The 141,307-nt window shown below is 47.5% G+C and overlaps 6 protein-coding genes across 16 annotated transcripts in view; 2 read left to right on the forward strand and 4 right to left on the reverse strand.

Moving 5' to 3' along the window:
• Positions 1–2,257: 2,257 nt before the first annotated feature.
• On the reverse strand, positions 2,258–16,272 carry SOST (sclerostin). Its single transcript, XM_027517099.1, has 3 exons — positions 16,206–16,272; positions 6,884–7,947; positions 2,258–4,257 (listed from the first exon to the last, which is right to left on the reverse strand). The coding sequence occupies exons 2-3, from the start codon at positions 7,098–7,100 to the stop codon at positions 3,836–3,838; spliced, it is 639 nt and encodes a 212-aa protein (XP_027372900.1). The 5' UTR covers positions 7,101–7,947; positions 16,206–16,272; the 3' UTR covers positions 2,258–3,835.
• Positions 16,273–16,499: 227 nt separating this feature from the next.
• On the reverse strand, positions 16,500–29,860 carry DUSP3 (dual specificity phosphatase 3). The gene is made up of 3 exons (XM_027517100.1): positions 29,659–29,860; positions 26,283–26,509; positions 16,500–20,191 (listed from the first exon to the last, which is right to left on the reverse strand). Exons 1-3 carry the CDS (start codon positions 29,781–29,783, stop codon positions 19,986–19,988), a joined length of 558 nt encoding a protein of 185 aa, XP_027372901.1. The 5' UTR covers positions 29,784–29,860; the 3' UTR covers positions 16,500–19,985.
• Positions 29,861–31,277: 1,417 nt separating this feature from the next.
• CFAP97D1 (CFAP97 domain containing 1) lies at positions 31,278–47,964 on the forward strand. The gene is made up of 6 exons (XM_027517104.1): positions 31,278–31,472; positions 32,024–32,094; positions 32,353–32,471; positions 33,406–33,529; positions 34,035–34,091; positions 47,779–47,964. Exons 1-5 carry the CDS (start codon positions 31,349–31,351, stop codon positions 34,089–34,091), a joined length of 495 nt encoding a protein of 164 aa, XP_027372905.1. The 5' UTR covers positions 31,278–31,348; the 3' UTR covers positions 47,779–47,964.
• MPP3 (membrane palmitoylated protein 3) lies at positions 45,073–72,725 on the reverse strand. 3 transcript variants are annotated; one of them, XM_027517102.1, is made up of 20 exons: positions 72,642–72,725; positions 72,260–72,336; positions 71,387–71,443; positions 71,023–71,141; positions 70,778–70,855; positions 69,494–69,574; positions 69,111–69,248; positions 65,220–65,301; positions 63,622–63,707; positions 61,774–61,848; positions 58,296–58,492; positions 55,992–56,056; positions 54,358–54,378; positions 53,749–53,790; positions 52,156–52,320; positions 51,980–52,060; positions 50,534–50,627; positions 50,012–50,120; positions 48,280–48,402; positions 45,073–46,164 (listed from the first exon to the last, which is right to left on the reverse strand). In XM_027517102.1, the coding sequence occupies exons 3-20, from the start codon at positions 71,409–71,411 to the stop codon at positions 45,988–45,990; spliced, it is 1,758 nt and encodes a 585-aa protein (XP_027372903.1). In that variant the 5' UTR covers positions 71,412–71,443; positions 72,260–72,336; positions 72,642–72,725; the 3' UTR covers positions 45,073–45,987. The 3 variants fall into 3 exon arrangements, with proteins under 3 accessions (XP_027372903.1, XP_027372904.1, XP_027372902.1); XM_027517103.1 differs by lacking the exon at positions 72,642–72,725 and adding an exon at positions 72,520–72,614; XM_027517101.1 differs by lacking the exon at positions 72,642–72,725 and having other exon boundaries at positions 72,260–72,459.
• Positions 72,726–91,704: 18,979 nt separating this feature from the next.
• On the forward strand, positions 91,705–103,423 carry CD300LG (CD300 molecule like family member g). Of its 7 annotated transcripts, XM_027518014.1 has the most exons (7): positions 91,706–91,847; positions 92,714–93,040; positions 93,823–94,084; positions 94,932–95,044; positions 97,117–97,169; positions 100,354–100,473; positions 100,955–101,750. In XM_027518014.1, exons 1-6 carry the CDS (start codon positions 91,805–91,807, stop codon positions 100,429–100,431), a joined length of 876 nt encoding a protein of 291 aa, XP_027373815.1. In that variant the 5' UTR covers positions 91,706–91,804; the 3' UTR covers positions 100,432–100,473; positions 100,955–101,750. The 7 variants fall into 7 exon arrangements, with proteins under 7 accessions (XP_027373821.1, XP_027373815.1, XP_027373820.1 ...); XM_027518019.1 differs by lacking the exon at positions 93,823–94,084 and having other exon boundaries at positions 94,903–95,044; XM_027518013.1 differs by lacking the exon at positions 100,354–100,473 and having other exon boundaries at positions 91,711–91,847.
• A 17,359-nt stretch (positions 103,424–120,782) lies between these two features.
• Positions 120,783–141,307, reverse strand: part of MPP2 (membrane palmitoylated protein 2) — a 29,816-nt gene continuing 9,291 nt past the window's right edge. For all 3 annotated transcript variants that reach the window (XM_027517770.1, XM_027517769.1, XM_027517767.1), the window contains 10 exons: positions 128,402–128,554; positions 128,139–128,288; positions 127,597–127,824; positions 126,698–126,829; positions 126,499–126,604; positions 126,349–126,417; positions 125,967–126,128; positions 125,113–125,315; positions 124,640–124,768; positions 120,783–123,315 (listed from right to left, as the gene is read on the reverse strand). In XM_027517770.1, the coding sequence (XP_027373571.1) occupies positions 123,139–123,315; positions 124,640–124,768; positions 125,113–125,315; positions 125,967–126,128; positions 126,349–126,417; positions 126,499–126,604; positions 126,698–126,829; positions 127,597–127,824; positions 128,139–128,288; positions 128,402–128,554 (1,509 nt within the window). In that variant the 3' untranslated portion in view covers positions 120,783–123,138. The remainder of the gene's footprint in view (positions 123,316–124,639; positions 124,769–125,112; positions 125,316–125,966; positions 126,129–126,348; positions 126,418–126,498; positions 126,605–126,697; positions 126,830–127,596; positions 127,825–128,138; positions 128,289–128,401; positions 128,555–141,307) is intronic.

A 141,307-nucleotide genomic window follows, 5' to 3' on the forward strand; every position in this document is an offset into this window, starting at 1 on the left:
GAATATAACTTTCCATAAATAACCCTTAACCCGACCTACAATTTAGCCTTTGGGTTTTTTTTCCCCTCGTGGTAATGGGATTATAGCCTGGGTCATCCCTCCTAAATCTTCAGGTCCCAGAAGCAGACCCTAGGTGTTAAATCGGGGTTAGGGGGTTGGTTTGAATTCTCTGTTCCCCCACACTGCCTCACACATGACAAGGACTCAGTACACATTAAGGAATTGAGTCTCCTCTGCCCGTGAACCTTCAGCCTCAGTGTCTTGGCTGGGGCCGTGCCTTCTGCCTAGAATGTCCATGCTCCCTTCTTTACCTGCTGCTGCTGCTAAGTTGCTTCAGTCGTGTCCAACTCTGTGCGACCCCATAGACGGCAGCCCACCAGGCTCCCCTGTCCCTGGGATTCTCCAGGCAAGAACACTGGAGTGGGTTGCCATTGCCTTCTCCAATGCATGAAAGTGAAAAGTGAAAGTGAAGTCGCTCAGTCGTGTCCGACTCTTCGCGACCACATGGACTGCAGCTCACCAGGGTCCTCCATCCATAGGATTTTCCAGGCAAGAGTACTGGAGTGGGGTGCCATTGCCTTCTCTCCCTTCTCTACCTGGTGAACTGCTAACCCACCTCTCTGAAACCCTCCCTAAGCTTGATCCCTTTCCCACCCACCACAGAGCAAATTCCTGCCATCCTTGGTCCCTGTAACATTTTGTACAGAACAGTGTGACCTGATTATTTGCCCATGTGCCCACCAGGCTCTGAGCAGCTCGAGTGGGTGTCAGGGTAAGGATCTGAGCCCACGGCTGGCTATGAGCAAACCATTTAACCCCTTGGTGCCTCTGTGTCCTCATATTCAAACACCAACCTGGCTCCAGAGCCCATTGCCCACCCAACTGTGCCACATCACCTTTGGGGGCTGAACGATGTATCCATCTCCCACCTGAGCCCGTGTTCTGGGCCCTGGGACTCTCTTCACTATGCATGGATTCTCTGCAGGGTCTCATTGAGGTCTCCTTGGGGCCTGGAGGCAGCAGCATCCACTGACACCTATCAAAGGCTTGCGGATGATGATAATGGGTTTAGGAGGGCTTATTGGGAGTTAAAGGGTAAAATTACAGGGAAGATCTTGGGGTGGGGTTACCCCAAGATGGGCTGGATTCAATCCTTTGCAAAGGGTCATCTTATGGCAAAGGGAGAGTATTTCTTGAGCCTCTGTTAGTGCCTAGCACTATGAAGTGAGACAAGAGTTTTGAAAAAAGCCCAAGTCATGGTCCTTGCTTGTGAAGAGTTTACATTTTCATCACAGAGGCATTAGATTTACATTTGGGAAAAAGCTTGACTGAGCTCCTGTGAGCTGGTCCTGACACTTGACTTTGTGTCTATTCTGGTACTAAACATGGCTTGGCTGGGTGGGACAGGTGACCCATGAAGGAATGCTAAATGGAAGACATAGATTCAGAAGTCAAAGGAGTAACAGGGACAAAGGGGCCGGACATCTGGGGAGAGGGGATCAGCGGGAGTTGGAATATTTCTGGAAGGTTCAGGGAAGAGGTGACAAGGAACATGAACCCCAAAGAAAGAGCAGGAGTTGTTGGGGGTGGTAAACGAGGGTAGTAAACTACAGGTTGGGACAGTCTGGGGCCACTTGGGAGTCATTAAGGGAGTTTGGGAGAGTGGGGGATGGGGATTAAGCAGTCTTCCATGTCAGACTGAGAAGCCTGAACTTGATCCTGGATAGGAGGAGCTATTGGAGGATTTAAAATATTTGTATTTATTTGGCTGCACTAGGTCTTAGTTGCGGCACGTGGGATCTTTGATTTTCATTGTGTCACTCAGGATCTTCCGTTATGGAATGCGAACTCTAAGTTGTAGTATGTGGGATCTAGTTCCCTGACCAGGCATTGAACCCAGTCACCTTGCACTGGGAGCAGAAGTCTTAACCACTGGACCACCGGGAAAGTCCCGAGGAGTTTTTGAACAGAGGTATGACATGAGGAGAACAGTGTTTTTGGAAGACAGTGTGGGGGCCAGGCTGTGCAGAAGGGAGACTAGGCTGAGGTTAATACAATGGTCGAGGTGAAGAGATGAAGTCTAGGTTTGGAAAGGAAGGGATGAACATGACCTTTCAAAGGAAGGATGTAATTGCCACAAGGGCCACCATAACACTGTCAAAGGTGCCTCCCAGGTTTGAGCTCTAGTGACCAAGAGAAGAATGTTAACGTTGACAGAAATGACCACATGTGGTTGACAAAACAAGACCACATCCTCTCCGCAACAATTGGTTGTCTTTATTAACAATGCTTCTGGATTCTGAAAGAACAGACTGGTATTTCATAAAGCAATATTAACGTTGTCATTCTCTACAAGAAAAATTTTTGCATAAATAACTTAAGTGAGAAAATAAATATGTAACTTAACTCTTTAGAAAAAAAACAAAAACTGCTACTTTCATTCTTGTGGACAAATTCCACTTGAAAAGATTGCAAAAACAACCAGCTGGGCAGGCTTTCACATGGCATGTGCTTCCGTTTAAAAAAAAAATTTTTTTTTAAGCAATTAAAAACTGCATAGAAAGTAAGTGGCGCCTGGAAATGATTTTCCAAAAGATTTTTGGATGGCAGCTATTAAGCTTTGCGGTTTCTCAGCATATATACAGCACTTGTAAGTTTTTCCCCAATAATATTATTTTAATGTAAGCTATGCCATCACACGTAACAGCAGTAAGAAGCTCCTTTCCAAACAGAAATGTGTCCTTGAGTGGTAGGCAGGACGAGGGTCTTGAAAGGGACCCTCTGGTCTTTGAACCGGTGGTGGCTGCTCCCTTGGGCCCACAAGCCCAGTGTGCTGTGACCTTGGGCTTCTCTACAGAAGGTGACCTTAAAATTTGGCCATGATGGGTGCGGGTTGGGGGCGGGGGTGCGTGGTGCTCTTTGAGTACAGAGAGTAATCTCTGTGCCTCCTGCCACCCTTGGGACCTTCCTCTCTATTGCAAAGGCTGGTGCTGTTTCTGTGTCCTTTTTTGATGGAAAGTGGAGGTAGCGAAACATCTGGGATCCCAGGCTGGGACACACCACAGCTTCTCCCACGAGTCTGTCAGCCATAAATAGACTCTTTTCCTTTTTTCATCTTTGGCTGTCAGATCAGAGGATTACAACTCCGAATTCTGGAAGCGACCCCATCAATGATTCAATCCAAACTCTCTCTCCTCTGCCCATTCAAAGGGCACCCGAGTCCATGGAATCATGTGACAGCAGATCGCTCCAGATGCTTATCCCACCCCCACTTCCATTTTACAAAGAGGAATTCGAAGTCCAGGAAGACAAGAGCGTAACATCCGAGATCACCTGGCACCCTGGGGGCAGGGACAGGACTAGAAACCCCATCCAGGGACCCAGTCTTGTGTTCTGGGCACAACAAGGCACTCAAGGCTTTTTTGCCTGGCAGAGAGGTGGGGGAGGGGGAATCCTATCGAACTCTCTTAAGCAGTTCCTGGGCTTCCCTCCACTGCTCCCTTAAAACTCCAGGGCAATGAAATGCTTCCTTTTCTGCCTCCTCTCAAGTGGGACCATCAAAAGTAGGCGGCCCCGGCGGGGCGGGGCTGCGTGGCTCAGTGTCTGTGACTCTCAGCGCCCTCCCCTGCCCCCGGGACCCCCTCGGCGCAGGCAGGAGGTGGGATGGTTGCTGACCCCGGGATCCACAAGGCCTGCAGCCAGGAAGGTCTCAGCACCCCGCCCCGGCCCCGGGTTGCAGTTATTAAAAATGAAACCCAACCGATCAAACCGCGTGCAGGGGGCGGAAACCTGGGGCGCCTGGGTTGGGGGCCGCCCGCGAGGCGGCGGGCCAGCTCTAATAGGCGTTCTCCAGCTCGGCCCGGCTGGCTTTGGTGCCCCGGGCGCGGGGCCGCAGCTTCCGGCCCGTTTGCGGCCGCGCGGCCTCGGGCCCGAAGTCCTTGAGCTCGGACTGGTTGTGGAAGCGAGTGAGGCGCTTGCACTTGCACGAGGCCACCAGGCGCACCTTGCGCGCGCGCGGCGCCGCGCCGCCAGGACACAACAGCTGCACCCGCTGCGCGCGGTAGCGGTCGGGGATGCAGCGGAAGTCGGGCCCGCTTGGGCGCCACCACTTGCCGCGGCCGATGGCGTTGGGCAGCAGGCGCGCCGGGCCGCACTGGCCCGAGCACACCAGCTCGGTGACCGGCTTGGCGCTGCGGCACGGCCCATCGGTCACGTAGCGGGTGAAGTGCAGCTCCCGGCAGCTGTACTCGGAGGCGTCTGCGGAGAGAAGCGCGCGTGAGGGCGGCCACCCGGCCCGGCTCCCCCCAAACCACCCCTGCCCGCCATTTCCAAACCTGCCTCTCCCCAGACGCTTTTGCCCCTGGAGGTCTATTATGGGAAGGGCCCAGATATTCTGGAGCTGGTGGAAAAATCACTGGTCCACCCCCTCGCCCTAAAACTTTGGAGCCAAGTGACTGCTTCAGTTCGAATATCAGTTCCATGACTGTGTGACCTTGGACAAGTTGCTTAACCTCTGTGTGCTTCCTATCTGTAAAATGGGTTGTCTTGAAGATTCAGTGAGCCAATCCTTTACATATATAATTCAGGGGACGCTGCCTGGAACATAGTAAGAGCTGGAAGTGTTGGTGCTATTACAGTTATTATTCCTCTCCAAGGAGGCCCTCTTCACCAGACTTAAGTCACATCTGTCCCACAGGGCCCCTGGCCTCAGCAGGGTAGTTATTAGCCACACCTTCTGAATGGCTCTGACTTCTCCCAAATTCCTTTTCTAGCAGGTTGGGAGGGGTGACAGGGTGCAGAGGGGATGGAGAAAGGAGTAGGGGTTAATTGATGGTAATAAATCAGAGCAGCTACTGAGGAGGAGAGGGATGGAAGGAGAGGTGGAGAGGAGACTGAAGCCCTTAGACTTGAAAGGAGCCGATGGCAGCACCTCCAACCCCCTCATTATCACTGAGGCCCAGAGAAGGAAAAGCTCTTTCCGGAAAGGCAGAGCTGGTCTCCTGACTGCGCCTCTGAGGCCCCTGCACCTCCAGGCTCTCGCAAAGTGGAAGTTGTGTGCCTGGGCACCGTGGGATGTTGGGCGGAGGGGTGAGGGGGGCCAAAGGGCTGCCTTTTACTACTTTTACTACTGTTCCTTCCCTGTCAGGGGGCTGAGATCTGACTGAAAACCTAAAGCTTCAGTTGCCACAAACATTTATTAAGTACCTGGTGTGTACCAGGCACTGCGCTGGGCACATCTCTTCTTCTGTGCTGTTCTGTGGACACCCAATGGCGGCATAGACCTGCTCCCTGGGTGGGGGAAGACTGGGCTCTAAGGTCTGGCTTGATGCCTGAAGACACCTTGATCATGTCTCCTACTATGGACTTAGACTGGTAGGAGCTTTTTTAAACAGCTGGTCCTCATGTGAGCACCTGTCCATCTCCAAGGGTCTCATAGGGACAGTTTCAGTGTGACACAAAGGGATGAAAAATAGTCCTATGACCAAAACCAGAGAGGAGACAGAGAAGGCCAGCCCCCCACGCCCCTACCTTGGAGAACAAGCGCGGCAGCGGGGGGTGTGGGGGTTGCCTTCCTCCCCTGGCCGGCCTTTTGGTTTCTGGTCTGCTTTGGCACCCTTGCCCCTGCTCCTAGGCCCGCAGGGGTGGTGTGTGGGGGCGGCCTGTTTGCCCAGGGAAGGAGGCTTGGGGCTTTCCCAGAATAGTACCCCTAGGTCAGGTGCTTCCTCTGCACAGGGTGACTCTGGAGCACGTGGCTTCCTCTGCGCCTGTGGCTTTCATGGGAACCCAGAGAGGTGGACATCTTAGGTTCCTTAAAGCCCATCTCTTGAGTTTACTTGATCTTCCCTGGGCAGGAGCAGGGGAGAGGCATGGCTCCTCTGGGATACCCTCTGCAGAGCCCCCATTCCCGGCTGGTTGGGAGGTGGGGAAGAATGGGATCCCAGGGCCGGGGCCGTGGACTCCTCTCCCACCTGGACTGTGGCCAGAGGGCCTTCCTCTGAAGCATCATTCCGGCCCCTGCCCCCAGCCATTCCTGCCAGCTGCAGAGCCAGCTGCACACGCTGCCCTGCAGGCTTCTCTGTGCAGACCCAGCAAGGGACCCAGGTGGGGTCTCTGGCCTTCCACTAGGGTCAGGCTCCCTCCCAGGAAGGAGGCAAGGCTGGGTCTAGGGTGGGGACTCAGGACAGAGCGTGCCACCTGTGTCCACGCCCGGCCTCAAGGATGCTGCTTCCCCTCCAGGGCCCCCACCCAGGTAGCTGCATCGCCCATTCCTTCAAGGGGTAGATCATGGGTGGTGGGGCTGAAGGGGTGCCTCTCTGGCGTCCCTTTTTCACTGCTTTGCCAGGATGTGCTGTGACTTTTGGCCTCTGACATCCCCCACGCAGTCCCCCGCCAGGGCTGTCTTGTAATTGGATCAAACTGGCTTCAAATCTCAGCTGGCTTAACAAGCCACTTCATCTCTGAAGCCTCCTTGGGAGGAGGACCTTGGGAGTTCCCTGGGGTACGCTCCGGGCATAGTCCATGTAGAGTCTGCATCTAGCGGGTGCTCACAGACGCGAAGCTCCATTGCCTTATCCCCTCCCCAGTGGTGTCAGCAGTTGGACCCTACTCCTCTCTTCGCAGGAGGGGATTCTTTGAAATCTCCTTTCTGAGCCCCTGAGCCTGTCCCAGTGCTGCACTCACCACTGCGGCCTCCTTCCTGCTCTGGTTCACTCCCAGGACCCTGTCAGCCCCACACCCTCGCACTTGAGTTCCAAGGATACAGCTGACATGCCATCTTTCCCTGGCCTCCTGGCAAAGTTGTCCGTCCACTGGTGCTGGTAACAGTCCCAAAGAGAACCTTCCCAGGACCCTTATGCTAAAAATACTCTCCTGTGTCACATACCTTTGGTCTCAAAGGGGTGGTGGGGAGGTCTCCCTCCGTTCTCCGCCCGGTTCATGGTCTTGTTGTTCAGCTCTGGCAGAGGCTCGGGGTACTCGCCCAGCTCGGGGATGATTTCTGTGGCATCATTCTTGAAGGCCTGCCACCCCTGGCCCTCCACCACGCGGAAGGCTGCATGCACCAGCAGGCAGATGAGACACAGGGCAAGAGAGAGCTGCATAGTGCCAGCTGGAGGAGGGCACTCGGCCTTCCTAGTAGCACAGGCTCCGGTCCCCAGCCTGGACACGTTTGCCTTTTTAAAGCCCCCTCTGCCTCATGCCAGCCAATGAGGACAGGCTGGGGCAGGGCTGGTCCCATGCTTCCCTCAGCCCAGGAGGAGGGAACGGGGTGTGCTCCAGGCAAGCCCTCCCCAAAGACTCCTCCTTGAGCTCAGAAATCTCCCAAATTGCTGCTGGTGCTCCCAGGTGACCAACGGTGAGGGGGGCGTGTGAGGCAAGCCTGCTTTCAGCGCCTCCCACATGCAGGCGGCTGCAGTTTTCGGATATCAAAATGAGCTCCAGCTCCTCATCTCTACCTCCCTGGGCCCCTCGGGCTTTCTCAAAACAAACTCGGCACTAGCTTAATGAAGCAAACTACAGCTCTGAGTCCTCTGCAGGTCATAGCCCTGCTGATCCCATCTCTCAGGCCAAGTTCATTTGTTACCCCGCCAAAATGAAATAGCCCCTAGCAGTGTCTATTTGGCCCCCACGGACCCAGGCAGAGGCAGAAGGCAGCTTTTTAAGAACTCTCATTGGTCTACATATGGCTCAGCATCAATTATCCTGACCAAGAAGGCCCCTCTTGTCTTCCCTCTGGAAGGCAAGAGGGAAATCTGGAGGGTCACAGCAGGGGCTTCTACTTCCGAGGGGGCAGGGATTCTGGTTTCCAGGCCAGGGTGAGAGGTCAACAGGCTCTGGTGATGGAGACAAGGAGGAAACCTCGGCTCAGGCTCCTTGGGGATCTTGTGCTTGGTGACAGGCACTTCTTGGCAGGCTGATGTGCCAAAGGCAGTTATTTCCCGGGCCAGGCTGTGGGTAGAAGCGGAGAGCACAAAATCCCTTTTCTTAGCAAAAGTGGAAGCCAGCATTTTTAGTGCTGACATTTTTTTTTCTTGTTTCCCAGACCATTACATTTTTCAAAACCAGCTTTGAGTCCTGTATGGAAAACCTTATTGGTGCAGAGCATGGGATGGATGCATTCGGTGAAGCAGTGTCAAGTCCAGCTAGCCACAGAGAACTCAGAAGGAATTGCTACCTTTCCCTGGTGGCTCAGATAGTAAAGAATCTGCCCGCAATGTGGGAGACCTGGGTTTGATCCCTGGGTTGGGAAGATCCCTTGGAGGAAGGTATGGCAACCCATTTCAGTATTCTTGGTCTCCCCTGGTGGCTCAGACAATAAAGAATCTGCCTGCAATGCTGGAGACCTGGGTTCGATCCCTGGGTTGGGAAGATCCCCTGGAAGAAGGTATGGCAACCCACTCCAGTATTCTTGCCTGGAGAGTCCCATGGACAGAGGAGCCTGGCAGGCTACAGTCCATAAGGTTGCAAAGAGTTGGACATGACTGAGCGACTGAGCGCACACACACACCCTGGAAAAGAAAGAGGGCCTGGGGAGGGGGAGGAAGATTCACACCTGAGGTGCAGGAAAAGAAAGGAGCACCCGCGGAAGCATTCGTGGCAGACGGATTGTTTGAGGAGGCACACTCGCTCCAGGCTTCGAAGGAGGCTGGGAAGTAGACTGTGGTATTTGGTATTTTCACTGGGCAATGAATCAGCACACCCCACCTGCAGAGCCTCTGCCACCTGCCTCGACTTGTAAGTCACTGTCCATCTGCGGCCGTCTGTCCCTCCTTTCCATCGTCCATCACTCGACACATAAATGCAGCTGCTCTGACAGTTTTACAAGCCAGACAGAAGCCCCTGCAGGAAGGGCCCCCTCTGATACCTGCTTCCTAAGTCAGTTTCCTTCAGGGCAGACGAAAACAGCTGTGGCCATTGTTGCGGGTGATCTATCTCTCCCAACAGAGCTGGCCGTGTTGTGAGAAGGGGGCCCTCCGAACCCTCTCCCCTTGTCTGTGACCTTCCAGCCTCCTTTTCCCTGACTCTGGAATGTGGACCGTTAACCCTATTGTGGCCAGACTTCTTGCTCTGGAGTTCTGAGAGGGCAGTTCTGATGTCTGGATTCCTTGAACTGGAGGGACTTGATGCTGGAGCCCCACCTGCTGTTGGGATCTGAAGCTCATTCCTAGGAAATGGAGACCGAGGGGACCATCCTTGTAACACTTCTGCCATCTGCTGGAGACGGAAGGAGGAGCCAGCGATCAGAGAATGGCGAGGCTCAGGATTTCATCATTTGAAACAGAAGTAATGTTTTAGAGAGAGTGAGAGGGAGAGAAAAGGAGAAGGAAGAGAAGAAGGATCCAGTGGACTTGAACCTGTAAATTAGCTCCATTCTTTTGAATTACTCTCTGCCAAGGTACAGCCATGCTTTTCACAGAATGGCTCAGCGAGAACCTGCTGTGATGCCATCTGCTTTTTCACTGAACACTGATTCAGTTTTATATTTATTCAGTCCACAGACCTGTCATCGTTCAGAGCTAGACAGTACTCCCCAGAGTTAAACCCTCAGGGTTTTAGCTGACTTCTGTCGTTGGTAATTTAGGTTATTTCTGGTGTTCCTCTATCCTCAGCAGGGATGCTATAACATCCTTGGACAAAGTCATTTTTTGAGTTAAACTTTTTATTTTGGAGTCATGGTAAATTCACATGCACTTGTAAGAATATAGAGAAAATTTCCTGTTCCCTCTGCCCATTTTCTCTTGATGATAACATCTTGCAAAAGCCAGGATACTGACATTGATACAGTTTACCAGTCTTATTCAGATTTCCCCAGTTTTACTTGTATGTGTGTGTGTGTGTGTGTGTGTGTTAGTTCTATGCAACTTTATCATGTATTGGTTCAAGTAACAACCATCATGGTCAAGACAAAGAACAACTCTGACTGCAAAGATGCCTCTCATTGCTCTTTTATAATCATGCCCTTCTCCTTCACTTCTAACCCTATGGCACCACGAATCTATTCCCCATTTCTACAATTTTGTCATTTCAGGTATATAAATAGAATCAGTCAGGATGTAACCTTTTAGGACTGGATTTTTTCACTGAGCCTCATTCCCTGGAGATTCATCTGAGCTGTTGCATGTATCAACAATCTGGTCCTCTTTATTGCTGAGTAGTCCATCCTAAAGGAAATCAGTCCTGAATATTCATTGGAAGGACTGATGCTGATGCTGAAACTCCAATACTTTGGACACCTAATGAGAAGAACTGACTCACTGGAAAAGACCCTGATGCTGGGAAAGACTGAAGGCAGGAGGAGAAGGGGGACAACAGAGGATAAGATGGTTGGATGGCATCACCGATTTGATGGACATGAGTTTGAGCAAGCTCTGGGAGTCAGTGATGGACAGGGAAGCCTGGTGTGCTGTAGTCCATGGGGTTGCAGAATCAGACATGACTGAGCAACTGAACTGACTGATTCCATCAAGTATTTTTTTACCTGTAGGGTTATTTCTGAAATGAATGCTGGGTCTGAGAGAGTAAACAGTCCCCAGTCTCAATGCTATGCTATGCTAAGTCACTTCAGTCGTGTCCGACTCTGTGCGACCCCATAGACGGCAGCCCACCAGGCTTCCCCATCCCTGGGATTCTCCAGGCAAGAACACTATAGTGACATACAAATGGGCATGTGTCTAGTTTGCTAGCGCTGCTGAAACAAATTACCAGAGACTGAGTGGCTTAAACAACAGAAATTTATTGTCTCATAGTTTCTGGAGGCCAAAGTCTGAGATCAAAGCATTAGCAAGGTTGGTTCCTTCCAAGGGCTTCAAAGAAGAGTCTGTTCTGTGCCTACCCCCTCATTGGCAGTCTTTGACATTTCTTGGTTTTGCAGAAGCTTTGCCCCAATCTCTGTCTTCATCTTCACATGCTATTCTCCCCATGTGTGTGCGTATGTCTTAATTCCCCCTTTTTATAAGGGCATCAGTCATGTTGGATTATCACCCACCCTGATGACCTCATCTCAACTAATTATATCTGCAACAACCCTACTTCCAAATAAGGTCACATTCTGAGGTCTTTGGATTCAACATATGAATTTTGGATTCACAGTCAATCAACAATTCAATACATAACAGCATGTTTTTCCACAAGGCTGCCAACCCTGAGTGTGGGCTGTTAAATTTTTTTTAATTGAATTTATTTATTTGGCCACATCACGAAGCATGTGGGATCTTAGTTCCCCCTCCAGGGATTGAACCTGTGCCCCTTCAGTGGAAGGGCAGAGTCTTAACCATCAGACCGTCAGGGAAGTCCCTTAAATTGAATTTAATAATTTAAATTCAATTATTAGTAGTTGAATTTCTAGCAAGGCTGTTTTTCTACATGATGATTTAGTGGTTTTTGTTTCTATCAAGCTGCCTATTCTTAAGTTCACTTGTCAAACATTTAATGAAGCAAGACCTCAGGCACAATGAACTGATACATACTCCCCACCCAGGAGCTCCAGTATCAGGGAAGGAATAAATTCTTCATCCACATAACCCCAATACCAAGTAGAAAGTGATTGGTGACACTAAGGAAAGGGCCAGATACATTCTTTTAAAAGGAAAAAGTGTTTGGGACCTTTAGAGAAAAGAACAACCTCTTCTTGCTGGGGTGGGAAGATGTGGCATTTGGACCAGACTTTGCAGGACAGGCCACATTTGGAAAGTAAGTTATGCTCCTCTGACTCCTCAGGCTTGTAGAATGCTTAATCCGAAAGTGTTGGCAAACACTGTAGTTTCAGTCTCTACTTGGTTCCCAAGCCCCCTGTCTCTAATTCATGGAAACTGAGGACTCCTAGTGACTGCGTTTTTATTTATATTTTTAAAAATCTTTTTTCCTTATCTGTGTTTCTCTAGTCTTTTAAAAAATATTTATTTTGATATATTTGGTTGATCTGGGTCTTAGTTGTGGCACGTGGGACCTTTGATCTCTGTTCCTGGTCGTGGGCTCTTTAATTGTGGCACTCAAACTCTAAGTTGCAGCATGTGGGATCTAGTTCCTCGACCAGGGATCAAACCTGGGCCTGCTGCACTGGGAGCGTGGAGTCTTAGACATTGAGAAGTCCCTTGGCTGCATTTTTAAACAGATTTGCTGCCACAGATCAGTGGTAAAAATGGAGGATCTGGATTTGGAGGGCAATCTCTGTTTATAGACAGTGTCTGCCCTGAGGGAAGTCCAAATCACCCTGTCTTTATTCACAGTTGAGAAATCATTCTCTGTAGAGGGCAGGGTCTCAGGACAGGTGGAAATCTACTTGGTTCAGCAGCTCCTGAGGGATGGCACTAAAGAGCCTGTGTCATTCACCCTCCTGCTTAGAACAGGCCAGTGGCTCCCCAGCCCCAACACGACTAAACCTCCACTTCCTTCTGCCTAGCAGACCAGGCTGTTTAAGGTGGGGCCCTGAGTCATCCCCAGAACCTAACTGCCACCCTTTGCCTGCAGGAAGGCCCTTCTCTGTAAATCCTTGTTTCAAATGATAAATAAGGGACTTTCCTAATGGTCCAGAGGTTAAGAATCTGAGTGCCAGTGCAGGGGACTCAGTCCAATCCCTGGTCTGGGAAAATCCCATGGAATTAAGCCCATGTGCCACAACTACTGAACCCATGTGCCACAGCTACTGAAGCCTGTGCGCCTAGAGCCCGTACACAAGAGAAGCCACTGCAATGAGAAACCCGCACACTGCAACTACAGAGTAGCTCCCACTCGCTGCAACTAGAGAAAGACCATGCGCAGCAATGAAGACCCAGCACAGCCAAAAAAAAGAAAGAAAGGTAAAGACAGAGCGGGGGACCATCATAATAGGTATAGGGACCACTGCAATGGGGTTGGGTAGTGGGGAAGACAGATTGGACTCAACTCTGAATATAACAAGGAAAGTGGGAATTTATAGCCAAACAGCAGGGTAGGGGGGTCAGTGAATGGAAAATTACCAAGAGGACACATTGGGGGTGAGGGAGGATTCTGGCAAAAGGAACCTAATGAGATTCTTGCTGAAGGCAGGCCGGGGTGGTCAGACATCACCTGGGGATGCTGGGGGGTGAGACACCTGATCAGGTATTGAAGGTGACCAGATATGGAGGATGGGGAATTCAGGCTAAACTGAGTTGGCAGGATTCTTGCTAAAATGAAATAATATAGAGATGACCGTAAAAGTCTAAAAGACAAGGAAGGCCTAGCTGAAGAAGAGTTCAGCGGGGCCTGACTAATAAAGTTGACCAAAGAAGACTGTCACCCTTTGCGTTCAGAAACGTCTATCCCCTCAGAAGCGATTCCTTCCTGCCGGGGTCCAGCCCCGGTGGATCCAGGGAATTCGAAGCGGGGACGGCGTCGGCGAGGATCAGGAAACAACTGCTTAATTAAACGTTAATTAAGGGTATAAAGAGTAATAGAATAAAGATAGCTCAGTGAGGAAATTCAGTGGAGAAAAGAGGCTGAAATAAGGATGGCTCAGTGAGGAAATTCAGTGGAGAAAAGAGGCTGAATAATTCAGCCAGAAGGTAAGAGAAAGAACGACATGGTGAGACCAAGTTTCAGTGAACAAGGCCCGCACTTTATTTTCCAAAGTAGTTTTTATACCTTAAGTTATGCATAGAGGATAATGGGGGGAAGGGGTAGAGTCATGCAGCAAGCCAGGCTCTCTTCCTGCAAACTTATCATATGCAAAAGCTTAGGTGATTTGCATCATCTTCTGGCCCGTTAACATTTTAAGACCCTTTCTTCAGAAAACTTATTTTTCTCTAAAGGTGATTGGTCAGGAGCCACCCTCCAAAAGCATTAGATAAAGTTGCATTCCTACAGAGCAAAGGTGTGGTGGGCTATAACAAGAAAAAGAATTAACTCAAGGGTCCCAGGTTACAAACATTAAAGCTACTACTTACACCAATTATATTAATCAATACACTGCCAGGGACACAGCAAGTAAGGGATATGGAAACTTAGCAGCAAACATTGGCCCAACAAGTGAAAATCCCTTCACCAATACAATTTCTAATCAATCTTTTAACTACTCAAAAGAATCTGTGTTTAGACAGTTTAGAACATCTCCTGCCTCTCACAGTCGGGAGGCTCTGAGCAATCACATGTGGCCGGAAAAACCTATTCAGGCAGGCTAGAGGATTTCCAAAGGAGTTTGTAGGTTGAAACACTGTCACACCCAGGAATTATTAACTGGAGCTGTAAGCTAACTCTTTTTTCAGAGAGGTAGTGGGGGACAGCCCCCTGTAAAGTCAGAGGTGTAGGTGAAGGCACAAAGCAGAAAGTAGGCAGACTCTGGTTTTGGGTGTAAATGCTCGAGAATTTCCAGGGGGACTCCTGAGGCTCGATCCCGCCTTTGCGTATGCCAAGCCTCCTTCCTCATGACCTTTGTCATGCATGGGTGGAGCTCCTCACGCTGGATCCCGGCAGTGATAGAATTCCAGTTGAGCTATTCCAGATCCTGAAAGATGATGCTGTGGAAAGTGCTGCACTCAATATGCAATATGCACTCAGTATGCAATATGCCGGCTCCCGGCACCTTCCCTTCTTTCTGCCCTCCTCCTCCTCCTCCTCAGGGTGGCCCCCAGGCGCGATATGCAGTCCTCTGGTTCATGGGCCTTCAAACTAGATCCCCCAGAACCCCAGCTTCCACAGAGATGGTTCACGGCTTAAAAACCATGTACATTTTAATTAGTTAAAAATATAATAGGGAATTCTCTGGTGGTCCAGTGGTTAGGAATTGGTGCTTTCACTGCCAAGGGCTCAGGCTCAATCCCCGATTTGGGAACTAAGATCCCACAAGCCCCATGGCCAGCCTAAGTAAATAAATAAAAACATAATAAATACACACATTATAACAGTGTGGTATGCATCTGCTTTGAATGAATTGGAGATGACCCACTCATGGTATTGCCTGCAAATTAACTCATTTTGATGTAGACTTAAAAAATGCAGTCTTCGTGCATTTGGACCTCTTATAAATGGGATCATCAATTCAGGAAGCCATAGCTCAGAGACTGTCTTTTTTAAAAAGTTAGCTTGGACATTTCCACACTCATGAAATTACACAAGGGAGCACAGAACATCCTTCCTTAGTTCTGAGTAGCAGGCTGTGCCTGACACTGTTCCACCCCAATGGACAACAGAAATTAACCGGATACAAAGCAGATAAAACACTGTGATTATCACTCATGAGTCTCATTTTACATTTGGTGCTCATTAAAGCAGACTGGACCCTTAAAACAACAGTATACAGAAATCGCAGTTTGTCCATACACAATGGCTGCTAGGTAGCTGATAAAATGAATGGGAATATAAGAAACAAAGGGTACAATATATTGTTTAGCAAAAACAATCAAAGTGTAGAACATTTTCCATTTATGGATATCTACATACACACATGTACTTCCCTGGTGGCTTAGTGGTGAAGAATCCACCTGCCAATGGAGGAGACTCGGGTTCAATCCCTGGGTTGGGAAGATTCCGTGGAGAAGGAAATGGCAACCCACTCCAGTATTCTTGCCTGGGAAATCCCATGGGCAGAAGAGCCTGGCAGGCTACAGTCTATGGGGTTGCAAGAGTCAGACACAACTTAGTTGACTAAACAATAACAACAAACACACACGTATCCAAACATGTGTGCTTACACATGCTCGGCACTTTTCTAAAAGGATATACTTAGAACTGGCTTCCTCTGAGGGAGAGGTATTGAAGGTTTGGGGTAAGGTTTACTAAACCTTTTTGCATTGTTTGAATTTATTACTGTTCCTATACAGTATTTCCTTTTTAATTAAAATGTTTAAGTTCTACTTTAAAAACATTACCCATTTTATATATCAGTGCTTTTGTATCAAAATATGAAGATTAGGTTGCCAAAGAGGTTTGATAATACTGAGCTAGTCTAATTGCCTCCTGCTGTAGAAGGTGAGCTGGAGACCAGGAGGCTCTTTTTCCGCCCAGGATCTTTCTGTCTGGAGGAAAGTCACTCGGTTTTCTCTCAGTTTTTTATTCAGAGGGGAAAAAAGCAATGCTTCTTATAAAAGAGTTAGTGCTAATAGAGGAACTTATAAAACATCTAGGGGCAGGGGATGTTTAGGGACTGCCCATTTGCAGGATCACTCAACTCCTAAAATGCCACGCAGTCATCTTCATGGGAGGCGACCCTGAGACTCACCCCATCCCCCCTTTCTTAGGAACATAAATCTTACCTGCCTCATTGACACTGGTGGGCCACTCCAATCAAGAATATTCCAATCAGTTATACAATCATAAAGCTGGAATTTTAAAAAATTAAATAAAAAGATTATTCCTAAGCCAGGAATTTTCTGGTACTGGAGAGATGTTCAATAAATATTTACTACATGAATATAATCATCACAGAACCTATAACTAGATCAGGAGGGTGAATTTTTAAATGATGATCATTAGAAAAAGCAAACATAAAAGCTAAGCATGAAAGTATAAAAGAAAATCAACTATGATAAGAAGGACAAAAAAGACCATTTCTTCATAATATAAGACATTTATTTTGGTTACAGTTTTAGTGTTTTAACACTAATTTGTGATATGACAGACATTAAACTTATTTTTTTTAAAACCAGTTTAATACCTTTCCCTTTTCTGTCCAGAAAATTGATGCTTTCACAGTCAAATTACCCTAAAAGCTGACAGCAGGTAAGTTAAGCTTCCAACCAATCTATTCTCTCAACCGGAGATGGCCTCCCTTTCCAATCAGGATAAAATCTTGACTTGAAAGGACCATCGTTGTCAGCTCTTCAGTGATTCTTGATGCCGGTTTTATGACAGAAAATTTCCTACGAGAAAAGCTAACATCTTCATATTTTAAGATCAGTGCTTATTTCGATTAAAACATTAGCATCTTAACATTGTGACACAAAAGGCACCAACATTTGCCCAAGCATCCATCACCATGAGTGGAACACAGCGCCACCTGCTGGTCATCATATTGTTACACACCCTATAATTTCCAGGTGGCGGTCCAAGTCAATGGGGATTCTCGTAACAACGTAATGGTGTCAGAGCCAAAAGGGACCTTAGAGGTCTTCAAGTTTAGTCCCCTTGCTTGAAAGATGGTGATTTCTGCTCTCCAGCTAACCTGGAGTGGCAGGGAAACAGACAAGCCAGTGGAAGATGTACTGCTTCAGAACTGAGAAGAAAACCATTTGGTGCTCTCATTTGGTCTAGATGGGGCTCTCCCAGTCAAAGAAAGAGACCAGGTCAGAGGAGGGGATAGAGGCACCCTGAGTTCCTATTCCATCACTTTCCGGTGGCAGAGGGGGAAGCTGTCCAGATGAGCATGTGTTGGCTCTTACACAACAGAAGTTGATTTTGTTTTTACTCAAAGTAGGAGCCACATTTCGTGAAGGAAATATAGGGTTTCTGGGACTAAAGACTGAAGAAATCCCAAGTTATTAGCAGAAAAGTAGCCCCAAAGTGATGGCAGTAATTCTCCCCATGGCCTTTTCTCCAACATGTCCCCACACAAAGAGGCTTTTCAAGAGGTCCTGTCAGCAGACCTAAGTAGCTGAGGCTGTCTCGTGTGAGGACCACCGCCTGGGCATGGGAGAGGGACCCCAGCCCCAGCTCTCGAGCCTCTTCCGGAAGTGGAGCAGAAAGCTCTGACTTAGGGATGCTACGTGTTTCCGAGAAGAGCCACACATCCTAACCCAACTGGGGACCCACACTTCTTATTTTTCCTGTAGCAGGCCCCCCTCCCCTCCCCCGGCACTATGGCTTGACCTGTTGTCCTCTGGCTACAAAGCTAATTGGCCTCGTGCACAGGGGCTGGGTCAACAGCATGCACAGAGCACTGAGACCTTCCCGAGGGCTCATTTCTTGAGGAGGAGTGTAGTAGGAGAGGAAGAATTCAGCTTCAGAGAGCAGTCAACCTGAAGTTTCACCTCAGCTCTGCCTTTGAGCTGGGAAGCCCTGAGCACCCCACCCCTAATCACTCTGAACCCCAGTTCCTTTTCTTAAAGGTACCAATACATGAATGAGCCCAACACCAAGTTAATAAGGTTATTGTGAGGATCAAGTTAGATGAAGTGGAAGAGTTATCTGGCCTCTGTGAGGGACACAGTGGGGGAAAAGGCCGTTTCACTTGGGTGGGTCTATGGGAGCAGCCTGGTATCTGAAAAAGACAGATTCTAGTCTGTTCAGGGCTGCTACGGTCACAGAGCAAAGGGGACATCCAGGCTGGGCGGTGCTGCTTCTGTCAAGATAGAGATCATTACCCCTGGGTGTTAAGCCCCAAGGCATACCTGCCTCTCCTCTACCTAGCTGGAAGCTTCTGGTCAATTCTTGAAAAGGCACATTTCCCACCTCCACATGGTCAGAACCACTGCCTGAATTGAAACTTAAAACTGAATTTTAAATATTCAACAAAAGTCCCTGATATTTCATTTCAGGTAGGACTCCTTTGCAAATCCTTGCAAGGGATCCTACCACCAAGTCAGGCTTCTGGGAGCTTGATAGACCCACCAGAACAATGCCTTGCATATATTTGGTGCTCAAGAAAAGAAAAAAAAAAAGTTTAATTCCACAAACTTTTATCAAACATCTATGTGCTAAGTGCCAGGGGGCAGAGCTGAGGACCACCTCTCTGCCATTAGGGAACCTGAAGACGACGGCACTGCGTTGCTTGCCCTGATGACAATTATGCCGAGTGCTAACAAGACTGTGTTCAAAACAAAACTCCTCTATTCTGACAAATGTGTACACACGTGTGAGTGTGAGTGTTCATGGCTTCCAACATCATCCTAAAAAGTCCTTGCAAAGGCTGTTTCTTTTTGTTTCTTTGCTTTACCATCAATAAAGGCGCCATTTGAACCTTCCGTCATGTTTCCTTTCTGCCTGGCTGAATCATTTTTGCTCCCAAGGCTCCAGAACCTTTTCTGGCAGCAGAGAGCTGTAAGAACTACCTGTGAGTGGGCAGGGTGTGAGCCTGGGCCGTTCAACCCCCCGTTTGTCCAGCCACTGGCTATGTTGCTCTCTCACGCACACGCGGCACACGTGCTATAATTGGCCAATTTCCTCCTCCTGTTCTTGGAATAGCAACTGAGACAAAAAGCAGTGAGCACGAGTGGCTTGGGCCCGCCAACACTATAATTTAGGACAAAACCCTTGTAATTCTCCAAATGGTGGGGTTTTTAAATAGGCTGGACTTCAACACCCTGTTTTCTAAAAAAGAAAAATAAAACCCTGCCTAAGGAACTACTCTTCTAACGGACCAAGGGACTGAGAGCCAAGGCGGATTCTGAACTCAAGCCTTCTAAGGAGTCACATTTTTCAAACTATTGATCTAGGAGAGTCCTTCAAGAAGGGGGATGTGTCTGCCCACACAAGGGCCTCTTTGTTTCGATATCGTTAATCCTAAGGAAATCGTCAAATGCAGTTACTTGATGAGCATTTCCACCCACGGATAACTGACCCCAGCCAGCTTCAGACCTCATGACATGTCTCTGTGAGCAGGGCGTGGACGGCTGTGAGGATTCAGGGGAGACAGACACAGTGGGGGGAGAGGGGCCCACATTTGCATAGTTCCTTTACAGAGCCCCATTCAGGAAAGGGCTCAGGGGTGGGGGCTCGGAATAGGGGGCGGGGGAGGTCAGGAGGGCCCCCGTGAGCATCTCAGGCCTTGCACTTCCACAGACCTCTTGCCCTGGGTCGTCCAGGAGAAGCACACCTGTCACAGGCCTTCCCCCTCTGGGCCCCCACCTCAGGGTGAGGACGTCATAAACTGCAGGTGAAGGACACGCCAGGGAGCAGGACGCCCTCCTCAGCAAACTTCTTTATATGCTCCCCAGGGTAAAAGTGGCCCAGGGCCGTGCTGGGACAGACGTGTGGGCAAGTGCCTGGTGATGCTGGGAGCAGGGTACACTGTGTTTCCTAAACATGGCAGCCTGTGACATCACAACCAGGGACCCCCACCCCCGTCTGACCTCTAGAGAAGAGGCAGTGGGGGCGCCCTAGAGTTTCAATTTTCCCTCCTTGACGAGTCTGTCATTGAGCTGGCAGAGCTGGGCCAGGAAACCGTCGTTGGGGCCGATCTCACGGTTCTGCCTGACGATGCTCAGGGCGGACTTGACATCCATTTTCTGACGCATCATGAGGTACGCGATGACGAGGGTCGGGGAGCGGCTGTAACCCTCACGGCAGTGGACCAGCACTCGGCCTGTGAGAGACGGGGACGTGATGAGCTGGGGCTGGCCCGCCACGCCTCAACTCCAGTCCAAACTCTTCCCAGGACATGCACATGCAACTTACACTGCCAGGCCATCCTGGGCCCACCAGAATGGCTAAGATGGCAAAGATGAATATAAAACACACAAAGCACTGTCAGGGATGTGGAGCATAGCTAGGACTTTGATCTGTGGCTGGGGAAAGTGAAAAAGAGTGACAGTCGCTCAGTCATGTCCAACTCTTTGTGACCCCATGGACTATTCAGTTCACGGAATTCTCCAGGCCAGAATACTGGAGTGGGTAATCATTCCCTTCTCCAGGGGATCTTCCCAACCCAGGGATCGAACCCAGGTCTCCCACATTGCAGGCAGATTCTTTACCAGCTGAGCCACCAAGGAGGACCAAGAATACTGCAGCCTATCCCTTCTCCAACAGATCTTCTCGACCCAGGAATTGAACCAGGGTCTCCTGCATTGCAGGTGGATTCTTTACCAGCTGAGCTACTGTGGTTAGGGGAGGGGATGTACCAGCCCAAGAATATTGCAGTGGGTAGTCTATCCCTTCTCCAACAGATCTTCTCGACCCAGGAATTGAACCAGGGTCTCCTGCATTGCAGGTGGATTCTTTACCAGCTGAGCTACCATGTTTGGGGAGGGGATCATGGCTTCAGGAAACCATGTGGTGGGATCTACTCAAGCTGACCATGTGCATCCCCCAGGGCCTGGCAATTCCATCCCAGACCCACACCAGATAGGACTGCATACACATGTCTGCTAAAAGAATCCCAGCAGGACATCATAGGCAGCACTAGTCACAACAGCCCCAAACTGGAAACTCCCAAAGGCTGGTCAACAGAAGAGTAGATAAATACTAAGTCTGAACAGTCTACAACTTCCCAGATACAAACTGGATGAAACACACAAACAGGATGTGTAGGATCCCACAGAGTAGAAGTGTCAGGGGAATTTACTGGTGGTCCAATGGTTAGGACACGGGACTTCTACTACAGGGGGCACAGGTTCAATCCCTGGTTAGAGGACTAGATCACATATGCGGCGAGGTGTGGCCAAGACAAAACTGAAAAAAAAAAAAAAGGCCAGCAAAACTGAGCTATGCGTTTAGAAGTTTGGATAGTGGTGTGGAGGTGGGAGATGAAACACTGGGAGGAACATGTGGGGCTTCTGGGGTGCTGATCAGGTTTAGTTTCTTGATCTGGGGGCTGATAGTGAAGGACAGGGAAGTCTGGCATGCTGTCCATGGGGTCGCAAAGAGTCAGACACAACTTAGCAACCAAACAACAAAACACGGGTGGTGTGCAGTGCATTGATCTACACACTGCGATCTGGTACTAACCTACATGAATTTTCTATTTCAAGCAAAAGCAAAATATGAAAACCACCCAAATGTCCATCAACAGGTAAATGGATAAACAAACTATGGGACATCCATCCAACAGAACACTACTCAGCATTACAAAGGCATTCCTGCCACGTGCAACAGGATGGAAGAAACAAAAGAATTATGCTGAGTGAAAGAGGCCAGACCGAAAAAGCATACATACTGTGCAACTCCATTTACACGAAACTCTACAAAATGTACACTAATGTCTAGTGATAGAAAGCAGATCAGTGGTTACTTGGGAGTGGAGGAGAGAGAGGAGTGGAAGGGAGAGGTCACAAAGGGAGGTGAAGGAAATCCGTGGGGTGATGGATAAACTCACCATCTTGGGTGTAGTTATGGCTTCACAGATGTATACATATGTCAAAACTTACCAAACTCTGTGTAGTTTAGGGAACGTCAATTAATGCCTCAACAAAACCATTTCAAAATAAAAGGACCATGAATGTCAAACACAAACACAGAGAATCAAACAATGTATGTACATGTTGTTCAGCTGTGTTCCACTCTTTGCGACCCCAAGGACTGCAGCCTGCCAGGCTCCTCTGTCCATGGAATTCCCCAGGCAAGAATAGTAGAGTGAGTTGCCATGCCCTCCTCCAGGGGATCTTCCTGAACCAGGGATCAAATGTAGGAGACCCAATGTACACTGCAGACAGCTTCTTTACGGTATGAGCCACCAGGGAAATTACTAGATCCGCCCCCTCCCCCTGACTTTGACATCATCTCCTTGTTCCCCTTCTCCCTGCAATCCAGCCAGCCAGCCCCTTGGCCTGCGAAAAGTGAAAGTATTAGTTGCTCAGGCCTGTCTGACTCTTTGTGACCCCACGGACTGGAGCCTGCCTGCAACACCTCTTTTCATAGGTGTTTGCTCCAGTGTCCTAGGAAGGTCTTTCCTGCCCACCTTCTAAAGAGCCACAGTCCCACTCTCTATACCCCATCATCCCCTTGCTCCGTGCTTTAGTCATCCCCATTTCCTGGGGGCCACACATCTTTTTCACTTATGTCTACTGTCATCTTCCCCCAAAATGTAAGCTCCTCGAGGGCAGGGATGCCTGTCTGTTTTGCTCCCTGTTGTATCCCCAGCATTGGATGAAGGAAGGAAGGGATGGTCAGGAGAGGCCAGAGCATCATCAACAAGGTTCCCCCAATCTTTTATTAAAGTGGGAAGGCCCCTTGAGCAAGAAGCCTTGGCTTCTCTTATCCCTACTCTCTCCTCACACAGAGTGCTCAGTTCAGGTCTTCATCATCTCTCACCTCTGCCCCTTCACCTCCAAACTGAGCTTTCCCTCCACCCTCACCCTCCACCAACCTACACAACAGCTGGAGGGATCTTTTTCCAATATAAATGGGACCTGTCACCATTAGTTGGGTAGGCTACCACCAAAGCGTTACTTACCAGGCTAACTGCCCGAGGCCCCGACACCTTCCCAGGCTATTTTTCACCTCTGTGCCTTCACTCATACTGTTCCTCCTACCTGGAACACCCTCTCCCTCCTCAACCTGGCAAACTCCTATTCATCCTTAAGACCCCAGCTCAACTATTTCCTTTGTCAGCATAAGGATGGAGAATCCCAATCCTTGAAGTCATGGGAATCTGGGTTTAAATTTTAACTTGCTGGTTGTGATGGTTAAATGTGTCAACTTGGCTTGTCTATGACACCCAATTGCTTGGTCAAACACTAGTCTACAAGAGATTTTGTAGATGTAATGAACACCTCCCATCAGTTGACTTTAAGTAAAAGAGATCACCCTTGATAAGGTGGGTGGACCTCATCCAATCGGCTAAAGATCTTAAGAGCAAAAAATTGAGGTTTCCTGGAGAAGAAAGAATTCTGTCTGCAAAGCCCTGCCTCAGTTTCCAGTCTGCCCGACAGATTTCAGATTTGCCAGCCCCATGATCACATGAGCCAATCCCCTAAAATAAACAATATATGTGTATTTTATTGGTTCTGTTTTCCTGGAGAACCTGGACCAATACCCTGGTTATCACCCTATGACCCACCTAAGAATACTGTGCCTCACTTTCCTCATCTGAGCTAATATACCCATGGCCCAAGATGGCTGAAGATTCAGGGAAGAGATATATAAAAGCCTCAGACTAGCACCTGGCAGACATGAACATTCAATAAATAAATATGAGCCAACACTACGAGTCTTCTGCTGGCATGTGGTGCATCCTCTTCTGTAGCAGTCCAGCTCTGTGTTTCTGTTGGTCACACACAGACCAACCCTCCTCTGCCAGAGTGTGAGTTCCTTAAGGGCAAGGACTATAGGGTATTGATTCTGGATACCCTACAATTCCCAGCATACATTAAGTGTTCAATAAATATTTGCTGATCAGCTGAGTGAATGATTCCCCACCAACACCTCTGCATGGGCATTACTGTGAAGGAAACTTGCTGACCCAGAGTCAAACAGTCTGTTCTATTCCCATGACCCTAGCCCCAAAACATAACCTTATTTTTCCCAATGCTCTCAGGGTAGAAGTGGGGAGTTCTCCACTTCCCTGCCCAGTCACTCTCTGGCCAATGGACCCAAAGTATTCAGAGTAGGGCTTTCCCTGTTCCCATCCTGGCAATGGGACCCTCTGCAGAGCAGCTGCCTCATTATCTAGAACCTGGAACATACTCAGCATGCACAGAACTCATAGAGCCAATAAGCAAGGGGAGAGGTCAAAGTCCATCCTTACAGGCCTCGCCCATACACTACCTCCTCCAGGAAGTCTCCCTTGATCTTCCCAGCTGGAAATGACTGCTTCCTTCTCTGAGGGTCCCTGGCCAATTCCCCCACCCCAAAGTGATGGGCCCCCAGCTCCCTTGAGCCCTGCACAGTGTTGGAGGCCAGTGTATTTCTGTTGGCTCACTTGACCAATCAATCCTATAAGTATTTCCACTGGGCATTAGAACCCATGGAATTTTTTCCTGTCACTGGTTCAGTATTCCAGTGTACCTGCTACATGCCCAATCTATGTCAGGTGCTAGGGAGACAGGCAATGGACACAGTGGATTCAGACCGCGGGCAGGCTTCATGGATGAATGGACACTACGTCTAGGGCTCAAGCATGAGGCAGGGTCTGCCAGAGGATGGGTCAGGAAGATGCAGAGAGATCCCTCCAGACAAATGACCCAACCCACATGGGCTAAGGCAGGAGGTCACCCAGTTGCATGGAAAGAGGAAACTGTCAGGGAGCTCTAAGTTCCTTGAATGAATGACCAATGGATATACAGGAAGAGCAAAATCCATCCCCTTCACTGGGTCCCTCATTCTTGTCTACAGCGGAGCTCAGTATAGCTGGAGAGGAGGCATGTGATGTGTACGAGGCTGGGGAGGACCACAGAGGGCCTGATGATAAAGACTGCAGATATCCCAGGCAATCAAACCTCCCTCCTGGGCCCCAGTTGTGTGATAACCAGCGGCTAGTAAATTGTCCGCTGGAAATCATTGCTGTGGGGAGGCTGCTGGGACAAGCAGCATCAGGGCAGCAGAGACAGGCTAGAATCAGGGGGACAGGGCTGATCATGCCTCAGTGGGAGTCGCTCCCCCTCGCCAGGTTTGGGTGAGGAAGAAGAAAGGGGCTGGAGGAAGTGGCAGGAAGGTAAAGGCAGTTGCTGACAGAATCAAGCTAAAAGCAGAAAGGGCAAGCGGCCCAGCCTGCTCAGCTGCTGTCTGCCCTCTGGCCTTCTAGGATTTCTCTCTGGCATGCCTCACCTGACAGCCAGCATTCCAGCAGTTCTGCTTCGGTCCTGCCTTATATTTTGGACCTGCAGGAAGCATTTAAAAACTGGGCCAAAGTTTCCTGACTCCCAGCCTAAGCCAATCGGGGCTGCCCCCCTCCCCTAGCCAGGTAATGCATGTGACCCAGCTCTCACCAGTGAGGTGAGGGGGACTCCACTGGGTGGTTTCTATGGGCTGTTTTATTTGTTCTTAAGAAAAGAGAAGGGGCATCCCTGGTGGCCCAGTGGCTAGGACTCTGTGCTCCCAAAGCACAGGGTTCAGGTTCCATCCCTGGTCAGGGAACAAGATCCCACATGTTGCAACTAAAGACCCCACATAGAAGACTGAAGATCCTACATGCTGCAACTATGACCCGGCGAAGACAAATAAGGTACTAAATATTTAAAAAAAAAAAAGAAGAAGAACAGAGAGAAACATGAGGAAGAGATGGTGGCCTCATCCATCACTGCACTTTATCCTGTTGGGAGGTGGTAACCAGATCTACCACAGGCGTCTTCGGACCATCAGGGGAGTCCCCAACACTGAGGGTGGCAGAAAAGTCCTGAAGCCACCAGAGAGCTACTGCATCAACCAGCCCTGGAGCTGGTCACCTCGGGATTTCTTATCACAGAAAATAATAAATTTTCACTATTGCAGCTATCTGAATAGGGGAGCAGGGCTGGCAATCAACCCTCAGCCCAAGTCAATGCAAACACAAGGGTGCCGAGGCCTTGTGTCACGTGTGGTCACTTAACAGGCAGCCAGGTGAGCAGAGAGAGACCCAAAGCTCTCAGCCTTTCACACAAGAGCCAGAAAACATCAGGTTTTCCAAGAAAAGGCCTGTCATGTGCTTGTTTTCTAAAAAAAGTCAAGTTCAACCTGCCTCCCAGTAAAGCAACCCTACTCCAATAAAAATTGATTTTAAAAAAAGCTGCCTCCCACCGTTTCCTGGGTGGCAGGTCCCTTACCGTTCTTCTGAGCCAGAGCCTGGTCGATGAAGTCTGCCGCCTTTTCAAAGTAGGCGCTGAGGTTGAACTCCTGTGTGTCATTGGCCTTGATGCCCAGGTAGGTGATACCGGAGTCCTTGTAGAAGTTGGCATTGGTGTTGACGTGCATGAAGGACCTGCCCTCAGCCGCATTCAGGACATGGGTGATGCCCAGCTTCTGCAGCTTGGGGATGTCTTGAGCCACAGACCTGGACAGGAAACAGCAACAGGGGAGGATCAACTGACTACCTGGCAGCCCTCAGGGGAGGAAGATGGAGAAGACCCTAAGCCTCTTGGCTCAGAAAGGAACCTTCCGTGCTCTGGCCCCTGCTGGCTTCTCCAGCCTCAGCTTATGACCCTCTGCCCTCACTCCAGCCAGCTCCAACTACCTGCCACAAATAGCCTGCGTGCTTTCATGCCCACACTATTCCCGCTACCTGGAATGTCCTTCTCCACCTTCTTCATAAAGGTGCACCCTCTCATATCTCACCTCCCTTGGCAGCATTTCCTGATCTCCCCTTCATCCAGCATTGTGCTCTCGATCCTGTGGGTGGTGATATCACCAAGAGGCTAAAAATGGAGCCAGACTCCAGACAGCCCTGTCACTTACTAAGCTTGAACAAGTCACTTAACCTTTCCATGCCTCAGTTTCCCTATCTGTAAAATGAGGATGATAACAGTATCTACTCCTGGGGCTGTTGTTAGTGTTAAATGAGCTGTTCTATAGACAGAGCCTGACACCGTGATCAGGGCCACTATCCTAATGCTTGATTGTGCTTATTTGTTTAGACGTCCAGGCTATGAGCTCCTTGATGGAGGAACCATGTCTGCTTCATGTCCGTATGCCCTGCATGTGCTCTAGTACCTGGCACACACAGTAGGTACTGAAGGAGTATGTGGTGAATCAGTGAAGAATGAAATCAGCACAGCCCAGCAGCCTTCTTCCTTGGATTATAGAGTGCAGCAGCCCCCTTCCATCCCCTAGAGGGACCTTCCTGCCATAGTCCACTAGCCACGTCTCTGAAGCTATCCTGGGTGAGTAAGCACTTGGGGAGCCAGTAGAGGTTACAAAACATTCAATCTGAATAGTCAAAGGGCTGCTTTATTTCATCTCACAACAACGTCCCAATTCAAACAGCAGTTTACACTTTACACAAGGCCTTCTCCTGCGTGATCTTGTTTGCCTGTCACATCAGCCCTGGGAGGAAGGAAGGACAGAGCTTCAACTCTGGCCCGACAGGACAGACGAAGGACATGCATATGCTCTCAAGGGCTGCTGCATGGCAGGGCTGGGAGGAGGCCTCTTTTCTCCCGACACAAGGCCTGCTCTATCTTCCCCCTCACTCTGCTTCTCATGCCCACATCAACCACAAATCTCACGAGGCAGAAAACGGGGCTCCTCCAGGTTTCACTCTGCCCTGTGAGCCCTGATCAGGGGCCCTGATTTTGTTAAAGCACTTCTGACTGCAAGCGGTAGGGGAGAAATAGGTACTCAGTCAATCTTCCCTGTGGAGCACTCCCCATGCCCCTGTCTGTGTCAAGGTCAGATTTGCTTAAAGGCAAGGGATGTGTTTTCTACAGTGGCCATTGGCACGTGCCACCCTTGACCACCACCAGATGTTCACATCTTTGGTTTCCACCTTGGCAGTAGTGACAGCTGACTGAGCCAAACTGCCCAAGACAGCAGGGTTTCCAAGAGTGCCAAGGCCCCTTGCTGCCTGGGTGGATGGAAAGGGGCTTGTTCTCAGAACTTGGCAATTACTGAGGACTCTGGTACCCTTCGTTAGCTATCAGGACACTGCACACAACTGTAAAGTTGCTCATTAAAAAGGATCTAAAATAACTAACTTTGAAGAGTCACTGCCATTCACCTTCCTTCTCAAATACTAAGTCAACATTCAACAACTTTACCATCACTACTGTGAATGATGGCTTGTCTGGTGGCTCAGACGGTAAAGAATCTGCTTGCAATGAGGGACACCCAGGTTTGATCCCTGGGTTGGGAAGATCCCCTGGGGAAGGGCATGGCTACCGACTCCAGCATTCTCACCTGTGAAATTACACAGACAGAGGAGGCTGGCGGGCTATAGTCCATAGGTGCACTGAGTCAGACACGACTGAGCAATTAACACACACACTGTGAATGAACTTTGTTCAGTGCCTGACACCAGTGATGCTCCATATGGTGAATGAGTGACAGATGGACGAGGTTGGCCCCCATGAAGCTGGGACCTGACTGCTAGACCCCCTAGTGCTGTGATGACCCCCATTTTTGCAGCAGTCCTTGGCAAAGTAAGCATCAGGTCCTAGTCCAAGACCTGGGATACAGACATGAACAAGATATTGACCCTAACCTCACAAGCCCTCACCTGCTCTGGGCCACCATTTATTCCTGTGAAAAAGGAGAAAACCGGGTTAGACTTGCGGTCTCTGGGCCCACGGAGGTTAGGGCCTCAGGGTCTCATGAAAATCCAACCCAACCTCCTGTGCCCTCCGGAGGCTACACAGGCATGGGAATCTATTTTTAACTTTTGGCTGAGATTTCAACACCTCTCAGAATGGCTATCACTAGTTCTCTCCTGCTACTGAGAAATTCTTACTAGTAGTTTGACTATGAGAAAATGAGAAAATCGATTTGGTAAGAACTCCTAAGTGTTAAATAATAAATGCATTTCCTGGTGGCGAAAAGGTCGGCAGCCTTTGCTAAGTGATGGCCCAGGTCCTCAGGGGGTTTATCATTGGGTCGTTCTAGAATTCTAGATAAATCAAACCCTAAGTGGAAGGTAGGGGGAGGAGCGAGGAAACCTGTCCCCAGATCTCTGAACCCCCAAGTTTGGGAAATGTCAATTCTCCGATCTAAGCCTGCCTCGCCGGGAAAATTCCACGCCCGAATTGTGACGTCAGCCCGTTGCCATGGCAGCGAAGACAGACATTCCGCGGTGACCTCACTGCAGAACCAGGCAGCTGTCACATGACGCGCGGGCCGGAGACCGGTCGGGCGACAGAGGGCCACCTGTTAAGTGAACCTGGTCGCCCCGACACCGCCCAAGGCCGAGCACCTAGAGGGTGGAGGCCCCGGGCCGGACACCGGCTGCCCGAGCGGCACCGGGTCTCCACCACCCAGGGAAGGGAAGGACAGAGCGGGGACGGGGCGGGGTCCAGCCCCTCCGCCCCATGCACGAAGGGTGGGCGGTGACTCCAGCCCCCGCCCAGCCCCGGCCCCGGCTTCCGGAGGAGCGACCCCGCCCCGGCTCCCCCCACCCGCTCCCGCCGACGCCCCCACCCCAGCCCTCGGGTGGGCGGGGCGCCCCGGGGAGGGGTCGGAGGGGCGTCTCGGGGCCCGGGAGAGGCGACTCACGCGTTGCCCACGTAGATCCTGGGGGTGACCTCGTTGCAGGGCTGGCTCGGGAGGCTGTAGCAGCCGCTGCCATCCGAGAGCAGGTCGTTGAGATCCTGCACGGAGAGCTCGAACGGGCCCGACATGGCGGCGGCAGGGCCCTGCACGCCCGGGCAGCCGCGAGCGAGGGGAGAGCGGCCGGGTCAGCTGGGCGGGGGCTCCGGAGCCGGGACCCGCCCCGTCCCGCCCTGGAGGCGGGCCCGCAAGGCGCGGGAAGCGGCGAAGCGCGGGCGTCCAGGCGCGCTCAGCTCCGGCAAGTATGCGCGCCGCTTGGTGCCCGGGGGACGCGGGGAAAGACTTCGGGGCCTGAGTCCGGGGCGGAAATGCTGCCACCCTGGAGTTTCGGAGAGTCCTCTTCCCGCCCCCCGCTGAAGCATGGACGTGCAGTAACTACACTGGACTAAATGCAGGGCGTAATAAAAGTTTTTCTTGACCGGGGGTACACCCAAGTGTCGCTTAATTTTCTCAGGATTACAGGGACACCCGGGTTCCGATTGTGAGCTCTGACTGCCTGTTGCGGACCAGCAGCGTTGTCTTCACCCGGGAGCTGGTCAGAAATGTAAAATCTCCCCCGCCCCCCCACCCCGCCCAGCTCAGACCTGCTAAATGAGGATGTGCATTTTACAAGCCCTTCTGGGGATCCCTACGAAGGTTAAAGGCTGAGAAGCCCAGCTCTAGGGCTCATTTCTTCCAGCCTTCAGTAAGAGTCGGCATCCTGCCTAAAGCTTGGGCTCTATGCAAGCAAGCATGGCATTCTGGTCCTGGGCAGTGACTTAACCTCTCTGAGCCTGTTTGTTGAAAAAAAATGGGGGTAATAAAAGCACCTAACTCCTAGGGCCTTTTGAAAGATTCAATATAACATTCCAGGAAAGCGCCCAGCTTTACATAGTGAGCACTAGGTAGGGGTTCTCCCTCTCCATCAGCAAACGTGTAGCGCACCCACTAGGGGCTACACCTCCTAGAGCAGCTGCCAGCCCACTACAAGCCACATGATGTCAGCAACTCATCATTTACTGAGGTCCGGTTACCAGCAAATGACCATTCTCCTCCACTGACATGAAATGGCAGATCTCCCCACCCTCCAAAGAGCAACTGTGGTGCTGGGAATTCAGGAAACCCACATCCCGAGCCCAGTTCTGCCACTAATTTTCTCTAGAGCAGTTTGGTTGTTGCTCTGGACTTCAGTTTCCTCACCTGCAAAATGACATTGAATCAAATTATCATTAAGGGTCTTGTATTGATATCTCCAACAGCTGTAGTCTCACACCTTCAGGGAAACCATTGCAGTGGAGACTAAACTTACAGCCCAAGGTGTATAACCAAGGCTGGTTTTCTCCAACCTCCCACCCCCACCCCATGCCTTCCCACCCCTTCCAGACAACACACTTTTTCCTGCTGCCCTTGGTGGCACCTGCATTCCAGATAGGTGGGAAATCTTCTGAGCCTCAGTCCTCATCTTGACTGGGACATAGGTTAACTTTCAAAAGAGAAGCCCAGGGACAACCAGGCATGCTCCACTGCTCCTCTTTCTTCCCCGGGGACCTGTCCCTGATGTCATAACTGAGTAACTATGACAACCCATCATGGACAGCTAAGTACCTCACAGAGGAGCCTGGGTGCCTCATTTCAGAAGTGAGACTAGGAAGAGAAGATGAACAATTCCCTGGATTATCTGGCCTACCCTGTAATTGTCTCTAATCATAGACAGAGCACATCCTTCAGGAAGAAGCTGGACTTTGGCCACTATGCATTTCATAAGAATAGAATACAAATAGGTATGTGGGGCAATTTAAACTGGACACTATGACTAGAATTCTGAAAGGGCTCACCTTAAGAGATATTGATGGTGAACCAGAGCAGTACACAGCTTTGCAATGATATGGCCTTATCTGCTGAGTCTAGTCAAGAGGGTATTAGCATCAGTGACAAAATTTATCTTCCACCAGGGAGTTCCTTTGATGGAAACACTCATTTAAGCTCTTTAAAGCCAAAAAGCTAGACAGAGGATGAGACTGCAGCATCCAGTAGCCAGGCTAGTCATATTGGGAAAGGGTGGGAGAAAGGCTCTTTCATTAGCTTCAAGGAACATTTATGTCTGTAAATTTTATTTTTCTCAGCCCTCATCATGCTTTCATGTCTGCTCAAAACTCTTCAAATGATGTCAGTTTGGGAAAGTCAACTAAACCAGAATCCCTGAACTGAATTGGTTCAGAATTCAAACTTGCAATGTTTTAATCAGTGTCATTGTGTAGAATGTGAGCAGAGTCTCTAAGGCTACTAAGAGGATACCTGTGATGTAACATTGCTCTCCTTCCTTCCTCTCCAGTGAAGCCTACTGTTGATACCAAACCTCCAGCAGCGCACACACATCACATCTTAAAATTGAGCAAACTGCAGGTATTTGTTCTTGCCATCTGCAAATGTACCTTATCTATGTCCCAAAGAGGTCCAGTTTCCCAGAGCCTTCTAAATACCCACCACTTCCTCCTCCTCTCCATACACCACCCCTGGATTCCTCAGCCCTGCTCCCAGTCCCCACTGTAGCCCCCAGTTTGCCCCTTTCCCATAATCCCACAGGAGGGGGATACTCACCATTGTGAGAGGGAGCATCATGTAGTGATGATGTCACCATGGTGGGGTGGGGTTTCTCACCAGGGTGAACAAAAGAGAATCGACAAAATTGAATACGAAAACAAGCAACTGTGTCAAAAAATCGCCAATGCCCACCGAGGCCCCGCCAAGGTGGATTGCTGGAACGAATATTTTTCCAAGAGGTAGTATTATTTCTCTTCATTTTCTGAAAGTCAAAACTGACTTCCCCCTTGCTGGGCTTTAGTACTAGAGGCACACTTAAGGAAAGTTATCCTGAGGGATAACCAAAGAGACCATGTTAAGGAGAAAGAAAACCACCCCAAACAAGAACCTTTCTCTAACGTTAAAGAGCTAACTTTTGTTCCCTAAGAGACTCTTTGGAGTCCTATTTAGAGTTCGTCACAGAAAAGCACTTTTGTAAAATGGTGATGATAACTGGGATTTTAATATAGCATTCTTAAAATTGTTTCTGCAAATATTTGCTGAGCAACTACTATGTGCTGAGCACCAGAAATACAGAGGTGAAATGAGATGTATATTTCCTAACCTCAAAACACAAGGTCAGAAAGGGGACATTTATGCAAATAATTATGCAGTCTGATCAGGGCTACAAAAGGAATGTATGTGAGGAAAATGAGTGTGCATCTGTGTGTCAGTGTGTAGGGGAGAGTGTCAAGATGTCTTTCCTGATCCTTGTGTATTTAAAACTGGGTTGAAAGCTGAGGGGAGTAAGGTGAACCAAAACTATTACCAGCTATTTGTGATTTCTGGGTAGACAAGACCTTCATCACCTAAACCAGAGAGTCTCAATCCTGGTTTCATATAATAATGCCTGGGGAGCTATTGCAAAATGCTAATCCCCAAGCTCCATCCCAGACCAATAAACTAGAATCTTCTAGTAGGCTGCAGGGCTGAGAACCACTGGCCTTAACCTAAAAAAGTTTTGCATGTTTCCCAGAACGTGGTCTGGTTCAATAGGTTCTCAGGGCTCCGTGGAACAGCAGGCTCCCTGCACTCAGGCAGCCTGAATTTCTGACATCATAACTTCATCTTCCCCACTCCAATCTGGAAGGAGAATTTTATTCTTCACCTATTTTAGGATTTTTTTTTTTCCAGCTTAAACAGAGAAACAAGGAACCGGGAGCTAGTGAGAATCACTGTGGAAAACCAGGGCATTCTGAAGAGGCTTGGTGATCGCAAACCACACTATGACCGCAAGTCGTCGGAGTTAGATTGGCAGGCACGTGGGTACTCTGTGATAGCTTTATTCACTCACAGAATCTGGCTGTGTTCAGAGGAGTCAGTCTCAGGAGAGGACAAAATTGTTGGAGGACAAAATCATGAGGAATGTAACAATCTGTAAAAGAAAAACTGCCCAGAGCCTACAAAGCTAACAACAGGAGCAAACCCTTCACCAGCTAAGGACATCCCCTTGATAGCAAAGCCATTATGTGACAGCTTCAGAAAATATCTGGTAACATCTTCCCTCATCCCTTAATTCATTTAGATTGAATGAGCAAGCAAAGAAGATGAAGGGTATACAATTCAGTATGTGGTTGATTTGTTTCATGTAGGGACAATCCTGCAAGAGGCGGGGAAAAGCCATCTGCAGTGTTTTTATAAACTTCCACTCTCTGGCTTTGGTCTGTAAGCCTTTTCTAAGACCCATAGGATTTAGAACTTCAACTTTCACACCAGCACCTGGGCATTGACATAAATCTTTCTGATTTTTTTTTTCCTTCAAGAATTCAAGACGCTATATCAGAAATACAACCAGATATCTTCTCTCCCGAGATAAATAGGTATGTCTCTACATGGCTGCTCTTTATCAGAGAACATGGTGATCACAATTGATGGCAAAGCCCTAAAACCCATGTAGATGGAGAACGAGGGGCCCAACCAAGGGGTGAATTTTGCTCTTCTGTAATATTGATTGGCCATCCATTCGGGGACTAGAGTTCCGTTTTTGTTTCCTCTCTCCATATAAGTAGGAAATGACTGCCTTTTGTCACCAGCTTTGAGGCTTTATGTGAGTCTAAGGGGAAGTGATTTGTTTTAGTAAGACATAAACAGGAGGTCTCGTGGCTTTAATGTTATGTTGAAGTTATATTACGGGTCTCGGTCACTGTTCAAAAGTACTATTGTGTTGGCATTTTGTATTATTTCATATTATTAGTAATGACTAAGTTCCCCTGCCCTGCTGCTGCCCCTATGGAGAAGGATAAATGGACACGTGGGCTTTTCAAAGAATAATTCTGTATAATTGATGGCTCTCCATTTCTCTCCCTCTCCTCTCCTTGAATGCAAGGTTACTCACCATGGATAAGACAAGAGAAGGCCCTAGGATTTCTTAGCTGCTTAGGATTTCAAGGCACTCCTAAGTGGCTGAATGCTCAATCTTAGGATGCTACAATAAAGCTTGGAACATAAAATGAGTAAGTTACATGTAAAATACCCAAAGGCATTAAGTTCCATCCCCAAATGGAGACAGAATGGGACAGACAGAAGGAAAGATCCAACAAGCACTTTTATTGGGGGCTATGAAAAGTCTTAATGAGAGAGAGAAAGTGACAGCTTTTTAAAGCATACACCATTAGCACCACCCCAAGCAGGAAGAATAGGTTGGGTGAGATGATTCAACCACAAGATCAGCTCTGTGGAAATGGAAAACAAAAAGCACATGAGGAAATTAAAGTTCAGACAACACAGAGGAAAAACACCATTAGCTTCTCTGTGAATACCCAGGATTGGAAAAGAATGCTTCAGTGAGATTTTCATGGACTCTGTTCATTTGTAGGGAGAAGCAAGATTGAAAATGTCAAAAATATCTCAAAACACATGACAAGACAATGTTGCATGGCTTCTGGGATTGGTCATGCTGGTTTTGAGCCTTTTTAAATGGTTTATTTGGAAGGAGAGGAGATCTTATATGTTCTTATCAGAAATAAATGTTTTATTTTAAAAAGATTTACAGGAAGTTACAAATAAATGTATGGTGAGGCCTCCTGCACCCTTCTCACCCAGCTTCCCCCAATGTTAACATCTTATCTAAATACAGTATGGTGTCTCTCCAGGAAAGTTGACATTGGTACAATCTATAGCACATACACAAATTTCACCACTTACATATGCACTCATTTGTTATGTGTGTGTATAACTCCATGCTGTTTTTATCACAAGTGTGGTTTTGTATTAATACAAACACTTTCAAGACAGTTAACTGTACCATTATGGAAAATACCTTACCACCGTTTTTGGCCACAGCCAGCCTCTGCCTCCCAGCCCTAAACCCCGGCAATTACTAACCTGTTTTCCATTTCTATAATTATGCTGTTTCATGAGTGTTACATAAATGGAGTCATGCAGTATGTAATCATTCTTTTCAGATTGTTTTTTCCACTCCATATAATTTCCTTGAGGTTCATCCAGGTTGCATGTGTTGATAGTTCGTTCCTTTTTATTGCTGAGTGGTATTCCATGGGATGAACGTACCACAGTTTATTTAACCATTTACCCATTGCAGGATATTTGGGTAATCTCTGGTTTTTTGACCATTATGAATAAAGCTGCTATCCACTATTATGCACAAGTTTCTGCATGAAAATAAGTTTGATTTCCCTGGGATAAATGCCCAAGAGTGTACTTATGGGATTATGTGATAAGTCCATTTTAAGAGAAATTACAAAACCATTTTCAGAGTGGTTATACCATTTATATTCCCACCAGCAATGAGTAAGCCAGCTTTTTCATATCCTCATCAGCATTTGATGTTATCGCCATTTTTAGTTTTGGGCATTATAACATGTGCAGTAACATCTCATGTGGTTTTAACTTGCATTTTTCTAATAATTAATGAGGTTGAACATCTTTCATATGTTTATTTGCTCTCTGCATATGCTCTTTGGTGAAATATTGGTACATTTGCCATTTTCTAATTGGATTGCTCTCTTTAATATTGAATTTTGAGATTTCTTTACACATTCTACACCCAAGTCCTTGGTGTTGGACATGTGATCTGCAAAATATTTTCACTGTAATTTGTCTTTTCATCTTTCACAGTGTAAAGCATTTAAGTTTCGCTGTCATTCAGTTCATCAATGATGAGCTTGTTCTGTATCTTGGCTCTGTCATGCCCATCTCCTGGCTGTGATACTGTGTGTAGTTTTGCCAAGGGCTACCACCTGGGGAAACTGAGTAAATGGTACACAGGATCTCTCTGTATTCTTTTCTTTCACACATGTCAATGTATAATTACCTCAAAATAAAAAGTTTAAAGAAAAAAATCAGTGTGTGCACATACAAATTCAATTTTAAACGGATTCCAGTCCATCTCATTTTGAGGAGCCATTCTTCTAGACATCCCGGTGAGAAGCCTGGCAGTCATCCTTTCCTCCCTCTCTTTCATCCTTTCCGCTCCCCTGCCTATTTTAAATCTACCCATCCTCTCAGTCTTTGTATGTACTACTGCCCATTTAGGCATTTGTGATTTACAACTGGTATTATTAATGGGAAAATATGCCCAGATCACTTTCTAGCTTCACACCTTCAATGATTTGCCATTCTTTCCAGAATGAGCCACACGTTTCAATGTGGCATACACAATATGGGCCCCTCATGATCTTGTTCCTTCTGTCTCAGAACCCTCTATCAACAGAAATTTTTATTTCAAGCAATGTAAATTGACATCTTATTTTAGTGAAAAAAAAATGTATAATTTATTGAATGAAATAGCTAACAGTATTTGCCAGAAAACTGCAGGACTGAGCTTCAAGCGGCACATTCAAGGAACAGTGCCCCAGGTCTTGGTGTAGAATTGGTCTGTGGTGCTGTAGCTCACACAGTTGCCCCTGTTCTACCTGGAATGGAACTGGATCTTCCTGACCTGCTAAGTTCTCATTGATCTGAAGTCTTTGTGTCACTAGCTCTTAACTCCAAGTCAGTGAAGGTGTATCTAATTGATGTAACTTAGATCATATGTACCCCATTCCTTATCTGCAAGGGAGATTGGAAGGGTATTTGCATTTTTCCAATTCTGAACATGGGTTCTGCTTCTCATTCTCACCAGAATAGGGAATTTCCCCCTAGTTACAATAAGGTTCAGATACCAGAATTCCACAAAAATGACAAATGCCTGCACCCTTCAGTTCAGTTCAGTCGCTCAGTCGTGTCCAACTCTTTGCGACCCCATGAACCACAGCACGCCAGGCCTCCCTGTCCGTCACCAACTCCCAGAGTTCACCCAAACCCATGTCTGTCGAGTCGGTGATACCATCCAACCATCTCATCCTCTGTCGTCCCCTTCTCCTCCTGCCCTCAATCCTTCCCAGCATCGGGGTCTTTCAAATGAGTCAGATCTTTGCATCAGGTGGCCAAAGTATTGGAGTTTCAGCTTCAACATCAGTCCTTCCAATGAACACCCAGGACCAACCTCCTTTATGATGGACTGGTTGGACCTCCTTGCAGTCCAAGGGACTCTCAAGAGTCTTCTCCAACACCACAGTTCAAAAGCATCAATTATTTGGCACTCAGCTTTCTTTATAGTCCAACTCTCACATCCATACATGACCACTGGAAAAACCACAGCCTTGACAAGACTGTTGGCAAAGTAATGTCTCTGCTTTTGAATATGCTATCTAGGTTGGTCATAACTTTCCTTCCAAGGAGTAAGCATCTTTTAATTTCATGGCTGCAATCACCATCTGCAGTGATTTTGGAGCCCAGAAAAACTGTTTCCCCATCTATTTTTCATGAAGTGATGGGACTGGATGCCATGATTAGCCTGCAACCTTACGTCTCATCATTCCTTGCCTTTTTCAGCTAATAGAAGACATGTTTTCTTCTCATTCATCTGTTTTCCCCTCTAGCCAGAAAATCCATAGTTCTATGTCTTTATCTGGATAACACCTATACATTATTTATACAAGAGAGTGGTCCATTCTCCAGGAAGTTTCCATGAACTTTTAAGGTTATATCAGGTATTCTTTCAAATGATTTGGAGATTTTCCTATTGTCTTTCTGGGACTGAATTTGAGTCCATTATGGTCAGAGGACATACCCTAGATTTCCAATTCTCTTAATTTTGTAAATATGGCCTACCTAGGTAAATATTTCACGGACATTTGAAAAGACTGTATATTGTGCTGCCATTGAGGGGATTGTTTTATAAATGTCAATTAGATCCTTAGTTGATGGTGTTCAGTTCTTTTATGCCCTAGATAACTTTCTGTTCTAATCCTATCAGTTGCTGAGAGTAGAGTGTTGAATCCCCCAATTATATCCGTAGAGTTGTCTATTTCTTCTTTTAGCTCTGTCATTTTTTTTCCTTCTTTTTGGCTGCACTGGGTCTTCACTGCGGTGCATGTGGGCTTTTTTTGTTGTGGTGTGCAAGGCTTTTTCTTGTTTAGGTGTGCGGGTTTCTCTTGCCGCAGTATGTGGGCTAAGTTGCCCCACAACATGTGGGATCTTAGTTCTGTGACCAGGGATCAAACCCATGTCCCCTGCATTGGAAGGTGGATCACCAGGGAAGTACTTAGCTATGTCAGTTTTTGCTTCATGTATTTTAAAGCTCTGGTGTTTGTTGCACACACATTTAGGATTGCTCTATCTACTTGATGGAGTGATCCTTTTACCATTATATAATATTCTTCTTTGTCCCTAGTAATTTTCTTTCTCTGAAGTCTACTTTATCTGGTAATAATATAGCCTTTTTAAATTATGCTTTTAAAAAAATTGTTTGCATATGTTTCCATCCTTTCCAACTACTTTTGTATACTTGTAGATGACATATCAGATCAGATCAGTCGCTCAGTCATGAAGTTAGGCATTACTTTTTTTTGGCCGTGCCACACATCTTCAGTTCAGTTCAGTTCAGTTCAGTCGCTCAGTCGTGTCCGACTCTTTGCGACCCCATGAATCGCAGCACGCCAGGCCTCCCTGTCCATCACCAACTCCTGGAGTTCACTCAAACTCACGTCCATCGAGTCAGTGATGCCATCCAGCCATCTCATCCTCTGGCGTCCCCTTCTCCTCCTGCCCCCAATCCCTCCCAGCATCAGAGTCTTTTCCAATGAGTCAACTCTTTGCATGAGGTGGCCAAAGTACGGGAGTTTCAGCTTTAGCATCATTCCTTCCAAAGAAATCCCAGGGCTGATCTCCTTCAGAATGGACTGGTTGGATCTCCTTGCAGTCCAAGGGACTCTCAAGAGTCTTCTCCAACACCACAGTTCAAAAGCATCAATTCTTCGGTGCTCAGCCTTCTTCACAGTCCAACTCTCACATCCATACATGACCACAGGGAAAACCATAGCCTTGACTAGAAGGACCTTTGTTGGCAAAGTAATGTCTCTGCTTTTGAATATGCTATCTAGGTTGGTCATAAGTTTCCTTCCAAGGAGTAAGCGTCTTTTATATTGTTGGATCATTTATTTATTTATTTTTGACTGCTCTGGGTCTTCATTGCTTTGTGCAGACTTTCTCTAGTTGTTTTCTCTAGAACAGGGGCTACTCTTTGTTGTGGTGCAAGGGCTTCTCATTGTGGTGTCTTATCTTGTTGTGGGTCCCAGGCTCTAGACGTGGAGCTTCAGTAGTTGAGGCTCCTGGACTCTGGATTTCTGGCTCAGTAGTTGTGGTGCATGGGTTTAGTTGCTCCACAGCATATGGAATCTTCCTGGACCAGGGATTGAACCTGTGTCGCCTGCATTGGCAGGTGGATTCTTATCCATTGCACCACCAGGGAAGTTCAGGTCATGTTTTCTTTTAATCCACTCTGCCAATATCTTCTTCACTTTTAGAATGTAATTATCTTATATATTTCCTCTATATACACTGAACACTGCATCAGATGGTGACATAACTTTTGTTATCCAGAGAATATGCGTAAAGAAAGTCAAGAGGTGAAGAATAACCTATTTACTTCTAGCTTACATATTCAGTTGTTTTTTTCCTCTCTGAATGTCCCAGCCTTCTGCCATTTTGTTAATCATTTTTTAAGAGTTAGTCTCAAGAAATTATGTTAGTTTCCCTTTACTGGAGAATGTCTTTATTTCCTCTTCATTCCTGAGGGATAGTTTCATCACATTTAGGATTAAAGACTGAGAGTCTGCTGTCAGCACTTGATAAATGTCATGTCACTTTTTCAAGCCTGCACAGTTTCCTTTAAAGTAATATTAAAATAGAATTTGCGTTGGTGTTCCTTCCCGTTGTTTCTCCCGGTTCTTAAGTTTTTGGTTTTGGGGTTTTTCTTTAGTCTTTAGTTTTCAGGAGATTAATTATGATGTATCTTGGTATGGATTTCTTTGGGCTTATCCTATTTTGAGCTTATCAGCTTCTTGAATCTGTAGATTTATATCTTTCACTAAACTGGGGGAATTTTTGGCTATTATTTCTTTGAGTACTTTCTGGCACCACAGTTTCTCCTTATGGGATTCTGATGATACAAGTGTTAACTCTTTTGTCTGTAATGCTTTTTTCCAGTTATTTGTTCACATGGCATAAATTTTATTGATCTGTCCTCAATACCCTGATTTGATCTTCTGTCACTTCTACTCTACTACTGAGTCCATCTGAGTTTTCAATTTTTCAATAACTTTATGTTTATATCATTTCCATAGAGTTATTTTTTATAACTTCTATTTCTTTGTAAGATTATCTTTTTAAATTTTTTTCTAGAATTTGTTATTGATTGTTAAAGCATTTTTATTATAATTTTTAAAAATTCTTATTAGATAAATTCTAACATCTGAATCATATCATACTGGTATTGGTTGATTGGAGTTTTCTTGTTCTGTATTATGATGAGTAATATCTCACCACATTTCTCTCTCATATCCTGGATATTTGGGTGATTATCTTAGGGGTCTCTTAATCCTATTTAAATCTTCTATTATAGCAGATAGTAGTCCAGTTTAGGTGTTGGTATAAATTTCTGCTTCTTTTATGTGTCTTATTTTCAATGAAGTATGGTTTTCTGAGCCTTTGCAATACTATTCTCATCTGCTTGTTCTTTGGGTACTGCCAGGACTCCCACTCAGTCCCTTCTGGTGTCTTCTGCAGTGTGGGAATGTGCTTCCCTGGGCTGCACAGTGTTGCTGGGTTACCTTCTGCAGAGGGGTGGGCGGGCATTGCTGGGCCTGGGTCTCCTTTTGTCACTGGGTGGAAGGCAGGGAGACATAAGGCTTCACTCCTGCTATGAATGAACTGGGCCACCTGCTGGTATCCTGGTGTGGAGCTAGAGCTGGGGCTCCCTGGTAGGTCTCTTCCAGGCTTCTTTCCCCTTTCCTGTCCTTTGGCAGAAAAAGCAAACTTTTTTTCCTTTCTTCCTGCCTCACTCCCCCCTTCTTTCTCTTCCTTCCTTCCTCCATTTTTTCCATAATTTTTCCTTCCCTGTCTCTGCTATTGGTGGTTCTGGGTTGTAGGCCTTTCCATATCTCAGTTGGGTGTGGGAAATGAAAAGAAAGCCCAGGAAAGTCACTACATTGTTTGTTCCCCAAATCTTGAGTTTCCCTACTTAACCCATTTTCTTTCCATCTTTCAGAGTCCTTTTATCAATAAATTCCTAAGATTTTAAGTTGTATTTGGAGTTGTGGTGGTGGTATGTACACACGTGTGCGCTCTGTAGTATCCAACTCTTTGCAACCCCATGGAATGTAGCATGCCAGACTCCTCTGTCCATGGAATTTTCCAGTCAAGAATGCTGGAGTGGGTTGCCATTTCCTCCTTCAAGGGATCTTCCCAACCCAGGGATCAGACCCAAGTCTCTTGTGTCTCCTACATTGGCAAGTGGGTTCTTTACCACTGTGCCACCTGGGAAGCCATTTAGAGTTGAAACTGAAAGTGAAAGTCACTCAGTCATGTCCAACTCTTTGCGACCCCATGGACCATACAGTCCATGGAATTCTCCAGGCTTAAATACTGGAGTGGGTAGACATTCCCTTCTCCAGGGGATCTTCCCAACCCAGAAACTGAAACCAGGTCTCCTGCATTGCAGGCAGATTCTTTACCAGCTGAGTCACAGGGAAGCCCAAGAATACTGGAGTGGGTAGCCTATCCCTTCTTCAGCAGATCTTCCCAACCCAGGAATCGAACCAGGGTCTCCTGCATTGCAGATGGATTCTTTACCAACTGAGCTACCAGGGAAGCCAGATTTAGAATTGAGAAGGAGGGAAAAAATGATTCTACATCATCTTGCTCTGAAACCATAAGCCTGACTTTTAAAGGAAGCAATGGTTGGAGACTGTATTCAGAGGACAGGGAAAAAAAATAGATTCATATTGACTCCACCAGATAGAAAAATGCTGCTTATTGTTTCTAAACTATATGATTCAAGAGGGCTTTGTGCATATGCTGGTCAGTAGTTAATAAAAAAGTCAACAAATGCTTTCTTTTTTTTTCACACGTGATCCTGTGACTGGTGGTATAAATGGTGTAACTCTGCATAAGTGGATGTAAAACTGTGATGAGTCACATGCCTTAAAGCATGTATGTATTCAATGGTAAAAGCACAATCGGCCAGTGTTTAACATAGCTAAGCATTGTCTGTGAAGAACAGATGGTTGTAATTTTTAAAAATCCACTTCCTGCAGGGAGTGGAGTAGATGACAGAGAAGGTAAAAATTGCTGCATCAAGGATGGCAAACAAGATTAATTCACTTGCCAGTTCTGCTCAATTGAGACCAGATACTATATCCTGAAATATCCAAAAGCAATATCTACATTCAGCAAGAGAGTGCTATGATCAATTAGTGATGTCTGCCGTGGGTGTAAGAGTGGGTGGTGGCAGCTTATTGGCCCTGCCCGTCTAACATCCTTGACCTAGAAAAAAGCCCTCCAGAGCTCACCATATTCTCTCTGGTTGGAGACACAAGCAGAAACCTTACCAGCCATTGAGGGCCCAAGTGGGAGAAAAGGGACATATTGGAAGGTATAAAATAGGGACAGGCCCAGAAAGACAAACACGCAGAAATTTTGCCCAGAGGCTCAGAACGTATGTGCTATTGGCTAGAATGGGACTAGGAAATGAATTTATATATATTCCACCAATATATATTTGTAAACAGGTTTGTGGTTTTTTTAAAAAAACAACAGTTTTATTTTTACAAACAGCAAAAACACTTTACAAATGACCTGTCTCTGGGGCCCTATCCATTCTACTCTCACAGATTTTAGAGCAGCCAAGCAGTTGTCAACACAGTTTGCCTTTGGGGTGAGGAGGTTGCTTAGACAGGAAATAAAGCAGGCATCACATTTTAATGCCTTGCTTCACAATACACATGAAGAGAAAGATGAAGAGATGAAATAGTCATCTGAAAATCATTAAGAAAATATTAAAAATAAGAAAATGCTGAGTTGTTTGAAATTAAAAAAAAAAAAATCTGTTATTCAACCACTGTGCTCCTACAATGGGGGAAAAACCACCCAGTTGGGCCTTGCTAAGAGTTGGTTAGGATCTCCACCAAGGGGCCACCCTAGAGGACTTTTCAAGAGTAATTTTGACTTACATGTTTTTTGCCTGAGGGCTGATTTTAATCCTTCTCTCCTGTATAATGGGGTAAAGAATCTGCCTGCAATGTGGGAGACTCGAGTTTGATCCTTGGGTCAGAAGATTCCCTGGAGAAGGGAATGGCTACCCACTTCAGTATTCTTGCCTGGAGAATTCCATGGACAGAGGAGCCTGGCGGGCTACAGTCCATGGGGTCACAAAGAGTCGGACATGACTAAGCGACTAACATGTTCACCTTTTTCTTTCTCCTGTACAATACACACAACTTGGTATGTGCCACTCAGCTTCAAAGAGCAGCTGCCTTCCCCAAGGGTTCTATGTGGAATAGCTAAGACTAATTTAACTTGGTAAGAATCCAGTGCTTTGTAAATACAAAGAGGTCCTCATCCTTTTGCTAGAAAGGTCTGAAGAATGTGATCCTGTTCTGTGGACCTACCAGGTTCATGAGCTATGTGGGCTGACCAAAAAGTTCGTTTGGGATTTTCTGCAACATTGTAATGGAAAAACCTGAACCAACATTTTGGCCAACCCAATAGAAAGTGGACAAGGTATCCTTGTGTAAGAAGGCAAAATGGAAATTTCTAAACAGGCAGCAGATCTTCTCCCTGGTGCTTTGCACTTTACCTCGCCTCCTTTTTTTCTCATGAGGAAGAGCTCTTTCAAGAGCTGTAAGCAGCCTCTTTCAAGTCTTAGAAGTTGCAGCCATACTGCATATTATTGTAAATTCTAGCTGAGAGCACATTCCTCACTTCTAAGTCAATGGCTTAATAGGCAGCCTCAGTTATGGGGCCACAAAAGAGAGGCAGTATAGTGGTTAATGACAATCACTGGTATTAGAGTTGGACTCTAATATTATGACTCTGCCATTTTTTTTAAAGCTGTGTGAACTTGAACACATTATTTAAACTTTCTTAGCCTTGTTTTTCTCATTTGTATAATAGGGATGATAAGAATCCTACATCAAGGAATTCCCTGGCAGTCCAGTGGTTAGGACTCTCACTGACAACAGTACTGGTTCAATCCCTGGTTGGGGAACTAAGATCTCACAAGCCATGGTGTGTGGCCAAAAAGAAAAAGAACACTACATCACAGGCTTGGTGCATTTGTCAAAGTCATGTAGGTAAAGGCTTTAGCATAGATTCCTGGCACAGAATAAAGGTTTATATACATTGGCTATTAAAAAGAAATACAATTCTCTGAAGCTAAGCTGTATCACAAATCTGTTGTGATATTAAACACTTTTGCTCAGAGACAACCCATCAGGCCCACACTCAGAGTCTACATACTTAGATTTTGACGGTCAGGACTGATTTATTGTGGTTTAGACATAGATTTGATGGGGGTGTGGGGTGCAGGTGTGGGGATCATCTGTTTTTCCATGACCTGGCATGTCAGGAGCTCCTATAATCTGAAGGAAGGGACAGGTGAGAACCAGGGCAACCGTCAGTAACAAGAGAGACAAGTGACAGAACAGAATAAATCAAAGCAAGCAAGGGTAAAGTTTTGGAGTCTGAGGATATATAGAAAAGGCACAAGCAGCCTTACATTCCACGAGTCCCTGAAAACACCACCGTATCATAGATAGTACAATAACTCATGGTGACAGGGAAGCATACCTTAGTCTGTCAAAAAAGTTTGTGAATGCTCACTATTCAAGACGGCAGAGAACCACATTTTCCATTGCCAGGCAAACACAAACTTTCAAAACCTTTAAAAAGATCAACATTTTAGTGCCTGAAGACAGGCAAACTTCAATTGCATGTTAAGTCCTCTTGGGTAAAACAACTCAACTCTGGACAAAGCCCGATAAATGAAGTGTCAGTCTGTTTATAAAGCTTAAATTACCTCTGCAAATTGGTACTGCATACATTCACCACCACCTCCCCCGCCAAAAGACAGTGGCTACTCAACTTTGGTACAGAGAATCAGGGTCAACTTGCCTGTGATACTTTAATGAATGACATGTGTTATATGGTGATATATACCCCCTTTTGACTCATGTTTTCTGCTCCAAAGGAGTGCAGTGAAAAGCAATGGACAAAAAACAATCACAAACAAGACTTCCCAGAGAGACTCTTCTTGAGGATGGAGTTTATGGGAAATTCTGCCCCTCTCACTTGAGATTCCTTGATGGTAGCATGGGGTAGGCCAGGCCAGGTGGTCTTCCAGGTCCCCTCCAACCTGGATGTTCTAGGATACAGTTACCTGACCCAACTAATAGGTACCCAGTGAATGTCCTTGCTCAGCCTCTCTAAGAGCGCTCTGAGCTGGCTGTATGCACTCTGGAGGTCCTCCTTTACCAGTACAGCATCCACCAGGTGCCCGTAATGCTGGTCTATGAAGGAGGCAGAGGCGGCCATCTCTTGCTGCTGCTCATCCTGCAAGGAAAAGGAGTAGTTACGGAACAAGTGGGTTGTTATCCTCCTGACAAGTAATGGACCTACAACCTTTGTCTTGGGCAGTGTTGCAACCTCTAATTTTTAGGTGATAAGTGGATGAATATGGCCCTTGAATAACCAACTGGGTACACAAGAACAGGGCGTAGTGATGCTAGCCTATCCAACGTCCAAGAAAAGTTCATGAATTATAGCCATAATCACTGTTCAGTCATTCAAAAGATATCTACTGAGGACGTGTTAGCTTTGGGTAGATGCTGAGTCTATATCTGCGTGTATATATATGTCACTATCACACTTCCTGTCTGAAGGTATTTCCAAAATAGTACAATTATGGTGCATGGCAATTTGGTTAAAATAATTACAGGGAAGAACCACAAATAGTATTCACTATACAAAAGCCAAGCAAGCATTTCTGGAATCAATAAGGGTAAAAAGGAAAAGAAGTAATTTGAATGCCCTCAGAGGATACCTTAATTCACCCTGTAGAACTCAGTTCTTCTTTTCATTTCCTCAAACCAGAACCAACCACTTGCATAGTAGACAAAGGAGAGTTATTTAAGAAAGTCTGGGACAACCCTGACCCAATGCGCCATTTCCTTAGGATACCTGACTTCTATCAGATTGCTTTCCTGACACCTAACACTAAGGCATAGACAGCCAATGAACCCTCCTTCCCCCAACCTATGCAAGTGTCTGCATCTTCATTCAGAAATACCTCTAGTAAGTAAAATTCCAAGCCAGTAGTTCACTGACAATGAACTAGGGTTTTGGAAGACAGGAAAGTGGCAGGATCCACTCTTAAGTAAAACTGCAAAGTGAAATTTATCACTGGCATTCACCCACCTCCCTTTCTATCTCCTTCCAATCCTCTGTTGCCTTCTCTCCTCTGCTTCTAGGGCTCAGTGTTTTTATTCTGTCATGGAAGGGGGGTGAGCTGTCTCCCCCTAAAAGGATATTCCAGAATATTCCCTCCTCCTCTTCTGTCACCAATCAAAACCAGATTCCTTCTTTAGTGACAGTGTCCATACTTCCAGAAAATATGTTCTAAAGCACTAGGAAACAGTTTTTGCCTGCTACCGCAAAGACAGTAGACATCTACAGGAAGGCTGAGATGATTTCTTCTCCTTACTTCTAACCCCCTAGGAGGGGGAAAAAAAAACTATTGAGTTGGCCCAAAAGTTCGTTCAGATTTTTCCATAACATCTTGTGGAAAAACCCAAACGAACTTTTTTGCCAACCCAATAGATTAAATTGGGCCAAGCTTCCCAATTCTTTATGGTATCTTGCAGGGCTCTTCTCCTACTCAAAAGCACCCTGCAGCATCCCACTGCTGCCCTTGGATCTAACATCCTGCTTTTCCCACCGTCTTACACATACACATCCTATAGACCTGTCCACCACTTCTGGAGTTTCCTCTCCCCGGGGCACCCTCACGGTTCATCCTGGAAGCAAGTATCTATTCGAGAAATTATAGAAGGGACTTTTTTTGGGGGGGGGGCCCTAAATCCCTCTATCTTCCTAATAAATATCTGTCTCTTGAAAGAACTCAAGTAAATCTGTAATGGAGTAAAACGTGTGACATTTTTTTTGCAGCCGTCAATCCCTTGAACCCTTTTCCTGACCTGTAAAGGTGGAACTCAACCACCTGCGGCTTCAGCAAGAGAGCCTCAGTCCTGAGCAGCATGTAGGGAAGACTCCCCCTGCTGCCCCTTGCCTCCATCTTGGATTAGCTTTCTGGACCTGAAGTTGGTGTTTCAATTAAAAATTATTCGGGTTTGACTTAGGAGTTCAACAAATTATTGTGGTTTGTCACACTCAGATCAGGTCCCTGAAAGAGGTCAGTCCCTTATTTTCTGAGAAGATGCTCATGTGAGGGGGTGGAGGGTGGGAAACCCTGGTTAAACCGCCCCTGTGTGAATCAGGTGGCGCTTCCAGCTGCCCAACTTAAACCTTCCAATCATCACATGACATCTGAGTCCGGGCAACAGGCAAAAATGGAAAGATGGTCTCATGCAGAAGGTACGTCTGCCCACATGCAGCTGTAACAGGCCCTTTTAGGCCTTAGGAGATGAAATGATCAACTTGAAAACTTACAAGTGGGGCTGCTGCGTCCTCACAAGCTGGAGACATGGGTGGCGTCTTCCTTTTTTCCTGAACTGCAGGCTTTACAAATATAACATAGGGTTTAAACTCTGAGGTCCTCAGTTGTTGCAGAGCCTGAAAAAGAAAGTTCAGGAATGTTATATACTTCGAGAATATTTTATTGTGAAATGTATTTCTCGAATGCTCAATAACGATGTGCTTCATCACATCACCCCAATGGCAAAGGTCCTGACTATATGGTCATATGACAGTTGACTTCAACCACGCAGACCACCTGCTCTTTTTCCCACTCTTCACTATGACACTGGGCTCAGCTGGGCCCTGGAGGCTCACTCGCTGAGAACAGAGGTTCCAAAGCCTCAGTTCCAAGAGCTGCCATCTCTCTTAGCTCTGCCCACCCTCCCCAAGCTCTAATTAGCCTTCATACACCCTTCTTTGCCTGCCTACTCCTGAAGGAAGAACCAGCAGGATTCAATGTGTGTATCTAGTCAGATGTCATCAATTTGGACTAATGCAAAATCTGTGCTATCACACAGGCCTCCTCATGATATTCAAAGAAGAAAAAGTTTGTTAAGCAAATGAAGAGACTAAGAGATCCCTTGAAGTAAACTGTAAAGACTTTAAAAGGTTTTCCGTATGCAAATTGTCCTGTTAATTAGCTCACTTTATTTATGATGTGAGGGCCTCTATTTGGACACACTGGTATTAAACTGCTGTATATACAGTTTGCATCCCCCCACCCAAATCATAAAATCACTTCTCAAAAAATTTTTGAAATTCAGACTATTTTAATTTCAACTACCAACTCCCAGGAAGTCCAAATTAGTGAGGATTTTCCTTTCTGGACATAAGGTGCTTTGGGGAATCTGTTTCAAGTCTAGCTCTGTAAAATAAAACCTACAGTTTATGTGATAAAATCAGAACTCTGTTTCCACACAGCGGGGGGAAATGCCCAGACTGAGTTCAAAGCTTAGAAGTTTTTCTCAAAGACAAGGTGAAAAAGATGGTTAAGCCCCTGCAGGATGTGGGAGACTGGAAATGTTTCTGAAACACTTCACAAGGTCAAATCTGCCCTTTTCCCCTTTCAAATTGCTCTCCTGACTGCCTCCCTCAGTGGTCTTCTAAGCCACTGACTTCAATTGTCCTAGTTGGGAAGGGGGTGGCCCAGCTTTCATTGGTGCATTTATATCTGACTGTCCAGAAGAGCCTGGCAGGCTACAATCCACGGGGTCACAAAGAGCCGGACATGACTTCACAACTAAACAACAACCCTGACTTGTCACATCTAATGGACCAGTTGGTGTCATCATCTGCTGAATGATTTACTGCATGCAGTCTATCCCAGGTCTGTGGGCCACCAAGAGGTTCCTTCCAATTAAGGGAGTTTCTGCATAGAGGTGCACATTTCGGGGTACAAAAGCTTTCATTAGTCAAAGGGATACCCAAGGAGATGTTTGGGGTTTTGTTTGCTTTAGTTGCACCACGCAGTATGCAGGATCTTAGCTCCCCAATTAGGGATCAAACCTGCACCCCCTGCAGTGGAAGCACAGAGTCTTAACCACTGGATCCAAGGGAAGTTCCAAGGAGACCCAAAGAGATGTTAGCATTCACTGCTCTGGAATAAAAAGCCCCTGCACTGAGGCTGAATGTTCTGTAAAATGTATAGCCCCCCAGTTTACAAGTTCCATTAATGGGAAATTCCTAACTGGCCCCAGGAACTCACATCTGGCTCCACGTCCACCAAACAAACTTTGTTTTTGGCCATCACAACCCGAATGGCTTCCAGGCTGGTTCCGTAGAGGTTTTCCTTATATTCACCATGCTCCAGGAACCTAGAACACCAACCACCACAGGGGAAAAAGAAACTTTCAGCTCCCGAGCTCACCTAAGTTCGCACCGAAGGTAAATGTGAAGTGAAAGTCGCCCAGTCATGTCTGACTCTTTGCAATCCTATGGACTATACGGTCCATGGAATTCTCCAGGCCAGAATACTGGAGTGGGTAGCCTTTCCCTTCTCCAGTGGATCTTCCCAACCCAGGAATCAAACCAGGGTCTCCTGCACTGCAGGTGGATTCTTTATCAACTGAGCTATCAATGGCCCGCCAGGATTACCACCCCCACTTGTCCCCGCCCCACTTCCTCTGCCTTTTCCAGGAAGCCTTCCCAGGAGGTCAAGTAGAAGATTGGCCAGAGGAAGAGACACACAGCTACACGGAGGTCCCACTGGCCCATCAAGATGACATACTTGTTGTGATGCAAGTCAGCCTCAAATGTTTGCTTAGAGACAAAGTGATACTCTACTCCTTCCTTCTCATGGCTCTTCCGGGGCCTGGTGGTATCTGTGGAAGACAGAAGGACCACTGGCAGAGATGTCATGTCACAGCGAGGCTGTGCTCTCGTTCCTTTCAGAGGTTCATCGCTGATTTGTGCACAAACACCCACTTCCCTTCATCAAGGGTCCCTGTGTGCAGGTATGCCATTGATCTGCACAGCTCTGTGATGCAGGCAAAAGGAGGCCCCAGTTTTGCAGGTGAGGAAACTAAGAGGTGCAGAGGTTAAGCCCTGTTCTGAGGTCCAAAGGCTGGCAGGGAGCAAAGCCAGGCGGAACACACTCTGTCTCAGGCCAAGTGTATGCCGCTAACCACTCAGCAAAACTGCCTCACTGATGCTGCAGGTTTTAAAGAATTGCTAAAGGAATTTCTAGTCCTCTAAGTTTTAATTTCCCGATTGTTCCTCTTCTTAAAAATATTTTAATTTATTTATTTGGCTGCACCAGGTCTTAGTTGTGGCACACAGGATCTTCTATCTTCACTTCAGCGTGCGAATTCTCAGTTGCAGCATGTGGGATCTAGTTCCCTGACCAGGGATCGAACCCAGCCCCATGCATCAGGAGCTCAAAGTCTTAGCCATTGGAGCATCAGAGAAGTCCCTCCTAATTGTTTTTCTTTTTGAGAGCCAAAGAGGCAAAAACTCAGATGACCCTGCTGTATGCTTTTAATTCTTTATTCAATTATTTCTCATTTTGAGAGGAAAAGAGACATGAAGACAGACAGTCCCCTTATGGACTGGATGTTTCTGCACAGCTGGCTCTTACACAGTTTTAAAGCATAGTGTTTTCCTCTGATTTCCATAATAGAATCAAGGTGCACACCTCTGGGGAAAATCAGATTCCCCATAGAACAAGGAACACACTCAAAGCAGTACACAGCTTTTTCTAGAGCATTCTGAAAGAAAAGAAGGGGTCTCAGAGGGCAGCCACCCAGGGGATGCTCTGCACTTTAATGTGTGACCTCTTTGTCCAACCTCTGGCAAAGCTGCTAGGGTCACTTGTGATCATGTCCTTGCGTTAATACTTTTATTCACTCACTGATTACATTCCAAACACCTTAGATGAGTATATGAGACCCTCTTGATCAACCCAGCCTCCCATTCAGCTTCATACACCACCAGCCACCCACACTAAGCTCCTCACTCCCTCACACTGCTACTCTGGGTCACACCTTCAAACCTTTGCATTTGTTCTCTTGATATAGAGAACTCATCCTTCTCTGCCTGGAAAACTCCTATTTACTCTTCAAAACCCAGCATTAAAGTTACTGCTGCTGGAGTCAAGGCCCCAAGAAATCTTCGTGTGCACACATATGTGCATGCATGAACATACACACAAACACACACACTCGGACCCTCTTACGTGGAATGGCAACACCAAAGTGCTGAGGGTTCTCTGCCACCACCTTCTGCTTCAGCTCGTGTAGTCGGGCTCCCAGAGACCCTGAGAAACAAGAGGAAGGCTGCCAGGTTCCAGCTGGGCTCCCTCCCTTCCCCGCCAGGGAGGAAACCAGCCCATTCTCTGGAGATGTCACCTACCGATCAGAACCACCAGGCGGGGCCGCTCGCCAGGCTGGTGCTGGTACCTGGTCACCTCCTCGTAAGTCGGCAGCTCCTGAGACTCGGCCACTGCAGACGTCTTTCCTTCCTGTGGGCTTCCCAGTCTCTCTCTACGGCCCAGCCGGAAGCTCCTCCGAAGACCAGCTTGGAGAGAAGGGCAGGGGGACACTGTGGTATTTGTCCCAGCATCTCCCTATAGACTTTCTCCACCTGGTAAGACCTGGAGGTGCGACTGAGACCCACTGGCCTCTCCCAACCACATCCTGCTGCAGGATGCACAAGTAATATGATGAAAAGGGGACCACTAGGCACCCAAAATTAGGGTTCAAGGCTACTATCTTACTTGGCATGTGACTGACCTCAGGCAAGTCATCACCCCTCTGAGCCTCAGTTCCCCTATCCATGAAAGGAGACACAAATCTACAAAAGCAATGGGTGCTCCTAGATTGGATCCTGGGTCAGGGGAAATGCTCTAAAGGACATTACTGGGACAATGGCGAAAATGTTGATATGAACAGCATAAATTAAAAAAATATATATATATAAAAGAAATTCCCAGAATTGATAATAGCCCTGGATTATAAGAAAATGTCCTTGTCCTTAGAGAACACATACTGAGCTATTTAGGGGTGAAGGGACATGATGGCCACAACTAGCTCTCACATGACTCAGGGTGGAGGATTAAACGTGTATATGCGGGACTTCCTTGGTGGTACAGTGGTTAAGAATCCGCCTGCCAAGGTCGGGGACATGGGTTCAGTCCCTGGTCCGGGAAGATCCTATATGCCTCGGGGCAACTAAGCCCACGCACCACAACTACTGAAGCCCGTGCACCTAGAGCCTATGCTCCACAACAGCATAAGCCACTGCATGAAAAGCCCTCGCACCACAACTCGAGAGTAGCCTCTGCTTGCCGCAACTAGAGAAAGCCTGTGTGTAGCAATGAAGACCCAGGGCAGCCAAAAATAAATACCCTTTAAAAAAAAAAGTCTTAAAATGTGTATATGCAGAAAAAGAGAATGACAGAGATAACACGGCAAAGTGTTGACGTCTGGTGAACCGAGATGTAGAGTATATGGGAGTTCTCTGCACAATTCTCACCGCTTTTCAGTAAGCTTGAAGTTACTCCTGAATGAAAGGTTAAAAACCCTTCGCCTGTCTCTAAAGGCCTTTGAAAAGATTTACCAAAATAAAAGAAGCAAAGTTACTTCGGAGACTGGTAAAAGGTGCCACTGCCGTATGGGGGTGGAAGAAACACTGAATAAACTACAATTGGAGTTATGGTAATAATAAAATTGGTATTAAGGTAGGGGTCCTTGTCCAGGGCGCTGCTCCCAGTGGCTGGGTGAAAGCTGGGGGCAGGCTGGGGACCCCAAGACCAGGGCAGGCTCAGCTTGGCCTCTGGCTAACAGAGACTGAAGGGAAATGTGGGTCCCACAGACTCAGCTGCTCTTGAGGGGCTCCTGGGTCTCAGTCACCTCTCCCTGACCCAAGAGCCCACGATGGGCTAAGTTATGCATGGGTGGGGGAAGGGTGTTAAGGCAGGGGCGGAGGAGAGCCCCCATTACTTACCCACATAGTATCCTTTGAAATACCCTTCACAGTCACAGGACTCTGGGAACCAAACAGAGAGAGGGAGGCCAGTGAGCCAGGCTGGACACATGCCCCAGCCCAGAGGCACCCAGCCGTGGGTGGCCAGGCAGGATCCTCTGGGATGGAGTCTCAGAGGGGCTTGGGACAAATGCCATGTTCCAGTCAGCCCTAGGTTTACAAATTCCTCTGTTTCACCCAGTGCTCCATGCTTAGACCACAAACAGCCCTTCTAGACCTGGTAGGGTTCGGGGTCAGCAGGCCCCATTCCAGCCTCTCTGAGTTAGGGCCCGTGAGGATAAGGAGAGGAGATACACTCGCCAAGCCCTGCCGTCCTATCTCCTGCCCGCTGCCCAGGCAGGTCACGTGACCAGCCCAGTCGGAGTCCGGGGAGGGCTGGGCCCATGTCCCCACTAGCTCTGCATGCCTGAAGGAGCAGATTGGTCCAGCTGGCAGAGCCGGGAGAGAGGTGCCAGGAGGGGTGCCTGAGGGGCACCGCCCCCCCAGGAGGAGGGGGTGAAGGGGCTTGTTCAGACAGTCTACAGAAAAGGGACCTTGTCCATGCGCACAGGGGACAAATACCAGGCCTACCTTTGTCACAGGGCTCATCGTCTGCGGTTTGCACAAAAGACAGATGGAGCAGAGTTAGCAGAGGGGAACCGGGAGGCCCTGCCACCAAGAGGCAGCCACAGCCTTGGGTCCTCAGGAGCCCTCCATCTGTCCCCTCTTTCTCTCCTCCAGCAAGCCTGTGATCTGAGCTGCAGTGCATTATTAACCAAGACTTGCTCTAATTAGTCTTCCTGTGTGTTTCTCATTAGCGGCCCAAAGAAAGCCTGCTCATTACTGGCATAAGTAAGCAGCCTCAGGGCCAACGTACTCAGCAGCCCCTCCGACTTGAGAGCAAGTCTGGAAAGGCAGCCACACAGCCCAGGGAGCAGCTCGCTAAAGGGTGTCTGCGGCAGACCGGGACCTGCTCCCGCTTTTCTGGGGTTTGAGACTCGCCTGGGTGAGCACAGATGCAGGTGATGGCAGAGCACGGAGCAGGGCAGCCGGCCAGCTGCGCTCCAGTCACCTGGTGTGGTTCTAACCCCCCAACTTGGTTCCGAGCCCCACTCTTGACCCCAGGCTAGAGAGGCCATCCCCTGACGTTTCTTCACCACCAAGGGCTCTAACCAGGGGGCTCTGGAACCCTGTTCCCAACCCCACTTCCTTGACCTCATGAGCCTCTGTTTAACTATCTTGGAAAAAAGGATGACCCTGACTCCACTATGAACCAGAGCTGTTGTGACAATTACAAGGCAAGAAGGTAAGTGAAAGTGTTTTGTAAAAGGTAAGGGCTGCACAGAGTAAAATTCCCAGGTAAAATTCAAGACACTAAGTTAAATGTGAATTTCAGATAAACAATAAATAATTCCTTAGTATAAGTATGTCCCAAATTACTTTCTTTCTTTTTCCAAGCTTTAAAGTTTTTATTTTGTTTTGGGGTCTAGCTGATTAACAATGTTGTGGTAGTTTCAGGTAAACAGCGAAGGGACTCAGCCATACATATACACGTAGCCATTCTCCCCCAAACTCCCCCACCACCGCATCCAGGCTGCCACACAACGTTAAGCAGAGTTCCATGTGCTATATAACAGGTCCTTGTTGGTTAACCATTTTAAATGTAGCCGTGTTTACATGAGAATGTCCCAAATATTGCATGGGATATACTTATATTAAAAACTGATTCATTGTTTATCTGAAATTTGAATTTAATTGGGAGTCCTTTTCTTTTATTTACCAAATCTGGCTGCTAACACAGAGGCGTGAGATCACTCACAGCCATCTCTAACCCCTTCCAGCATCAGTGGTTCTTATGTTGTCAAGGTCAGGGGACCCCTTGGGGATCTAAGGAAAGCCGTGGAGCCTCTCACAGACACAACACAACACCCACGATCTGCACACGATTCTGGAAGCGACATCATCATGCCCTGCAGTGTTATCTATGGGCCCCCAATATAGTAGCTCCTCTCCAGGGAATAGCTCCCCACCACCTACCCCCATTTCTCCTCCTGACCCCTCTCCCCAGCCCCTCCTCCCTCAGGAAGCCTCAGAGCTCAGACAGGAGTACCCGCTCCAGCCTAGCGCTTGCTTCTTCCCCACATGACGTCCCAGGGTCCTAGGGTCCTAACCCCAGCTCCTCCCTGAACTGCTTCCCTGAAGCGCCATCCTGCCAGACTACTCACAGGGGGGCTTCTTGAGGCTCTGGGGACTCGGCAGGGTGCCTGTGGCTCTCCGGTAGTTCAGTCGCCTATGGGGACAAAAGGAGATGGGCAGGCCAATGAGCTGGACGAGAGAACCAGTCAGAGGGAACCTTCTGGAAAACTCAAGGAAACCAAGGCCTAGATCCCACAGTGGGGTACAGCCTGGCACTCCAAGGGCCTCCTGGCTTCACACTGAGTTCCAGTGCAGAGGGACATTTGCACAGGTGCTCACCGGTTCGTGAGGAAAAAACTAAGTTTCTTGCTCTGAGAGATGCTTGCCCAGCCTAAGATGGTCATTCACACACAGAGGGGGCAGAGCCCAGTATCCATGGTCAGTGGTTGGTTGTTACTTTCCCAAAGCTGATTCTCAAGGAAAGGAAGCCCCTTCTCCATAGTCACCCGGCCTCTCCATCTCTGAGGAAGCCGGAAAAGAGCAGAATGACTCTTAGGAGAAGTCGAGGGTGAAAGTGACTCTAATTTAATGCCCTAACCACCCTCTCCCCAGCCCAGTGGAGAGCTCAGCCTGGCACTTTATTTATTTATTTATTTTTAGAGAAACATTGTGTTTAATGGTAAAGGTTAGCACACTCCAGCACCGGGCATGGCCTGGAGTCGAAGCAGCAGGGGTGGGTAGGTGACTTCCACGGAGCCTCACATGGCAAACAGGATGAGGAAGGCGACCATCAAACAGAAGAGCCCCATAGCCTCAGACACAGCCTGGCACTTTAGAAGCAGCTTCCAAGGCCTCATCTCTGAGCTGATACCCAGGGCTCCTGGAGGTATCTAGATTTCCACAATTAAATGCAGCTAGAGCACCTTCCCCCACAACCTGTGAAGCCAAAGATGCAGTTGGGTCTGAGGCTGCCCTGAGGAAACAGACCAGCAGTCTTCAAACCCCAGCCCCTCAGAATCACCTGGAATATCTGTTAGAACATAGAGCTCAGACTCTGGCCCTGGGGTCTCTGATTTAGCAGATCTGGGGCAGGGCCCAGGCAGGGACTGGCTTTTCTAACAAATTCCTAGGGAATGCTAATACACCTGGGAACCACACCAGGAGAGCCACTGAAATGGATGAATCCTGAGGTTTGTAGATACAGCGTCATTCCACACCCCTAAAATGGAAGAGGGCTACAAATCTCAGGAGAGGCATTGCAGGCATAAATGCCACACCCTCAGGGTTTACACTTTTGGAAATCTAGCCTAAGGAATCAATTTGAAATGTGAGGACCAGACTATATGCAAGATAATTATTACAGCCTTGTAGCAGTGAAACATTGAAGAGAGCTTCAAAGTACAGCCACAGGGAAGAAGAGAAATCACTTGAGGTATGACCTTTCTTCCCTGAAGCCTTTCATGCTAGCCCTGACTAGGGCCAGTGCTCCTGCTAAGACCTGGTATCCTCCACCCTCACACCCATCACATTTATATGAAGTGTTCGTCTGAACCACTTGTGACTTTTCAGCTAAACTGTCAGCTCCTGCAGGGCAGAAACCATAGTTGCTGCCTGTGAATAAATAGTACATCTCCTGATGAAATATTATATTACCATTAATTAATATTATATTGCAATTAATTGGGCTTCCCTGGTGGCTCAGATGGTAAAGAATCCACCTGCAATGTGGGAGACCTGGGTTTGATCCCTGGGTTGGGAAGATCCCCTAGAGAAGGGAATGGCAATTCCAGTATTCTTGCCTAGAGAATTCCATGGACAGAGGAGCCTGGCAGGCTACATAGTCCACGGGGTCTCAAAGAGTCGGATACGACTGAGTGACTTTCACTTTGACACTCTTCACTATTAATTAATAGTATGGAATAAATACTATTATTCTATAGTAATGTTAGAAATGCTCATGTCAAAATGTTAAGTTACCAAAAAAAAGAAAAGGCGAGACCTCAAATTCTATATACACCACTCACATAACAGGCACAAGAAAGAAAGAAATTATGCTGTTTAGATAGTGGTGAGACTGGGTAATTTTCTTTTCCTTATCCTCCTCTCCTGTATTTTTACATTTTATTTTTCAACTTGCCCAAGTAGGCATTATAAAATATACATTAATTTAATATAGTACAGATTTATATACACTGACTAAAATCTCAAATAGCCATCACTACTGATGACGAGAGAAGAACCAACATAGGCACAATTGGTACTTTGCTTACAGAAGGCCACTCCATGGGCACCCCCACCCCGGGGTTTGCTAGCAGAGATTTGGGGCTCTGCCATGTACTTACGCCTCCAGCCACTTTAGAACCACACCCCCTTACAACACGCCCCAGACCCACCTTTCCTGGAACTGCTTGGAAGGGATGAGGCCAGCTCGAAGGTTGGTGTCCCCCACTCGCTTGGCCTGCCACCACGTGGGATCATCCTGACTCACCACCTCCAGGACCTGCCTGCGCTGGAAGGGCAGTCCTGCCTCCTGGCAGGGAATGGCCCGGTCTTCCCGAGGGTTGTAGTGGAAGAGGGCCCTCATGAACACCTGCAGGGGAGGAGCTAGGTGAGACGGCCTGAAAGCACTGACGTGTCTATGCCACATGGAAAGCTGAAGAAGGCTGTTCACAATTAGGAAGAACAAGCAGTGTCAAGAATAGAAGACTAATCAGAAACCCACCACACCTATTTTCTTACTGTTCTTCAATCATTTTTAAGGGAAATCCATCAAGAATCAAAAAAATGGGGACTTCCTTGGTGGTAAAGTGGTTAAGACTCCACTCTCCCAAATGCAAGGGGCCCGGGTTCGATCCCTGGTCAGGGAACTAGATTCTCCACGCTGCAGCTAGGAGTTCACCTGCCACAACTAAAGTTCCTGCATGAGGCTGCAGAGAGGAAGGAGGATCCCGATCGCTGCAGTTGGGACCCGGTGCAGTCAAATAAATAAATAAATGCTTTAAAAAACATCAACTTGCTAAGCTATTTAAAAAAGAAAGAATCAGAAAACGATTCACGGATTTCCCTTTCCAACCTAAACATCTTCTTATTAACCTTACAATAGCCTCTCAGCCTACACAAAGCAACCATTAGTCTTGGGAGCAAAAAAGCAAAGGCAAGCACAATTTCTAACTCAAATGTTATTTCTGATATGCTAACTGCCGCTAATGATGTCAGCAGCCATCTGTTAAATAAGTAGTCTAGATGTTTTGATAAGAACATAAATATCAATGAAACTACTGTTACCAATTCTTCATCATCACTTTTCAGTGGGTAATTGACAGTCATGTCTTTGACAGCTCAGCCCTGTCTCATCAGTCACATACTTGGCCAACCCCCAGCTCTCTTCTGTACCCAGAAGCCATCCCTCTAGAGAACAGGATGGGAACAGCATTTGGTCCCATTTCTTCATTCTCTTCTATAATTCAGTGGCATGGATTTATTTATTCCTACTTCCAAATCATTATGGCCCATTGCTTCAACAACAAATAGGGGGGAAAAAAGGCCAGAGGTTTTCCTTAGACAAATCCAAATCCTTTAGGTGCCAAGCAAAAGAGATTCAGTTAGACGACAGTATGAATTTTCTGGCCGTATATTAATATTATGAGGACAGGGACCCTCATTTAGCCATACATGTCACCAGGCTCCCAGGCACTCAAAAGGCGGCCAGCCCTGACCAAGCGTCTAGCTAAAAGAAAAATATTCAGAAAGGATGGACTAAGAGATAGGCTACCCATTTTGTCCTCCAGGAAAACCAAATCCTCTTCCTGTATCAAGTTAGAACCTGCAGAAGCTGCATATGGAGATCATACCAGCTTGTCCCAGGAAGAACAACCTTCCATCAGGTATTATGTGTGCCCTGGGATTCAACTGAAGGTGCAAATAAGAAATCGTCATATGAAGATGATTTCTTCATTTGCGTAAAAAAAACCATAAAAGACATTGTCTGCTGTTAATTGCCATTCATCAAAATATTTACTGAAATCTACTCTATGCCAAGTGTTTTCATGCCCTATCTTTTCTGCTCCTGGTTCTGGGAGGTAGGGGTGGAAAATTAGTTTTCTTGAAAAAATCAGCATGCTTCCTTCCATCTTCCAAGAGAAGTATGTAATTCATTATGTTCTCCTTTTTGCCTTGGCTGCCAGAAAGTTCAGATCCAAGTTTACTGGGAAGTCAGAGTAATGCCTCTTCCATCCTCCCTACCACCACGTCAGCTCAGGGCTTAACAATCTCTCACCTGGGCTTTTACAACAGACTCCTACCAGGTGCCTGGAACCCCATCTCCACCCTCCTCCACTCACTGCCCTAGGGAGCTTTGTAAAACACAAATGTGATATCCATCGCTTCCCTCTCAGAACCAAACAAGCAAAGAACACCAAAAAACTAAATACCTTTAGGAGCTTCTCACTGCCTCTGAGGCTGTTACTTGGCCTGTGGGGTGCCTTCCCATATTCCCCGGGGGCCTCACCTTTTCAGTGCACCCCACCCTGACTGCCTAATGACTTCCTCCAGCCACTGGGATCTGCTCTCCCCTAATCCAGCAGAGAGGAACTGCTGGGAATTAACCCCTGGGGTACAGCCTGGTGAGAGCTGGTATCTAGATTCCCATCCTCCCCAGCTCTCCCAGCTGTTAGGAGGAATGGAGGAGGCATGGTCTACAGGGGACGCCGAATTCTGAAGCAGGATTAAGTTCTGGTTGTCTGCGGTGGTAACTTGCTGAGAAGACACCCTTTGTTGCACTGGCTACCTTCCCTTCCCCAACCCTGTTCTGCTGTTTCCTGGGGTCACTGGCAAATGCCAAAACTCTGAACAAAGCATTCAAGGCCATTCAGACAGAGCCTTAACCCACCTCACCAGCACACCCCCTTCCTCCTCCTGGAGCCCCACACAATGCACTTTCTCATGGACCTCATACTCCTCTGCCATGTCTGTGAGCCGCCGCTTATGCAGACCTTTCTGCCTGCCCTTCTCTTCTCCCTCTTCTTCTAGGCTCACTGCCAAACCTCCTATTATGTACCACCTTCCAAAGTGCCTAGGGACTTCCCTGGTGGTCCAGTGGTTAAGAATCCACCTGCCAATGCAGGGACACGGGTTCGATCCCCGGTCTGGGAAGCCCATGTGCCACAACTACTGAGCCCTAGAGCCCCATGCTCTTCAACAAGAGAAACCATTGTAATGGGAAGTTCGTGAACACAACTAGGGAGCAGCCCCTGCTCACTGCAACCAGAGAAAGCCCACATGCAGCAACAAGGACCCAGTGAAGGGAAAAAGAAAGTGCCTAGAACTCTGCTGCAGTCCATAGGTCACAAAGAGTCAAACACAACTGAGCGACTGAACTGAGAACTCTGCACAGAATTTTCCTGAAGCACTTATCACGTAACAAGGAGACACTGGGTCCCCGGCCTCCCCTACTGAACCAGGCAACCTCTAAGCTACTAATCATCCTGGTCTCCAGCATCTGGCAGGGCGCTTGGCACAGAGCAGGTGCCCACCAAAGGTAGGCTCCACTAGGAATTAAACAAATGGCAGTTACTTAATTGGGCCTGAAGCCGGAACATTTGGTATCTTCTCCTCCTCTTCATGGCCTGGCTTTTCTACTTCAATTAGAAGACTCTTGTCTTTTATTAGTAAGCTACGTCAAATCCTGTTTAGAAGAGATGGGGTACAAACAAATGAATCACTTGGTGACTGAATTGCAGGTCTCTACCGAGCACTTGCTCCGAGGACCAGATGGATGATCTCTTCCCAAGTGACTGTTTCAAAGACAGGGCTGGAGTCCCACCACCCCCACCACCCGCCTTGCCCACTCCCTTGCCTTCAGCTCCGCCATACCTTGCTGTCCTTTAGGCGGTCTTCCTCCTGGGTGGCTGGGATGATTTTCAGGGTGATGGATCCCTGGGATTGTGCCTGAAAGGAGACAGCACATGACCATATCATCTCCCAGGTCTAACCCTCCAGGACATCACATGTTACCTCCCAGATCTGGAAACTCACATGCAGAAGGAAAGTTGGACGTGCAGCCTCCCCTATGACCTGCCCTTCTGTGGTGGCACCCAGATGAATTAACTGAAGCATTTTTATGGGACAAAGGGATAGAACACTTTTCTCTTTTTTTTTCGGCCACACCACGCAGCTTGCAATATCTTAGTTCCCTGACCAGGGATTGAACCTTGGCCCTGGAGAATTGAAGGCGTGGAGTCCTAACCACTGGAGCACTAGGAAAGTCCCCAGAAGATTTTAAATGAGAACTTGAGAACAATGCATACAACAGATACAGCTCTCTCTCTCCCTTCTGACCTCTAGTGCCCCCAAGCACTGCCCTTCTTTTCTCTTGGGTTATTTTCATATCATCGTTCAATTTCATTTTCCTCTTTCCTGCCTGATTTGGGGCTGGTTCCCAACCAGCACTTCCCTGTTGACCTGCATCTTCCCCAGTCTCAGGCCACTCCATCTTCCCCAATCTCGGGTCCCCCTCCCTTCTACCAGAGACAGATGCTGCACCCCACGTGGGGGCCCATGGGGAAGCACGTGTCGGCCCATTAAAGCACATCTCACCCAATGCTGTCCCTGATCCCGCCTCACTCTGGAAAATGGAGGCTGGTGCCCAGAACCAGGGGAAAAGGAGAGGGGGCAGAAAGACTGAAGGGTCTGCCTGCAACCAGGGTCCCCTATAGCGGGGGCCTTAAAGAGTGAGCCTCCGAACTTGAGATCTCATCCCATTTCCGCTCCCCCCAAACCATTAAAAGTTAGCAAACAGTGTCATGCTGGAAGAGGATGCCTGAAGATTATAGAGGTCAGAACTATGACAGGGGCTTTCTATAATTTCAGTTTTGACTTCCATTCCCAGAATGGACTGAGAAGGTTGTTTCCATCCCAGCACTGGCTACCCTAGAATCCCCTCGCAGTTGTGAAGTGCAATGCCCTCTTCCAGATGTTTACATCCTAATGATAACTATGCCTTGGTTGAGAAACCATCCCTACCCCTATTGTACAGGGAAGGAAATCAAAACTTGATGATTTGATGACTTGTCCATCAAGGTTACACAAGACACCCCTGGTGGCTCAGTTAGTAAAGAATCTGCCTGCCAATGCAGGAGACCTGGGTTTAATCCCTGGGTCGGGAAGATCCTCTGGAGAAGGAAATGGCAACTCACTCTAGTATTCTTGCCTGGGAAATCCCATGGACAGAGGAGCCTGGTGGGCTACAGTCCATGGGGTCACGAAAGAATCAGACACAACTTAGTGACTAAACCACCACCACCACCAAGGTTGCACAATTGTAACGTGATGGAGACAAGATTCTAACCCAGGACCAGCTGACCCCAAAGCCCTTGCTCTCCTGCACTACAGCCTTTTACTCCATATTCCTCAGCTCTTTGGAAGAGGGGACCCTTTCAAGAGGGTCTTCTAGAAGGATCCTCAGGAAACAAGGCTGGGGGTAGGGAGGATGGCTGTGCTGAAGACAGGGTCTGAGAGAGGCAGATGGTCTGGGCACTCCCTTCCTCCTGTCCCCGACACCCTCCACCCCCGCCCCAGTGCAGGGCACACTGTAAGGTCACCAGGCTTGCAGTCTCCCCATGAAAACAGGGAGACTGGGCTAGATCAGTCCCGGCTCCAGGAAGTGCCCTGCTCTGGGTCTCTGAAGAACCACGGCACCCCCGGCTCACGCAGGGCACAGACCAGAATCTGGCTAATCTCATCGGGCCGCTTGTGCAGGACTGTGATCCCGTTCACTTCCCGGAGCTCGTCTCCAACGTGGACCAGGCCTAGGAGACACAGGGGCTGACCGTCAGCACAGCAAGGGGTCCAAGGTTCCCAGAGCGCGAAGTTTTAGGCACCTCTGGCACCTGCCTACAGAACCCAAGCAGGGGAGATTCAAGGCTTAAAGGTAGTGGATGGGACTGGGATGAACTTATCCCCAGGTGTGCTGGGTGGCTCACCTCAAATCACAGCCTCACAGCAGCCTGGCAAAACCCTCCAGTTTACAAACAGTCAGCTGAGATTCAGAAAAGTGATGCAGCTTGCCCAAGGCCACACTGCTAAGAAATAATGGAGCCAGTGCACAGATGCAGTTACTTGGCTATAGAAAGCCCATGTTCTTTCTGCTGTCACCTCTGCTTCTTTAAAAATATCATTAACTCTTCCCCTTCCTGGGTGTACAGACATAACTCCAAGGACATCCTTCTCCAATTTTACATGAAAACTGAAGGGCGCCAGAGAAGATGGAGTCAGGAGTGTTAGACACACCTGTCTGTTGGCTTCTGCTTTAATGATAAGCAACTCTGCATATGGGGCCCTATTTGCCACTCAACATGGACACCAGTCCAGAAGCAGAAGCATCACCCAGGACGCAGGAAGGGCTGCAGAAGTCTTGGGCCCACCCAAGACCTGCTGAGTCAGAATCTGCATTTTAACAAGACACTCGGGCCATTTCCGTGCTTGTTAATGGGAGGCACTGGTCTTAGGGCTCCCACCACAATGGTCCCCAGACTTTTGGGGGCAACACTCCCCTACACCAGGAGATCTGCCTCCCAACTTAGTTCCTCCACACACCAAAGATTCTTTTTCTTTTAATTTTTTATTTTATATTGGCGTATAGTTGATTAACAATGTTGTCAGTTTCAGGTGTACAGTAAAGTGATTCAGTTACATACATACATGTATCTATTCTTTTTCAAATTCTTTTCCCACGTAGGATATTACAGAGTACTGAGCAGAGTTTCCTGTGCTATCTATATTCAGTAGGTCCTTGTTGGTTATCCATTTTAAATACAGCAGTGTTTACATGTCAATCCCAGACTTCCTATCCCCTCTCCTGCCCATCCTCTCAGGTAACCATAAGTTTGTTCTCTAAATCCGTGAGTCTGTTTCACAACAGTGATTCTTAACTTGTTTTCTACTCAAACAAATCAGGGACATGAACACCCTTCCCATGGTAACTGAGGCTGGCTAAGGCAGCTGGGGTGTCAGGAAAGGGTGTCTTGCTCCCTAGTTAGGATTTACCTACCAAGCTCAACTACCGCAATCCCCAGGCTAAGCCAATGCACAAACCCTCCTGATCACCCTCAAAGGACTCCATGCCTGACCTATTTTCAAACAAATAAATTTTCTACTGGGCTTAGGAAGGAGAAGAGAATTCCAGTCCGACTCCCAGAAAGTAAAGCACATCCCGAACAGGTGAGCCAATGGGAGAAGGAAAGGAGACCCATGACCAAAGGAGGAAGGCTGGGGGGGACCATGGCCATGACCGTGGCCAGGCCAGCATTGATGCCACTCACCGCTCCGGTCTGCTGCGCCCCCTCGCATGATCCTGGCCACCACGACAGCCCCTGAGTGCTCATCCCGCCGGATGGTGGCCCCCTGCATCAGAGACAGAGCAGGCAGGCCCCTAAGAAGCAGCCCCAAATCTCAGACTCTGACTCTCTGGACCAGAGAGAGCCTCCCCCTCCCACCCCTGTTTCTCCCTCTGCCACCCCAGGGGGGACAGCCCAGCAGGCACCTTGCCATGCTGAGGACAAAATAAAACCAACATCTCAAATTAGTATAGCACAGCACTTTAAACAAAGCACGACTGTAATGCTGTCACAGCCTCATGTGACAGGTAAGCGACAGGGGCACAGAGAAGGTAAGCACCTTCAAGGTCACCCAGCTTTCTGGGATGCCAAATGCAGTGTTTTCTCTATCACATCACAGCCCTTGCCTCTTGCAAAGACATTTAATCATGAGGAGAATACGTGCCAGCAAATTCTCAACCTGCCTTGAGCCAATCACAGGGTTACCAGGCCTTCTGTTGTTGCCAAGGGGAACCAACTATGCCCCAGGCGGAGCTTTGGACCAGGACTTGGCCCCCAAAACACGGCAGACATGATGTCTAGGATGAGAAGGGCACTAACAAGCTCTCGTGCACCAGGCAGGCTGGGCTGTGGCAGGGCAGGGCAGCAGTCAGGAGTTGAATGGCCCTGGGTTTGAATCCAGTCTGTCATTTACTAAGAACAATGGCCTTCCGTTAGCAAGGAAGCCCCTCATCTTCTCTGCGACTGTTTCCTCTGGGGTGTGGGAAAGCATTTGACTCTTGGGGTTGTTGCAAGGTTAACATTAGATATCACAGGCCAGGCACTTAGTACAAAGTAAGTGCTCAATATGGGCTTCCCTGGTAGCTCAGCTGGTAAAAAACCTGCCTGCAATGCAGGAGACCTTGGTTCAATTCCTGGATTGAGAAAATCCCCTGGAGAAGGGACAGGGTACCCACTCCAGTATACATGGGCTTCCCTCGTGGCTCAGACGGTAAAGAATCTGCCTGCAAGGCGGGAGACCTGGGTTCGATCCTGGGTCAAGAAGATGCCCTGAATGAGACCCACTCCAGTATTCTTGCCTGGAGAATCCCAATGGACAGAGATGCTTGGCAGGCTACAGTCCATGGGGTTGCAAAGAGTCAGGCACAACTGAGTGACTAAGCACAAGTGTTCAATACATGCTGCTGCTGCTGCTAAGTCACTTCAGTCGTGTTCGACTCTGTGCGACCCCATAGACGGCAGCCCACCAGGCTCCCCCATCCCTGGGATTCTCCAGACAAGAACACTGGAGTGGGTTGCCATTTCCTTCTCCAATGCATGAAAGTGAAAAGTTAAAGTGAAGTCGCTCAGTCGTGTCTGACTCCTAGTGACCCCACGGACTACAGCCCACCAGGCTCCTCCGTCCATGGGATTCTCCAGGCAAGACATGCTAACCACTAATTATTGGCTGTAAGTGCAAACACACTGGCACGCTTTATCACTGACTTCATTTGAAGTCCATAAAATGAATGTTGCTGGAAAGAGAGACCAGCAGCTAAGAACCCTGTGGCTTCTTGCCCCTCAGACCATCAAACTTGCCAGCATCTCTGTCCACCCTCTCCTCCTTTTCCCCAAGTCAGAGGAGGGGACCCTCCTGGATAGGCTGGTCCCTCCATCTCCCTCCCTCCCTCTCCTGCATTCTCAATGCCCCCTCCCCAGTGGCACCTTCTCCTGGTTCTAAAAATATTATCAAGCCTGTCCCATCATTAAAAATGTGGCAGCCCCATCCAGTGGATGCCAGTCTCCATTCCTTCGGAACAAGCTTCTCAAAGAGGCATCTGCTCTGACTCACTCCCTGCCCGCCTCAAGTGCACAAGCAAAAGGACCAGCGACCCGCGAGCTGCCATCTCAATCGCCACGCTCAGTCTCCTCTCTCTGATCTTCTGATTTGCCCTTTCCCTGGAATGCTCTCTTAGCCTGGGCCCTGGTGACACCTCTTTCACGGTACTTCTCAGTGACCAACTGGTCTCCTTGGCTGAGTCTTCCTATATCTGTCTTTTAAATGTTGATTAAAGGGCCAGCACTTGGCCCGTGTCCTCTCCTTGTCTCTTTCCATACACGCTTCACCCAGGCGGTCTCAGCCTCTCAGATGGGATTGTAACCCCTTCTGGATGCTGGCAGCTACCAAGTCCGCATCTCTACACACCTAAGCCTTTATCTCCTGGACATCTCCACTTGCGGGCACCCATGCCTCTTGAATTCAATGGATCCTAAGTTTCTCTTTATTCCCCCTTTTGAATCATGGTCCCACTGCCCACCTGTCATCCCAGCTGGACACCTTCACTTTATATCCAAGATGCCTCCTCAGATTCCTGCCCAAGCTGGGGCAGTCACAAAGTGACATTAATTTTATTTCTGATGTATTTCTTGGATTCCTCTTCCCTCTTCCCACAAACCAAGGTCAAGCTCTGTCTCTGAACCATATGTATTTGGCCCCCACTCTCAAATAAGTCCTCTGTTTCCCCCTCCAGGTGACTTTCTACTTCATAGCCAAGATGATCTTTCAAACTGAAAATCTGACCATTTTATTTCTTACTTAAAACCCTTCAGTGGCTCCCCACTACCTTCAGAGTCCAGGCAAGCAACTGTGGGTGACAATCCAGTCTTTACGCTCTCCTAATGATCTGGCCTCACCTCTGTCACACTTGACCTCCAACTTGGCCAGTTCCCTGAATCTACCATGCCGTTCACCTTCCCATGGCTCTGTTCATGCAGTTCTACTGGTAGAATGCCCTTCTTCTCCCCCTTCCCTCTGGAAAAATTCTGTTCTTTTTAAAAAAAAATTTAGCATGGGCATCACCTCTTCCAGGACACCCCAGTTACTACCTTCTATAAACTTTCAGAGGGTGATGACTAAGTCTGTTAATTTTTTTGGCTTTGCCATGGAGCATGTGGGCTCTTAGTTCCCCAACCAGGGATTGAACCCACAGCCCCTGCATTGGAAGGACAGAGTCTTAATCACTGGGCCACCGGGGAACCCCATGGAAGTCTTAACCCTCTCTGAACTGCCCGCACCTAACATGGTGCCTGGCACACAGAAGGGTTCACGGTGTGTTTCCCGAGTAGATGGATGACTGCCCCCATTTTGAAAGTAAAGAATCAAAAGCAGAGGAGAACTCTGGCCAGTGTGCAGAAGCGGTTCATCTGAGGTCACTTGGTGAAAGTTGACAGTGAAGAAGGCCAGCTGTGGTATTCTCTAGGGCACGCCCTCAATTCTCTGGACTGCTGCTACTTCCCTCCATCTAATAAACAAATCTGTCCCTTAGCTCGGTAAATCAATGCTGAACCGGGACCAATGATAACAATCTGTCAGCTGCAAAGAAGAATGGCTGCTACCCTGGGTTTCCTCAGAATTCAAAATAGAGGTTGGCCAACTTTTTCTGGAAAGGATCAAGTATAAATGTTTTACACTTTGCAGGCAACACGGATTCCACTGAGTCTGCCATTGCCATGTAAAGGCGGGGCCCCTAGACATGTAAATGAACTGGATGGCCAGGCACCAAAAAAACTTCATTTACAAACACTGACTGGCTTGGGTTTGGCTGTTGCATCATAGTTTGCCAACCTCTTGTTCAGAGCATGATGATCAGGGCTGCCCTGAACAGTTGTACAGGTTCTCAACTGCACAAAGGAGCTTGGCCACAGCAAAGGGAGGCTGAATCTACCCAGAGAAAGGAGTACTCTGCACACAGTGGTGTCACAGGGACTAGTGGCGGCCTTGACAAAGCTGCCATCATTTACTCCAAAGACTGCAGTGGGGGGGGTCCCTTCTTGGGTTTCTCAGTGGGTGGGTGGGAAACAGGGAGAGCGTGGGGAAGAGAGGTGAGGACCACATACCAAGGGTTCTTTGTTTTTCACCAGGCGGACAATCTTCACCGATTCTTCATCAAAATCCTCATCGATATTATCGGGCAGAGGGGGAAGAACGGGGTCAAAATTCTTCTGAGCGACTGTGTCGTGTACCATGAGCATGGCCTATCATGAAAGCAAGACAACAGAAGGGCTAGCCTCCAAAGCACATGGGGGTCCAGGGGACCTAGCCAGGGGGCAGTGGTTCAGGGTCCCAGATCTCATGCCAGAGAGATGACCTCCCCAGACACTTAGGCTGAGGAACCCTAACTCAGAAATCTCCTTTCCTCAGTTTCATGGCCAAGCACTCCTCCTATCCCCATCCCGGGAGACACAGATGCGTGGGTAGGCAGGGACTGTGGCGTGACTACCCTGAGGTGGGGGGTGGACAGCAGCTGGAGCAGCTCCCTCTCATCACTGTGCACGGAGGCGGCCTGCAGCTCCTCCATCACCTGCAGGGGAAGGAGAGAGAAGGCCACAGATGGCTGCAGTTGCTGCGAGCCTCCTGGGAGTCACCCAAGGGGAAACCCTGCTCCCTGGGCCCCCCAGCCACGACTACAGCACCAGGGGGCGTTGGACCCTCAGTCACTCCAGATCTGTGGCTCCCAGGGAAGTCATTCCAGGGATCAGAGAGCATGAGAAGCCTCTACAGGCTAATCCTAATGGGAGCTAATTTATGAAGGCTTTCCTGGGTGCTGTTTGCCTCACATGGATTAACTCTCACAACAAACTAGATGGAGCAGGTACTATTATTTGGCCATTTCACTGGTGAGAAGTAAATGAGAGAGATTAAATATTCTGCCCAAGGTCCCCAAGGTAGTGAATGGCACCACCAGGACTTGAACCTGGGCTTATCTAGCTCTGTTGTCTCTACCCTCACCATATTTTCCAGATGAGGAAATTGGGGCTCAGAGAGGTTGAATGACTTGTTTAGGGTCACAGAGCTAATATTAGAGGCAGTGCTGCGCCTAGGAGCCTGACAACCTAACCTGCTCCTAATGGCATCTCACAGGCAAGAAAGGCAGGGAATCTGCCCCCATCCCTCGCTAGGCTATCTGCTGGGGTGACATGATTTTATTCAGAAACTGGCTTCAGTAATCAACTAGGACAGGTCCACAAGAAATAAGGAAGGATTCCTTTAAAAAACAAGAAGCCTAGGAATTCCTTGGCAGTTCAGTGGCTAGGACTCGGCATTTTCACTGCCTGGGGCCCAGCGATCAAAGCCCAGGGTTCAATCCCTGGTGGACCCCACAAACTACTAAGGAGCAGCCAAAACAACAAAAAACAAGAAGATGCAAGTCCCTGGACCCAGGACTTCACATCGGGCCTCACAAAGCACAGATATGCAGTGTGCATGTTTGACCTATTCTTGTCGCCAGCCCTCAACTGTTTGGGAACTGCTCTTATCACAGCTGGGAAAACTGACTTTCTCGGGAACACACAGTAAGTGGGTGTCACCATGTCGCCATGGCCCCTGGCCCTGTCCAAGGCTCACCAGTTTCTCCCTGCCTATCAGGAGGCCCAGGGAAGAGGTGAAGGGGAGGAGACGTTCTTCACCTTGGGGCTCCTGAGCCCTGATGGTCCCTTGCTAAGCAATGGCAAGCAGCTAGGGGTGGGAGAGGGGCTGAGGCCAGAAGGAGAAACTGGGGGCTTACATCCTCGGCGAGGGCCACAGCGCTGTGCAGGACGGGGGTTGGACTTTGCCTCTCGTAATAGCGAAGCTTCTCGTGAATCTGCAAACACAGCCGAACTCAGGCTGGGGTCTCCCAAGACAACTGTCCAGATGTACCCTGGATGTCACACAACCCACCCACAGCTGTGAGGATGCCTGGGGCTGCAGACCAGGTCATTCAGAGGGCAGCATAAGGCAAAGACCTTCCTGGGGCAGAAAGGACTTTACCTTCATTAAATAACTGAGGCTTTTTTCACTGAAAACATCCCTCAGAAAGCCCATCTCTTCCTTGTGGTTGGAGTCAGGTCTCAGCTGAGACGTCAGTAGTGCCAGAGTTTCATGCAAACCTGAGGACGGAGTGAGAAAAACACAGTAGAGCCAATGCAGTGGCTACTTCCTGCCCCACGGGACCCCGAGCAGACCTTCCAACAGTATGTCAGCCCTGCCGGGGGCACATTTTCTCCCCCCCCGGCTCTCATTCCCAGGGCTCCGAGCCAACACCGGTAGCAGCTGCTTTCTTTGCTGCCCCAGGTTGCTGGGGCAGGCTCTTGTCTTCAGGACTGTGGCAGGCCCGGCCCCGGGAGACACTCACCGGAGTCCTCAGACAGCACCGGCATGTCTGTGCCGCTTAGATCTCTGTCTGTGGATTCTGGGAGAAAAAGAGGGGATGGGGTGGGATGTGAAACTCTGGCAAGCTTATTCAATCAACAAACAGTGATTACACATGTACTGTGACTGTCCATGACCAATTCGGGGACAGAAGGGATGGGAACAAATTCTCCACTCAGTTTTTTCAGAGAGGAAGGAAAGAAAACCAAGCTTGCTTTGTGCTCCCAATGTGTCAAGCACTGTCCTGGCGATTTCATATGACATTTTTCTTAATCTCTTCAAAGCCCTGAGGAACGGACATTAATATTTCCATTCACCTGATGAAGAAACAGAGGCTGTGGGGAGGGCCGTTCAGTAAATTGTAGATCAGAATCTATACTCCGTTGGCCCTTCCAGGCGGGTATCAGGTGAGAAGTGGTCCCTGCCTGACAGCGGGTGCTGTCCTTCACAGCTCGCCCCTCCTCTGTGGCCTTCTAAGGGGCTTCTCTCAAGTCTCCTGACTGTCAACAAGTACCTAGCTGGGCCTACAAGCCCCTCCTTTCCCACCATTCCCAAGCCCCAACCAGAAGCGATCCTGCCCCCAAAATAGAGCGTAAAGAGGAGGTGGAGAGAGGAGAGTCGTGTCTACTATGCCGGCGGGGGGAGCCCTATCTCGGCAGGCCCCCCTACGTGTTTTGCAGCACGTGGATCTCAAAAAGTCCTCCTTCAGAAGGGGATAAGGAAGAGTAATGATTCATTCATTCCGCAAACATGGAGCCAGCCCCACAGCGCCCGCCCGAGTCCCGCGGACACCAAGACGCAGAAGAATGGTCCCCGGCCCTCCAGCCACCGCCCCGCCCCCCTACGCCAGACTCACCCTCTGGCTCCTTCGAGCTGTGCCCCCAACTCCCCCAGGCAGCCAAGCACAGACTCCGGCTCGCTTTGGGAAGGAACCTGTGGGACCAACAAGGAGCGCGGCTGGGAGAAGGCGAGGCAGGACCTGGGGGACGCTGGGGGCTGTCTCGGAGGATGCGGGCCGGCAGGAAAGGAGCGGTGCGCATGGAGGAGGGGGTGGGCGCGGAGAGGAGGCCAGGGACGGAGGGGCGGGGACTGAGTCCCCCCCACCCCCGCTCTCACCAAGCTGGGGCGGGGGGGTTCCCTGGGCCGCGAGGCTGCCTGTGCAGGAGAGGCGGGTCTTAGCCCATCCTCCCCTCCTTACGGGCCTGAGTCCGTGGTCCATCGCCCGCGCCGGTTCCTACCTGGGCGAGCCGGGATCTCAGCTCCAGACCCGGAGCCGCGCGGGTGCCTGGAGCCTCGGCGGCCGCTGGCTCCGCCTTCCCGGCCCCTCCCTGCCGCGGCCGCGCGGGCGGGGGTGGCGGAGCCGGAGGAGGCGAGGCGTGGAGGGGAGGAGGAGGAAGGGGGCGCGCGGGGGGAGGGGGAGGGGCGGAGGGCGCCCGCCGCGTCTGGCACCGCCAGTCCCCTGCCGGCCTGGGCTTCGCTCTCCTGCGTTGTACCCCCTCCTCCGTATCCTCCCACCCGAGCCTCGAGGAGCTCCCTGCCTTGTGTCCCCAACCAGGGCACACAGCCAACCTTCCCTCCGCCCCCGTCGCCCGCACATTACCCACCCCCGCTCCCCCCACCCCCGACACACACACACAAACCGAGTGCTGAAAGGTGGACGCTTGCTTAACACAGATTTCGATTTTGCAAACATTTATTGCGCGCCTTCCAAGTGCCAGGCGCTGTGCCAGGGGCTGGGGGTTCCGCGAGCACCCAGGCAGGGATACTGGATTTGAGAGACTCCCAGGCCCGGAAAGGAGGACCGGTCAGACGCCAGGGCAACTCGCTGTAACAATACAACGATGCTGGGAAAGATTTATCGGTGCGCGGGGCCCTGGGGGAGCGGAGAAAGGAGAGAGAAGTCGAGTCGGGAAGACTGCAAGGCTCGATTCTGCCCGGCTGTAGTAGGCGGGGGTGGATCTGCCGGGAAACGGCGGCTCGTGTGCAGGGGCTTCTCCTGGGGGACCTGCTCTGAAATAGTCCTGACGATCGCTGACTTTTATTGCGCTGTGTCTGTGCCCGAGATACTCCTCAAACCACTTCGAATCGCATTAACTCCTGAGCTACAGACCATTATTATTTCTGCTATGTGATTGAGGAAAACTGAGGCTCAGGGAAAAGGACGTGTCTGGAGGAAAGGGTAGGAGCTGCGGGATGAGTGAGCAGGTGGTTGTGCGTATTCGAGAGTGAGGAGTGGGCCATTGAGCCCCCTCCCTGCGCCCCCAGCACGCAGCACGTACCCCGAGCGTGGACCCAGGGGTTAAGCATAGGACTCCGTCTAGGGCTTCATCATGGAAAGGAAATGGATCCAAAGGCCCCCACAGCCCGCGGTGCCTGGGGAGGCTGTCAGTGGCAGAAGATGTCATGATCACATTTCCCCTCCTTCCTCAAAAATTATCTACACCAGTGCTTCTCAAAATGTAATGTGATTACAAATCCTCTGGGGGTTGTGTAGGGCTGGCGTGGCACCAGATGCTGCATTTCTAACAAGCTACCAGGTGATGTGATGCTTCTTGTCTTAGGACCTCACTTTGAGTATGGAAAGACTACTTGAGACACGTTTTTACCAGGGATGCTTAGTCAGACAGATATCAGGATCAGTCTGATATAGGGTCAGCTGACTTTTGACATGAGCACCAAAAAATGTGCCAGAAAAATCTAGATATTCTGGGATGGAGGAGTCAAGCCCAACCTCATACCACGTACAAAGTTCAATTTGAGAGGGACCATAGGCATAAACATAAACTAAATTGAGAAAACTTCTAGAAGAACACATAGAAGTATATCTTCTCAATCTTTTGGAAGCCGATGATTTCCTAGAAAGGACATAAAAAGCACGGACTCAAATCTGACAAGCAAAATTTTGAATTTCTGTTTATCAAAAAAACACTGTCAAGAAAATAAATAGGCAAGCAGCAGACTACTCATAATTTATATATGACAAAGGATTTGTACGCTGAACAAAGAACTCCTGCAACTCCATGAAAAAAAGGACAAAAAACCCAACGAAAAATCAGGCAAAAGATATAAACACACGCTTCACGAAAGATGATGTATAAACAGCCAATAAGCAAACATATGAGAAAGTGCTCAACCAACATTATTTGTCTTCAGGGAAATGCAGAGTAATCCACATGCAGGTACCACTTTGCATACACTGGAGGGTTAGAATGAGGAACATGTGAGGACGGGGAGAATTTAAAACCCAAACTGCTATGTTACAAGTATTTCACAGTACCGTCACTTCCAAAAGCTGTTTGGCAACTTCTTCAAAAAGTTAAGCATACATCTCTCCCATGATCCAGCAATTCCACTTTGAGATATTTGTCTGAGAGAAATAAAATCTCTGTCTACAACACCTGTACAGTACATCTTTATTCAGTACATCTTTATTCAGAATAGCCAAAAAAGGGAAACAATTAAGGATGTCCATCAACAAGTGCCTGGATAAATAGTGGTACATCCTACAGTGGTTTATTGACTCATCAGTGAAAAGAGACTATCAACATTATTCAAAGATTATCCCCACAGTGCAACAACATGGGTGACTGCCAAGCAAATTATACTGGGTGAAAGAAGGAAGACATGAAAAATATATACTGTTTGATTCTTGTGGGGTTGTGATCTTGATGTTGTCACTGCACTCAGAGGCTTTGACTTGGCTGGCCCAGAAACCCAGTTTACTATTATTATTATTATTGTTATTATACAAATTACCCCCAGAAATACTAACAGACTGACTTTAAGAGGAGGTGTCAAAGAATTGTTCCCTCAAGAAGCACCAGATAGTTCTGCAGAAGAACTCTACCAAACATTTAAGGAACAGTTATCCTGAACTCTTCTAGAACATAGAAATAGAAGGAAATCTTCAAAATTCTTTTTATGAAGTGGGCATAGCATTGATACCAAAACCTGCCAAAGAAAGCAATACACACATACATCAAATACATCAACCCTAGACACCAGTCTTATTTATTAAAAAAAAAAATCCTAAAAACTATATTGGGCTTCCCTAGGGGCTCAGACGGTAAAGAATCTGCCTGCTATGCAGGTTCAACCCCTGGGTTGGGAAGATCTCCTGGAGAAGGGAATGGCTACCCACTCCAATGTTCTTGCCTAGAGAACTCCATGGACAGAGGAGCCTGGTGGGCTGCAGTCCATGGGGTCACAAAGAGTTGGACATGACTGAGCAACTAACTTAAAAACTGTATTAGCTGATAATGTCACCAAAACACCAGAAGAATAATACAAAAGCTCAAGTTGAGTGTATTCTAAAAATGTTTTAATACTTGGAAATTAAATGGCTTAATATCTGGAAAATCTGTTAACTCCATATAAGGTAGTCCATTAATAGAATAAAAAGTGAAATTTTCATATTATTATGTCCATAGATTCTACAAGGGCAATCATATATGATTTTCAAATATATCTTTCAGGGAATTCCCTCACGGTCCAGTGGTTGAGAGTCTGCTCTCTCGCTGCCAAGGGCCTGGGTTTGATCTTTGGCCGGGGAACTTAGATCCCACAAGGTGTGTGGTAAGGTAAGCAAACAAACAAAAACTTTCAAAAATATATATCCTCTCCTACATATATACCCAAGAGAAATGAAAACACAAAAACTTATACAAGAATGCTGAAGCAGTATTATTCATCATAGCCAAAGGTCCATCAATTGATAAAGGGATAAAGAAAATGTGGTATAACCATACAATGGAATATTATTTACCAATAAAAGGAAATTAAGGAGAAGGCAATGGCACCCCACTCCAGTACTCTTGCCTGGAGAATCCCATGGATGGAGGAGCCTGGTAGGCTGTAGTCCATGGGGTCGCTAAGAGTCGGACACGACTGAGAGACTTCACTTTAACTTTTCACTTTCATGCATTGGAGAAGGAAAAGGCAACCCACTCCAGTGTTCTTGCCTGGGGAATCCCAGGGACAGGGGAGCCTGGTGGGCTGCCGTCTATGGGGTCGCACAGAGTTGGACATGACTGAAGCGACTTAGCAGCAGCAGCAGCAGCAGCAAGGGACTTCCCTGGTGGTCCAGTGGGGACCACTAGAATCCACCTTGCAATGCAGGGGACACTGGTTTGATCCCTGGTCCAGCAAGATTCCATATGCTGTGGAGCAGCTAAATCCGTGCACCTGTGCTCCTGAGCCGCTCCACAACAAGAGAACCACGGCAATGAGAAGCTCACACACCACAACAATGAGTAGGCCCTGCTGGCAACAACTAGAGGAAGCCTGCGTGCAACAAAGACCCAGCACACCCCAAAATAAAATTCATTAATTACTTTTTAAAAAAGGAAGTGAAGTATATGTGCCACAACATGGAAGAACCTCAAAACATAATGCAAAGTGAAAGAGGCCTGTCCCAAAAGACCACATATTGTATGATTTCAATAATATGAAAATTCCAAAACGGGCAAATCTATAGAGGCAGAAAGTTGGGAGGAGAGAGGTTGGGAGGGATTGATAATGGGCGTGAAGTTTCGTCCTAAGATAATGACAATGGTTTAATTAGATTTATAGTGATTGTTTTACAACTGTGAATATAAAAAACCATTGAATTGTACGCTTTAAACGCATGAAATTTATGGTATGTAAATTACATCTCAAAGTTGTTTTTGTAAAAAGTAAATAGTCTATATCCTCCAAATAAAAGACAGAGACTGTCAAGATAGATTTAGAAAGACTTAACCAAATGTTAGCTAGCAGAAACTCACTTTAAACACAAAGACACACATGTTAAAAGAAAATGAATAAAAAAAGACTTAGCTGGGAAGTGCTGAAAATTGAATAAGGAGTAAGAAAGCTGAAGTGACTACATTAATATAAGGCAGAGTGTTAGGCGCTCATTTGTGTCCGACTCTTTTCAACCCCATGGACTGTAGCCCACCAGCCTCCTCCATGGGATTTTCTAGGCAAGAATATTGGAGTGGGTTGCCATTTCCTTCTCTAGGGGCTCTTCCCCACTCAGGTATCAAACCCATATCTCCTGCATTTGCAGGTGGATTCTTTACCACTGCTTCACCTGGGAAGCCCCAATATAAAGTAAAGTGGACCTCAAAACAAGGACTACTGCCAGGGATAAAGGGATAAACTGATGAGGGATCAGTTAATCAAGAAAATATATCAACCCCAAATGTGTGTGACTGTAATAATCAAATCTCAAGGTGCCTAACCATCACCAGAATAATTTAACATCATTCTTGGTATGTTGGCCAATATGGGTAAATGAGAAAAAGAAATAACAGGCATAAATTCTATAAAGAAGGAGGCAGCACAGATGATACATGTTATGTGTAGAAAACCAAGGGAATTGACTAAAAGTAGATATTAAAATTCAATGACTTTTCTATGAACAAAAAGAATTATAATTCATAATGAAAGAAAAATTCCAAACTAAAATATGTAATCAACCAAGATTAGATTAAATACCAAGTTCTAAACTGCACAGGAAAAGTATTAATAAAAGACCTATTGATATATGGTAAAGGAGAGACACTACAAACTGCAACTCAGGGAAAAGCACAGTTCGATACCATAAATACATCAACTCATTCCCAGATAGTCTCTAAACCCAGTGCAATCTCAATTAGAATATAAAGAGAGTTTGCAGAAGGAACTCATTAAATGGTACAAAAATTCATCAGGAAAAATAAGCATTGGTGAACAGCAGGAAAATTCTGAAAAGGAGAAGTTATGGGACTGGACTTGGGGGTGGGAGTGGCACTAACCCTTTCAGATACGAAACATTTCTGAGATGAAAACTATTTTTTAAAACTTTGTGCGGAAGAAACGATCAACGGCTAGACAAATAGAACAGAATAGAAAGTACAGAAATAGTCCTCATGTATATGGTAATTTAACTTTTAAGAAAGATGACATTATAAATAAGTTGGGGGAGAGAAATTACTAAAAAAAAAATAATGTAACTACATGCAAAAGAATCAAACTGGACTACTTTCTCACACTAGATACAAAAATTAGCTCAAAATGGATTAAAGACAAATGAATCCATCAAACTCCCAGGAGAAAACCAAGGCAGCATACTCTTTGACATTGGTCAAATGTCTTCACAATATTTTTTTGGATTTGTCTCCTCAAGCAAGGGAAGCAAAAGCAAAAATAAACAAATGGGGCTACATCACAATAAAAAGCTTTTTCACAGCAGAGGAAACTATCAACAAAAAGCTACCTACTGAATGGGAGACAACTTTTGCAAATGATACATCTGATAAGCAGTTAATATCTAAAATATATCAAAAATTCATACAACTCAACATCAAAAAAAAACCTCAATTAAAAAATGGGCAGAGAACTAGAATAAACATGTTTCCAAAAACAAGATGTAGATGACCACAGGCACAGGAGAACAGACGCTACATCACTAATCATCAGCAAAATGAAAGTCAAAACCACAATGAGATATAACCTCACATCTGTGAGAATGGCTACTATAAAAAAAACAACAAATAAACGTTGGCAAGGATGAAAAGAAAAGGGAAGCTTCATGCACTGTGAGTGAGAATGAAAATTAGTACAGCCAGTATGGAAGACAGTAAGGGGGTTCCTCAAAAAGTTAAAAACAGAACTACCATACAATCCAGCAACTGTACTTCTGGGTATTTTTCTGAAGAAGAAAAAAACACTAATTCAAAAAGATATACACACCCCTATATTGAATGCAACATTATTTACAACAGCCAAGATATGGAAGCGATCTAAGTGTCCATTGATAGGTGAATGGACAAAGATGTGGTATATATGTATATATATATAATATATAATGAAATATTACTCAGCCATAAAGAGAATAAAATCTTGCTATTTGCAACAACATGGATGGACCTAGAGGTATTACACTAAGTTGAAGCCAGACAATGACAAGTACTATATGATTTCACTTGAATGTGAAATCTAAAAAGCAAAACAAATGAACAAACCTAAAACAGAGAAAGACTCATAGATACAGAGAACAAATAGGTAGATACCAGAGTTGGGGTTCCTTGGTGGCTCAGATGGTGAAGAATCTGCCTGTGGGAGACCTGGGTTCGATCCTCACGTTGGGAAGATCCCCTGGAGAAGGGAATGCCTACCCACTCCAGTATTCTTGCCTGGAGAATTCCACAGACAGAGGAGCTTGGCAGGCTCCAATTCATGCGGTCACAAAGTCAGACATGACTGAGCAACTAATACTTTCACTTTCAGAAGGGAGAAGGTGGAAAAATGAATGAAATATGCGAGAGAGAGATTAAGAGGTAAAAACTTCCAGGTAAAAAATAAATGTCAGGGAGATGAAATGTACAGTATGGGGAATATAGTCAATAAAATTGTAATAACTTTCTATGGTGACAGATGGTAACTAGACTTATCATGGTGATCATTTTGTAATGTATGAAAATATCAAATGCCTATGTTGTGCACCTGAAATTAACATAGTGTTAGATGTTTGGATGAATGAGAGTTTAGAGCTGGAGAGCTGAGGAGAGGGCTGAGCTCCAGGACAGAAAAGGTGACTCAGGTCAGTGTTGGCCAAGATGATCCGAAGCCCAGCAGGGTCACCCACCTAGGACTTGGTCCGGATGCTCCAGCCAGGGCAGCTACAGATGAAACAGGAAGATGAGCTTGATGCCAGAGGAATGAATGACTTGGGGGGTGTATCTTTGGAAAAAGAGAAAAGTACAGGAAGTACACTGTTCAGTGGTCCCTGGTCCTCAAAGAGGTGACAAAAAATCTGCTTCAGGCTACAGATCTGCATCCTTTGGTTTGGCATTCATCCCAGACACTGAAGGGAACAGGAAATAATTCCAAGAGGAGAAATGGGCTGATGCCCAGACATGGGCTTACCAACAGAGTGAGTCAGAAGGTCTGAATAAAGGGTGGGCTCAGTCAATTTACATCTCAGTGAGAATTAGGGAAAGTACTGTAAGTTTGCGGGGGTGGGGGTGAGATTTTTTTTTAAAGGAGTTATTTATTTATTTTTGGCCGCACTGGGTCTCAGTTGCCATGCGTGGGCTTCTCTAGTTGTGACAAACGGGGGCTACTCTTCGTTGTGGTGCGTGGGCTTCTCACTGCAGTGGCTTCTATTGTTGTGGAGCACCGGCTCTAAGCACTAGCTCAGTCAGTAGTTGTGGCACACAGGCTTAGTTGCCCCACAGCATGTGGGATCCCCAGACCAGGGATCGAACCCATGTTCCCTGCATTGGCAGGTGAATTCTTAAACACTAGACCATCAGGGAAGCCCCCCTTTATATTTTTGGAGATTTCTGACAACTTTTCCTCTTTGTTGGTTTCTTTACTCCATCTCCAATAAAACACAAAGTTTAGACAAGACAATTTCACAAATTAATAAAAAGTAAACATCTATGTAGCCACACCCCGCAGAAGTCCCCAAGTGACCTCCAGAGATCACAACATCTTCCCACAAAGACAGCCACTGCCCTACCTTGACTTTTTTTTTCCTACCTTGACTTTTATAGGAATCACTTCTGCTTTCCAGTTTTTCCATGTAAGTATATATGCGTGCATGCATGTGTGCTAAGTCCCTTCAGTCACGTCTGACTCTTTGCGACCCTACGGACTGTAGCCCTCGAATTTCCTCTGTCCATGGGATTCTCCAGGCAAGAATACTGGAGTGGGAGGCCATTTCCTCCTCCAGGGGATCTTCCCGACCCAGTGTTCGAACTCGCATCTCTTATGTCTCCGGCACTGGCAGGCAGGTTCTTTACCACTAGCACCACCTGGGAAACCCAAGTATATATATCTGTTTTTACATTTCATCTAAATGAAATCAGTCTTATATGCCTGGCTTCTTTTACTCAACATTATCTTTTTTTAATACGTTATCTATGTTGTCTGTAACATGCATGACACATGCATGTAACGTGCATGGCACTCTGTGGGTGTGTCTCTGCTCTTCATGGCATCTTTTGATGAACATTTTTTCATTTTAACATGGTCTGATTTATCAATCTTTTCCTCTGTGGTCTGCGCTTTCTGTGTCTGGTTGAACTCTTTCTCTACCCTGAGGCCATGAAGATATGTTCTGTAAGCTTTGAAAAGCTTCATCATTTTTCCTTTTACATTTAGCCTTGTAATCTGCCTAGACTGACTCCTGTGTATGATGGGAGGCAGGAATCAAGTCTCCTATTTTCCCTACATGTCCCAATGCTACTTACTGAAAAGAATACCCTGCCCCCAGTGCTCTATTGTGCCACCTTCGTCACCCCTCTAATGTCCGTATTGCACCTCCTTTGGACCTAGGGAAACAGGTCATGCCCCAGGACACAGGCTTTAGCACCTCACGTACTATAAGCAACAAACACCTATTAGAAAAATACTGGAGGTCCAGTGGTTAAGAGTCCGCCTTGCACTGCAGGGGATACAAGTTCGATCCCTGATCTGGGAAGATACCACACGCCACAACAACTAAGCCCATGTGCCACAACTACTGAGCCAGGACTCTAGTGCCCATGAGCCGCAACTACTGAAGCTCATATGCCTAGAGCTCGAGCTCTGCAACAAGAGAAGCCACCTCAATGAGAAACCTGCACGCAGAAATGAAGAGTAGCCCGATCATCACAATTAGAGAAAACCTGTGTGGAGCAACGAAGACCCACCACAGCCAAAAAATAAATAAATAAATCTAAAACAAAACAAAACACCGAGTGTGTTTCTTCACATTTGGAACATTACTCCCTGTGTGACATCCTCTGTTTTCTTTCTTCCCATGTCTCCAATAAAACATATTGATCCCCCATTTCCCATATTCTCATTTCTCTATTTCCCATCCTTTTGTTTCTCTCTGCTTCATCCTGGATCGTTTCTTCTGATACGTTTTTCTGTCTATAATCTTTCTACACTATAATCATTTCAGCTGTGTCTAATTTGAAGCTCTTCAGTTGAATTCTTAAATGATTGTATTTTTTCAGTTCTAGAATTTTATGCTGCTCTGTTTCAAATCTGCTGTCATTTTTTATACTTTCCAGTTCCCTGCCAAAAATCTCTAGCCTGACTTTTACCTCCTTGAACATAGTGAGGATGGTTGTGTCAAGGCTGTTCCTCCTGTTTTTAATATCTGGACTCTCCAGGGGTCTTTTTCTGTTGTCAGCTGTCTCCACACACTCTCATTTATGGAGTCCTGTCTCCTCATACATCTGGTTATCCTTGATCATATATTGGGTTTTATTTGAAAAAATTTTGTTTTTAATAATTGGAGGCTTATATTGATGCTATTTTCTTCCAGAAAGAATGCTTCATTGGTATCTTTATGATACTTAGAGGCAGGGGCCCAGGAGGGTGTTAACAGACCAGGACCATTTTATTGTATTTATTTGAGTATAGTTGAAATACAGCGTTGTATCAGTTTCTGCTGTACAGCAAAGTGGCTCAGATACATATATATATATATATATACACACACACACATATATTCTTTTTAAAAATATTTTTTCCATTGTGCTTTATCCCGGAAGGTTGGATATAGCAGTTCTCTGCCCTATAACTGTAATAGTTTGCCTCTATCAACCTCAACCTCTCAGTCCATCCCTCTCCCTTCCCTACTCCCCCTTGGCGGCCGCAAGTCTGATCTCTACATCTGTGAGTCTGTTTCTGTTTTGCAGATAGGTTCATTTATGCCATATTTTAGTGTCCACATATAAGTGATATCATGTGGTATTCGTCTTTCTCTTTCTGACTTACTTCACTGAGTGTGATAGTCTCTAGTTGCATCCGTGTTGCTGCAAATGACATTATTTCATTCATTTTTAATGGCTGAGTAGTATTTCATTGTATATATGCACCACATCTTCATTATCCATTCATCTGTTGATGAGCATTTAGCTTGTCTATGTTTTGGCTATTGTGAATAGTGCTGCTGTGAACAGAGGAGTGCGTGTATCGTTTTGAATTATAGTTTTGTTCAGATATACTCCCAGGAGTCAGATTGATGGATCATATGGTAGTTCTATTTTTAGCTTTCTGAGGAACCACCATACTGTTTCCCATAGTGGCTGCACAAACTTACATTCCCACCAACAGTGTGGGAGGCTTCCCTTTACTCCACATCCTCTCCAGCATTTGTTATTTGTAGAGTTTTTAATGACGGCCATTCTGACTGTCCCCTTCAGGGATCACAGCCTTGTCATGGCAAAGGGGCTTGAATAACTCAATGAAGATATGAGCTATGGGATGCAGAGCCACCCAAGACAGATGGGTCAAAGGAGAGATAAGAAAGCCTTCTTAAATGAACAATGCAAAGAAATAAAGGAAAACACTAGAATAGAAAAGACTAGAAATCTCTTCCAAAAAAAACTGGAGTCATCATGGGAACATTTCTTGCAAGGATGGGCACAATGAAGGACAGAAACAGTGAGGATCTAACAGAAGCAGAAGAGATTAAAAAGAGGTGGCTAGAATATACAGAAGAACTATACGAAAAGGTCTTAATGATCCAGACAACCATGATGGTGTGGTCACTCACCTAGAACCAGACATCCTGGAGTGTGAAGTCAAGTGGGCCTTAGTAAACACTACTACGAACAAGGCTATTGTAGGTGATGTAATTCTAGCTGAATTATTTAAAATCCTAAAAGATGATGCTGTTAAAGTGCTGCACTCAATATGTCAGCAAATTTGGAAAACTCAGCAGTGGCCACAGGACTGGAAAAGATCTGTTTTCATTTCAATCCCAAAGAAGGGAAATGTCAAAGAATGTTCTAACTACCATACAGTTGAGCTCATTTCGCATGCTAGCAAGATTATGCTCAAAATCCTTCAAGCTAGTCTTCTGCAGAACCTGAACCGGGACCTTCTATATATACAAGTTCAGTTTAGAAAAGGCAGAGAAAGCAGAGATAAAATAGCCAACATTCGTTGGATCATAGAAAAAGCAAGGGAATTCCAGAAAAACATCTACTTCTCCTTCATTGACTACACTAAAGCTTTTGACTGCGTGGATCACCACAAACTATGGAAAATTTTTAAAGAAATGGGAATACCAGACCACCTTACCTGTCTCCTGAGAAACCTGTATGCAGGTCAAGAAGCAACAGTTAGAACAGGACATGGAACAACAGACTGGTTCAAAATTGGGAAAGAAATACATCAAGGCTGTATACAGTCACCTTGCTTATTTAACTTATATGTAGAGTACATCATTTGAAATGCTGGGCTGGATGAATCACAAACTGGAATCAAAATTACCAGCAGAAATATCAACAACCTTAGATATGCATATACCACTCTAAGGGCAGGAAGTGAAGAGGAACTAAAGAGCATCTTGATGCAAGTGAAAGAGGAGAGTGAAAAAACTGGCTGAAAACTCAACATTCAAAAAACAAAGATCATGTGGTCTCATCACTTCATGGCAAGCAGAAGGGGAAAAAGTGAAAACAGTGACAGATTTTCTTTTCTTGGGCTTCAAAGTCACTGCAGATGGTGACTACAGCTATGAAACTAAAAAACGCTTGCTTCTTGGAAGGAAAGCTATGACAAACCTAGACAGCGTATTAAAAAGCAGCGACATCACTTTGCCGACAAAGGTCCATATAGTCAAAGCTATGATTTTTCCAGGAGTCATGTGTGAATGTGAGAGTTGGACCATAAAGAAGGCTGAGTGCTGAAAAATTGATGCTTTCAAATTGTGGTGCTGAAGAAGACTCTTGAGAGTCCTTTGGACAGCAAGGAGATTAAACCAATTAATCCTAAAGGAAATCAACCTTGAATATTCATTGGAAGGACTGAAGCTGAAGCTTCAATACTTTGGCCACCTGATTGGGAAGAGCCAACTCATTGGAAAAGACCCTGATGCTGGGAAAGATTGAAGGCAAGAGAAGGGAGCAGCAGAGGATGAGATGGTTAGATAGCATCACCGACTCAATGGACACGAATTAAGCAAATTCCAGGAGATAGTGAAGGACAGATAAGCCTGGCGTGCTGCAGTCCATGGGGTTGCAAAGAGTTGAACACAACTTAGAGACTGAACAATAACAAATTCTGACTAGTGAGAGGTGGTAGCTCATTATTTTGATTTGCATTTCTCTGATAACTAGTGGGGATTTCCCTGGTGACTCAGCAGTAGAGAATCCGCCTGCCAATGCAAGAGATGTGAGTTAGATCCCTGGGTTGGGAAGATTCCCTGGAGAAGGAAATGGCAACCCACTCCAGTATTCTTGCCTAGGAATTCCCATGAACAAAGGAGCCTAGTGAGCTACAGTCTATGAGATCACAAAAGAGTTGGATAGGACTTAGTGCCTAAAACTACAACAAGAACAATAATTAGTGATGTTGAGCACCTTTTCATGTGCCTACTGGCCATGTATGTCTTCTATGGAGACATGTCTGTTAAGGTCTTCTGCCCACTTTTTGATTAGGTTATTTGTTTTTTTCATCGTTGAGTTGTAGGAGCTGTTCGCATATTTTGGAGATTAAGCCCTTGTTAGACCAGGACCATTTAAAATTCAAGTTCAAAGCCTGAAGTTTCCTAGGACACCCAAAAGACAGGAAGCTGAGTGAAGTCCATGGTGGCTTGGTTTATTTGCAATTCATCCTTCTCCCAAAGTGCAACTCTTTGAGTGATAAAAATACACACATAACAAATTCCTCACCTTTAGAGGGCCCTACACTCTTAGCTCACTTCTAGATCAGTAAATGCTCCCAGAGACAAAGGCACCTTGCCTGCATAGCTCATCTTTCTGGGTTTTCTACTTGCAGACCTCAGCTTGGTAATCCCTCATGCTCTTGTTAGGTCTTCACTGCCTGCCTTTTTTTTTTTTTTTTAACAAATAAACTTCACACTGGGGAATGATTTTAGATTTCAAAAACTTTGCAAAGTTAGTACAGATAATCCCTGAATACCAGTCACTCTGTTTCCCTTAATGTGTGTTTCCCTATCTTACATAACCATGTACATTGGTCACATCTAAGAAATTAACATTGATATATTTCTATTAATTAAACTCCAGACTTTAATAGTATTTCACTAGCTTTTCTAATGTTTCCCTGGTGGCTCAGTGGTAAAGAATCCACCTGCCAATCCAAGAGACACGGGTTCAATCCCTGGGTTGGGAAGATCCCCTGGAGAAGGAAATGGCAACCCACTCCAGTACTCTTGCTTGCGAAATCCCATGGACAGAGGAGCCTGGCAGGCTACCAACGATGGGGTCTTAAAAGAGTTGGACACAACTCAGCAACTAAACAACAAGCTTTTCTAATATTCTTTCTCTGTTCTGGGATCCAATCCAAGATACCACATTGCAGTTAGCCTTCAGTGTTTTTGAGAATATTTAAAAATATGTCTGTTACATCCAGCTTCTGAGAGAGGATGGTCCTAATTACTTCCATCTTACATTGCTGCTCTCCCCCATCACTTCACTGGCATTCCTAGAAATGAAAAAGAAAATCCTTTAAACAGTCAACATAAGCAGTTTTCAGATTTGTACAGTGGAGGAAGTTGAACAATTGAGTTTGCCACTGGCTGGGGACAAGGGAGCAGTAAGTGGAATAGAGGATGAAACGTATGTGAGAAAACAAAAAACTTTGTGTTGGCTTAAGCTACACCCCAAAGGCTTCCCTGGTGGCTCAGATGGTGAAGAATCTGCCTGCAATCCAGGAGACTAGGATTCAATCCCTGGGTTTGGGAAGAACCCCTAGACAAGGGAATGGCTACTCACTCCAGTATTCTTGCCTGGAGAATTCAGCGGACATGGGAGTCTTTCGGGCTACAGTCCATGGGGTCACAAAGAGTTGGACACGACTGAACCACTAACACTTTGACACTTCACACACTCTAGAAACAAACAAACTACAACTTCTTTAACCATGTAATGTGTGGCTAAACACATTAAAGTCTATCTTTTGCTCACACCAAGTCTGCTGCTGGCTTGGAAGAGCATCAGCTCTCTTCCAAGTGGTGACTCAGGGATCCAGGCTCTCTCTAGCCTCTGGCTTAGTCATCTTTGTTGGCTATAACACCTTCGATCTCTCTCCGCACCTTCACTTATTTGACTGGTGAATTGGAAGGAGGAACAAGGCATGTGTCAGCCAGCCCTCTTTCCTTTACTTTTTCCTTAGAGCTGGCTTGCCCGCAGAGAGTGTGTTCTGGGCTGCCTGTGACTCTTGTTTAGTCCCTTAGTCGTGTCCAACTCTTGCGACCCCATAGACTGTAGGCCTGACAGCCTCTGTCCATGGGACTTCCCAAGCAAGAATACTGGAGTGGGTTGCCATTTCCGTCTCTTTCTTCTGCCTGTGACTACAGTCTTCTAACTCTGAGGTTCAGGATTAGAAAGCTCACTCTCCTACATCTAAAACCTGGTTACTGCACCTGTGTAAACACACTTCAGCTCTTTTTTTTTTTCTCAAAGATTCATGCATCATCTAAGACAGTGGTTCTCAACCCAGAGTAATTTTGCCTCCCAGAGAGACATTTGAGAATGTCTAGAGAGTTTTTGATTGCCTATACTTGGGGGACAGGGAGGAGACTGACAGCATCTAGTGAGTAGTGGCCAGAGATGCTGCTACACGCAGGTTACCGACCCCCCACAACAAAGAATTATCTGCCCCCAAGTGCCAATCGCGCTGATCTTGAAAGCCCTGATCCAAGAGGAACAAATGACCAACAGAGTGACTTAGTCCAAAGAGAGTCCAAACCAGAGGGAATGGATGGAGGTGACAAAGTGGCACGTGTCAAGCCAGGCCCTTCTGGGGCCAGATTTTGCCTGCCCTGCCAACAGGCTTTTTCTAAATCCTGCCCGGCAACTGGGACTTCCATTTCAGTCTGGGTTTTCTCAGATGACTCAGGGTAAATTCGGTCTCTTTCTAGTTTTCTCTGCTCCTTCCTTCCCCTTGTGTGTGTGTGTGCTGAGTTGATTCAGTCACGTCAGACTCTTTGCAACGCTAAGGACTACAGCCCGCCAGGCTCCTCTGTCCATGGGATTCTTCAGACAAGAATACTGGAGTGTGTTGCCATGCCCTCCTCCAGGGGATCTTCCCAACCCAGGGATCAAACCTGGGTCTGTTACTCTCTACCACATTGGCCAGTGGATTCTTTACCACTAGCACCACCTGGGAAGGGACTCTAAACCTGGAGGTCTTTACTTACCATCAGGGCCTAGAGCACTAGAGGACAGCCTTCCTCACTGTCTGCCCAGTGCTAGCATCCACTGGGCTCCCCAGTTTCTGATGGGCTGCACTGTGGCTGTTTCCTCCTCCCCATGGCAGCTGCCCCATCCCCTCACCCCAGCCATGGCACCAGCAGGCATGGCCAAACCATCTTTGGGCTTATGGATGTCGTGAGGATGTACTGAGGCTGCCACAAGCCCATTGGTCCAGGAACCCTTTTGCCCCCTGCTCTCCTATCCTGGGACGGGAGGGCACCTCCAAGTGCTCCAGGAAGGAAAGCAGGACACAAGTATCCTCTCCTCTCAGATCTCCAAACCTATTGTGTATGGGGGGTTCGTATCTGTTGTCCGCCCCCATACTCCATGGGGCAGGATCAGGTGTAAGACCCAGACCAGTGCCTCACTCCAGCGTCTTCTCCCTAGGATCTTTTTCTTTTTTGAAAGTAATTTATTTCTTTATTTTTGGCTGCACTGGGTCTTCGTTGCTTCGTGCAGGCTTTCTCTAGTTACAGCAAGTGGGGGCTACTCTCTAGTTGCCGTGCTCAGGCTTCTCATGGTGGTGGCTTCTCTTGTTGAAGAGCACGGGCTCTAGGGTGTACGGGATTCAGTGGTTGCAGCAGGCAGGCTCAGTTCTTGCACCCTGCAGGCTCTAGACCCCGGGCTCAGTAGTTGTGGTACACGGGCTTAGTTGCTCCATGGCATGTGGAATCTCCCCAGACCATGGATCGAACCCACGTGCCCTGCATTGGCAGGCAGATTCTTAACCACTGGGCCACCAGGGAAGTCCTGCAGGATCTATTTCTAACGGAGTTGTCAGACCTCCCTCTCTCCTGGCTAAGTGTGGAGATGGTGGGGTGGAGGGGAAGGACATCATAATACACACGAAGGGAATAGGGGGGCGCACAGTAGACGCCATTCCCTTTCCATAAAATAAAAATTTTGCCACACTGCCTTTACTCTCCCAAAATATCATAAATAACATGCTTTCTCACACACCTAATTTTAAAAAATGACAGTATAATGCCTGGGCTGTAGTAGAAGCGGGGAAAAAAATCAAAGGAAAACAATTTGTAACCAAGTAACACATATTTCAAAGTGCTGAGTTCCCTGGTGGCTCCGATGGTAAAGCATCTGTCTATAATGCAGGAGACCTGGGTTCAATCCCTGGGTCAGGAAGATCTCCTGGAGAAGGAAATGGCAACCCACTCCAGTATTCTTGCCTGGAAAATCCCTTGGACAGAGGACTTTGGTAGGCTACAGTCCACGGGGTTGCAAAGAGATGGACATGAATGAGTGATTTCACTTCACCTTTTTCAAAGTGTTGATGCTGAGGCCCCATGACACTGGAATAACACAATCAAGTGTCAGATGCTTGCCCCTGCTTATAACAAATAAGTTAGGATTTAAGGTAAACAAGATCAGAAATTATTCTGTATAAGGACCACCCCCAAAAAAGAGCTGATACACTATTAACCACTAGAATTAAAATTATTTTGATCTGTGTTTTTAAAACTGTGATTACCTTTCGTAGTCTGAGACCATAACAGAATTCTTACCCTTTTGAACTCCTGTCCCTGCCCATTAAATGCCAGCAGTTCCCCCTACAATGTTGTGAAATTAAAACATATCTCCTATTTGACACAATGCTGTTATTCAACTATTTTGTTGTTGCTTAGTCGATAAGTTGTGGTCCAACTCTTTTGAGAGCCCATTGACTATAGCCCACCAGGTTCCTCTGTCCATAGGATTTCCCAGGCAAGGGTACTGGAATGAGTTGCCATTTCCTTATTCAGGGGATCTTCCCAAACCCAAGAACCCATTGGCAGGCAGATTCTTTACCACTGAGCCACCAGGGAAGACCCCAAATCAACTATACTTCAATGAAAAATAAAAGAAAATAAAACGTAACTCCCACATCACCAGAATCACACACACACACAATCTCCCTTCCCAGAACCACTGAGTTAATTGATGCTTCAAATATTAGCCCAGCAAGTGGGTAAAAGTTCCACCTGTACATATGGAAATACATATGCCAAAACATTAACAGTGGTTTTCTAAGAAAAGAGGGGAATAACAAACACTCCCATTCTTCTCTCTCTCTTTTTCTTTTTAAACATTTCTGCATTATGTAAAATTTTGCTTACAACATGTATGACTTTGGAGTCAGAAAAAACAACCGACAGAGCTATTTTGGGAAAACGATATGCCAGGACTCCCTCCAGCGTGCATGTTTGTTTTGTTCCCTTTCAAGGATTTGGTTCCACCGTGGGAAACCTCTAGCTCACTTTTTAAAAGGCCAAGAGAACTCAGAGCGCCTGGGGAGTCCAGCCTTTCTGCGTGGCCTGCAGGTGGCTCCAAGTACCCGGCTCAGCCCAGCCGGACAGCTTCCCTCACCTCCGTCTGCACCGCCGCCTAGTGGCCAAGGGCGATACTGCGCCCTTCGGGAAGCGATGGGGACAAGGGGCAGTTGGCACTGCCTCTGAGCCCCCTACCCTCTGTACCATGGACCATTGTTGAAGCTTATGCACCACGTCTGAGAATAATGGTCTTTTAAACGTATAAAACAAAATATACGTTTAGAAGAAAACCAATAATATTGAAGAGGTTATTAAAATATTTATAATTATGTAACGCTATAATAAATGTGCTTTTTCATTAGCACTTTAAATAACTTACTGTCGTGGCAGATCTAATAACTAAGTGGGGGGTGCACACACAGTATTTCACGCTATCGGTGACAAGTTGAAGTGCTCGTGTCATGATTTTTAATTGGTGACAGTCACAGAATCCCCGTGGACAGAGGAGCCTGGCGGGCTAGAGTCCATGGGGTCACAAAGAGTTGGACACGATTGAGTGACTAAGCACAGCACAGCACGGCAAACACGACTCCTAAGGAAAAGATAAATGTTACTTCAAGTTTAGTGAAAGTAAAGATGCACCATTTTCCCACCCGGATTCACGGTCTCCCTGAATTCTACACACAGGTCCTCTGGAGTTAAGATCTCCTGCGGGAGTTTGGGAGAAGCGCTCCGTGGGCTTTCAGGGGTGGGGTCGGCGCGTGCTGAGGGGCAGTAGAGGGAACAGCGGAGGCGCCTCCTGCGTCCCCAGGACCCGCACGGCTCCTCCCCTCCCTTCCTGGTCTCCATCTGCCTCTAGAGGAAGTTAAAGCCCCGTGTAGCCAAGAGAGGAGCTCCCAGTTGCCCAGCCGTGCGCTCCCGAGCGGCCCGGCGCTCACCATGCGGCCCCTCCTCATGCTATGGGGCTGCCTTGTGCTCCCAGGTGAGATGGGGGCGAGGGTGGAGGGATGCGGGGCTCATCCCCAAGCTCGCCCCCTGGGTCTGCTAGAGGGACCTCCTTCGCTGTGGCTGTGACGCAGCCCCGCCGCCTGATCCTTCCAGGCTTCGCCCCACCCTACTCCTCGTCCTCCACCCTCAGAGGGGCCACTTGCTGTTCCTGGAACCCAGAGCCCGGTCTTCGCCCAGACCTGAGGGTCCTGGACCCCTCATGGCTGAGTGGCTGTGAGCGTAGCTTTGCTTCTTTTGTCTTGATTTCCCGACTCGGTGCCAACCAGGGAGCTGAGAAGACACCCGTTATACTAAACTCAGTAAATATTTCTTGAACTTCTGCTGTAGCTCTCACAACAACCCTGAGAGATGAAGAATTATTCCATTTCATCAATTCACAAGCCTGCTTTTCTTTTTCTTTTTTTAAATTTTTTAACATAAAATTTAGGATGTATCTTATAACTGATGTCAGTTCCATTGACTTTTTTTTAATGTTATATGAAATCATGGTAGCTCTTACATATGAAAACATCTTAATTCAGTGACATAGGACATATTTTCTATAGGTGAGAAAACTTAGAGAGGTCAAGCAGTTTTCCTGGGATCACACAGCTACTAAGCAGCTGTGCTGGGATTCAAACTCTCGGCTGTCTGAATCTAGAGTTTCCCCATCACCAGCCTTCAATACATCAGGTTTAGGGAAACAGTAACGGCCCTGCCCCAAGGTCCCTCAGTGGCAGAGTGGAGTACCAGTTCTTACCAGGGTTGCCCCAAGAAGGGAGTAACCGTGGAAAACCTTCTGGTCTTGACCTTGGGACTTAAATCAGGGAATTCCAGCCTTCACATGTGCTGTGGTTTCAGGTTACGGATCGGTGGTGAACCCGAAGGAGATCAGTGGCTTCGAAGGTGACACCGTGTCCCTGCAATGCACCTACGAGGAGGAGCTAAAGAAGCACCAGAAGTACTGGTGCCGAGAGGCCGGGCTCTTCATCTCCCGCTGCACCGGGACTGTCTTCTCTGGAGAATACGGCCAGGAAGGAAGGGTGTCGGTCCACGACAACCCGCGGGAGAACAGGTTCACGGTCATCCTGAGGAACCTCACCCTGAAGGACATGGGGAAGTACTGGTGTGGGGTCAAAAGACTGGGCTTCGATAAGACTATGTCAGTCTCTCTGCTTGTCTTTCCAGGTAACAGACATCCCTCCTTCCCTGGGAGGGATTCAAGGTCATGGAGGTGGGGGCAGGGGAATTGCACCTCCCCACGATAGAGGACAGACTGCAACACAAAAGTGGGGTGTTCCTGAGGTGTGACCTGCTTGTTCAATACAGTTTCTTTCTTTCTTTTTTTTTGGCTGTGCTGGGTTTTCAGTGACATGCCCAGGCTTTCTCTAGTTGCAGTGAGCAAGGGCTACATTTTGTTGCAGTGCACGGGCTTCTGACTACACTTATTGCGGTGGTTTCCCTTGCTGTGGAGCACAGGCGTGTGGGCCCAGTAGTTGTGGCTCGAGGGCTTAGCTGCTCCGAGGCATGTGAGATCTTTCCAGACCAGGGATCGAACCCATGTTCCCTGCACTGACAGGCAGATTCTTAACCACTGGACCACCAGGGAAGTCCTCAAAACAATTTCATTGAGACCTCTGTTTGGGGTGCCCTGTAGCTGGGGAGGTTCTGAGAAATTAGTCCTAGGGAGACTAGGGCTCAGGGGTCAAGGGTCAGAGGTCTGAGGATGCTGGGACTCAAGGATCAGGGAAGGTGCCGAGGCACTGCTTTTGGACTTGTACCTTCTCCTGGTCTCCTCCTGACAGTCACCACAGCCAAGCTGGGGAAGACAGAGGCTGAGGCCTCTCCGTTCACAGGGACCTCCCTGTCCAAGCACACAGCAGCCTCTCCGTACGCAGGGACCTCTCTTCACCCAGCAACCTCTCCATTTGCAAGGATCTCTCCTCACCCAGCAACCTCTCCGTATGCAGGGACCTCTCTCCACTCAGCAACCTCTCCATTTGCAAGGATCTCTCCTCACCCAGCAACCTCTCCGTATGCAGGGACCTCTCTCCACCCAGCAGTTTCTCCATTTGCAAGGATCTCTCCTCACCCAGCAACCTCTCCGTACGCAGGGACCTCTCTTCACCCAGCAACCTCTCCTCCTGCAGGGATCTCCCAGCCAGCCACACAATTGGACTCCACCTCAACAGAGGACACCAGTTTTGTCCCCAGCAGCAGCTCCAAGTCCAGGTGAGCCCTAGGTGACCAAAGCCAGCTTTCAGGTCAGCACTAAACTATAAGGTGCCTCTGATCCAATAAGAACCCAGTACTCCTTCCTCTGGGTTGCAGCTGCTCACGAAGGGCAGATTCTGCACCATCCCACCCCCTACCCGGCACTACAGGGGCCAGCAGCCCTGTTGCCTTGGACATGCAGGCCCCCATAGCCACCAGTCCCCACCTCACTCCCTGCCCAGTTTTAGGGAAAGCCACCCTAGTCCAGCAGCTTTTGCCTGAACACTTTGCACTGGGCCCTATGCCAAGCATGAAAACATGGAAACAAACAAAATGACTTTTTCTTACCCAGCTGGATTCCCAGGTGGAAGGACTGGCTCTTGGGGGGTTGTATACAAACTACACTTCTCAAGTGGCGTTAGTGGTAAAGAACCTGCCTGCCAATGCAGGAGACATAAGAGATGTGAGTTCAATCCCTGGGTCGGGAAGTTCCCCTTGGAGGAGGGCATGGCAACCCACTCCAGTATTCTTGCCTGGAGAATCCCATGGACAGAGGATCCTCACAGGCTACAGTCCATGGGGTCACAGAGAGTTGGACACAACTGAGTGACTGATCATGCACGCATACTCCATTACTGGTAGCCAGGCAACTGCTCACGGGTTCAGACCCTGCTGAAAGTGTCTCCTGGGGTTGGCGATGGGGTCTGAGGCCCCTTCCATTGGGACTAACTGGATGTTCTGGTCCTTGGTGCTCTCTGATCTCCTTGGGAGAGATGAGGGATGTGACCAGGACTCAGAATAAGAATGCCCAGTGTTTCACTGACACCTGGTGACAGCCACCAGGCTCCTTCCATCTCGCCCACAGGGTGTCCATCCCACTGATCCGGATCTTGGCCCCAGTCCTGGTGCTGCTAGCCCTTCTGCTGGCCACAGGCCTGGCCGCCCTTGGCAACTACATGTTTCAGCGGAGAGAAAAAGGTGAGCCATGTGGATGGGAGGGGTGAAGGGCTCTCAGCCAGGGGTCTCCCTGAGACCCACAATCCCCCCATGACCCCAGAGAGACCTTGTGGGGCTCAGTGTGTGCATCTCAGACATGGGTGTCAGGAGTCCTGCTCCTCTTTTCTGAGGGACCCACGGGGCAGTCCACAAGCAATTCAAATGGGGAAGCAAGACACTGGGGGGCTCTCATCTTGCTTTGATCTGTCCGGTCAAGCTCATCAGCCACGTCGCTCCCTGTTGATCCCATGAACCCATCCGTATCCAGTCTCTGCAGGTTCTGACCTTGTGTGAGGACTGACTACAGGGTGGAGTTCGGGCTGGAGCACTTGAACAGGATGTACCTTGAGGCCCTATACCTGCTGCTGCATTTCTAGAGATGCTCAGCCTCTTTCAAGGCTTGGTTTCAAATTCCCAGCTCTGCCATTTTTTAGCTGTGTGGCCTTGGGCAAGTCACCTAACTTCCTTGAGCCTCAGCTTCCCCAGATATATGGCCTATAGAAATAGAATACAAGCCACGTGTATGGTTTAAAATTCCCTGACTGAGTAGCATGGAAACATATACACTACCATATGTAAAATAGATAGCCAGCGGGAATTCACTGTATGACTCCGGGAATTCAAACCAGGGCTCTGTGACAACCTAGAGGAGTGGGATGGAGTGGGAGGTGGGAGCAAGGTTCAAGAGGGAGGGGACATATGTGTACCTGATTCATGGTGATGTATGGCAGAAACCAACACAATATTGTATAGCAATTATCCTACAATTAGAAATAAATAAATTGTTTAAAGATTTCCCTAATAGTCACACACAATAAAGAAGAAACTAGTGATGTTAATTCTAATAATAAACTTTATTTAACATGATACATCTAAAACTTTATCATTTCAACATGGAATCAATATAAAATACTAATTATATATATTCTACATTCAGTTTTTCATGTAGAGTCTTTGAAACCCAGTATAATTCAAAGTAATCACATTTCCAGTGCTCAGTGGCCATGTGTAGCTCCTGAGGTGGATGGGACAGATAAAGAAGGTTTAACTAAAATAACAGTACTGGGAGACGCCTTGTGCCAGGCACTGTGGTGTGGCTTATGTTGTTTTTAATCTGCTTTAATTTCAATACTGTGGAGTTCGGAACTACTTATTGCAAAACCTGGGCTTCCCTGGTGGCTCAGCGGTAAAGAATCCACCTGCAAGGCAGGACTGCAGAAGACAAGAGTTTGATCCCTGGGTCGAGAATATCGCCTGGAGGAGGGCTTGGCAACCCACTCTAATATTCTTGCCTGTAGAATCCCATGGACAGAGGAGCCCGGTAGGCTACAGTCCCTAGGGTAGCAAAGAGTCAAGATATGACTGAAGCAACTTAGCATGAACGCATGCATTACAATACCTACAAATATCCCATTTTATAGGGCAAGAAACTGAGGCACAGAGTGGTTAAGCAGTTTGCCCTTGGTATAGCTGGGAAGCAGTACAGCCAGGAAGCCAAATTTGCCAACTGGCAATGTTGTGCCAGTGCAAGTGGCCGTGGTGGGAAACGATGGGCCTGCCACCCACCTCCTCTTTGTGTGGCCCCCAGGAAGAAATGTCAACTCTGCCCATGTCCCTAGATCCCCTCAGAGGAGTTGGGAGGATCCCACGGGGTGAAAACATTCCAATCACAACCTGAGAGCCTCGTAGCCCCTTGCCTCTCAAATTGCAGTCCCCACCTGGCAGCAGTGACACCCCCGGGTAGCCTGTTAGAAATTCAGACTCTAGGGCCCCAACCTCAACCTACTGAATTAGAATCTGCATTTTAAAAAAGTTTCCTATACACACATTGAGGTTTAAGAAACAATGACCTGAGCACACAGAATCACTTCCCTAGCCAGTTTCTGGCGCACACACTGGGATTTCCATGTAATGATCTCAAAAGTCAGGGTCACTGCCAAGGGGTTGGGCTTCTCTGCCAAATCTTCTTGCCTGGGAAGCCCCAGGTGCAAGGGGCTGTCCATCTCTGTGGGAGCAGCTCCCGGCTTCAAGGTGTTCCTTCCTGTCTCTTTCAGCTCAACTGGCCTCGGAGACACAGAAGAAGGACAAGGTCCATCTCTCCCACTTGGTAAGGAAGGAGGCAGGCCCAAGCTCAGATGCCCCTGAGGCCAGAAGTCAAGACTCACCCTGACTTCCCATCAGGTGCCAGCAGGTCTCTGCTTCTGGCCTAGGGCTCCATTCTCATTCCTGTCCTTGTAGCATCAGAGAACATTGGAGCTGGATCCACAGCGGGTCTTTGCGATCATCTAACCCAGCCTTTCTCTAAGTTTGGTACAAACTCCCTTTCAAAACACCTGGGGGTGGGGGTGGGGGTGGGGGCCTATTAGAAACATTCTCTCCTACACCAGTCCCAACCAAACCCTCTAGGGGTGGGGCTGCTGCTGCTAAGTTGCTTCAGTCGTGTCCGACTCTGTGCGACCCCATAGACGGCAGCCCACCAGGCTCCCCCGTCCCTGGGATTCTCCAGGCAAGAACACTGGAGTGGGTTGCCACTTCCTTCTCCAATGCATGAAAGTGAAAAGTGAAAGTGAAGTCACTCAGTCATGTCCAACTCTTCGAGACCCCATGGACTGCAGCCTACCAGGGTCCTCCGTTCATGGGATTTTCCAGGCAAGAGTACTGGAGTGGGGTGCCATTGCCTTCTCCGAGGGGTGGGGCTAGGAACCTGAATTTTAAACAAAGCCTTGGGGGATTCCGACAGCACGCTGGAATATGACTACCAATAGATGCTAATCTGCTTTTGCAGAAGAGAGCACTGAGGCCCAGAGAGGGAAAACGTCTTGCAGGCAGTGGGTGGCTCTAGAGGTCTTGACCTCCATTTCTCCTCTTTCCAGAGCACCCTTCTCTGAGCTTTCCTTGGTTCTGAGACCAAGGCAGTATGCTACCCTGACGTTCAGACTGAGGGGGCAGGGGGCAGGAAGAATGGGGGGTGGTGGTCCCTGTGCCCATTTTCCTGGAGAGAGGCTACCTGCTGCCAGGCCCCTCTCTTATCCCTGCAAGGAGAGACCCCCGGTTTCCATATCAGCACCCTACAGAGAAGGCCACCCCTTAGAAGACAGCAGCCCCACGTGCCTCCCCCCACCCACCCCACCTGATCTTTCCTTCCTCAGCTGTTTACTGAGATGCCTCCACTCTGATTCCCTTAAACACTAGAGCAGGAAAGGGGGACTGCCATTGCCTTCTTTCCTGGCGCCAGCAAGGACAAAGGACTCAGGCCGGATCCCCCCAGGGAGAGCCTGCGGTGGGATGGGGCACTGGGCCGTCCTTCGCTTAGGAAGCAGCTGTTGTTGTCTCAGGAAGCTCAACGAGACCAACGGGGGTGGATGGGAGTGAGGGAGAGGTCATGGAGACAGATGCAGGGGCTGACATGGCCACCGCCAGGACCCTCCTCCTGGCTCTACATCCTGGGGCTCGCCCTCCGCAACTCAGAAAGAGAGGCTGGGCTGGAGGGAGAATCTCCATGCTGCCTCACTACCTGTTTTTCTAGAAGCTTCCCAAGTGGCGCTAGTGGGAAAGAATCTGCCTGCCAATATAGGAGACATAAGAGATGTGAGTCCAATCCCTGGATCAGGAAGATCCCCTGGAGGAGGACACAGCAACCCACTCCAGTATTCTTGCCTGGAGAATTCCATGGACAGAGGAGACTGACAGGCTATAATCCATAGGGTTGCATAGAGTTGGACACAACTGAAGCGACTTAGCACACATGCAGAAATAGAGGCTCATATAGATCTTGTATAATACAATCCAGAAAATGCCTCCACGCTTGCTGGAGCAGCCCAGGGTCCACCGCGTGGGCAGAGGGACGACTGAGAGATGCAGATGCTCCTGGGGCAGAGGGCAGTGGTCCTGGCCACAGCCCAAATATGTGGTTTGGTCTCTGACCCCCTGAAGCTGTTTCCTCAAATTCAGTCACCCCTGAGTAGGTGACATTTCTGCAGCTGTTGATGGCCAGTGGTCAGCAGTGGCTGGGTTTTGACCAAATCCCAAAGCTGTTGGTATGGGATTCATGGGAAATGGAAGTGAGCTCGGGAGCTCTCTGGTCCAGCCCAGCCCTGCCATGTCCTTGCCGCAGGCAGGGCTGGGGTGGACAAGGGCCACGAGTGGCAGCATTTGTGACATCTCTCCCCTCCCCCACGCCTTCAGGCCCTCATCCCCCAGTCACATCTCACCTGAGAAACTCTGTTCTGACTCTTACCTTGTCCCCATCAGCCTGCAGGTGTCACTAGAGGTGGCTCACACGTCCACCCCTCCCCACCCCCCACAGCTAGGGTATTGCTCAAAGCCAGGGCCAGTTAGTAGACAAGAGACACTGTCACTAAGAGAAGTGTGCATGAGGCCCTGCCAGGACGGCAGCATAGCATAGGCAAGAGCTTGGATCTGAGGTCAGATAGTCACAGATTCAAGGCCCGGCTCAGCCACTCGCCTGCTGTGTGACGTCTGGTGAGTGACATCACCTCTCTGAGCCTCGGTTTTCCCATCTCTCGGGACTGCGGTTAGAACAAGTGAGATGAGCCATCTCGTAGTTATCCAGGAAGTGGGAGCTTCTTTCCTTGGCTTCAGTGCCCATCAGACTGTGGGATCTGCTGGGCAGCTGTACCCTTAGGAGAAGTGGCTGGGGGCCTCTGCCAGCTCCAGCCTCTGCTCTGCCCAGCTGCTGGGCAAGAGAGTGAGAGGTAGAGGGGCCCAGCACTCAGACCTGAGGACCCATGGGAGCAGCTGAGTGTCAGGAGATGGGCTGCCTCACTTGTTCTAGACTACCTATCTTTCCTCCCTGGGCCTCGGTTTTCTCATCTGATCAAGGAGGGGTTGCTCAGATGGACGATTCCTAAGGAATCTTTCCTGTGCTGTTTGTTATTCGGTGAGTCTTTGACGTGTCCAACTTTGTTGTCTCTGGCCTATGACAAAAAGCCTGCAGCCTGCACAGTCTTCCTGCTTCAAGGAGATAAATAACAATCATGGAAACAAATTAATCACTCCAGGAGTTCCCAGTTGCTGAGTGTGATAAAACATTATCAGAAATGTTTATTATTTTCCTAAGGGGAATATTTCACTCCCCGTTTTACAGCTTGGGAAATTGGGCCCCAGAGAAGTTAGGTGGCTCACCCAAGGTCATACTGAGACGTAGTAAATTGACCGTAAGGACTCTGACTCCACAGCTCACCCGCTGCCTGTCCCTCCTGCTTCTCCGGCTTGCAGCCCATCCCTGTGGCCGCCGAGAACAGGCTGTTCTGACTGAATCTGTGTTTCAGGCGCTGGGGAACAGCTGGGTCCCGGAGTCCACTGTGATCAAGCTTGCAGAGCCCACTGGGCCTCCTGCCAGCCCCTAGCCCTCCGCCAGCTCCAACACGGAGATCTGGTGCCTGAGCCAGGTGTGGACAGAGGGCTCTGGGGGCCTGGAGCTGCCTAACTTGGCTCCACTCTGACAATGCAGGGAAGTGGGGGAGGGCCCTGCTCTCAGCGTCCACCAACCGCCCCCACCATAACCAGAGTCTTGGCCATTTCACCTGGGAAGCCAGGGCTCCTGACTTCACATCCTCTTTTTTTCCTGACCCAGAAAAATTCTTGAGTAGCATGGTGGGAGTGACAACTTAAAAAGTTCTGGGCTGGCAGGATTCCCATGTCTGCAGTCAGAACTGGGCCTGAGCCCATAAGGATGCTCCCCCAGGGAATGGGGAAATGGGGGTTGTGAAACAAAGCCTCGGGGGTCCTGGGGAGAAGGAGTGGTTAGTCCTACGTCTCTTAGATGGGCAGAGGCCCAGAGCTTGTGAGAAAGGCCAGAGTGGACCCGGTAGCTGCCTGGAGATTCCCCAGCTGGGCTCCGATTTTTACCCCATACTGCTGTCTTTACAGACTTCAGAGGATGACGAAGCCTCTTGGCGGGACCCTAAGGGAGACATGACCCCAGCCTCTACCCTCCCCATGTCGGGGGACGAGCCGGGCTTTTCAAAGTTCAGCTCAGTCTAGCCACCACACGCCCTCCTTGAATCTCTGGAAGGGCTGAACTTGCACTAACTTGGACAAGCTTTCTGCTATGACTTCGGAATCCTCCTGCCAGAGTCCAGGTCTCTCCCCGACCCTTCCCAAGCTTTCCTCCTGCCCATCTCAGCTGACCCTGAAGGCTTCGTCAGCCCTGGAGCCTGATGCGGTGGCCTCACAGTTCCAGCTGGAAACTGGGACCTCTACAAGATGGTCACATCCTTGGGCAAAGCATACAGCCGCTGGACCTTCGAGGGGTCAGGCAGGGCTCAGAGGGTCTGGTCGAAATTTGTATCTGCTATGGGGGGGTCCCCTAGGCCTGGGTGCCCAGTCACAGGTCCCTCCTAATTTCCCTTCCAGACGCCACTTTCTCCTCCCTTCCTTCCATCCTCAGACTCAGGGCTAAGTTCTCCCACATAAGCTGGTGAGGAGGAGGGAGCCTGTGGGGTTAGCCTGGATCCTAATTTCTCAAAGCCAATTGTGAACCACCTGCATCCCAGTCCTTCAGGAAGCTGGTTAAAAAGATGATTATGGGGCCCCATCAAGAGCTGCCCAAACCAGGATTTCACTGGTGGTCAAGTAATTAGGACTCCATGCTTCTACTGCAAGGGGCACTGGCATGGTACTGCTGAAAAAAAGAAGAAAATAAACTACCAAAACCATCTCTGAGGCTGGGCCTGGGACTATGCATTTCTTCCAAGTGCACCAGTGGCTCTAACGCTGGTGTTTGAGCACCAGTGGGCTGGTTGAGCTCTCAGGTCCCTCCAGCTTAGAGAGTCGACATTTGGTGTGTGGAGTCTCCCCCTTCCCCCTATAGGGCCTGCTCTGCCCACCACACCATGGCCCAGCTGGAGGCTTTCCTGGACCTGCCTGAGTCCAGGCTCAGGTCCAGTGCACATCGGAAAGGCCAAGCCCAAGACTGGCTAGGAGTGGTTGTCTATCCGATCTTGAGGTAGGAGAAAGATGGGCTCCAGGCTAGGCATTTACAACTGGCTTCTTCCTATCTGGATTTCTTGGGGACGAGAAAAAGATGGGCTTCAGGCTGAATACTTTCAACTAGCTTCCAGTTTGCATTTCCTGAGACAGGCGAGAGGTGAGCTCCAGGTTAGGCATTTATAGTCAGACTCCTGTTTGTGCTCTGAAATGGAAGTAACAACAGAAACAGGGTAAATAGCCAGGATTTGTCTCATGTGGACACTTTAAGATAGCAGTCTTGGCAAGAACAAAGAGGGACTAAACCTTGGAGCAAAAGATCAAGCGATCCCATATTCCCCCTCCTTTAACCTCAGATACGCAGATAACACCACCCTTATGACAGAAAGCTAAGAACTAAAGAGCCTCTTGATGAAAGTGAAAGAGGAGAGTGAAAAAGTTGGCTTAAAACTCAACATTCAGAAAATGAAGATCATGGCATCTGGCCCCATCACTTCATGGAAAAGAGATGGGAAACAATGGAAACAGTGACAGACTTTATTTTGGGGGGCTCCAAAATCACTGCAGATGGTATCTGCAGCCATGAAATTAAAAGACGCTTACTCCTTGGAATAAAAGCTATGACCAACCTAGACAGCATATTAAAAAGCAGAGACATTACTTTGCCAACAAAGGTCTGTCTAGTCAAAGCTATCATTTTTCCAACAGTCACGTATGGATGTGAGAGTTGGACTATAAAGAAAGCTGAGCACAGAAGAATTGATGTTTTTGAACTGTGGTGTTGGAGAAGACTCTTGAGAGTCCCTTGGACTGCAAGGAAATCCAACCAGTCCATCCTAAAGGAAATCAGTCCTGAATATTCATTGGAAGGACTGATGCTGAATACTTTGGCCACCTGATGCAAAGAACTAACTCATTGGAAAAGACCCTGATTCTGGGCAAGATTGAAGGCAGGAGGAGAAGGGGACAGAGGATGAGATGGTTGGATGGCGTCACTGACTTGATGGACATGAGTTTGAGCAAGCTCTGGGAGTTGGTGACGGACAGGGAAGCCTGGCGTGCTATGGTCCATGGGGTCTCGAAGAGTCGCTCACAACTGAGCGACTGAACTGAATCTGAATCTGAATGGGGCAAGGGAGGCAAAAGGAAGGGAGGTCACTCCATAGGCCTCTGGGCTGGAATCCATCTTGGCTGAGGGGTGCGTGCTCACCTAGGGGAGGGTCCTGAGACAAATTAGCCAGGGGGACAAACAAGACAGTTGGCCAGAGGGAAGAAAAAGACCTGGATAACTGCCTCTTTATAAAGAATTTAAACTTCCCAAAGGCACAGCTCTCAAGACTCTCGGAGTTCGCCCATGCTTCCTTCTGCATGTACTCTGCTTTTCCAATAAACGTTTACTTTTCTCTTTACCTTCTGCCTCCTCTTCAGATTTCTTTCTTGTCAAGGCAGGCAAGGACTGGGGATTTAGGGCCAGTAGTCTAGCAGTTAGGACTCCTGGTCAGGGAACTAAGCCAGCTGCTGCTGGCTGCTGCTTACTGCAAGTTACTGTTCACTGTTGCATGAGTCCAGAATCAGTCTTCCTACTCAGCGTGCATTCCAGGCTTTGGAAGGAGGATGGAAAAAATCTTGACTCCTTCCTTGTCAAGAAAGGATTGATTGCCTGTGGGTTCTGGCAGCTGGGAGGTGGGTAGGAAGACACAGAGAGCAGATGGAGGTGGATATCTAACAGGGAGGAGGGGGACTTCCCTGGTGGCCCAGTGACTAAGGGTCTGTGCTCCCAATGCTCGGGGCCCGGGTTCGATCCCCAGTCAGGGAACTAGATACCAAATGTCCCAACTAAGATCCAGCGCAGCCTAATTAATTAATTAAAATATCTAAAATAAATAAGTAAATAAAAGCAAGGGAGGGGATAGGACAGGACCCTAAGGGGAACATGAAAGTGACCCTGAATTTGGTCCCCTGGAATGAGGGAAGGGGAGGTAAAGTAACAGAACTACTATTTTTTTTTCCTTTTTCTATTTTCTCTGAAAAATGAACCAGGAGCTGCTCAGTATACAAAACCTAGAAATATGGAGGGATAAAAAGGAAAAAACATATCACTCATTGTCTCATGGCTACCCAGAGACCATCGTTACTGCATTTTGTTGTTTCTTTCCAGTTTTTTTTCTCCACATCACTTGCCGATGTGTTTTTACAAATTATTTTGTCATACAATTTTATATCCTGTTTTTCACACTTAATTATTATATCATTAAGCATTCATGTTTTGCATAAGGTTTTTACAAACATTTTCTAAATTAAAGTTTATTGGCTGCATAATATTTCATGTCAATTTATTTTAATTCTCTCTCACTAGATACTTGTTTCTATTTTTGCTATTATACATAACATCGTGGTGAATCTTTGCACACTGCTTTGTCTGCATTTGGAGATTTCTTTCAGAAGGATTTGCTTATATGGACGTGCCAGGTCAGAGCGCATAAATATTTTTTAAATTACTGATACTCATCGCTGAACAGCTTTCAGAAATAGTAGAACCCGTTTCAATCCCACCAGGGTCTGTCAGTCAGCATTTCTCAAAGTCCTCAACAGCCTCCACCCCTGCCCCTGTGGCTATAGGAGGAGAAACCACTTATAATGCCCCAGAAGTGAGGGCCTAGGGGGCTGGGCAAGGTGGAGCCGATCTTATGATGCTAAGGAAACTCACCAGTAAGTGGCAGCTAGTGCAGGGTGGGAGTGGTGGGTGTCACCTGGGGAGCACATCTTACCTTTTCCAAGTGGAAAGGGACCCCCAGGTCTGAGCTCTGGGGACTCTGTCCAGGATCCTGGCACAGTGTGTGCCCAAATATTGGGGGAGATAGGAAGCAGTAAGTTACAGATGGTCTCAGAGAGACCTCAAAATTTCCTCCAAAGCAGGCTGCCCCCATGATCAATCAGCTAGAGGCTGGTGAGAATGGGGGCTTCTCAGGAGGGAAAGAACCTTCCTGTCCTCTCAACCTGTCACCTACAGCAGCCAGAGCTTTGGTGGAGACTCAGCCAAGTCATCCCAGGCCCACCCCTTGCCCATTATGTCTTTTAAAAAATATATTTATTTATTTATTTGGCTGCACTGGGTTTTAGTTGTGGCAGCAAACTCTCAGTTGAGGCATGTGGGATCTAGTTCCCCGACCAAGGATCAAACCTGGGCTTCCTGCATTGGGAGCTCAGAGTCTTAGCCACTGGACTGCCAGGGAAGTCCCAGAGTTTATGTCTTTCAGAGGTAAAACTCTCTCCAAGGTAGCCTAGGATTGACATCCTCAAGATGCCAAGTTTCTATGGATTTATTAGAAACCCTGCCACACTGACCTAGCTCCCAGCACTGTCACAGAGCCAGCCTGGGCAGGGGAGGAAGTCCAGCTCCTCACCAGCTGTCACTCTGCAGTCCCTCATCTTGATATACCTTGGTTTTATATTTGTACACTCAAATCTTCAGCTCTGTGAGCTACAAGAGGCCCTTGAACAAAAGAATTGCAACCAGCCACTGTTCACCCATCCTGAGAGGAAGAGTTTCCAGCCTGGGAACATGCTGAGAGGTAAAAATTAGGGGAACATCAACATGGCTCATGTTCTGTTTTGTCAAATCGGGACATGAACTATAATAATAAACTATCCCTTATCATCTCATTTGATTCTTTCAGAGAAATATTTTAACACCAAAAAGAGTATTGATGGTGAAAATAAATGATTTAAGATTTAGGTCCTTCCCTAAACTACCCTCTACAAAGATTTAGATGCTGTGATCCTAATCCATTGAAGCATACTGAAGAGATTTTCTATAATCTTTCTGTTACAAAAGGGGAAGGGTGAGGAGAGATAAATTAGGAATTTGGGATTAACAGATACACACTACTATATAGAAAAGAGATAACAGGGAACTATGCAGCGTTCAATATCTTGTAATAATCTAGAATGGAAAAGAATCTGAAAAGAACACATATAATATATATGCTTTTCATAGAGGCCCTTTATTGGATTGAGAAAATTCCCTTCTAGCCCTAGCTTACTGAGGTGTTTTTTTTTTTAATCAGAAATTGATGTTATGCAGGAAATCCAAACACTTTCTTCCAACAACACAAGAGAAGACTCTACACACAGACATCACCAGATGGTTGACACTGAAATCAGATTGATTATATTCTTTAATACAGTCAGAAAAAACAAGGCCAGGAGCTGACTGTGGCTTGGATCATGACCTCCTTATTGCCAAATTCAGACTGAAACTGAAGAAAGTGGAGAAAACCACTAGACCATTCAGGTATGACCTAAATCAAATCCCTTATGACTACACAGTGGAAGTGAGAAATAGATTTAAGGGACTAGATCTGGTAGACAGAGTGCCTGATGAATTATGATTGGAGGTTCGTGACATTGTACAGGAGACAGGAATCAAGACCATCCCCAAGAAAAACAAATGCAAAAAAGCAAAATGGCTGTCTGGGGAGGCCTTACAAATAGCTGTGAAAAGAAGAGACGTGAAAAGCAAAGGAGAAAAGGAAAGATATACCCATTTGAGTGCAGAGTTCCAAAGAACAGCAAGAAGAGATAAAGCCTTCCTCAGCAATCAATGCAAAGAAATAGAGGAAAACAACAGAATGGGAAAGACTAGAGATCTCTTCAAGAAAATTAGAGATACCAAGGGAACATTTCATGCAAAGATGGGCTCGATAAAGGACAGAAATGGTATGGACCTAACAGAAACAGAAGATATTAAGAAGAGGTGGCAAGAATACATAGAAGAACTGTACAAAAAAGATCTTAAAGACCAAGATAATCATGATGGTGTGATCACTCACCTAGAGCCAGACATCCTGGCATGTGAAGTCAAGTGGGCCTTAGAAAGCTTCACTATGAACAAAGCTAGTGGAGGTGATGGAATTTCAGTTGAGCTATTTCAAATCCTGAAAGATGATGCTGTGAAAGTGCTGCACTCAATATGCCAGCAAATTTGGAAAACTCAGCAGTGGCCACAGGACTGGAAAAGGTCAGTTTTCATTCCAATCCCAAAGAAAGGCAATGCCAAAGAATGCTCAAACTACCACACAATTGCACTCATCTCACATGCTAGTAAAGTAATGCTTAAAATTCTCCAAGCCAGGCTTCAGCAATACGTGACCCATGAACTTCCAGATGTTCAAACTGGTTTTAGAAAAGGCAGAGGAACCAGAGATCAAATTGCCAATATCCGCTGGGTCATCGAAAAAGCAAGAGAGTTCCAGAAAAACATCTATTTCTGCTTTATTGACTATGCCAAAGCCTTTGACTGTGTGGATCACAATAAACTGTGGAAAATTCTGAAAGAGATGGGAATACCAGACCACCTGACCTGCCTCTCGAGAAACCTGTATGCAAGTCAGGAAGCAACAGTTAGAACTGGACATGGAACAACAGACCGGTTCCAAATAGGAAAAGGTGTAGGTCAAGGCTGTATATTGTCACCCTGCTTATTTAACTTATATGCAGAGTACATAATGAGAAATGCTGGGCTGGAAGAAGCACAAGCTGGAATCAAGATTTCCGGGAGAAATATCAATAACCTCAGATATGCAGATGACACCACCCTTATGGCAGAAAATGAAGAACTAAAGAGCCTCTTAATGAAAATGAAAGAAGAGAGTAAAAAAGTTGGCTTAAAGCTCAATATTCGGAAAACTAAGATCATGGCATCCGGTCCCATCACTTCATGGCAAATAGATGGGGAAACAGTGGAAACAGTGGCTGACTTGATTTTTCTGGGCTCCAAAATCACTACAGATGGTGACTGCAGCCATGAAATTAAAAGACGCTTACTCCTTGGAAGGAAAGTTATGACCAACCTAGATAGCGTATTAAAAAGCAGAGACATTACTTTGCCAACAAAGGTTCGTCTAGTCAAGGCTATGGTTTTTCCAGTGGTCATGTATGGATGGCAGAGTTGGACTATAAAGAAGGCTGAGCGCCGAAGAATTGATGCTTTTGAACTGTGGTGTTGGAGAAGACTCTTGAGATCCCATTGACTGCAAGGAGATCCAACCAGTCCATCCTAAAGGAAATCAGTCCTGGATGTTCATTGGTAGGGCTGATGTTGAAGCTGAAACCCCAGTACTTTGGCTACCTGATGCGAAGAGCTGACTCATTTGAAAAGACCCTGATGCTGGGAAAGATTGAGGGCAGGAGGAGAAGGGGACAGACAGAGGATGAGACGGTTGGATGGCATCACTGACTCGATGGACATGGGTTTGGGTGGCCATGGGTTTGAGTTGGTGATGGACAGGGAGGCCTGGCATGGTGTGGTTCATGGGGTCGCAAAGAGTCAGACGTGACTGAGTGACTGAACTGAACTGATGCTGAGAAGTGGTCCCTCATCTTCAATTTTCTGGAAGAGTTTATGTATAATTGGTAAATGTTTTATATGTTTGGTAGAAATCATCAGTGAAGACATCTGGGCCTAGAATTTTCTTTGTGGGAAGGTACAAACTAGACATTACTGCTCGTTGCTATTTTACATAGACAACATTAACTTGGATTCTTACATATTAGCTTTTCTTTTTAAAACATCATGTAAATGGTAAAGTCTGTCAGTTTTTATCTGAAAAACTCCATCAAAATTCTTGGAAGGATTTTGTTGGGTGTACAATCCTAGGTTTACATCCATTTTCTCTCGGCATTCTGGAAATACTATTGTTTTCTAGCTGTAAGTGTTGCTGGTGTCTGACTGAGTAATGTGATGTTTTTTTTCTCAGATTGCTTTTCTATTTCTTTTGGTGTCCTGATGTTTTACTCCTGGCCGCAAACTTCAAATTTTAAAAATATGTATATTTACGTATTTATTTGGCTGAGCTGGGTCTTAGTTGCAGCACCTGGGATCTTTCTTGTGGTATTCGGGATCTTTTTAGTTGTGGCATGTGGGATCTAGTTCCCTGACCAGGGATTGAACCCAGGCCCCCTGCATTGGGAGCTCAGAGCCTTAGCCAGGGACCACCAGGGAAGTCCCCCAATTTTTCTTGTTTGGTACAAATCCTTATATCTGTGGGCTCATATATTTCATCTGTTCTGGAAAAATATTTATCTTCAAATTTTTTTGTACTTCATTCTTTTTAAAAATGTCTCCATTGATCAGGATAAAAAATTTTTAGACCTTACCTTTATACCTGCTTTTACCTTCTCATATTTCCCTTCTTACCTCTCTGTTATTCATTCTGTCTTATTTTTTCAGCTCTATCTTCTAGTTTAGTACTTCTTAAACTTGAAAATGCCTATTAATTACCAAGGAATCTTGTTAAACTACAAAATCCTTAAAAAATATATATTTGTTTGGCTACACCGGGTCTCAGCTGCAGCACTCAGGACCTTCGACCTTCATTGGGGCACACAGAATTTTAAGTTGCAGCATGTGAACTCTTACCTGTGGCACGTGGAATCTGGTTCCCTGACCAGGGATCGAATCCGGGACCCCTGCATTGAGAGTGTAGAGTCTTAGCTACTGGACCACTAGGGAAGTCCCTAAAATTCAAATTCGATTCGGTAGTTTTGGATAGGGCCTGAGAGTCTGCATTTCTAACAAGTTCCCAGGGTGATGCTGCTGCTAATCCAAGGACCATACTTAAGACAGCAGCTTTTTTACTCATTCATCTCTTTTCAGTTGTGTTTGATTTGCTGTTAGCTCCCTCCAATTAGCTTTTGTTTTAATCATTGTATTTTCTTTTATTTCTATAAGTTCTGGATGGTTCTCCTTCAAAACTGACCATTCTAGGGTCTTGTTGCTTGTTAATTTTTATAATGCCATCTTTTATTTCATTAAACATTTACACACATGTGGTTAGTTTACATTTTGTGGCTAATATCAGAAGTCCTTGGACCTATAAATATATTGTTTATGTTGACTGTTGCTCATGGTGGTCTGTTTCTCTGTGTTTTGTGATCTCACGTTGTGAGCTTGTGTTTGGATGAATCTATGGAAAATCTGGAGGCTGAAATTGAGGATACTTTCTTCCAGAAACAATTTGCATTTGCTTCTGTCCAGAGGGGTCCAGAATAGGATAGCAACTTGGGACCAGGTCCCTAATATACCAGAATCTTAGGTTGCCTTACCTTGACCCTGGGTTAATATCTAGCTTACCAAATGTGATGCTAATATTGGCATTTGCCTTTAGCACAACTCCACCTTTCCTGTCCATTTGCCATGCCTAAGAGGACTGTGTTGTTTTGTGGCCTCTTTGAGATTTCCCTTCCCACAAATCCCAGCAATGCAATAAAAATTGTTTCATATTGGATCTCATTGTTTAAAAGCACAAGGTTCCCCTGAGTTTTGATGTCACAGTGATTTAGTGCATAGAAGCTTAATTCATATTTTGAATCAGATCCCTAAAACCTTGTCTGCATTTTCAAAACAACTGAGGATTTGTAGATATGAAGATACATGCATGAGTGTACATGATCAGTCGTGTCTGACTCTTTGTGACCCCTTGGACTGTAGCCTGCCAGGCTCTTCTGTCAATGGGATTTCCCAGGCAAGAATACTGGAATGAGTTGCCATTTCCTCCTCCAGGGGATCTTCCCAACCCAGAAGTCAAACCTGCCTCTTCTGCATTGCCGGCATGGTCTTGACCACTGAGCCACTGGGAAAGCCTGTGAAGATACATAGGGACCGGTCTGTAGCAGCAAGTACAAAGGGAAAGAAGAGCAGCTGGAGAGTGAGAGAAGGTTGTTTTTTGTTGGCTGTGCTGGGTCTTCACTGTAGCATGTGGGCTTAGTTGCCCCTAGGCATGTGGGATCTTAGTTCTTAGTTCCCGTACCGGGGATTGAACCCATGTCCAGTGCATTAGAAGGGGGGATTCTGGACCACTGGACCACCAGGGAAGTCCCAGGGGAATTTGTTTTGCACATAACTTCTAACAGATGCTTGTGAACATGCCTTAGCCATGTCCTGTAAGTGTCAAAATAAAGAGCATTCTAAAATTTAAAAAATTAAATAAATAAATAAAAGCCCTAGGTACCTTGTTCACTCCACCTGAACTAAAACCCTGACTCTCATTTTCTGGGCACCACGTAAGGTCCTTTAATTTTTGTGCAACTCTAGGAAAGTGAAGAAACTCTCCAAAATAGGGTTGAGATCTCATTTCTTTCCACTCTGATGAGCAGGGGTTCAGGGAAAGATTTTATTCAGGTTAGAAAAATAATGGGGTGTTTCTTAACATCAGTGTGTGATGAAATAAAATTCATAATCACCACATCACAGTAAAGGATTGTCGGGAGCCGCGTTAGGCATTACTGACAAAATGGAGGCACGGCCCTAAACCCCCTCCCTTTGTTCCAGAATGAAGGAGTTAGGCTTTGTGATTCTGACTTGTTTTTTCCTCGGCTGAGTTGACTGAAAAGAATATTAAGGTGCTTGTTGTTTTTGAGAGGAGCATGAGAAGGCACAAAGCCTTCTGCAGCTGTGCTCAGAGAATAATTCATAAAGTTAATCACTGACATTTGTTCAAGGACTTTTGCAAAAGACTGTTCCAGGGTGAGCACGCAGGCTGCAGCTTGAGGCCATGGGAGGGATTGCTATCTGAAGCCCATTTGTGAGAAAAGTGTTTATGGCAAAGGAGTTTGCTGAATTTAGGGCTTAGGAATAATTAAAATAGTTAGAAGCTAAAGATTTAAGGATTGCTGTAATGTTAGCATATTCTACTGTAGCTTATAGAAATTAGGGACTTTAGAGATATTATTAGCTAGAAGCCCTTTCTAAGAAATAGTGAGCTTAGGATACTAGGGGCAAACAGGACTTAGAAAGATAAGAATTAAACTGAGGAATGTGGTATGCAGCCCAGACATTAGCATGAGTTACAGTGTATTCACAAGGACACATGAGAAAAAGTAGATAAGAGAATCGTTGAGGAAGGAACTCCTTTTGAGGAGCAACAATGATTTCTGGAGAAAAATAAATCTGGGTCAATGGGAACTAAAAATGTCAAACCTCTGCCCTAATGCTTTTGTAAAAGTATAAAAGAGAATCATAAGCTTGAAATAAACAGGCAGTCCAAGAAAACTGAGAGGCTGCCTCAGTTTCTCACCAACACCGCTCACCCCTTCAGGTTGAATCCCTGGCTGCTGGAGCTGGACTCTGGCAAAGGATAATCCTTAAAAGTAGATATATTCAGCTTAGTGATAAACTTTCCTTTTGTTCTTAATTTTCTCGTCTTGCTGCCAGTGAAATGGTCCACAGACCAACACTTGAGTACTAACACTACACAGCATGAGGGCAGGTTTATGGGAAACAGCAGAGAGAAAGGAAGATCTCTTTCTGGAAGGGAAACCAAGCCCTGATAAAAATAAAAAGGGGTGGGAGCAGGCTGAAACACTCAGATTATTTGTGAAATTGTCAGGCACTGTGCCAAGACTTGCACGCATGAAATAACAGAGGAGACAAATATAAACACCCAGACACTGCCTACTCCTTGGTTGGGGACGGCGGTCAGAGGTGTACACTCATGCCTCACATCTGGCATATTTGGTTCCCACAGTGCACTGCGGCTCCAGGATGGCATTTTTCGAGGACATTCCGCTGCTCCCGCGAGTGGACTCCTGCCAACTGAAAGATGTCCTTGGTTAAGTGGGTTCAATGAACCCTCTTAATCATCAGCTCCATCTTTAGGCAACTGTCCATACACTTTCCCTCAGGGCTCACATCCTGATAGCTTTTCTGCTTGATTCCTTAGCCTAGAATAATTTTTCTAGTTTACTCATGGCTGAAGTCCTGAAAATGGCTACTGTTAGTCATAACTATTACAGTCATTATTGAAATGAACAAGTAGATTGAAACATCTGTCTAGTGGACTGGACCCCTCCCAGGTGTGGGGATGTAGCTGGGAGTGTTTCTATGTGCCTTTAAAGTTTACCTGATTGGGGCCAAATTTACCTTTATCCTTTTGTGTTGTCCCAGAAAGGTCATACTTCAAGGTGTTTCTAAGTCCTTCTTCATGAATTTATGCTGAAGTTTTATTAAGTTATATGGTAATAAAAAGAATGAAGCCTCTGTTCCTAAGAAGTTTCAGAATTCAGAACTTACACACCCCGGGTCTACTTCCTCCCTGTAAAAGAGAGACATCACACTGCATGTTATGAAACCCTTTCCTGTTCAAAAGGACAGAGATCATTGCCCAACTCATGAATATTTAAGGGAAGAAAATGTTTACAGATGTCAGCCGATTGTTTTTATTTGTTCAAAGAAGTAGTTTTCGCTTGATTATAATTGTATATACTAAGGCTTTGTGCCAAAGGACAAGAAAGCTTGGCCTCTGCCCTCTAGGAACTCTTAGTTATGGGGAGGCCAGGAACCATATAAACAATGACCACAGAGTCCAGATGGAGTTGATAGGGTTCTTGGAGGGTCACAGAGAAAGTGAACCGCAGGCACTTGAAACTGTGGCTTTGGGTCTTGGAAATTTTCTAAGGGACTTAGCAATTCTAAAGTTCTTCTAGGGACTTTCCTGGAGGTCCCGTGGTCAAGACTCCACACTCTCAATGCAGGGGGCATGAGTACAATCCCTGGTCGGGGAAGTAAGATCCCACATGCCACGCGACACAGCCGACAAAAAAAAAAAAGAAGTTCATGTACATGGAGATATGTCTCATGAGCAGTTGCAGATAGGGTTTGGGACTCTTAAAGTATAACTGAAGAATGCAAGCTAACTGAGGCTGTGGATCCACTGGCCCAGGAGCCAGTACAGCAGAAAAGAAAAGAGAGCTGAAGGCAGTGTAACATTTCAGAGGTTGGCTTATGGGTAGTCTCATTTCTTCCCACTGTGTCTCTCTTAGAAGAACACAGCTTTATCTTCTGCATTAAGTAAGTATATGGAGACACACCTTAACCCCAACAGGCAGTAAGAGGGGCAGTATCTTAATCCAGGAAGTCTGGGTGTCTTAAGTCTGGCCCCAAACCAGGGCGGGCTGACAAACTGAGGGGAGGGACACTCCCTAACAGGGACATTTGTGACTGCAAGGTAGAGGGGAATCAGTGACCTGTGCCTTAAGCAAAAACTCCATGACCACCACCCTCCCCTCACATATGTGCATACACACTCGGAGCCAGGATTCTGGAGTAGAAGAAATTCAATATCAAACATACCAAAATACTTATCCTTTTCCAGGATACAACAAGCATTCATTCATTCATTCACTTAGTAAACATCCCCATATGTTTAAGAGTTCACTCCAGCATCAGCACCTCTTGGGAATGCTTTCTGATGCCCCCATGGGTTAATTGAATAGCCATTTCTGGGTACTCCCATAACAGCTTCTCATTACAGAGTGCTAATCAGGACCTTCTTCCTATCTATTGCCTTGGACTCTGGGCCTCTGGATGTAGGGACCCTGCCTTGATCAATGGTGCTCAGTAGATGGTTGCTGCATGAGTACATCCACCCCAACCTTATCCATGGTTTTGATCACCTGTGGTTAACCGTGGTCCAAAAATATTAAATGGGAAGCTCCAGAAATAAACAATCTTCAAGTTTTCAATTGCATGCCATTTTGAGAAGAGTGATGATGCCTGTCCCAGAGTATCTTAGCTGATAGTTACTAAGTAGCCTTCTAAATTAGATTGACTGCCTTGCTACCACATTGCTTGTGTTTATTTTTCTCAAAATCACCCCAAAACACCAAGAACTGATGCTGGTTATTCAGGCTTGCCACAGAGAAGCTGTAAAACATTAATACTTCCTTTAAGTGAAAAGGTGAATGTGCTCAACTTTAAAAGGAAAGAAAAAAATCAAACACTGTGGTTGCTAAGATCTACAGTAAGAATGAACCTTCTATCCCAGAGATGGTGAAGATGGAAAAAGAAATTTGTTCCAGCTTTGCTCTCGCGCCTCAAAGTGCAAAAGTTATGGCCACACTGCGTGATAAGTGCTCAGTTAAGATGAAAAGGCATTAAATTCATACAATAAGATATTTTGTGTATATGAGAGATCACATTCACATAACTTTTATTACAGTTGTTATTGTTTAGTCACTAAGTTGTATCCGACTCTTTTGCAACTCCATGGACTATAGCCCTCTGTCCATGGGATTTCCCAGGCAAGAATACTGGAGTGGGCTGCCATTTCCTTCTCTGGGGGCTCCTCCCAAACCAGGAATCAAATCTGTGTCTCTGGCATTGGCAGGCAGGTTCTTTACCGCTGAGCCAACTGGGAGGCCCATTAGGATGAGTACTTAAAACCACCTCCAAAGTGGTTTTTAACATGCAACTGAGTTTGAGCCCTCTGCTTTGAACACTTGCTAATTCACATGTGTTCCCTGAAGAACAGCACACGGGCATGACCAGGAACTGTTTAGATATGCAAAATCTCTGGTCCCACCCAAGATCTACAGAATCAGAATGGACATTTATTACAGTACACTGTTAAAATCATTTTACTTTACTATTGTTGTTGTTGATCTCTTACTGTGCCTAATTTATAACTTGAACTTTACCACGGGTAAGTATATATAAGAAAAAACAGTATATATAGGGTTCAATACTATCATAGTTGCAGGCATCCACTGGGGGTCTTGGAACGTATCCCCCACAGATAATGGGTGACCACTGGACTTAAAGTTCATGCTATAATTTTTAAGGAAATGGATAATTTATTAGAAGATATGATAGGGGGGGAAATCTTGCACAATAGCAACTCCAGTGCAAAATACTCAACAAAACACAGGACACCTATATAACTAAACCTAGAAAGGGATCTAATCCAAACTTTGAGATTTCACAGATCAGCAAAACTTCCAAAATATACGTTCTCAACTTAAGCATTCAGAAATAAGAAAATAATTCTAGGGACTTTCCTGGTGGACGAACTTCTAAAAAAAAATTCTAATGTCAGAGCCCTTTTATAAAAGGAAGACCATTTTAATCCCAAAGAGTAGGGAAAGGAGAGAGAATCTTGGGACAAAGGACAGTTGTTGTTGTTTCTCTGGACACACAGTGAGGCTGGTAGGATCTTAATTCTCCCACCAGTGGTTGAGCTCAGACCCTTGTCAGTGAGACCACCGAGTCCTAATCACTCGACAACCAGTGAAGTGTTAGTCGCTCAGTCATGCTCGACTCTTTGCGACCCCACGAACTGCAGCCCACCAGGCTCCTCTGTCCATGGGATTTTCCAGGCAAAGATACTAGGATGGGTTGCCATTTCCTTCTCCAGGGGATCTTCGCAACCCAGGGATTGAACCTGGGTCTCCTGCACTGCAGGCAGATTCTCCGGACAACCAGAGAATTCCCAAAATGGCAGTTCTTTGAGAGGAATGAATTTTCTTTAATGAGAAAGTCACTGTGTTGTCCTTTTTATCACATTGCCACTGCCTGGAAATATGCCAATCTAAACAGCATTGCCTAGCAGACAGGCCGCTGGGGACCCTGGGCTAGAGGGGGGCCTGAATATGTGGAGAGGCAGAACACAGTCCTGGATGGCAAGACTAAAGAGCCCTAATTCCTCCTAGATTGTTGCTCAGTCACTAAATTATGTCTGGCTCTTTGAGACCCTGTGGGCTGCAGCACGCCAGGTCCCTCTGTCCTCTACCATCTCCTGGAGTTTGCTCAAATTCATGTCCATTGAGTCAGTGATGCTATCTAACCATCTCTTCCTTTGCCACCCCCTTCTTTTGCCTTCCATCTTTCCCAGCACCAAGGTCTTTTCCAATGAATCGGCTCTTCACATCAGGTGGCCAAAGTATTGAAGCTTCAGCTTCAGCACCAGTCCTTCCAATGAGTATTCAGAGTTGATTTCTTTAGGATTGATGGGTTTGATCTCCTTGTTGTCCAAGGGACCCTCAAGAGTCTTCTCCAGCACCACAATTTGAAAGCATCAATTCTTTGGCACTCAGCCTTCTTTATGGTCCACCTCTCACATCCGTACATGACTACTGGAAAAACCATAGCTTTGACTATACGGGCTTTTGTCAGTAAAGTCACATCTCTGGCTTTTTAATACACTATCTAGGTTTGTCATTGTGGATTGTTTTAATGCAATTCCAGTTAAGATCCCACTTGGAAGAGGGAATACTCTGACAAAATGAACCTGGAGCTCCTCCTTCTAGAAGAAACAAACAAGACTCAGAAAAAAAAAAATAAGAGAGTGACTTGAAACGTTCCTTACTGTTGCTGCTGCTGCTAAGTCGCTTCAGTCGTGTCCGACCCCATAGACGGCAGTTCATAGACGGCACTTCAGTCATGTGCGACCCCATAGACGGCAGCCCACCAGGCTCCCCCGTCCCTGGGACTCTCCAGGCAAGAACACTGGAGTGGGTTGCCACTTCCTTCTCCAATGCATGAAAGTGAAAAGTGAAAGTGAAGTTGCTCAGTCGTGTCCGACTCTTAGCCACCCCATGGACTGCAGCCCCCCAGGCTCCTCCGTCCATGGGATTTTCCAGGCAAGAGTACTGGAGTGGGGTGCCATTGCCTTCTCCAACTTTAGGTTGGTGCAAAAATAATTGTGGATTTGCATTGCTGAACTTTGCTGTTTGATATTGAAATGCATTCTTGAATAAATGTGGTTATGTTATACATCATTTTAATGTGCATTTCTCATTTTATGGGTCTTTTTTTTTTTTGCTAATGACATTACTTGCTATTTATTTTACATTTGTTTTAGGCTAGGGGAATGATGTTAGACAAAAAACAAATTCAGGAAATTTTCTTATTTGAGGTCAAACTGGGTCATAAAGCCTCAGAGACAACATGCAACATCAACAAAGCACTTGAGCCAGGAACTGCTAATGGATGTACAGTGCAGTGATGGTTCAAGAAGTTTAGCAAAGGAGACAAGAGCCTTGAAGATGAAAATCACAGTGCCCAGTCATCAGAAGTTGACAACAACCAATTGAGAAGATCATCGAAGCTGATCCTCTTACAACTACACGAGAAGTTGTCAAAGAATTCAATGTCGACTGTTCTATGGTCGTTTGGCATTTGAAGCAAATTGAAAAGGTGAAAAAGCTCCATAAGTGGATGCCTCATGAGGTGACTAAAAATCAAAAAAAGGGTCATTTTGAAGCGTCATCTTCTCTTATTCTTTGCAACAAACCATTTCTCAATTGGATTGTGACGTGTAATGAAAAGTGGATTTTATATGATAACTAATGACGACCAGCTCAGTGGCTGGACTGAGAAGAAGCTCCAAAGCACTTCCCAAAGCCAAACTTGCACCAAAAAAAGTCATGGGCACCGTTTCGTGGTCTGCTGCCTATCTGATCCACTACAGCTTCTGAATCTCGGTGAAACCATTACATCTGGGAAGCATGCTCAGCAAATCAATGAGATGCACTGAAAACTTCAACGCCTGCAGCTGGCCTTGGTCAACAGAATGGGCCCAATTCTCCACACCACCACCTGACCACACATTGCATAACCAACACTTCAAGAGTTGAACTAACTGGGCTACGAAGTTTTGTCTCATTCGCCATACTCACCTGACTTCTCGCCAACCAACTACCACTTCTTCAAGCATTTTGACAACTTTCTGCAGGGAAAACATTTCCACAACGAGCAGAAGGCAGAAAATACTTTCCAAGAGTTCACTGAATCCTGAAGCAGGGAGTTTTATGCAACAGGAATAAATACACTTATTTCTCATTGGCAAAAATGTGTTGGATGTAATGGTTCCTATTTTGATTAATGAAGATGTGTTTGAGCCTAGTTATAATGATTATGAATTTCCCAGGTGGTGCTGGTGGTAAAGAATCCACCTGCCAATGCAGGAGACACAAGAGATACCGGTTCAATCCCTGGGTCAGGAAGATCCCCTGTAGTAGGCAATGGCAACCCACTCCAGTATCTTTGCCTGGAAAACCCCATGGAGAGAGGAGCCTGGAAGGTTACAGTCTGTGGGGTTGCAAAGAGTTGAACACCTGAACAACTGAGCATAGCACACGATATGATAAGAATCCTTTCTGCCCGTCAAAGCACAGGCTACTGTGCCAAGAGGGGAAAAGGATTTAAAAAACAAAACAAAACTGCAGCAGAATTCCCTTTAGAAATTCAACTGTCAGGCTTCCCTTGTGGTTCAGCTGGTAAAGAATCCGCCTGCAGTGTGGGAGACCTGGGTTCGATCTCTGGGTTGGGAAGTTCCCCTGGAGAAGGAAAAGGCTGCCCACTCCAGTATTCTGGCCTAGAGAATTCCATGGACTATACAGTCCATGGGGTTGCAAAGAGTCGACATGACTGAGCAACTTAAAAAAAAGAAAGAAAGAAATGCAACTGTCTTTATTAGGAAAATACTTAGGTGCCAATTTGGAGCTAAAAGGAAATTCCCTCCACCTGAAGGGTATGGGCAAAATAGACGGGCAGTGGCTGGCAGATTTGGCTACACATTAGAATCACTATATGGCAACCCACTCTAGTATTCTTGCCTGGAAAATCCCATGGACAGAGAGGAGCCTGATGGACTACAATCCATGGGGTTGCAAAGAGTCGGACACATCTGGGCAGCTAACACTTTCACTTAGAATCACTTGGGGCACTTTAAAACATACTGCATCCCAGGTTCCACTCTCAGCCTCAGAGAGGCTGGTTAGACCCTGTTTCCTCTTCCGGAGCACTGAGAAAGACTACATTTCCCAGCTTCCCTTGTAATAACCCAGGAGAGTAGATCCCTGAATCATCGTTAGGAGTGCCACCCCATCTCCATCAGATGTGATGTGAACAAGAAATGAATAATAAAGTTGTTAAACTATTAAGCTGTGATGTTCTGATTGTTAGTTACAGCTGATAGACTTTCTTGAATTTCTGATTTAATTGCTCTGAACTGGCATCCAAACAATTGTTGTTTGTTTATTTAATTCTCCAGGCAATTTTAATGGGTAGCCAGTGTTGAGAACCACTGAGGTGGACAGAAATACAAGTGCAGAGTTGCTGGTATAGTAAAGAAGGACTGAGTTTCCAGGGGTGCCCCCAGGAGACGGGAAGAAGTTTGTCCACAGCGAGAGAAAGAAGCAGGAGAGGGACCAGTGACATGAAGGGAGGACCCAAGGAGGAAAAGTTGGCTAAGAAAACACTCCCTGAGCTGGGAATGGTCAAGGGACATTTTGGAATTGGAGTGTTTACTATTCGGTTCTCAATTCTCGTCAGAGCTGTTAGGCGGGTGAAATGAGGCCCCATGGCTGCCTCCAAATCACCAGTCAAGCTGTCCCCACACTAGTCCCTGTGTGAGTGGATGCTTTGGAGAAATCAAAGGAAGGGAGCCAGTTCAACATTTGGTTGTCATAGAAGGGAACAGCCAAAGCCCTTCTTGAGAATGTTCAGTGAGCATCCTGGGATCCCCTGAGGAACTCAGGTGGGAAGGAAGCTGACCCCTCAACCACACACCCATGGAGACATTGGGGTGATATTTCAACCACTCTCTATGGCCCCTGCTGCTGAGCACCTAGAACCAATCCCAGCATTACCCCGGGAGAAGCCATGACACCTTACAGAGGATGAACCTGAGGTCCAGAGAAGGAGAAGAACCTGCCTAAGACCACACAGCAAGTTCTGGGTAAAGTTGAGTGGATTAGCTATGGGTTCCCTGAGTTCCCTGGCCCTCATGGATGCTCATAGACTCCTGGATACAAGCCTTTAACAAGAGCATCTTCTGGGGCTGGGGAGTGTGGAACAGTGGGACATCACAGAACACAAGACATGTCACTCCAGCTTCCATTCCAGAATCATCTATGCTGCGCTGCCCCCACTCTAAACCTTTCCCGAAGCCATCCACTCGATCCCAACAAAAGACAAACGGAGCCTAGAACCTTTGCTTTCACATTTAATCAAAGGAAAGAAAACCAGTCAGAGAGAAAGCTTGGGGATTAGATGGCTGAGGGATGGGACGGGGGAAGGACAGCTGGGCTGGGACTGGGTGTGGACAGGGTCCTCATTATCCCGAGGTTCCTCAATACAAGCGTCCACAGTGGGAGGGGGGGAGGATGAGCACACACACCTGTTCCAACCCAGCCCTGGTCCCTTGAGCAGGGCTGAGGTAGGGGAGGAAGGAAGCTGTTCAGAGAGGGATGGAGACAGGAAAGGAGGGGCCCAGCCCTGACCCTCAGGCATCACCAGAAGTGGAGATGGAGATTCACCCTGAAGAACCAGGTACCAACTCCTCAGCATGATGTCCAGCGCCCATTCCCATCCAAGAGGATGGTCTTCTAATCAGGGCGCTCTGGAGCATTACCAAAGGGAAGGGGGTGGCTGCCTCTATTCCCAAGTCTTCTGGGTGAGGTGGGGATGGATGGACAAAGGGCGCCATGGCCCCGGGCCAGCAGGAGAACACCCATTTTCCTCCCACTCCCAGTCTCCTTGGGCTAAGGGTGAGGGGGAAGCAAGGGAGAGCTGAATGAAGGATAAATTAAAAGAACGCTGACTAAAGGGAAAAGAGGAAAGCAGAGGTGCATAGTGGATGCAGAGCTATGCAAATGAGATGGGAGCAGGCTTGACCGTCACATCTCACTTGTATACCTAGGCAAATGCAAATGAGATCCCTAATATAATAAATATATTTCTAACTTTGTAATAAATATTCTGTTTCTTCTCCCTCCCCTTCCCTAAGAAATGGGCACACAGTGGTTCAGGGGCCAGCTTGGGCTGACACTGCAGCGAAGACGGACTAGACACTCGGAAGAACTGGGGAGCACAAAGGCTGGGGCTAGGGGTAGTGGGGGAGGTCCCCTACAAGGACAGGCTCACCCCCAGGAAAGGTCACAGAGAAGGATGAGGGATGAGATGCCGGGGGAAGTCGAGGACAGCATTCTTTTCTTAAAAGGGATTCTCCTATTTTACACAGTCGCCCTCCCTGAGGACTGGAGGGCAGGCATTTAGGATCAGGAGACAATAGGAGAGTTGGAGGAAGATATCTGGGGAGGGCCAAGCCTCTGGAATCTGGGATAAGGGTCTCCTAAGAAATGGGAGCTGATGGTGAGCCCCAAAAAGGGGGGCCCCCAGAGAGTAACCTCCAAAGCAAAACTACCTTTTGCTTCTCCCTCTCCCAAAACGAAGCCTGACACACACATCAGTGGCAGAAACAGACCAGGCACCGCTGCAAGGCGAAACAGAAACTGAGCCGACTACAAGGTGAATGGCGCCCCCTGGAGTCATGCAGGGAGCCTGCTGGGGCACAAATGTGCTCCGAGCCCACACCTCATGGCCGGGCCCTCACCCTGCCTCAGCCCTCAGGCAGCCCTCATGCCACCTGGACCCGCCAGAGACACCAAAATGGACAACAACTACAGAGAGGGAGCTCAGACATACCCCTGCCACGGGCCACGGAGGGCCGGGAGTTCTCCCGTCAGAAGTTACAGGCTCCTCTCCTCACGGGGTTTGGCCTCCAACCCACCCCAGCCTGGGCTGAGCCCACGGCCCCTGCCAGCCTTGCCCTGCAGGGAGCAAGATCTGCCCTGTCAGGGTCACCTTGGAGAAGTCTGTGGAGAGACTTCGGCAGTGAAAAGCTGTGGATGAGGGAAGGACAGGGACCCAGCCCCGTTCCGAAGGGGCTGAGAGCTGCACGGGTCCCTGGCTGTGGCAACTAGCTGGTGCTTTGGCTCCTTCAACCTTTGGGATGGCACCAGGCTGACACCCCCACCCGGGCCTGCCTGGTTGCCAGGGAGTCATGTACCCACCCTGGTCACAGGGAACCAGCCTAAGGCCGGCTCCTAGGCTACAGAGGTGAGAAGTAGGAGGAGCCTAGGAATGGGGAGGTGGTGGGGCCAGTCCAGAGGAGGAAAAGTGATTGGAGAGGGGACTGGTGGGAGGGGGGCGGGCAGTGTACCTATGACCACGTGGTCCCAAAGCAGCTTTTCTCTCCTCTGGACTGAGCATTACGGAGGTGACTCTGACACCCTCCTGGGCACGGTCTGGCCCCCAGAGAGGGATATCTGGTGGCCAATGGATGTAGGGAGTGGGCAGCACCTGGGCACAGGGGTACCCCACTAACACCCACCTCCCTGGCAGTACACGCCTCTGCGTTAAAGCCAGATGAAGGGCCGAGACCCAGGAAGAGCCAGAGCGCCAGGGACGGGAGCTGAGGATGGGGGCTGGGGGTCACGGGTGGGAAGGGGACAGATTCAGGGTTTGGTTATGACCCAGAGAGCTGAGGTCCAGGTGAACAGGCTCAGTACACCCAGCTGACAGGCACCCACTGGGGCTCCGTGCGCAGCTTCTCCATGGCGGCCTGGAGCTCACGGAAGGTCCTCTCCAGGTTGCTGTTGACCAGGCAGAGGTCGAAGTAGTGCCCGTAGCCCCTCTGGATGCGGCTGCTCTCCTCCACTGTCCGCCTCAGGTCCGCCTCCTGCCGGCACAAGGGGGCCTACCACCCCTCAGTGTCTCCCAGACACCCACCCCCCGCCCTCCACGTAGGGGACCCAGAGCCTGCATCATCTAGGCCCTTCCCCAGAGCCCAAAGTACCAACCATGGCGGCTCAGAGCCCCTGGCTTGGGAGGCAGCAGCCCCTCCCTGCATGCCCCATGGCTGTTCTCCTGTAACCATGGACAGGCAGGTGGATAGAAGGAAGGAAGGAAATAACCTTTAGGAAGTGACAAGCGCAACACTGAACACTTCACTACAGCTCTGTAGTAATCTTCAATACAGCTCTGCGAGTAGGACTAATTGTTCCCATTTACAACAGAGAAAACTCAGACACAAAGAGGCCACACAGCCAGCCAGTGGCTGCATAGGGTCTGCCTGACTCCAAAACCAGTCCTCCCTTCGGTCTGACTAGGCCCCCTTATCTAGGCAGCCTGAGGGGCACATCCCTTGTGTGGCCCAGGACAAACCTGGTCCCAGACCCAATCCAAGTTGGCAGGGCAGAGGTGGGAGGAGAACTTGAATATTGACTTAAATAACCCCAGGCAGGAGCTCAAGGACTGGCCCAGCTGTGTCTGAGGGGCTCCAGTAGGCCCTGCTTGTGTCCGGGGACGGGGGTGGGGGAGTGGGAGGGGCTGTAGCCGGGGTTGGGGGCGGGGAGGGGCTGTAGCCGGGCGGGGGCTTGGTGCTGCAGCCCTGGGGAGCCCAGCCCAGACCTTGTTCCTGGGCCTGCACAGTGCTCCAAACTGAGCCTGGGAGCTGCAGTACCAGGTGTGGCCAGCAGAGGGACCCCTGGGTTCAACTCTCTGCAAACCCTGCACCTGCAGAGGAAGACTGTTCCCAGGGGTCCCTGGGAGCTAAGGGGTGCCCTGGAGTCGTGCAACACCTGACTTGAAGCCTCTCCTCCACGCACTGCCTCCTCCCTGATGCTACCTGGTCCCTCCAGCCAGCCTTCCAGTCTCTAGCTTCCTCCCTCCCTTCAGCCTTTTCCCCAGCCGTCAACAGCCCACCTCTGCCCTCCAGCCCTCTGGGCTCCCTAGAGTCAGCCCTCTGTTCCCACAGAGTGGACTGGGCAGGGCCTAGCAGAAGCTCCCGTGCCCCGGACTAGCTGCGTCCCTTCATTTCCTTGCTCAGACCTCCATGTCCACACCTATAAAGTGAGAATTGTTAGTCCTACCTCACTGGGTGGGTGCCTTGGGTGGGCGCCTCTCCCCTTGCGGACACCATCTCCTTCTCTTTCTCAGCTCTGCCTGGCCCCTACCCCCAGGCAGCTGCTAGGCCCCTCCCACCATACCTCAGAGGCCCTCACCGTGAGCTGCTTGGTGGACACCCCGCTCTCCAGCGCCGCCCGGTTCATGGCCCGCAGGGTCTCAAAGTCAGGGGCCTCGATGAACACCACATAAGGGACAAACTCAGCTGTTCTCAGCACCTTCACTGCCTGCAGAAGATGAGGGCCGGGGGTTTATCCCCATGTACATCTGGGGTGATGGGGTGAGGACAGGTACCTAGGAACAGAGGAGAATGAGGTACCTGGGCTTCTAGAACATGAAACCTGGGAGTGAATGGCAGAACAGCTGGCTGGTGGCTGGGATGGGGTGAACTGGAGGAAGCTAGAAGAGTGGGAGTGCAAGAGGCTGTGAAAGGGGTTCTGGGTGGGCTGTGGCCGTAGCAGTAATTGAGGGGTTATACTCGGATGTGTGGAAATACATGGGGAAATACTGGGGGCAAGCAGAGTACCCAGAGAGGTACTGAGCAGGCTGGGAAGGAGCGGGCCAGCAGTACCTGGGGGTTGACATCCAGCACGCACACCCGGCCAGCAGCCACCACGCCCCGGATGGAGTCGATACGTGTGCCGTACAGGTTGCCCTCGTATTCACCATGTTCCAGGTATCGCCCAGCACGGATGTCGGCCTCCATCTCCGCACGGGACACAAAGCTGTAACCCTGGCCTTCCCGTTCTGAGTCCTTGGGCCTCCGGGACGTGTCTAGGGGGAAGGAGGGGCCGATGGGCACAGATAGGATGCATCACCTCAGACATTAAGGGCTCGTGTTCTCTGAGAGCCAAGAAGCCCTGTGCCCTCCTGCACACCTGCCCCTCACCCTCAGCAATGGCACCCACAGACTCAAGATGTCCATATTGAGAGGACCTGCAGAGATCACTGCTCTAACCCAGTGTTTATAGAAGCAGGGCTGAAGCTCAGAGAGGGCAATATGCAGCCCAAAGCCACACAGCAAGGCCAAGCACACCTGGGGTCAGCACTCAGGTTCCTGCCTCTAGGAACCAGGAGCTTTCATACCCCAGCTGCCTCTGTCACCAAGAAGCCCTGTCTTATACAAGCCCACGTGCAGCTCATAGCTCTGTTTCACTATGGGCTTTCAGCAAGTGAAACGTGAGGGAAGAAGAGGCAGGGCCAGCACCGCCCACCTGGCCAATGGGTCCTGAGACAGCTCTCTGCGCCCTCCCAGCCTGCAGTTCCCACGCTCACCCATAGAGGGCGCATACCCTACACCTCTCGCCCAAAGGTATCACTTCACCTGGGGCAGATGCCCGTTTAGAGGACCCGCCCTGGCCCTCAGGGCTGCCCCTGCTCCCTCGCCCCCAACCCCCCACCCAGCAGGACCCGGTTCCCACTCACAGGGCACTGTGGTGCCGTAGCGATCTGGATCCCACATGATGAGTTTGTTCTTCAGGCTGCGGCGGCCCACGCCCTGAGCCCCAATCAGCACCAGGGTTTTCCGGCGGAAGGGGGGCATGCGGGCCACCTCCTCATAAATGAGCAGCTCATGGCGGTCAAACTCTGGACACAGGGAGATGGCACTGCTCATCAGGTGGAGGGGGTGCGGTTGGGCTCTCAGAGAGGCCGAGGGTAAGAGGGCTGGGGCCAAGGGCAGCAGGGAGAAACCAAGCAGGGCTTAGAGACAGGACTGGCAGCCTCAGAACCAAGAGATGCACCAGTTATTGGTGGGGAAAAGGGGGCATTAGAGGCGGACAGGGGGAAAGGGGCACCCAACACCCACCTGCATTCTTGGTGGTCAAATACATCATTCGCTTCTTTTTCTTTCCTGAAAGGCTGCCACACAGGGTCCCTGGCCATAAGGAGATGGACCAGTGAGGCCAGGCAGGGCCATGTCAGATCTCAGATTTGGGGTCTTGGGGAAAGACTGTACCTGAGGTGGGTGTCAGTTCCAGGTCCCGCTTGACAAAGGCTTTCCGCTTCTCCTCCAGCAGCTGGCTGGGGATGAGCCCTGCACTGCCCCCTTCCACATGGCATGCCTAAAATGACCGTAGACAGAGATCTGCCTAAGTGAGCCCTCACCTCCCTGACACGCTATGCCTGGGGAAACTACATGGGCGATCAGTACTCACCTGCCACCAGTTGGCATCGTCCTGGTTTACAATCTGAAGCAGGTCCCCAGCGCTGAAGCGCAGGCCTGCCTCCTTGCAGGGGATCAGACTGTCTCGGGTTGGGTCATAGTCAAAATGGCATTTCACAAATACCTGGCCAGGGATTTGCCGAGAAGAGTTAAGGGCAGAAGCAGGGGAAAGCTAGAGGGGTTGGAGCCCTGTCCTGTTGCCATCCCCTATGCCCAGAGTGGGAGCTGGGAGTATCACACAGTCCCCCTCTTTTCACAAAGATGAGAGCCTGGCACTGCCCATCTAAAGGCATGATGCCTGAAGGCCTGCCCAGCCCACCTCCCTAGTACCTCCCTTTGCATCCAGAACAAAAGGACTCAGAAGCACAGGGGATCTGCTCAGGCCTGGGGTATGCGTGACCCTAATGCAGGATCCCTCTGTCCCCCCTACACCCTCTCCTCCCCAAGAGGAGAGGGCTTTGACAAAAAGCCAGACAACCAGTAGAAGAGATGGGCAGAGCAGCGAGACCTCCACAATCCACCAGCCAGGAGGCAGCTGTATGGGACATGAGACCACCCGACGCTGAGCACCCTTGCATACACATAGGCACATAGTGGGCTGCAGGCAATGCAGGAATTCACTTGTACACTTGGGTACCCCAGGCTTTAGATGTGCGTATTTCCCTTGTACATGCGCATGAGTGCTCAAGACTAGGATAAGTATGCAAGCGTGTTCACAAGGTGCACAGGCCTGTAGGTGGCTGGATCTGCCAGGTCCCGCCCCCCTCTTGCTCTGAGCACACTGTTTGGGGAGGAGCCGCTCCCACCCTGAGGCCAGTGACCCTGGCAGCTGGGAGGCTCAGCCACCCCGTGGGCCTTGCGCTGGGGGTAGAGCTTGGTGCAGGGGCCCACCTGGCGGGGCAGATGGGGCTCCTGGTAGCTGGGCAAGATCTTGAGGATGACGCTGCCGCTGGCGCTGCGCAGGAGCTCCTGCAGCGCACGAGGGTCGCTGCCTACCGGCTGCCCGTTCACCTCCTTGATGATGTCGCCCACGTGTAGGAGTCCTTGTTGGGCCACCATGCCCCCATGCAGAATGCGCGCGATCACCAACTCGCCACCCTCCACGCGGAATGTCACGCCCTGGGAGACGGAGGGCAGGTATGTGAAGCCCCAACTGCTCCAGGTCAGAATCTTCAAATGTGTGTCCTAAGAGCCCCTCCATTCTACCCTTCCACCCCCACCCTTACGGCCACTTTCTCTGCCACACTCTCCCCAACTCTTCACCTCCAGGAGCACTAAAGGACCAAAACTGGGCAGAACAGAGATGTGTGCGCCCGACCCTGGACAAAGCTGACCTTGTCTTCAGGCCTTCTCTGACCCGACTTGATCCCGCTGCTTACTCTCAACACCCTCCCCCCCAAGATTCCCCCTCTGGCGCGGTGGGGCATCCTCACCAGATGCTCTCCAGCTGTCTTGCGGATGCCCACCATGCGCACAGCATCAGGAGGCACAGGCTGGTTGCTGAATGTGGGGTCCAGGCCAGGGCTAGGGGGTGGTGTCTCATAGGTCTTTGAGGCCACAGAGTCGTGCGTCTCCAGGAGGGACTGGAGAGGTGGGAGGAAGGGGAGGAACCATGGGGAAGTGCCCTGAGGTCCCTTCCCACCCCAGTCCTAACTTCCTGCCGGCCCCACTCCAGGAACCTGGGGGAGGACCAAACCTGGAAGTGGGGCTCCTGGAGGATGCGGGCCAGCTCGGCCGCGGTGCTGCTCTGCTCCGCCAGCTGCGCCAGGTCCCGCAGGATTTCCTGCACCAGCTCCAGGTTGTTGTCCCGCACTGCCTCCAGCTTCGTCTCCTCCAGCCGCTCATGGGCCTGACGGTAGGGGTGGAACAGGTGAGGTCTGATGCCTCCCCAAGGGCCCCAGGGTACCAAACCGTGCCCTGTCTTCCACTCTCAGGCATCTTCCCACCCCTGGATCCGGACTTTAGACCCTACCCACAGCACTGCTCGTGGTATTAGCCTCACTCACTGAGATATAAATACACTCACAAATATGCACATGTGCCCTGCTATCTCCTTTCTCCCCCAAGAGCGATTGGGACCCAGTTTAGGGAAGAGAGAATCCAAAAGATAACACCTCATTTCCATCTCTTGCCACAGAGAGCCATTAAAGTCATCAAACTGTCCCCAGCCACCAGAACCCCATAAGTATGTGAGTTCAAGGACAGCTTCTCCCACCCAACATCATGGTAGGGTGGGGTCTTGGACACCCCATGGTCTAGGATAAGGAAGCCAGGGAAGTGAAGTAGCTTGTCCAAGGTCACAGGGACTCATACGTGGGTCTCCAAGCCCTGAGCTCAGTGTTCCCAGTGAGGAAGGGGACAAGATGTCAGGACATGGCACCAGGAGAGGGCTCTGAACCTACTTGTTGCTCTACTGACTCTGGGCTCCATGAGAAAAGGGAAAAGGAAGTCTCTGCCAGTGACCAGCCCAGCAGGGAGAGTTATGTCAAGTATGAAGAAAAGAGTCCCTTTCAAGGATATATATGGAGACTTTCTTTGCCCTCTCAATCATTTGGAAGATAGTTGCAGAGACAAAGTGCTTCACCCCAAAGTACTTCAGCACGCACCTCCTAAGAACAGGAGATCTGGTATATAAACTACAATGCCATTATCACAGGCGAGAAGCTCAACACTGCACACCAATATAATATTATCTAATAGATAGTCCATGTTCATGTCACTATTGCCTTAAAAATATTCTATAGGGCTTTATTTTTCTGATCCACAGTCTAATCAAGATCAGATGTTAACTTTGGTTGTCACATCCTCTTAATTTCCTTTAACCTAGAACAGACCCTTTAGAACATTTTTAAAGAGTCCAGGTCAGTAGTTTGTGGAGTGCCCCACAGCTGGATTTATCTGTTGTTTCTACATGTTTAGACTCAAGTTAATCTTTGTGGCAAGAGTTCTGTATAAGTGATCTTAAGGTTTCCCCACACTTTGAGACCATGTGACTATTCGGTTCCCCATTAATCATTCACTAATGGATTTAGTCTCCATTTATGGCTTTTGCCTGAATCAATTGTTATTATGTTGGGGTTGCAAAATAGTCATTATCTAACCCCATTATTCCTTCCACATGCATTAGCTGGCACTCTATTATAAGTAAGAGCTTTTCCTTTCCCCTCCCACTCCTCCTTCTCTCTCGTTCTGCATCACTATGAACTTTTTTATTCAGTGTGTTCTAATCCATCATCATTGGTATCTTCATTGTCTCAGTTTACCCCAAATTTGTCCAGGGGAGCCCGCAGCATGCCTTTTGACTTGTTCCCATTATGAGCGCCTTCTTCCTTCCATCACCAGCTCACCTTGTACTTTCCCTACTCCAGATGTGGAATCAGCGATTTCCCCAAGGAAACCTGATTCCTTTTGCTGGGGAATGGTATTCAGAAACCAAGATCTGGGCACTCAGGGCTCACTGATTCTGAGTGTCATTACTTCAGTAGACATTAGCTAATACTGACTGTTCTAATTAAAATCAAACTCTACACGATTTTCCTTGCCTTCTCCCATTCCATATTTGTATCTCCTTTCTCCTTTGGTGAGACTTTTCTCCCAAGAACTTTAATATATTTACTTATTTATTCTGTCCTTCAATGTTCAGAAAGTTTCAGAATTGCTAAACTATTACTGCTACCTGTCACCTTAGTTATCACCTTCTGTATATTTTATCCAAGTAAAAAATCAAGACTTATCTGCATTCTTTTTGTCCCCAGAATAGTTTTTAAAAACTTACAATGTTAATGTAAATATTCTATATCTGGGCTGTCTATGTGGTAGCAACTAGCCACACATGGCTGTTGAGAAATACGACTAGTACAACTGAGAAACTGAATTTTTAATTTTATATCAGCATTTAGCTTAAGTATTTTAATTTAAGTAAAGTATTTAAATAAGTACCCACATGGGGCTGGCTAGTGGCTACTAATATTAAATATTACAGGCTTAGTAAATATCCCACTTAAGGCATATAGTCAGAATTTTGTGAAGTTACTTAATTCCTTTTTCTGTTCTGCTAACAATTTGATATATGAATAGATTCACTTATCTGCACTTAATTTCAGGGTTAGATTTTTTTCATTCTTTTGAAATTTAATCTTATTTTTAATATGTACAACATTCACATGGCTGCTATCTTAAATCTATATAAAAAGTAAACTCGAAAAGTCTTATTTCCATCTTCATCCCTTCTACCCCATTCATACCAACACTCTAAAAGACATCATTTTCATTAGTTTCTAGTTTATTCAGTCTGTGTTTTTTCTACAAAAATAAATAAATATTTCCCTTTCTCTCTTATATAAAAGGTATGTGTACTCTTTGATACTTTGGGGTTTTTGTCCATTTAAGTGGTTTGGTTTGCTGTTTGGGTTTCTTTTTGTTGTTTGTTCTTGTTTTTTGGCTGCACCACACAGCATGCAGGATCTCAGCTCCTCAACCAGGGATCAAACCCATGCAATGGAAACAAGGTTTCTTAACCACTAGACCACCAGGGAAGTCCCTGTTTTCTTATTTAACAATATGCTCTGGAATCACTCTGTGCTGCTCCATGGAGATCTTCCTTTATTATTGTTATCTTTTAATCACTGCATTTGTGTGATTTCATGACTGGAGTACCATAATTTGTTCAACTACTCTCCATAGGTATGGAGGTTGTTTCTAATATCTTACTATTGCAAATAAAACTGCAGTGAATAGCCTTGGCATAGCCATTCTATATTCGCGGAGTAGATCGTTCATGTAAATTCCTAGAAGTCTTGCTGGGTCAAGCAGTAAATAAATATGCGGTTTTGTTAGATACTGACAAACTGCCCTCCATGGGGCTGGTGCCACTTTGTCTTCCCAGCAGCATTAGAAGAGAAACTTTCCTGAAGCCTTGCCACCAGAGCGTGTGATCAAACCCTTGAATGTCTGCCAACCACATCGATGAGAAGCCATCTCACAGTGGGGCTTAATTTGCATTTTGCTTATTATGAGTGAAGCTGAGCATCTCTTCGTATGTTTAAAGGCCATCTGTATATCTTTTTCTGTGATCTGTCTGTTCACGTCTCCTGCCAATTTTTCCATCAGATCTTGTTTTTTCTTTTTCTCACTTCTTAAAACATTCTCTATATTAGGAAGATATGCCCTTTATCTGTAATACCTCTTGCAAATATTTTCCCCCAGTTTGTCATTTATCTTTTGACTCAGCTTATGTTTTTTTGTCACTGCAAAAACTATGTATTTAATTTAGTTTAATTTATTAATATTTTATGCATCCAAATTTCAAGGCATAGTTTTAAAAAAAGGCTTTCCTTTACACACAGATCCGTGTTTTCTTCTAGGATGTATATAGTTTGTTTTTTCGATCTCTGACCTGCTTGGAAGTTTATTCTGATGAATGGTGTGAAGTATGGATCTGCTTTGATATCTTTCCAAATGACTGTCCAGGTATTACAACACCATTTAATAAAAATCTGTAAGAAAATTATTGCTTAATTTTCTACATGTAATAATGGTAGTGCAAATATTTTTTAAGAACTTTTAACTACAAATATTGAAATACAGATAAAATTATGTCTGAAACTTGCTTCAAAATAATTCAGGAGAGAGAGAAGGAGGTGGAGGTATGGATGAAACAAGATTGTTCCTGAGTTGTTCAATGTTGAAGTAGGGCAATGGATGATGGGGGTTCTGGAAACAGTTTTGAAAATTTCCATAACAGAAAGTTTTTCAAGCCCATGAGATGAGGAAATTTTAACAACATCTCATAAGGATACTCTGAGGATTTGATGAGATGGATACAGTGCCTGGCACACAGCAGTTGCTCAATAAAGGCTAGCTCCTTTTCTATCTTCTCTACCCCAAACAGGCCAGGGAAACAGCTTCCCATTTAGGGGGGCCCCCTAAATCATCCTCCTCTGGGAGGGCAGCCTTTCAGAGTGACTCCCACAGCCCGACTGGACAGAGCGTTCCTGCTGGGGAAACAGACAACTGAAGGAGCAAAGAAGTAGTACTCGGAGACCGTTATGCCTTGATGATCCTCAGAAGCCAGAGGGCAGAGAAATGCCCCAGAAGTTCCTACCAAACGCTGTGTGATCTTCAGTCATTAACTCAGCACAACCCACGGAGGCCCTGGCTCTGTTACCAGTGTCTAGACAATGCTAAGAGCCCAGGGCCCCAGGAACCGTGTTTCAGGAATAAACGAAGGCACTCAGACCTGCAGCCCCTTCACCATGGCGACTCCAGCCAGGCTCCTTCCAGTTAATGGGGGCTAGCTCTGGCCCAGGTGACATGAGCAGCCTAGAGATTGTCCATTTTAGCTTTAGCATCTTCTGCTCTATGGATGCGGGCATCAGGTTTCCCGAGGAGCCCTCACCTAACCAAGCAGGAAGACAGTGTATCTTCCAAGTCATTACCTCCCATCTTTTACTTAATGACCCCTCTCCCTAGGCTGATCCATTCCCACCCCTGTGGCTGGCCCTGGACATCTTCCCCACAGACAGAACACAACTCTCCAAGCTCAACCTTCATGGGCCAGAGGAAACTTGAAACATTTAATCATTCCTATACAAAAGAAACACTACCAGCAGGCTGATTGACCAATACTGAGAACACCCAACATATATCACAATTTGCAACACTCTTTTCTGGGACTTTCAGAACTCAGAATTGGATTAATCATATCCTTTGCTCATATGTTCTCATCCTTGGTTCCTGCATGACTTCTTTTTAGTTAGCTGCTATTAAACTGGGTTCCAGAAAAACATCTAATTCTGCTTTATTGACTATGCCAAAGCCTTTGACTGTGTGGATCACAATAAACTGTGGAAAATTCTGAAAGAGATGGGAATGCCAGACCACCTGACCTGCCTCTTGAGAAACCTGTATGCAGGTCAGGAAGCAACAGTTAGAACTGGACATGGAACAACAGACTGGTTCCAAATAGGAAAAGGAGTACGTCAAGGCTGTCTATTGTCACCCTGCTTATTTAACTTATATGCAGAGTACATCATGAGAAACGCTGGGCTGGAAGAAGCACAAGCTGGAATCAAGATTGCCGGGAGAAATATCAATAACCTCAGATATGCAGATGATACCACCCTTATGGCAGAAAGTGAAGAGGAACTCAAAAGCCTCTTGATGAAAGTGAAAGAGGAGAGTGAAAAAGTTGGCTTAAAGCTCAACATTCAGAAAACAAAGATCACGGCATCTGGTCCCATCAGATCAGATCAGATCAGTTGCTCAGTCGTGTCTGACTCTTTGCGACCCCATGAATCGCAGAACGCTAGGCCTCCCTGTCCATCACCAACTCCCAGAGTTCACTGAGACTCACGTCCATCGAGTCAGTGATGCCATCCAGCCATCTCATCCTCTGTTGTCCCCTTCTCCTCTTGCCCCCAATCCCTCCCAGCATCAGAGTCTTTTCCAATGAGTCAACTCTTCGCATGAGGTGGCCAAAGTACTGGAGTTTCAGCTTTAGCATCATTCCTTCCAAAGAAATCCCAGGGCTGATCTCCTTCAGAATGGACTGGTTGGATCTCCGACTGGTCCCATCACTTCATGGGAAATAGATGGGGAAATAGTGGAAACAGTGTCAGACTTTATTTTTGGGGGCTCCAAAATCACTACAGATGGTGATTGCAGCCATGAAATTAAAAGATGCTTACTCGTTGGAAGGAAAGTTATGACCAACCTAGATAGCATATTCAAAAGCAGAGACATTACTTTGCCAACAAAGGTCCATCTAGTCAAGGCTATGGTTTTTCCAGTAGTCACGTATGGATGTGAGAGTTGGACTGTGAGAAAGGCTGAGTGCCAAAGAATTGATGCTTTTGAACTGTGGTGTTGGAAAAGACTCGTCCCTTGGACTGCAAGGAGATCCAACCAGTCCATTCTAAAAAAGATCAGTCCTGGGTGTTTTTTGGAGGGAATGATGCTAAAGCTGAAACTCCAGTACTTTGGCCACCTCATGAGAAGAGTTGACTCATTGGAAAAGACTCTGATGTTGGGAGGGATTGGGGGCAAGAGGAGAAGGGGACAACAGAGGATGAGATGGCTGGATGGCATCACTGACTCGATGGACGTGAGTTTGAGTGAACTCCAGGAGCTGGTGATGGACAGGGAGGCCTGGCGTGCTGCGATTCATGGGGTCGAAAAGAGTCGGACGTGACTGAGCGACTGAACTGAACTGAACTGAAACTGGGTACTTTTGTAATAATGTAACAAGGATGCAAGAACCCACCACTTAAACCATAAATAAGGATCTTGACACTATCCTACCTCTAAGCACATGTCCCCCACACCCATCCACCCACTTCCCCCACTCAGAAACCACATCTTGATTCCCTGTGTTCATCATGCCCTGGCTTCTCATTTTATATAGTTTTATTGTATCTATACATATTCAATATATTCCTAAAATAAGTACTGTTTTTAGTTATTTTTACCTTTAAAAAAAGGGAATTGTGCTATATATAATTCCCAAATGCCTGATTTTTTTAACTTAAGTAAAAAATTATTTCACTTACTATTTTTTGCAAAGATTTGTTCTTATTTTTCATATTAAGTGAAAACATATTCACTTAATATTATTTTCCCGGAGAAGGCAATGGCAACCCACTCCAGTACTCTAGCCTGGAAAGTCCCATGGACGGAGGAGCCTGGTAGACTGCAGTCCATGGGGTCTTGAAGAATCAGACACGATTGAGCGACTTTACTTTCACTTTTCAGTTTCATGCACTGGAGAAGGAAATGGCAGCCCACTCCAGTGTTCTTGCCTGGAGAATCCCAGGGATGGCGGAGCATGGTGGGCTGCCGTCTGTGGGGTCACACAGAGTCGGACACGACTAAAGTGACTTACCAGCATATTATTTTTCATTTAATGTTATTTTGCTATGATCCATTCTTTTTTCCCATATCCCAATAGTTTGTTCATTTTAATGGCTATATTATATTCCATCATGTGACTATGCCATATTTGATCCATCTCCTCTCTCTCTGAGAGGCCTCTGGGTCATTTCAGGTTTTTACCATTCCAAATGGCAATGAACAAAACTACTATGAACACTCTGTTCTGTGTCTCCACAAAAACGTGAGAGTTTTTCCCAGAACCAGAATTGCTGAGCCATAGGAAGTACTGAGGGCTCAGTCGTGTCTGACTCTTTGCAACCCCATGGACTGTAGCCCACCCAGCTCCTCTGTCCATGGAATTCTCCAGGCAAGAATACTGGAGTGGGTAGCCATTCCCTTCTCCAATGTATGAAAGTGAAAAGTGAAAGTGAAGTCGCTCAGTCGTGTCTGACTCTTCGCAACCCCATGGACTGCAGCTTACCAGGCTCCTCCATCTATGGGAGTTTCCAGGCAAGAGTACTGGAGTGGATTGCCACTGCCTTCTCCGCACATGGAATAGTCCCCAAAACAGACAATGTTTGGGATCATAAAACAAATCTCAAATGACTCCATTTCTTAAACATTTAGTCATATCTAATATGTTCTCTGACATATGGAGTTAAATTAGTAACCAGTGTTTACAATAGCCAAGACATGGAAGCAACGTAAGGGTCTACCAACAGATGAATGGATAAACATGTGGTACATATAAACAACAGAATATTACTCAGCCATAAAAAAACAAAACAATGCCATTTGCAGCAACATGGATAAATCTAGAGATTATCACACTAAGTGAAGTTAGACAAAGACAAATACTAGATGATGTCACTTATATGTGGAATCTTAAAAAATCCTATAAATGAACTGATTTACAAAACAGAAACAGACTCACAGACACAGAAAACAACCTTATGGTTGCTGGAGGGGAAGGGGAGCAGAGAGAAATTGGGAATTATGGGATTAACAGACACACACTACCATGCAAAAAATAAAGAACAAGGATTTACTGCATAGCAAAGGGAACTATGTTCAATATCTTGTAATGAATAACTATAATGAAAAATAATTAAGAATTAGAGACATATATAGTGAGATAGATAAAACTGAATCACTTTGCTGAAACCTAGAACTAATACAATATTGTAAATCAATTATACTTCAATAGACATCTCATTTAAATGTCAAAATGATGGTAAGATTAACAGTATAAAGGCCATTTTCCCAATAAAGAATCTGAGGCTCTAGCAGGTAAAATGAATTCCTTTTCACAACTCCTGGGTATACAGCAGAGATGCAAGTCAAAGTTTCCTGAGCACCCCCACAGCTGTGGTGCCACTATCTGGGCACCGGTTTTTAGAAAGTGTTCTCTTGCACAGCACACACTACAATATTAGGAGCACGAGGGCCCACAACCAGGAAAGCAGTTTTTAATTTCTCTGGTAACCATTTGCTTAATTCTGCTCTGAAAAATCACCCTCAGCACAGCACACCCTCAAGCTCCTTACAGACCAGAAAGTTGGGCCAGGTTCACACCCGGCTGAAGAGCTGGTTCTTAATCCCAAATCTGCCAGCTCCCCATGCAGAGCCAGATGTGAACTGCAAATGCAGAAACACGCCACAGCCTTTCTTCGGAAAACTTTTCCCTCCACCCTTCCACTCCAACTTCTCTCATCAGGAGACGGAATTCCCACTTGACGCCCAGGCTCATAATTAAGTAATTCAAAATTGAAAGTAATTCAAAATTGAAAGTAATTCAAAATCTGAAAGCATGGTGAGCCAGAAGGTAAAGGGACTCTTCCACCTGAATTTGGCCACGTGATTTGCTTTGGCCAATGAGATGTAAAAGCAGAGGCTTGAAAAGGGTCTAGGACTGGAGGCTGGTCTTTCATTACAGCTGAGACCACCATGTGAAGCAACCTGGGCCACCCTCCTAGAGGATGAGAGACCACACTGTCCCAGACAGTGCAGCCTTCCCGGCTGCGTCACCAGTCACGTGACTGAGGCTGTCCTACCCCATCCCAACTGAGCAAGCCCAGACCAGAAAACCACCCAGCCAATCCACAAAATCATGAGACACAAGTCACGCCACTATGCTGTGGGGTAGTTTGTTACACAGCAAAAGCTAACTGAGGCACTGGGCTCCCCACCATGTCCCCTGGTCAGAGTCTCCATCTTGGTGACCCTCCTGGCCCCTCATTCTTTTAAGACCCTGCCTTTCTTTGCCAGCTGTCTCACCTTCCCACCACCACCACAGGACTGGGTCTTCCCTCTGAATTCCAGTCCAAAGGCCAAACACTTCCACATCCGTGACCTCCCCCTCTCCTGACCACAACTCTGAGAGGTAAGTATTGTTATCCCCATTTCTCAGAAGTAATGGCTGAAGCTCGGAGAGGTTGTCAGCCCTACTAAGGTCACACAGCCAGTCAATGAATCGGACTTCAAACGCTGTTTATTTTCTTCTTCATCTCATGTGGATTAGTTCACAGGCCTCCCAACTGGCAGCTGTCCTCACTGATAACCGTTTGCCTAAATTTCTGAATGTCATCTGCCTTTGATTCCTCATCGTGGCCCTGCCTGTTGTTGGAACACCTGCTACTGGGTCCACGTCAGCTCCCAGACGTCACCCACCTGCCAGGACTGCCACCTGCTCTCCATAGCCAACCCTCTGGATTTCCGATCTGCCTGCCAGATTTGACTTCCTTCAGCGCCTGTTAACTCTCTGGGCTTGTCCCCTCAGGGCCTGCTCCTCCCTGGTTCCAGATCTACCCAAGGCAGCCCCTCCCGCATTGTCTGGCACCTCCCCGGAGAGGACAGTCAAGTCCGTGTCATCAGGGAAAGGGAAGGAGGTGAATAACTACCACGTCGGTTTTACTTGGGCTCTACTCCTGTGGGTTTCTGGGCTTCTAAGCTTTTGCTGCTATATTTTTGATAAAGTACTTTGTCTAATAGGTTAGAAATTGATCTGTGTATATGTAATCATTATATGTATGAGAAGGAGTAAGATGTAGGTCTGGTAGATCAAAGCAAGTCATGTGGTCAAGCCCAGATTGAAGAGTGGAGAAAGTTTACCTTTTGATGAGAGGACTGGCAAAGTTGTATTGCAAAGGGTCACATATATAGGGGTCAGAGGGATTTTTCCTGAGCTGACTCTTTGCAACCCCATGGACCATAGTCCACCAGGCTCCTCTATCCATTGGGACTCTCCAGGCAAGAATACTGGAGTGGACTGCCATGCCTTCCTCCAGGGGATCTTCCCAAACCAGAGATCAAAACCAAGTCTCCCACATTACAGGCAGATTCTTTACTGTCTGAGCCACCAAGGAAGTTCTTACTGAACTCAGACGCTCCCTTATGGAGATTCATTTCCTGTTTGTTTCACAGCTAGATGGAGAGAACATTCCTGGAGAAGGAAGTTTACTTATGTAAACTGACAGTACATTGGTAACTTTTCCATCAGGCTGTGGTCCCAGGACTAGGACATTGCTGAGCTCAGTGAGAAATTGACAGACTCTGGGCTCCCTCAGGAGAAGAATAAACTATCTGACGTTTCATTGCCACCGCCCTAGCACTGCGCCTGGCCTTGGTGAGCATGCAAGAGATATCTGTTGAACAGAGGACAGATGACGGAATGACCAAGTGAATGACAGAGCCATCCAGCCACCAATCTCACCTTTGGAGAGCTGTCAGATGGGTTCTAAGAGGCCACTAGAGAGGAATGCTATGGAGGTGGGGATGGGGTAGGGGCGCATCTCCCTCTGGAGGGTTCTGGCTAAAGAACCTTCTAACCCTGAGGTTCTGCATCCCGAGAGAGCCTCCTTATTTCACTGGCTGTCACGCTGTAGAAGCAAATAGCTAGTGTGACTCAGAGATGGTGTGGTTTAATAAATTCAACTGTGAAGTCAGCTTTGGAAGGTTATAGATGTTGAGGTTCAAATGTAGGTCCTCAGCAATTCCACTGCGAAGTGTCCACCCTAGAGAAACTCTAACTCACGTGTAGAAGCAGAGGGATGTAAGGATGTTCACTGCCGCACTGTGCTTAACAGCAACAAGTCAGCAACAGTGTACCTGTCTCTCAGTAGGGGAACCAGAAAATGAATACACTGGGCTCTGTTCACATATTGGAGTATAACACAACAGTCCAAATGAATCTATGTCTCTATGCATGTCAGTAACTATATCACTTATATGAACTAGAAATCTCAAAAACCATCGCTGCTTCCACTATCATTCCATTATGTAAAGTTTAAAAACACATATAACAGGGGCACGTAGTTTACATCTAAATACATATGTAGTCAAGATGGGCAAATATTCAGGGGCATGGTATCATCAACTCCAGCCACGGGTCACCCGTGGGCAGGGACAGCAGTGGAAATGAGGAAAAGGGGAGAGGCATTTACTGGACACACTTTTTATTTCTTAAAAAGAAAGAGCCAGAACTAAAGCAAATGTGATCAGCATTCACATCCTGGAGCTGGGTACTACGTGCTTTTTCTGCACACTTTCTTGTATTCATTCATTCAACAAACATTCAGTGAGGACCTGTTATGTGCCAGGCACCGTTTTAGGCTCTGGGAACACAGTAGTAAACAAAGCCAACATCGCTGTCCTCAAGGAGCTCATATTCTCTCTGTTTGAAACATGCATAACTCCTCGTTTTGATTTTTAATACATAAGTCCAGTCCTTAACCACTGACTAAGAGGCAACCTACCTTTTTCCAATCTCCTCCAATCTGCTTGGTTTTCTCTTCCCCAGAACCTCCCACTAGCATCTGGTCCCCTTCCAAGCCCCATGTCAGAAAAGGCCACAGCTGTCCTGTGACAGAGTCCCCACCTCACCCTGTGGAAGACCCACCACCTAGCTGTACTGCCCCACCCCCCACTATCATCCAACTTCCTGGTCACACCCACCACCACTTACCGGAGACCCTGGGGCTGCCTCCAGTGTCTCCCCACCCTCATGCCTGTGTAGACACGCCATCCCACACCCAACCCATCCATTCCTAGAATTCTTTAACACTGATGGCCTCTTTGCCCCCCCATAGCCACATTCAAAATGTTATCCCTAGAACTGTCCTCCTTGGAAACCTTTCACTTCCCACCTCCCTCTCTGACCTTGGCCTTTTCCTCCTCTAGCTGTACACTCTCTCCCCAGACACTTACCCCAGAGAGCCCCCAGGTCTTTGCCTCCACGTTCTCCCCGCCCTTCTGTTTCTTCCTGGCCACTCTCCCCTCCCCTCCCAGCCTCAGCCCCAGAGGTGATGCTCTGAGCCACTCTCACCTCTCCCTGCACCTCAGCCTCCTACAGCCCCCATCCGGCACAAGCCCTGGACCAAAGCCACCCTCAGTGTCTCTGGACTGAATCATCCCCACCCTGGATTGATGATCTGGAGCCCTGTTGATCCTGCTCCCTGACTTTCGGTAGGGTCCCTCTCTCCCCTTTAGTAATTATTAGTTGACCCTTCACTTCCAAATCCCACCCTCCACCCCCACTCCACTCAATCCCTGATCCTTAATTCTCAGCTGAAGACCGCCCACCCCACTGAGAAATCTGAGCAATTAACACGATTCCCTGCAACTCCCAGCCTTGCCTCCAACACAGCTATTGGCATCATTCTCACCTCCTCTCCTCCTCCCCAGCAAAGGGGTCGCCCCCTCCCCTGTTCCATCCTTGCTTGTTGTCACAGTT

The sequence above is a fragment of the Bos indicus x Bos taurus genome, chromosome 19 (genome assembly GCF_003369695.1).
Source record: "Bos indicus x Bos taurus breed Angus x Brahman F1 hybrid chromosome 19, Bos_hybrid_MaternalHap_v2.0, whole genome shotgun sequence".
In the NCBI taxonomy this organism is placed as follows: Eukaryota; Metazoa; Chordata; class Mammalia; order Artiodactyla; family Bovidae; genus Bos; species Bos indicus x Bos taurus.

Excerpts from the sequence above, each read along its gene's own strand:
- DUSP3 (XM_027517100.1), bottom strand. The coding sequence starts at position 29,783 with ATGTCGGGCCCGTTCGAGCTCTCCGTGCAGGATCTCAACGACCTGCTC. Across the intron at positions 26,510-29,658 it reads AGGATCTACGTGGGCAACGC|GTCTGTGGCTCAAGACATCC; the intron begins GTGAGTCGCCTC and ends TTTCCTGTCCAG. Across the intron at positions 20,192-26,282 it reads GGCTCTGGCTCAGAAGAACG|GCCGAGTGCTGGTCCACTGC; the intron begins GTAAGGGACCTG and ends CGTCTCTCACAG.
- CFAP97D1 (XM_027517104.1), top strand. The coding sequence starts at position 31,349 with ATGAACAATTCCCTGGATTATCTGGCCTACCCTGTAATTGTCTCTAAT. Across the intron at positions 32,472-33,405 it reads AACGAATATTTTTCCAAGAG|CTTAAACAGAGAAACAAGGA; the intron begins GTAGTATTATTT and ends TTTTTTTTCCAG. Across the intron at positions 33,530-34,034 it reads CGTCGGAGTTAGATTGGCAG|AATTCAAGACGCTATATCAG; the intron begins GCACGTGGGTAC and ends TTTTCCTTCAAG.
- SOST (XM_027517099.1), bottom strand. The coding sequence starts at position 7,100 with ATGCAGCTCTCTCTTGCCCTGTGTCTCATCTGCCTGCTGGTGCATGCA. Across the intron at positions 4,258-6,883 it reads CCACCCCTTTGAGACCAAAG|ACGCCTCCGAGTACAGCTGC; the intron begins GTATGTGACACA and ends TTCTCTCCGCAG.
- MPP3 (XM_027517101.1), bottom strand. The coding sequence starts at position 72,443 with ATGCGCACCGCTCCTTTCCTGCCGGCCCGCATCCTCCGAGACAGCCCC. Across the intron at positions 65,302-69,110 it reads TGAAAAACAAAGAACCCTTG|GGGGCCACCATCCGGCGGGA; the intron begins GTATGTGGTCCT and ends TCTCTGATGCAG. Across the intron at positions 52,321-53,748 it reads TTTCAAAGGATACTATGTGG|CTGGTCTTCGGAGGAGCTTC; the intron begins GTAAGTAATGGG and ends CTTCTCTCCAAG.
- CD300LG (XM_027518013.1), top strand. The coding sequence starts at position 91,805 with ATGCGGCCCCTCCTCATGCTATGGGGCTGCCTTGTGCTCCCAG. Across the intron at positions 91,848-92,713 it reads GGGCTGCCTTGTGCTCCCAG|GTTACGGATCGGTGGTGAAC; the intron begins GTGAGATGGGGG and ends CTGTGGTTTCAG. Across the intron at positions 93,041-93,822 it reads CTCTCTGCTTGTCTTTCCAG|GGACCTCTCTCCACTCAGCA; the intron begins GTAACAGACATC and ends CTCCGTATGCAG.